At 43.6% G+C, this 144,179-nt stretch overlaps 1 protein-coding gene across 1 annotated transcript; it reads right to left on the bottom strand.

Annotated features, from left to right (window-relative positions):
• Positions 1-29,020: 29,020 nt before the first annotated feature.
• LOC144783041 (sprouty-related, EVH1 domain-containing protein 2-like) lies at positions 29,021-82,449 on the bottom strand. Its single transcript, XM_078662221.1, has 5 exons — positions 82,279-82,449; positions 73,438-73,606; positions 63,313-63,380; positions 60,991-61,152; positions 29,021-29,701 (listed from the first exon to the last, which is right to left on the bottom strand). Exons 1-5 carry the CDS (start codon positions 82,447-82,449, stop codon positions 29,021-29,023), a joined length of 1,251 nt encoding a protein of 416 aa, XP_078518347.1.
• Positions 82,450-144,179: the final 61,730 nt, after the last annotated feature.

The raw sequence follows: 144,179 nt of genomic DNA on the forward strand, positions 1-144,179 counted from the left end.
GTACGTGTGAAATAGTCAATGAGTCAACAGTAAGTGAAATAACGAGTGGATGAGTGAATCTTTGAGGAACTAAATTAGTCAAAAATGTATTTTTACAACCAAATTCCTAAAGTCAGCAATGGCCGGAGATATTGGCGTATCCCTTGTGTGACATCGCCCCAAGTGATCTCAAATGATGCAGGGATATTTCTCATGTAATCTACAGTTAAAGCTTGGCAATAACATGTTCTCTGAAACTTGAAGATAAATGAGAACCTGGTCAAAGAGAGTGGAGAAAAAGCAACGTCATGGCCTTATTTAGAACAAGTCCGTATATCTGTTATTTAGATATATGTTGGTGCATAAGGACGGCTTAACGTCCAGGGCAAGCAATTACCAGCTCAGCACCATATCTTCTGCCGTGTCCAGCACCACTAGTTTCTCATACCATGAACTGGTGTTGATTGTACTTTTCTGAATTGAAGAATGCTACAGTTTCCTAAACAATCTTTCAGTGTTAAAAGAGGCCTGTGTTCAATAGGGAATAATTTGGTTTTTTTTAGGTTATTTTCGCATATCTTACCCACGTGTATGTTCTTGAGTCCATCCTTATTTTTAGAGCAATTGCACCGGGAACATTATAAAAAAAAAAAAGGCTGGTGCTACCGAATCAGTGGTGCAACGAAACTTGATACCCCCCCTTGCAAGTTACATGGAGGTGGTCCCCCATGCTCCAGACCCATTCTAGCCTGCCGCACCTGCACAGTGCCGAAGGGGTCCCCCTGGAGCTCGGGGGCTCCACTGCACCTTGGGGCTGCGGGGGCTATCGTTACGCTACTGCACTGAATGAACATAGAGTCACTGTGGATTAAATAGAAAAGCTAAGTAGACACAGTGATATCACTGTGTCCCAGCTAGTGAAAGTGTGACATAATAATGACTCACTGCCAGTACTTAATTTGAGCCAGTGGTTGATGGTGGAGGCCACTGTCATTCATTTTTGGAAACTGGCACATCATTTTTGGCATCAGACTTTATACGAGAGAAAGAGAAACACTATAAAACCTTCACAAAAGGATAAACCAGGACCCTGCATGAGATTGATTAAGGGGCAGGGTGCGTCTGGTAGTGTATTAAATGTGCATGAGGTGGATTCAGGCTACTTGTCGCACCAACATTTAATTGCACCAGCGGTAGGCATATGAGCACAGCTTTGGGCACTGGCACTCTTTCTTTTACAAATTAACCACTGCTCACTACATATTTTCACACCTGAGATAGTTGTTGGCCTTATTTAAAGATGTCCCCTGAGTAGTGAAACTGTCAGTCTATGAAGACAACACTGTGGGCATCATGGAGAGTGATGTATCATAGAATAGTTATATCATTGTAGCCTGAAGGTAGTAGCAGCCACATTAAGGCTTCACTGAAGGGCTCAATAGGCATCACCAGCAATCCTATGAAAACACAATGGTTTGACTAGTGAAGCTATTACATAAGTATAATACACCATCGGCCTTGGTACTGCTGCTCTGACACTGTTGACATCACTATGGCCTATTTAGTGCAGCTGTAGTAGGATGAACACTTTACTACAACCTTGCACCATGATGGTGTCACTAACTGGGATTAGGAGGCTTACAATGGATTAGTTCAAGAAATTTCGACAGTACAAAAAAATATATATATTGTTCTGAAACTTGGAAAAAACATAAATTTCGGCTAAAGAAAAGGATGGGTTTAAATCTCTATTGAATTGTAGTTACAAGGTGGTTGATGATTTTTTATATCTAGGTTAATGCTTGTTACTGCACATATTGGAATTATGAGTTTTGCTGTTTTTATTGGACCCAGTACAGGGTGCAATAAAAAACATATCCCCGGGTAAATTTCGGCAAGTCGAACCTGCTAATTTTTATAGGGAAAAAAATGCAAGGTAAATTCCAGGACATGTGGATTTTGTTGCGGTAAGCACCAAAAATACACATGTTGTTTCACATTCAAGAGGAACAACTCCTAATAGGTGCTATTGATCACACCCAGTAAAAAAACATGGTATTGCTATTTATCAGGTACAATAAAAATTGCACCTATTAGGCTTGGTCAGGTCATAATGAGGGCCTTAGAGGGGTAAAGCATAACGTATAGTCTCTGAATCATGCCTGTTGCTCTTAACAAAGGACAGTCAGGAGATAATATTTTAACTACTTTACATAGTTTTGGTTTATACTTACAGTTTCAAATAAACGTAATCAAATTCAGGGTTGTGCTTGCTGGGTTTTTTGTCATTAGGTTTAGAAGGGTACATTCAAAGGTTCTGGTGTGTTCTAAATCAGACACAAATTTCTCATATTAGGATTTGTGCTAATTAAGATTCACATTTATACTTAGTCATGTTCAGAGCTGAGCAAACACATGTTCATGCTTAGAAATGTCAGTTTAAGCTTAGGTTCAGGTGTGTACTCGTTCATGTTCAAGTTTGAGCTCAGTCACATACATAAGTCATATTGTCATTTTCAGATTTTTGCTTAGTCATATTCAAATTTGTTCTTAGTCACATAAAGATTTATGCTTAGTAAAGTTCACATTTCAGCATATCGTGTTCAAGTAGATTTTTGACTGCTGCTATGCCACCCATAATCATTAAGCATTTGCATTTACCAAGTGACAATAAACATTGTGTAAAGTGAGACATTCATTAGGATGATTGTTTTCTTTTCTTTTTTTAATCGCTTTTCTCGCAACGCTGGATGGACTGGTTTCAGTCTCAACGTGCTCCAATCGCTGAAACACGGATGGGGCTCTTGGCTACAAAATAGTCACTTTCTCTTTAAGGTTTCATGTACAACATATATGTTTAAACAGAACCCCTTCTCTCAGTACCTCCTCCTTTACACAGAAAAATCACAATATTAAATATACAAATCTGATAAAATACTTAACAGGAAAAAAATTAGATTGCAACCACAAAAAAATATTTAATAATAACCTTTTTCAGTTTTTCTTTGTTTTAATATAAAATAGCAAGAAAACATTCTCGAACTGTGATAATACACATCCTTTCACGACTCCAGGATTACCCAATCCTTAGTGCAAAGGCCAAAAGACCCTTGTATTGAATAAAATAAAAAAATCTGTTTATTTCCCCATCACTGATTAAGGTAAAAGATTGCACTTTAAAGTTGAAAAAATGTCATAAATTTTTAAAGGGACCAAAAATTCCAGGTCATCAAAGAAAATTAGAGCCATTCCAAAAATGTTAGCTGCCACCACAGTTTGTTTTTGGGTGTTGTTATGCTTGCTTTGTCTTGCTTACTTTCAAGCCTGAAGCTTAAAAGTGCATTGTGGGAGCGAAGCGGTCACTTCTCAGTTTTAGAGATCTATTTTTACATTCATTAAAAAAATTTATGAATTGCAGACCAGAGAACAGTTACGTGTTGAAATGATCTGCTATTAGATTTCATTTCCAAATCGCTTATCACTTTCCTAATTATTTTTTCATATTGGATCTTTCTTGGAATTTTGGAAAATGGAATGTACTGCTGTGGATCAAATGCTTGTTTGGAAAGGCGATTTGCACGTGAGAAATATTTTGAAAAGTAATAGTCTCTGCTACGTTTGCCTTTAACAACTAATCACACCATGTATTTTTATAAGTTTAGGAACTGAAAATATCCACCTTTAACTTTTAACGTGGAAATAAATCAGACTAGAAATTGTTAGTATACCAGCCCTGATTCTTAGTTGTCACTTGCTGTTTGCCCAATTTGGTTATTATCAAAAAGCTTTGGAGGAGCTGTCACAGAACTTCCATTCCATTAGTAAATGTTCTCATTAAACTGCATTCTTCGATTTATCTAGTTAGGATGTGATTTTTGAGTATTGAGAGTACAGTCTGCACTTCTTTAATATGATGCCAATAATCACTTCTTAAATAGTTAAAATGAAGTTTACCTCTTTGGTTAGCCAGTGTGTGACTATGCAACATTAGGGTGCTCTTAGGGTTCACTTTTGCTAGGGTATTGTGTAGGCCATAATACAACCTCAAAGACATTTTAGGTGAGCAACAGGAGCAGGGGACCCATTATTGGGAAGATGAGTTTTGCTACTCGTTGAACTTGCATTTTTTTTATTGACTTTTAGTTTATAACACTCAATTGAGTTTGCATTCAATCACTGATTGATCACTGAAAGCATGTGAGCATTCTGTATCAAAGTGGTTTATTGGACTTGGCGAGCTAGAAAGCTACCCTTCAAATCAGCCCCTTCAACAGTCCTTGTATTCTAGTTCTTGCTGATCCTGCATGCTGTGTGGTCAGTTGCCCGATACCTAGCCGTCGTTTTGCCATTCCCTATCAGAAGATACAATGGACCTTCATGACTCACAGGTGATCATTTATTCACCGTTGAAAACAGTGTATTTTCCTGGCACTGTAGTATGTCATGTGGTACTCCCAGCAAGTGTGTCCTCGAGTTGGCTCTCTTATTACACTTTGAAGAAGATAGCGTCCAATGAGAGCGACACTTTTGAATGGCGGCAGAAAAATGGGTCTGTTGGACGAGGGATTCTATTTCCAGGAGCATCAATGTTTTATGCAAACATTATGCTCACTGGAAAATGGTTCAGCACATGACTCGTTTTTGTGACCCTGATTACTCTCCTTCATTTACTTATAAGATGCACGGATCCTGCCTCCCACAGTTACCGATTAAATGAAGGACATGGCTATCAATATGAAGAGGTAAAAGAATGTTGATAGTATCTTCAGTGTGTAAGGTAAAGGGAGAAGTCAGTGATGTTTACATTTCATTGTCTGTAATAAAGTGTATACATCTGTTTTTCACCGCCATCTTAAACCCTAGTTACCCCTGTTGTCCCTAAACGTTGCGTCCCAGATAACCCTGCTTCCAGCTCTCAGTCCTAATCAGAACCACCCCACACTATTGCAGAATTTGCACACAACTAATTATATCAATGCACTTCACTCTGCACCATTGTTTGCAACTGATTGACTGTTAGTACACTTGGGAGCCACACATTACTGTGCCAGTGTCCCTCTACTTGAAGCACATCATTTGCTAGTATTAGAGAAATCCCAGCAGCTCTGTGACAGCACCCTAGTTAGCACCAAAAGGTACTCACGCTGTCTTATTATTCCAGAATCTGTACATTATCCCTGACTGGCAGTATAGCAGATATTTCGGTTTGGGATTCTCACTGCTCTGCAAATAAAGTCAAGCCTGGCTTTCATTACAACATGCCTTTCCTTTACTTGGTCCCACAAGGCTGTGCTAATGCCCTTCATCCATTACCTTTCAGACTACCTACTGTTTCATGACAGTGGTGGATTGCAGCTTCTTCTGCCCTGCCAAGACTCAACGCAATACAAGAAATGCTACAGGATATCTTCGAGAAGATGAACTGAAAAGGAGACTACAGAGTTTACATAATATATTCATCTAGGAATGAATCTGAGTAGGTGGCAAATGCAAAGAAAAGCATTGTGTTTTCTTAATCTCGACTTTGTATTAATTTCAGAAAGATTTACCGTTCACGTCCGGATGACGGGGATGACCCTCAGTCAGGGGGATTTTGCAGTTTTAATGGGAACTGGGTTATTTTTAAAGTTTATGTAGACATTTTACCCTGAGGACGACACTGAAAGGTTTCTGCAGAGTAAAATGAATTGGATATCACAGAACTAACAGCAGCATAGGCCCCAAATGTCCATAACATTAAATAAATAAATAATACTGGCATACAGTGGTTATGATTTTTATCTTGCACCAGTAACTAGTCTTAGAGGCACGGCTTCTAAGTTCAGTTTTACAGCTGACCAAGTAGGGTATATGAAGAGGCACTCATGTCCACAGGAACAAAGTGCGAACTGTTGAAGTAAGGACTTGAACTCAAAGTTTCTCAATGCAAAGCTTAGGCTTTCTTTCAAGGCCCACAAGCTAATGCTAACATTTACATCCACAAATATAATACAGTATGGAGAGGAGGATTTCAACGCTAGTGGCAGCTTTGTTATTGTTTATTGCCACCATAGACCTTGCACACAGAAGTAATATGGCAATAAAGCAGAGGTGGCAAAGCTGGAAAAGACATTTTTGAAAAGCAGACAGAAAAGATGAGACACGCAGCAGGGAAGCAAAGCAGGTGATACAGAAACGTTGAAAATAATTATTCTTGGACGAGACAGAGAAGTGCATTTACATCATTTGTGTAACTTCCAACTCTAAAATTCAAAATATAAATTTGGATATTGGAAATTTAAGATCGAAAAATTAATCCTCTCTAGACCTGCTCTCCCACTTACGCTCTTCTAAGGCTAGGTCTCTGCTGGATTTTCAAATGAACCAAGGAATGCATGATCAATTCTGATTAGTATGTTCATTACATGTTAATTTTTCCCATATGGATATCCTGAAGAGCCATCCATATATCAAATGTATTATCTTATTGGTGCAAATGTAGACCAATTAGCTCACTCCTTTCAGAATCTTGCCTTTGTCTATCTCCTACAATGTGAAAATAGAGCTAAGTCAGAAGTAAAGGTTCAGGCCTTCAATGGTTTTTGTACCTCTTGCTTGTACCTGCTTGCCTCACTGTCTTTTAAGACACTTCACTTCAAAATAATGAAACAACTTGTTTACTGCAGACCAACAAACTTCCAGCTTCAAAACAGGGGCCTAAGTCCTGTGACAAAACCTAAACATTAGAAGTCTTTTCAGGATGGAGGCCTACAAAATTACATTTGATAGTCCCGACACACCTTTCAGTTTTAGGAGACTACCATGTGATCCTTTGGGCCAGACTATTTAAAAGTGATTGTATCTGTACAAATTAAAGTCTGGGAATTTTATCTGCAGTATTCGAAATTAAAAAAGAACATATTTTTGAAGCATCATTGTTTTTACTTGCTGCCAATAATATCTATTTAGTTTGTCTTGTGTTAGTCTTTTTTGACCTCATGCAATTTGCAAAAATGACCTTAATTAAAACTCAATATTTTTTGATATTGACTAAATCTCTTTATATCTATTCGTGACATAGGCTTCTTAAGGACTAAAACAGAGGGATAAGCCTGCATCGTTTGTTGTATATTTTTCTGTTAGTTTTTAATAGTGGTGATTTGTAACAATCTAGTTGAAGTAGCAAATGCAAGGGTCGTTCTTGCTGATTATCGTGGCATTACTAAACAGGGCAAATGTTATAATACATTGTCTACCTCTTAACCATCTTAGATTCCATGAGGCTTCGAGCATGAGTTAATGTTTCTTAGAAAACCACAAATATCAGGGGAGTCATTGGTACCCCTTTCTAATGCAATGTATTCAAACTACTGGTAGGTTCCTCCTGTTGCTGATGAGAATGTAGGAAGTCACTTTTATATATAGTCCTATGGTAGTTTTGATTTTTTATATTGCGCAACGTCTCTACTACTTTGTTACGCACATGAAATTCTGGTCAACCCTGTCGATAGCTGTTTCTGCATCCAATCTAACAGGAAGAGATAGTCGACATGTAATGGCCTTGTTGAGGGGTGGGAAGGGGTGTGGGGTAAGGGGTTACAGACACTTTGAAACATAATTTCTTTTGGTGGGAAGGAGTGTGGGGTAGGGAGTTACAGACACTTTGAAACATAATTACTTTTGAAAGAGATTGAGAAGCATGCTTCAGACATAAAATTATTTTGTAGTAAGTATGTCGCTGGTGAACAGAATGCATCGTTTGAGTATTTACTTTAGAATTAAAAACCCAAAGGTCAAATGACTCTATAGCTTCCCTCATGCTAATATGAAACTTGAGCATGAATTGATACCTGGAAAGCTTTGAAAAACACAGTTTCACTGTAAAGCAATATTGGACATTTCTAGTCATTACATTTCTTTTACTTGGTCACGGCTGATCTCTTTGAAATACTAAGAATTTTATAAACACTTATGAATGTCAAGCAAGCTTTGAAATAGCAAGCACAGTGGCATTCTGAATAATATTCCATAAATGCTGTCTCCCCTACTTCCCATTATGAGAAAATGATAATAAAATATAAGCCCACAGAATGGTACTGGTATGCAGGTAATACAAAATTAAAAAAGCAGGATGTTCGAGGAATTAAGAATGAAGAACAGGCAACACCTACATTTGAACATATGATGCATTTGTAAGTTGTAGAGCACCTTTAAAAAGCTCTTGCACATTTTTTCTTTGATTAATATTCACGTGTTTAATCTTTTATTTTTATTAAATATGGTCTTTGTCTTCTAAATATACCAAAAACTATCCTATCAATCCAAGCTCAGTTTAATCATCACTTTGTGATGTAAGGTTTTAATTGTGCCAATTTCACTCCATTAGAAATAAAAAATAAATGCCATCAGTTGAGAGCACACTTTGTATTATTTTAGGGGAATTAAGCCATTGTCAACAGTGTGTCCCTCTTTTGGGTATTGATACTGTGTTAAGATGAAGTTAGACATCATTCCTAAACCAATCCTATAAATGATCTCTCCAGAAAGAGTTCTCTCTAACTACAAATAATACTTTAAGCTTCTGAAAAAAGAAATCCCAAACCAGAACTTATTGGTTCACCTGTAATGGCCATGTTTATTTCTGAAATTTGAAGGTAGGACAGCAGAGCAAACTACTATGTCATGTCTTGTAGGCAGTATATTTTGCTTTCCAGGAGGAGAGGTTAACTGTGTACTTTTATAAATTTCAATCGAAAACCATATTCCTGAAACATACTGCAGGAAGGTGAGCAGAAATGTTAATCCATTTTGACAAATATGTAAGAAGTCCCCTTGAATTGGGGATTCCCATTTTTTTCTAGATTCACAGAAGCCGTTCATTGAACAAGAAGGCACGAGATGCTTTTCTGACCATTGGGGTAGATGTGTCCAGAGGAAAGTAAACCTGTTCATCTGAAAGCTTTTACCACCTTCTTGCCCTCAACCGTTTGCTGCCACAGAACCAAAGCACGCACAGAGCAAGGCGTGGGCGTCTGTGCTGACTTCACAAATCCCAGCTGCCGCCTCATTGCTTTCTAGCATAGTTGCTGCTGGGTGTCCATATTTGTTTTGTGGTCTGTCCAAAACAGAAGAATTAAAAAAAAAAGTCATTTGTAGAAAATAATTTAAATAAAATGTACAGACCTCAGGGCTTTAGTATGTGCACAAAAGAAGATAGGAGAAAGCTAATAAGCTGGTGGCTGTGTTCGGGTCCCAAGAGGATGTTGATTTTATAGGTGCTGGGCGTGGCCGAAGTACTATTATTGGTGTTTATAAACGTTTTTGTTTTTGTGTTTTTTGCGTCCCCAGAATTGGAGTTATTTCCGAACGTAAGGATCTACGGGTGTTTTTTACACTTGCCCTGAAACAGAAAAGAAAGAAAGGTGGGTGTAAGCAGACATGGCAAATCAAGGGCACGAAGAGGGCGTGATGGGTGAGATGCTTGGAGGATGAAGTGGAAGGTATGGTGCAGATGACGCAAAGATGAGAGGGCTTTATTTTACAATCATGTTCAAGAGGGTTCTGTGATGGCGTTCAGCAGAGGCACAGATTGGTCAATTAAATATTCTGCATACACATGTTAAAATAAAACTACTATATGTCTGGCAAACTAAGAACATCTTTCCAATAAAGGAGACCTCTGAACTGACACCCTTTGTAGACTGAAAGCAGTGCAATGGAAGAGTAGGAGTCTATGAAAAAAGAAATAATAATGCAGAATTGTGAAGAATTTTGGCTTGGATTAAGGGATGAAAACGTGAACTGAGTACGCAGAGAGGGATGTTTAGAAAGGGTTGAATTTTGTATGTAAATTTACTTTACTTTTATCCCTCAGCATCCCCTCTCTCAGATATCTTATCTACATTTCCCTTACTTTGTCCAGTGTATTATCCTTAAACGCATCTTTGCATGGCTGCCATGGGCCCTTGTGCAAGGAAAAGGACTTATTTCAAGGCTGTTGTTGTAGTAAAATACAGTAGTTAACAGGGTTCACTGGGCCCTCGGGCTCTAGACCCCGGTGCCACTGCACCTGCTACGCCCATGCTGTTTCCAATGAGGCGGAGTGAAACCATGGGCTGTTGTGGTATTCAGCCCCTAATGACTGGACGGAAGGGAAGAGTTAAAGCTGTGGTCTTGCTACATTGGTATGCTAAGTCTGTCAAAAGCCCCTGTTTTTCCCCGAATCATTTAATGTTAAAGCCTACATCTTGAACAAAGATGATGAGAAAAAGGAGGAGGACCAGAGGAGAGGAAAGGGAGAATTTGCCTTTCCCTACAGTTGCAGTGTTGAATTGAAATCAACATGACACAATGTGCTTTATATACTTTGTGTTAGTGTGGATACTTGTATGCGAAGGGTTGAGTTACATTATGGGGAGACAATAGTGATAATGGCACGTCAGTGTGTACTCTATGTACTTGGGAATCTTGTCAGGGTCTGTAATATGATGGCTAATTCTACTTATTGAATCCTCAGCCTGTAAGTTGCCTGCACCACTCCTAGCATCTCAAGAAGCAGTCCTGGTATCCTGAGGTCTTACAACGACCCTGCCCACCCATGCTCGAGCCACTGACACAGGCTGCCAGATTGAGCATAGCTACGTATATTTGAACAGCACTTGTGGCAGCTTACATTCAGTCGATAGTACCACTATTGTATATTTTCAGCAGAACCCTAAAATATAGTTCCGAAGACGAAAAATAGTGTCCGAGCACTCAACGAATCAAGGTTGAGTTTGTGGTGTCAACATTTTGTTCTTTATTTCCACATCTGCTTTTCAACTTTGCCCTCGCCGACACATGTTTCGTGTAAGCTGACAGTGTTGCAGCAGACTTCTTCAGGGCTACAGTTGTCAATGTAACATAATTTTAGGGAGGAGTACCTCAGTACACTAGATCCCATCACCTGGGTCTAAGACCCACACACACTGTGTGCTCAAAAGTTTAGTGTGAGTAATCACAGTCCCCTGTACTACTGTGTATTAAATCATTTGTCGACCGTCTCAAGCCAACCCCCATACAAAATTCATAATGATTAGCTCTGGTTCAGTTCATAAAATAAACGTTGAAACCTAGAAGGTAAGCAACACTTATTGTATTTGTGATATTCCTAGCATGTGCTGGCAACACCTTAGTTTAATGACATAATGCTGATGTTCATATTGGAATTAACTGGCACAGGAACAGTGTTAGCCTTTGTGAACATAACTGGCCAGAAATTAGCAAAGTACATTAATTGGTGTTATTTCTCCTGGCATAGTGCTTTGATTGCCATTTCTTCAGGCGGTGCATCAAATAGGAGTGGATTCTCCTGTGGACAAATATGTTTACTTGCTGTGCCTGAGTGTTTTTTTTTAATCAGGTCCAGTTTTTACACATGCCAGAGGCATGGTTTTGCTGCTATGGAGAAATGGAATTCCTGAGTACCGCAGCAGACTCTGATGTATTGGATATTTCGTTTGTTCCTCTGTAGAAGTCCTCAGAAATGTATGGATCTTTAGGCAATAAACCCAAGAGCTAATTTTGCAAATTCCTCCCAGCCCTTCCAAAATGTTATTGAGGGTAGTAATTTACCCACAGTTAAAGTTCTTTTTGAGACATCTGGTTCACAGTATTCACTTAGTTTGGCCAATGCTTGGTTGGTGTACATTAAAAAATATATATATTTTTGAAGGGGCTAAGTTTGGAGAGGCGGACAGCTATGAAGGCCTTACGTGCGCAAGTTTTTTTCTAATTGAATTTTTTACTGTAAGGAGTGCAATTAGCTTTTGAGTAGATGGCCCGACCCACACTGTTTATTAACAAGGGTTATAATTGATCAAGCAGGTCTCTACAGACTTTGTAAAAATGTTACAATTTTAGCTTGTTATGGCCCTAGGTTTATGCTGTTAAAATCAAACATCTACCAGTCCATCAATGAAGGGAACTGTACAAGAAGATATGGTATCTCATTCAGATGATAAACAACTTCATGTATGACGTTCAAGAATTTTACTTAAGATGTATTATTTTTATGTTTTTAACACCTTCACTGCCTGCCATTGACTGTTAAGTGGGCGTTTGCCGTAGCGGAAAATATCTTTCTGTTAAGGGTAAATGCGTCTTTCAGAGCTACTAGAAAAGTATACTTCTGAGTGGGCAGAGGACAATAACATCTTGAGTCCCCTGCAGGCTGGCTACAGGAAAAACACGTCGACCATGGACCAGATCTTCCGCCTCGTCCTCCTTTATTGGAAGACCGTGACCATCGAGGGGGGAAGACTGTACATGGTCTTCGTGGACCTGAGGTCAGCCTTTGACCTAGTCCCGCGCAGAAAGCTCTGGGAGGTGCTGGAAAAGCTGGGAGTTCCTCCCCAGCTACTTAACATCATTGTCAGGCTGCATGGAAACAACTATGCGCAGGTCAGGTGTGGGAAAGATGGTAAACTGTCATCAAGGTTCCCCGTTTCTCGAGGGGTGAGGCAGGGTTGTGTCTTGGCACCAACCCTGTTCTGTTTGTATATCAACCATGTCATCTCCCACCTGGAAAATGTCAATAACAACGACGCGCCCTGCCTGGCAGGAAGGAGGGTACCGGCAATCATGTTTGCCGACGATACCCTCCTTCTTTCCAAGTCCCCCATGGGGGTACAGAGGATCCTGGATGGTTTTGGACTCTTTTGTGCCCAGCATGGGTTGGAGATAAACACAGAAAAAACAAAATATATGATCTTCAATCCACCCACTAAAACAAGACCTAATCCTACCCTGGGGACGGCTAGTCTCGAGAGGGTTTCCACCTTCATATATCTGGGGGTAACACTACAGGAACACTTATCTTGGGACCACCAGATAGCACGTGCAAGGGTAAAACTGTCTCAACTGTCTGGTGCAATATTGAAGGTGGCAAACTCCTCGTCCTTTAGGCCTGTGAGCCCGGCCCTCGAAACCTATAGGTCCCAGGCCAAGGCAGCGGCCATTTACGGTTGTGAACTCTGGGGGCATAAAGCGGCGAGGGATTTGTCCACAGTTGAAAACAGCTTTTTGAGGCGATTATTGAACCTTCCGCGTGCAACGCCACTTTTGCCCCTGAGAATGGACTTGGGGCTACCCCCTATTGCAGAGGAGCTTGTGTCCAGACCAGTGAAGTTTTGGCACAGGCTTTGGTCCACGAACGAACTGGGCCACTATAGGGAGGACCTCACTCATGTTATGAGTCTTAATAGTGGCGGAAAAATTCCCTGGCTCGTCTCTGTCAAAAATGAATTGACCCTGATGAACCTCCGTCTCCTCTGGGAGGACCCAGCGCGAGGATGCCAAGCAATCTCGCGCAAAGCACTGTCAAAAATATTCAAGGACAGGTCACTTGCTTCCCTGGCAACTGCTCAACACAGCGGCACCCTTACTCTGCGATTTTTAGAATCCAAAAATTCATACACGTTTGAACATTTTATGGATTTTATCTTTCCCATTCTGGCTAGAAAACTTTTTGTCCAATGGAGGCTGGGCACACTGCCTACAAAAACCTTTATATCCAAGTGGTCCAGCACGACTGACAAATCCTGCCCATGTTGTAAAATCCACTTGGAAGATGATCTTCATATTTTATTTGTGTGCAGCGCCTACCAAAGGCCTAGGAAACGCTGGATAGCACCACTTTGTAAAAACCTGGGGTTTAGAGAGTATGCACAGGCATACAGGATCCTGAAAACTAGTACCCTGGGACACATCGTGTTTGCTGTCTCAAAATTTCTTATGGCTGTATGGTTGATCAGAAAAAAGATAGGATCTGCCGCACCTTCTGAACTTTAGTCTTAATTATTCTATGCTGGAATGAAATATTTTATATTATGTAATTTTTTTTTTAAATATGATGTGTATTTAAATGTATGTGTGTTTTTATTGTCTCTTTTATGGTCTATATGACCGAAATAAAGAATTTTTGGAATTGGTATACTTCTGAGGAGATTTGAGATTTAGAGTGTTGTTGGTGTTCTAGATATGTCCTGTATGAAGAAGCAACTCTCCACAAAAGACAGGGAATTACCCACTTTACTGGGATGTCACATGTATTTAATGTGTGAGGCACAGTGGTTACATGTTCTAACACTAAACATGCACTGCTATTTTTGAAGTTCATAATTCAACTAGGTGAAAGCAGAATTGGTCCGCCTCCTACAAATATACAGACACATTTCACCTTTGAAGACACCCAGTCATTTTGGCCTTGATATCTGGACTTTAAATAGAGCCATTAAAATGCCATTGTGATCAAGAGGATAGTCTTTTACATAAGTCTCCACATGTACTCGTAAGCCATGGCTGAACTATTTTAATACATTCTTGGCCTGTTCCAAGCCATATGCCCAACTCAGTTGTTCACTACTACCTCACATAACACTGTGTCCCTTGTCACTGCTCCATTCCTCTTTTAAATGGACACGAACATAAACAAAGTAGGGGAGGTAGCTATACTTTAAACATGAACCTGTAATTTGAAAATGTAGTTATTTGCCATTGGCATATTTTCAGATATCCTTAACCACTTTTGATGTTTTAGAATATTTCAATTGTAATGCCAAATGACTTAAAAACAAATGTTCCTCTTTTTCCACAGAGAATTATTTCTAGGATGCATCCACCGAAAAGCTACTGCTCTTAGGGTCCATCAAAATGTGGATAGGATCTTAAATTCAACATGCTGCAATGTTTATAAATTATTTTCCCCATGTTAATATCTAAAACAATTTGTAGAAACTACTACAACACCCCGATCTTTTTAGATCTAGTTTTCTCAAAAGGACTGATCATGGCACTACAATTTATGCACTTATAGTCTGGTCAGAACAAAAGTTGACGCCCTAGTTCTTAACAAAAGAGTGCCTTGTTACCTCATAACATGTGTGAATTCTATCACTCCAGGATTTCATCCAAAGGGACTTCACACGACCAAACACTAATGCTTACAAACATTGGCCAAAACACCTCAATTTCTGCCTTTCTATATTGAAATATCTCTCTAACACTTTAGAAACAGTTACATGGAAAGCACCAGAATCTGAAAGCAAAGGATGGGATGCCTCCTAGACTCCTCCCGAACATAAACGGCAAAAAAAACAGAAACATGACCTCTGTCTTTACATAAAAAAGTTGAAAAGAAAATATCCCTCACTATACACCACAAAATATTTAAATTTGAACTACTGTATTTGCAAGACGGTTCGTTGTCCAAAATAATTTCAAATTAATCCTCCTAGAGATTAACCAGATGTAGCCAAAATATCATTGTAACTAACTGTCCAAAGCCCAAAGCCCAGAGCTGCTGGTCACAAGGGTGCCACATTTAAAGATCAGGAGGGCCACATGCGGCCCCAGGGTCATACTTTAAGTATCCCTGTTTCAACCTGTATATAAATAACCCAATGGTAGTTCTGCAGGAGTTACGTTTGATATCCCTAGGGCGAGCGACAGCCAGATACTGTTGTATGCTGATGACTGCTAGTAGCAAGAATAGATAATCCATTTCAAGCCTTATTAACAAAAAGGTCTCAGTGTACTTTAAAAGTAGTAAATTATCGTAAATCAATTGATGTTAAAGAGTTAGTTATAGGGCCCTCAGTTTGCTTCATGAAATAAAGCTTTTTTATCGAGAAGCTAAACAACTTTCCATTCTTAGGGGCGACTGTGTCAGCATCTGCAAATTTGACTTCAACACATTGATTTATTAGCAATAACTCAGAGATCTTTGAATACAACTGGGGGTTCACAGAGAAATAGCGAACAAGAAAGCTTACCCGTAGGAGCAGATGATTCAGGCAAAATTGGGAACACTCATGCACTATTTGGCAGAAAGATTGAGATTAACTACAAGTGTAAGGATGGGGTATTGAATTTAAGAAATCAGCCCTAGCCCAACTGCATGCTATGCCTTTCCCTGTTTTAGAAGCAGGCCTAGCCATCACACCACTATGAATGAATTTCAAAAAGAAGATTATCTTGCCTACCATAGCAGAAGTTTTTGGTGTTCAACTCCTGTGATAATGGGCTCCTAATGGTATGCTATATAAAATGATTTCATTAATGTCTCTGGTTATTAAGATGTTGACTTTTTGGGAGACTACCTCAAGAGTTTTAAACAATAATTTGTATGTCAATTTATGTTGAAGACATGATGAACTGATACCTTCATGTTATCTCATGTTTTGGGTGTATTCAGTTTTATCATAAATTTGCTTTATGTACGTTTTTTGTACCTTACAATAAGAAACCTGAACATGTCTAATGGTCCCTTTATATGGCTCCAACATGAGGGGGATCCGTAACAACCTCCTTTTACTAAATTAGATGAAATCTAGATTGAATTTAATCTTCTTGGAGAATCATTTCTATTGTTGCATGTCTGTACCCAGATTTTCTTATGGATACCATGTTGCTTTATTGTATTTCAGATGACAGACATATTGTATTTAATGTGACAGACATAGAGCACAAACCTTTTTTTCCTGCTTTTCCAACCTGCTCTGAACACTTTCTGTATTTTTCTATTGATGTATCCATTAGTGAGTGAGGGGATTCAACAGTTAATGACTACAATTTGAGAATGTATTGCTTCTCCAGATACATTATTTTATATTTGATTTTTTTAGTGCTACTGTGGATATTTTAACCTGAATTTGATGAGAGGGGGCTGGATTTTTTGGGTAAATGCTGTAATTCACACATCTAATTTGCAGCTAGTTCTTTATTTTCTTTGAAAGGTTTGAGTACATACGCATGTACCATTACAGAAATCTTTGGTCTCCAGCTCTGTTCTATGAGGGATCCTAGGAGGTAGAAGTCCATCTTAAATGCAAGTCTCAGAAAATCCTAATTTTGAAGTTGCCATTACAACAGTGGGAGGCACTAATCCATTGAATGTATTGAAAAGTGTGTTTACTCCACACCATATATTCTTTAATAACTAATCACAGATTATCCGTAATCTGTGGTAAATTGTTAAAGAATTTATGGTGTAGAGGTGAACACATTTTTCAATACACTATTTTGATCACTGCGCTTTCCACCTCAACTGGATCCACTCCCCATTGTAGTAGACACTAATCCTTTGAAGGCACAATTTATTGGGGTTTTAAATCTTTCTAAATATACAAGCTGAAATTAATATGTAGCAACTTATTTTTATCAAGATCTGCAAATATGAACTTTTGTATGTTGGAGGAGAATGGGGACTACGATTATACTTGGCAAATTGATTTTGTGGTTTAAAGATAGAGTAGTTTTCCCTTCAAACTGAGAGTTTAATGTCCTATATCTCATATTTCAATGTACAATGAAATACAATATACATATATGTAAAGACTGTAAACTGACAAGCATGAATGTGGTAATTTGTGAATACAGGAATATGGCTCAAGCAAGAAACTGTGGTTCTCTTGAAATACCAACCATAAGGAAGATTGCAATGTACCGTATTTTCCGGCGTATAAGACGACTGGGCGTATAAGACGACCCCCCTACCTTTCTTGTTAAAATATAGGGTTTGGGCTATACTCGCCGTATAAGACTACCCCTCTTCAATGGGTCAATGGGTATTGAAATTAATGACCCATCCAACGTCAAATATGTTCAAAAGGCCTACCCAACCTCTATTGTTTTGTGATTCACCCACCCAATATGCGAACAAAAGGCCGTGTAGGTCCCTTGGTTCTTTAAAGTCAATCAATAATCCCAGCTGCTCTATTCAGGGAGAGAATTTATCCAATCTGTAAAGAAAACAGAGGACAGCTGGTCAACCCGAAGATTAAACGGGTAAAATAAAATCATTTAAGCAAGGGAAACAGCCGGTTCCCAATCAGTTACTAAGCTTACGGGACTTGCTCACCTTAAATCTAATTAGAAATGTCTTTAGTTTGCAGCAGACGCGATCCGTTACTCTTCGCAGTCCGTGTGCCTTCAGCTTCTCAATCTGTCGAGCCGCGTAATCTCGGGGCCTGTATAGACTGGTTTGCCAGCCTCGAGGACGCAGCACCGTCAGCGTGTCCAATCGTAGTTAAGCAACCAGATGCAAACATGCCTCGGAATGCGCGCCCAGCTAGCGTCGTGGTGCGTCGCTGGTTGCATAGCAACCATTTATCCCACCATATCAATGAAGGTAGACTTCTGTGTAAGTAAACCGTCTGCCAATGACTGCCGTGTCTAATGTGGCGTCGGCTCATAGCTTAAGGCTGAATTACAATAAACGCTTGCACCTTGATGAAAGTCAATTGTAAATACCAGTTGTTACACGTTCGACAGCCGCATCTAGTTCAGGGGACAGGAACACAGTGATCAGGTGTCCTGTGTTCCAAAAGTACTATTGGGCTGGTTTGGCATCAACTCAATTGTACACTGTACTAATGCTGTGCACTGTAACGTTGCACATTACTCGAAGGACACAATTTACAGATCAACACACGCTCATTTCACTTGACACTGGGACACTGGCAATTACGACACCCGGCGTATAAGATGACCCCTGACTTTCGAGAAGATTTTCAAGGGTTAAAAAGTCGTCTTATACGCCGGAAAATACGGTAATTAAATGTTCATGGATTTTTATCACATATACCAACATGGAATAGAGGTCCAAGAAAGTTGCTAGGTTACATTTACAACCGTCTCTACATTATAGAGCATTAGGCTCTCAATTTGAAGGGGAAAGATCTCTCGATATAACCCAAGGGAGGAGTAGTAGGCTCCACCCTTCCGTAAAGTGTTTTTTCTCACCATTATATTATTTGTGTCTATGAGCAATTCGAGTGGAACAGAGTTTGTCAGACCTTCTTTCAATTGACATGTTTGATTTGTAACTTGTTGCAAATAAAAAATCAATTTTCTTCATCTGCACTATTGTGAATGAGGAAAAAGTTATTAATTTTATGTGTCAAGTAGGATTTTGCCAAGTGTACATTGCAGATCTTGGAGATGAATTGTTAACGGGTGGCATGAGAAAATAAATTTATTTTATTTTAATGAGCCACATGTCTGTCTACTTCTCCACCTATTGTAGCATGTGGTGAGCCTGCTTAATCTCCAACTTTACTCTAGTTATCCCTTTATGTTGCCATTCTTTCTGATGTATACTTCTTGCTGGCAATGACTGACAAATAACATATTTTTATAACTGGATTTCTCATTTCTTTTTCTGAGAACCAGCAGATGCTCCTCAGCAAGGGTGGTCAGCTGAGTCTTTTTCAGGTCTCCTTTAGGCTTCCAAATCTGGATAATAGCTCCATACTGGGAGCACCCTGAAGGGATTTTTGCCCCAGTTGAGAGCTGAATTCTCTAAGTGCCCAGACTTGGAAACAAGCCTGATCCCAAATCAACTCTGGGTCTCCACCAATCTACCTTCGTCACCCTTTAAACTCAAACTGTTTGCAGCATACTCTTATAAACTGTCACTATTCTGTCAGGAAAATGCAGTGGCAGCCCTGGCAAATCACTGATCCTGCTTCGTGCCTCCCTGGTGGCTCCTGCTCACATGTGGAAACTTCTGCATGCTATCACGGATCTCTTTGGGTTTTCTTCTCAGGTCCGTAACTCTACTTCTGGACAGAAAGATATATTTTAAAAGGGAGATATGTCACTGTGGCCAGCTGCCAGGTGCTACAGATGCACATGTTGTCAAATTCCATATTAACAAAGGGACACAGTAAAATGTGCTCCTGTCCACCGCCCAACCGTCTTGAGAAAATCTGCTTGTTTAACTGGCTGGTACAATAGAATGCCCAATACTGTCAGGGGACAGACATGTCTAATGACAGCACTAAAAACACAATCACCTACATGAACAGGGAAGTACCTAATTACACTTATTACCCAAATCTAGAGATAGAAGTATAATTCAGTGCATTTTATTTTTATTTTTTATTTGGGATTTGTAATGCGCATGGCTGCCTCAGCAACGAGGCGTCCCATTGAAATGCCTCGTCCAGGTCTGAGCTGGTACATGCCTATGCCTCTTCCCTGGGTTACGCATGCTCAGGGGCTCGAGTGTGCAGACATTAAAAACAGGTACCCTCCACTGTTCTCTACTCATACTCATTTAGAGACAGTTCATATAAGTCCAACGGCTTGGTTCATGTGTGGGCATGTTCTGTCCTTCCTCCACAGCAGTAGTTCCTGGTTGTGAATCAACCTGCAGGCTCTGCTAAACTAATCTCTGGAGAAAGTGTTAATCCCTGTGGATAAAACCACCTTGAGCTTTTCTTTGTGCCCTGAGGTGCTACTTTACATTGCAATAATGTATAAAAGAAACAGGAGGATGATTTGCCTCTTTATGATCAAGGTGTCACCAATAATATGGCTCTGGCTGCAGGAGACATGGAACACATGCCATCTTCTGTCATTTTCCTCTTCTCCTCCCAAAAGAAGGCCTTTACCTAATGGACAGAAAGGGATACTCATCTGCCCGCTACAAAGTGAGAAATTCCAATGTGCACATGCTCATGCCAAATCAGGCTGACCAAATCACACCAGACCATTGCGGACACTGTCACCTGTCCTGAACGTTTCACATACAAATAATTAATTACTGGTGTGTTAGTCTTCTTATTTCAATGGAAGCAAAATAAGATCAAAATAAACAGAATGCAGTAGGGCTGGAACCAGTGTCCTTAATTACCTGGAGAGAGGTGGCTACCCTACATTACATTTTCACCAGCCTCTGCATGAACATACATCTAAACCTGCTTCTAATTGTTCTGCTGAACTAAACGAGGACATCGTGTGAGCAGAAAGTCACAAACAGCTTGGATCCAACTGAAACTCTTCTGCAAGATAATAGCCTGCTTTTCTACCACCATTTTGTGATCTATTGTACACACCTTTGTCGCATCAGTCATCAGTGGGGCAGCACACTCCTAATTTGCATATCCTTCTGAACCTGCCTTCCTGCTGCTTATTGCTTGCTCATGATCAAAGGAAATCAAACACATTTATTTCACCCAAAAAAGGAGCTGTGCTGGTTCTACTTGAGAGGCTACACATCCATGTAATAATACAATGCATTATGTGCAAAGTAATTTATTTTAAAACAAGACTTTATTGCTGATGAATTGTCCATCTCCCTTTTCTCTGAAACCCTTGTAGCTACACACTTATAAATCTAGATATTCAGATGCTAACAAAAGCAATGAAATAGTACACGGGCATTCTCTGTCTTTGCTCTCAGGCTCAAGAACATTCTCCCTCAAAAAATAAAACCATTGTTGCCTCAGGAAAAATTAAAGAAGGAAGCTAAGACCCCCTGGCCACTGTAAGAACCATGTAACCAGCCTTACTGACATAACAAACACTACTACTTTTGAGTCCTGTGTTTATGCACAAATATACAAGCCTAATGAGAGCATTCCTCCCGCAGAGAGGGATTTCTGAGCACGTATAATGAGTGGGAAATACTTGGAGCAGTTGAGCTAAAGTTTGATTCCAATGGGGAGGCCAGATCCCATTGGTGTATGGGTGGACTTGAATTGTTAGGTGCATAGTTATGGTCAGTATTATCGTGGCTCACGTCACAGGTACAGCAACAGATTCTAACCAAGGAGTCTCTTTAACAATTGTCTCTGAGCCTGATGAATGTCTTTTAAATTAGCAAAATTACTATTACATCTTGCTGTAAAATAAAGAAACAGCTATGGTTTCCTCTCAAAATGTTTAAAGATCATGAACATGTTCTTTCATTGTATTTATTAGCTGCCCAGATGCATTGTGGAATGAATACATTATGTAAAGTATGTAAATTAGATTGTAACTCTCCATTATCCTGGCTAATTTCCAAAACTTGGTCCACTTGGTACAGGGCTGTTACTGTAAATATTACAGTAGCAAACTCCCTGTTATCTCATTATGTTTCCCTTTATCCTTCCCTTTATTTGGATTAGAACTAGGAGGAGTATTAGGATTAAAAGTGGGATTTGGCTGAAAACTGAGTTTTCAATTAGAATTAGGATTTGAGAATAGGATTAGAGTATAGGGAATGAAAACTGAGTTAAAGGAGAATTCAAATCTTAAAATTTAAATCTCAAGGTAGGGACCTGGTGGTGCTGGTCTACAAAAGTCTCCTTGAAGAATTTGATAGGATGTGAATGGAATGCTACAGTATATTTCCAGTAGCCCACAAACTACTTTTGTGGTGTTCTGCTCAACATGGGTGTGCACAGTGGAACCATCCACCCCGATAAACAAAGAAATGGAACTAGCTGTGCACAGTTTTGCGCTTTCTATGATCCACCAAAGGGCAATTGCTAGGGTGAGACACGCTAAAATATATGTTTTTGTAATTTTAGTATTTTTGACAATCTGATTCACTATTTTGACCATTTTGGTAGTGCATGTCTAATGGTGTGAGAACATCATTTAAAAGTCCCATGCAGAGTATGCCTTGGACAGGAGACCAGACGTGTACCACATATGTTTCTATGCTCCTCCCCCATTTTAGAAGAAGTAAGATAAACCGCGCTATGTACAAAATATTTTACTTTATTTATTTACTCCTCCAACGTTTTGCTAGAAAAATATTTTCTATTGGATTCAGCTTATGTTAACCGTAATGAAGTACTATTCTATTCCGAGACATGGGTGCCTACCATGCAGCTTATATCATGTATCACAGTAAAATCCTATAAATATTTAGCTTATTCGAAAAGGGTCTGCGGGAAAGTCCTGCTCCAACATACTTTTCTAACTATGTAGCTTATTTTAACTGATTTTGCATGAAAAAGTTGAAAAAGTATTGTTTCAAATTTTTTGCGTACTATTTAGCTTATAATTACACATATTTAGCACTTTAAGGTGTGCAAAAAGAAATTTAGCTAAGTATGCAATTTGTTTTAAAAGTTATTCGAATCAACACGACAGAAATGCAGTTTTTAATGTAGCCAGATAATTGTGGTAATCGACTTTACACATTTTTAAATAAAATTCTTGACTCCATTATCTAGCAAGGTTGGAACATTCAGGGGTCAATTTGAGTTAAAAATGCATAACTACTAAGCTCTTTGAGCGCATGAGAGGAAGAGGACTTCAAAAGCATTGTCTTCAGCAGTGCTTCATTTATTGCCCCAGATTGAAGGTGGTGGACACCAACACTTATTTCTGGAGTTTACGACTTGGTTTTCATCATCAGACTGATCCGAGGCAAGAGACAGAAAGGCAGAAAAGGGGGAAAGAACAAGGAAGAGAAAGATAGGAAAAACGCAACAATGGGAGAAAGCATGAAAGAAAAATAACCTACAACGCTGAGATAAGAAGACATGATGCATACAGTGTTGAAAGATAGATAAGAGGTGAAGTCAAAATTAGTCAGTCTTGGTAGTCTGCAACCACAACATTTGGCAACACCTGGAGTGGACTCCTAAGAAAATCTATGAGCTCCTGCAACTCTACTGCCATTCTTACCATTATGGGATCTGTGTTATTTAGATATCCAGTAGCAATGGGCACATCAAAGACTCCTTCAGGCTTTGAAATGATACACCTACAGACTAACTGTAAAGGACAATTGCATATTTGAGTAAAGCACTTTATATCAATAATGACCTACGTTAAACGTGTCTCGATTAAGAGTATAATTTTCTTATTGGCATGGGTGTTGTTATAGTACCAACATAAACTGAAGTGGTTTTCAAGGCCTTCAAACGGTAGGAGAACATAGAGGCCTATCTGAAACTCTAGGGGGCATATTAGCAAGAAGCTCCTTAAAATTATCGCCGTTTTAGCGGCAGGAAACTGCCGCTAAAACGGCGATAATGGCGATAATGGGCTTGCTAATATGCGTTTTAGAATTCCAATAGAAGCCCAGGTTAGATGTGCAGGACATCTAACCTGGGCTTCTATTGGAATTCTATAACTCATATTAGCAAGCCCATTATCGCAGTTTTAGCGGCAGTTTCTTGCTGCTAAAACAGCGATAATTTTAACGAGCTTCTTGCTAATATGCCCCCAGGTTCTCAGAAGTGAAGTGGGATGATTCTCAATATGCCAATGCCTCTGATAGACTAACTGGCTTTGGCATAGAGAGCCACAGACAAGCCTGGCATTTGTTTGACTGCGCGGCATCCATTCCAACCTTTATTTCGTATTGTTCTTCTAGGAACTCACATGAGTTCCTTTCTTCAGAGCTCATCTGAAAACCGTACAAACCAAATAGACTTGCTAATCTGAGAGACTACTCCAAAGCTTTGTTGTGGCCATGGCGGGAGCTTGTCAACCTTGCTATTCATATTTGTGTAAGATGATAGTGGTGTCTTGCAAGAAGATCAGAGGTTACTTACAAGGCAGTTTTAATTATGTTTATGGTATGACTATTTTTGCTGTGAAATAAAATATGCCCAAGGCCTTCAAATTGCTGTTTTCATATTGGTGCGAGTGATACCTTGAGACATTAACATAACTCTAAGCTGGCATGATCTGCAAGGCTAACTGTGCAGCAACACAGTTTTGTCACAAATAACAGCCTTCATGCAATCGCCTTCTCTCATGACCAAAACTGTATCCTTTCAACAGGCACTCTTCTCTAATGGATTTCCAGGCTATGGACAAGCGTATATCTCAAATGACAAAAGAAACACTTCAGTAGTTAAACTAGCCTTCATCTCTTATGAAAATTCCAACTTTTGAACTAGGCCCATCTTTGACCAGAGGTCTTCCTTTTTAAAATTATAGACAAGCCTCATGCTCTAATGACCAACATGCCTGGTCACAGGCATGCCCCCTCTGTAACAACCAAGCCCACATCATAGCCAAAACCTATCTTTGATCTGTTAGATCACAAAAGGTTCCGATTTTGGAAAATAAATCCTATTTTATGGCTGAATTTCCAACTTTTTACAATGTCCCCATCTCCCATTTCAAAATGTCACCTCTTAAATAAGTCATTTTTTACAGTTAGAGCCCAATGCACTGGACACACTTCTAGCACTGATGCCCAAAATGGTACCTTTTAGAGAAGCTTCTGCTAAAGCTCAGACCTTTGGAAAATAAGAAACCAATACTCCAGCAAATGGTAAAGCTACTATCTTTGAGGGCAAAATACCCTGTCAGTGGACTAGCCCATCTCTAACAACCACTAGATCTCAAATGACTAAAATTATGCCCTTTGGATTAGCTTCCATGGCTGATGGTCATTACTCTAACATCTGAGCTATGTTCTGCCTGTATTCCCTTTGCTAAAAAAACACTCCTTTCCAATTGCAAAATAGCTGACATTTTGAAAAGTTCTCTCTCTGATTGTCAAGGCGTTTTCCTTTGGTTAAGCCATCTCTGATACTGAAAGTTCCATCTTTGCACCACTACATTACTGATTCACAGAATTTGACTGTCTAAATATGTTCCTTTTTCTAATGGTCAGTGCTCTAGACTTTGGAGAAAAAAATAACGCATAGTGAACAATAGCTGAGCCTTTAGTAAGGTCCCTCTCTATGATAACCAACGATGTCCCAAGACCCCGCTGGTGTGGTCACCAATACCCGCTGGGCAGTCTTACTTCTCTAATGGTCATACCTTAGATCTTTGGAAAAACTTTCACCACTCTTGACCCGATGGCCAGCCTTTTTGCAGGCCCTATCTCTGAAGATGAATGCTGTAGTCTGTGAACAGTCACTCATCTCTGGTGGCACATATTCAACCCTTTCCATATTTTCCCATTTATGAAGGCCACGATTTAAGTCTTTTGGCAAGTCACCTACCTATGATGTCAAAAACGTTATACCTTTTGGACAAACCATCTCTGATAATTAACACCCTACCCTCTAAGCAAACACTCACTGCTGATACCTATATTGCTTAGTTTGGACAGGCTCTGATCCCTTAGCTCCAATGTTCAAGCCTTTGTACTAATCATTGAAAAAGCTCCCCTCTCTAATAATCAGAGTTACAGCACTGAGCATGGGCCCAATTCTGATGGTGTTCATAGCTCCAATCTTTGAATAATCCTTCATCTTTTAATACCAGATCCAAGTTGTGAAGCAAACCTCCAACTTGTGAAGCAAACCTCCAACTTGTATCAGAAAAACACAATATTATACACAATATCCTATCCCTGATGGCCAGCCTCTAGCCTTTAGGCAACTCCTCATTTCATGTAGCTAAAAGTGCAGTTTCTGTGAGAGCTCTTTTCTCTAACTGGTAAATTCCCACCTGCTAAGCAGATGCTCATCCTAACGGCAGAACCCCCCCTCATATATGTGAAAAATCCCCCCCCAGATGGTCACAAGTCCTGCCTCTAGATGCATGTCTCATTGTTAAAGGTCCATTTATACACACTCTCTAACCTCTGACAACCAAAGAATAAAGGGAATAGACTTCTTTCTGGGATCATGATCTCTGCTGGACTGCTGGTTAAAAGTGAGACTCCATTTAGAGCTAGATGGAAACAAAGATATATGTGTTTCGTCTGCATAAATATGATCCAGAGAGTATCAGCTTAATAGGTGGCATGGCTATTGTAAAACTGGTAGTCTTTGTTGGAATCAGAAAGTTGAGAAAAGGAACCTACCCACCCTCATGACATTATGAAAGAAAGAATAAACCTTGTCCAGTTTTGAGAGAAACTCCCCAAACTTCTACAAATCCTAAGGTGTCCAGCATCACAACTTAGATTATTGCGCACGTTATTAAGCTGGGATCTAATCATAACCAGTGACTGTAAATCGCCCAGGACACAATCAAGAAGTGTGGTGCCTTGTAGCTTGTTGCTATATTTATGCCATATATCTGTTTGTTTACCCTCAGTAGGTTTGAAGTCTCATGCCCTGTGATCTTTGTCTGCACAGACATACCTTTAAGAACTAACCTTTCCCAAAACAGAGGTTTCATAGTTGTTTGCTGTGACTTGTATGGTTTGAAGTAACTCTATAGCTGTCAAATGCTAGAGAGTTGTTAGATGACCAGCCTTCTCCCTTTCTAAAATACACCTCCGCTTAATGGCACGAGCCTCTAAACTGAAAAGAAGATGAAGCCTCTGTCCCTCAACATTTTGAGAAATGTGTTAGTGAATTTGGGTTATTGTTGTGAAGCACTCTATTTAAGCATTGGAACATCTGGAAAATTTAGCAACGGTGGTTCTACAGATGGCAGCTGGCATTAGCATTGGGAATTGCACTATAAATACTTACACTTATATGTACTTCAAATTCTATGCACCGGAGGCTTCAGAGATGTTTATTTAGGACGGGTATAGAGCCACTGGCTGATGCTATGCTACCTAGAAGAATGTTTTAGACCACTCTCAGTATTCCCTGAGATGCCCACAGAGCAGATGTGTTTACAGGGCTGGCTGGTTCTTGGCCATGACATGCCTTTAGTTAGAGAAGCCATTGATGTTTTAGAGACCCACCATGTCCAGGGCTGATGCTCCCGGTAAACACTTCTGGCAAATGCTCCTGTGGGCTGCAGTGGCCCAGATATGTGTAACTAGGATTTAGTGAGAGCCTAAGCTCGATGTGAACTTGATGGACTTGCAGTGCACTGTACATATTATAGGATAGACAATATCCCCATGTGCTCAGTAACCACAGGTCTTTTTGTCAAGATCAGACTGCAAAAGCCAGAAGAAGCATATGAGGTTCTGGGTAGTTACCTTATCTGGGCTGGACCTACTGCCATCTACAGGTGCTTCAAGGGAGGCACCACTGTTGTGGGTTCTAGTGGTCCACATGTAAGCACTCTGCCACTTTACAAGAAGAATGTGAAGAAACTTCTCAAAATACACCAGTTGCTCTTCAAAGTTGGACATTCCCTAATTCCTGTTTGTGTGGTTTAAGTCAGCAGTAATTTTTTTAAAGCATGAGGTTGTTTTAGGACTATGCGTCCTCTTTCAAAAGACAAACAAAAATATACATTGTTTGTAAAGTGATGCGTCCAAAGACCATAATGTGAATGTGCATTAGACAGAGGGCAGCGCATTGAGGGAGCAATGGTAGGGAAAGGCATATTCCAAGAAAGATCTATGAAAAATTTGTTTCTCTGACGACTTCTTTTCATCAATTGGGACAAAATAATTTATATGGTTATATATATTATATTATATTATATTCCACATTTAAAAAAAGATGTTCCCACACCCGAACACTGAAGCTTCCTGTTTAGACCAGGCACAGGTGTACCAACAAATTCGCCTATGCCTGGACAGACTTTAGGAAGCCGTCAGTGGTTGTAGCTTTGGAGTGGCTCATTATACACTCAAAAAATTCCCTTGGCAAAACACACACTGGCCTGACAGTCACTTTTATCACCAGCCTCAGGTGGGGATTGGTGATTTTTAAGACTCATCCTCGTCTTATTTCTATTTACAATGTGCGATCTCCCTAGCTTTTTCATATCTTCTCTCTTTAGCTGTTTTAATGGCTGTTTTACTTTCTGTAAAGCACAGAGTTTTCTTTTTACCACACCATAAAAATACTGTATATATCAGAAACACTTAAACAAAGGAAGTCCCGTGTTCTTTGTGATTCCTGCAGTGGGATCAGTGTGGACTCCCTAGATTCCTTTTAGTTAGGGTCCTCACTGGAGGAACAACATGTTAGCTCCTTCTCTCCCTAAAAAGTCAGAGGGTTCTTATATAAGGCGGTGGTGAACAGAAAATATGTTAAATCGGTGAGCAAAACTCTGTGCTTTGCATAAACATAAGAACGTTATTTAGCAGAACATCCCATTAAAACAGCAGGAAATCAGAGAAAATATGTAGGTGGGCCACACCTGAAATAAAATAAAAAGACTAGACTGGCCCTTTAAGGATCCAGCGCACATGTTTTGCACCTGCTATAAAATGCAAAGCCCCACCCCATCCCTGGATTCAACTGGACTTGTACAGGAAAGTCACACTGTCATTTGGAGGTAAAAATAAATAAATAAATGAATATGTGAGAGGGGGAGTTCCTTTTGATGTCAATACCATACCCCCCCCATCCAGGCTCCTACCTCCCCAACCTCCATTATTCCTCACAAAGGTGCCTCTTTGTTGATTTGTGTCACGCCCCCACCCTTCCCTCCCCCTCCCCACCTCCCCTCACCGCACCGCCTTGTGCCGGCCGCCGCAGCATCCGCAATGCTCACCGCACCAGTGGCATGCCCTCAAGGGCAGGTAGCAGCACATACAGGGCACCACCAGGGACAGTGCAATGAGGGCCATCCACCGGACACAGAAGTGCGGGTGTCCCAGGTCACAGGAGCAAGGGTCCGAAAACTCCCCCTCCGAGTCTGACATGCAGTGATAGAGCATACTCTCGGCACACCACATACAGGTGAACTGGTAGACACAGTCGCTGATGGGGTCCGGAGCGTCCTGGCATTGGCCTCGACCATTCTCCTCGTTGCTAAAAACGTCCCTGCAATACACACAGCGGGATGGCACTGCATCTTCTTCCACCTGCTGTTGCTCCTTGAGGCATTTCAACTTGGGGGAGGGGGCCCCATGGATCTTGCATGAAGGTGAGCCTCCCTTGGGATCTCGAAGTGGGCCCTCTGGACCGGCTGCCGCTGCTGGGAAGCGGTACTCATTCTCCTTTGCCTTGCCCCCCTTCTCAAAGTGAACACACATGTCTATCTTGTCAGGGTCTGGCTCGCGCTTCTGCACCACGGCCCGACGGTAGTCCTCATAACCCTTCGACACCCAGAGGTCCTTGCACGGGTTGATACTCTCCAGTTCCTCCTCATCATGGAAGGTCAAGTGCTGCAGAGGTTGTTGGCCCTGCAGAAATCAGAACAGAGTTATTACGTGAACTCCTCACTCTCAAATTCATCAACCTCTTTAAGGCAGAGGCTAGGCTTAATGCAATCCCCTGTTCGTATGGGTTTGTAACACTCAGGCTGGGCAACTTTTCAAGAGCCTTTTTTAACTCAACTGTTTGTGTTAACTAATGTTAAGTAAAGGAGGTGGATAGTCATATAGATCTATGTCACATAGAGACAATTTTCCCATTCCTGGGCTGTAATTTAACAACTCAAGTAATTAATAAAGATATAATCATTTTTCATGCCATTGGAACCAATTTGACTTAAGTACCAGATTGGAATGTGTTGGTTGCTTTACCCAAAGCAACCTCTTCTTCAGTTTCTGTTGCACTTTTTGCTTTCATATCTTGAAACCACTGGCTTTATCTTCACCTGTCTTCACCTTTATTTCTCTCTCATTTTAACATATTCAAATTATATCTTTCCAAAGGTGTCTCCTGAATCTCTTCAAATGCGCAATCATTATACCGCTCCTTAGAAAAACAACAGCTGACACTTCCTGTTCCTCTCACATTTCCCACATATCCTCTCATAATCTAGTTGACACTCTAGCCTGGTTTTTGGCCTCTCCTCTCCAACTGGAACGCTCAATCACATGTTTCTAACTTAATTACTTCTTCTTAACACCACCAACCATCAGTCAATCATACTTCTCCTGGATCTGTTGTCACTTTACATTCTACTAAATGCTTTTGTGCCCACAAACAATCTGACACCATTCTCAAAAGTTTCTCCCAACTCTTCAGCCATTGTATCTGTCTTCCGTTGCTCAGCCCTGTTCACATTCATGCCTCCTTAGGTGGGTGGCTCCCAGGTTTCTGTCTAAAGCCATTTTCTTTTCTCCATCCTCATGTGGGGTATAATTTCTCCAATTTCTGTTACCACATGTATGCCAATGAAAACTCAATGTTTCCTTCTTCTCATCTTTCACACCCCAGCTTCCCGCTCAAATCTCTAACTACTATCAGACATTGTATTGGCACTGTGGTCCCTAATGCACAACTTGTCAAGAAAATACATTATCTATTGCCCATCAGAAACAAACCTACCTCTCCATCATCCTGGTTGCCCTCACAGTTTTGCCTAGGAGTAGTTTCCCCTACCAGCCTATATTCTGCTCAGACAACATGCCTAGTGTGGAAGTATTAATCAACAAGCAGCCAAGCGCAAGGTGGTCATTAGTCCCCACTTCACCAATCACAATTCATCTAGTTAACCACAATGGAAAGACTCCATCTTGTTGCCTCTTTCTTTGCTTCTAAACCAGCTGTCAAGATAAGTTGTCCCACATTTTGTTTTCTTCCATTCTACTAAAGTTTAAAGCTGCATTCCTTGGTAATGCACTATTCATTTTATGTAGCAGGATTGTGTTGATGGTGCTGTGCGGTGGCTAACTACTCTCTTGGTGCTCCCTCCTTGTTCATTGAGAGACACAGGCAAGCCGAACTGCATGTAGTTGCATATGGTTCACCTTTGTTGGTTTCGTCTTTTTATCAACATTTGCTCACCGCAAATAGCATGGCTGTGTGGAATGAGTGTGAGGAGAGGGAGGTCCATGCTTGTTGAGGTTAAGATAACAAGTGCAGACTTACGTTTATCTCCATGCCTGCGGACCCGCTGAAATGCCAACAGCTGTGGAGTTTTGAATCCTCTGACCTTGCATAGGCAATAATCTGAGCATCATTGAGGTCCCAAAAGACAACAGTGATTTTATGGCATATTGTTCTTTGGCAGGCATTAGGACACCAGTAGACAAGTTGTAGAAAACTGAATACTGTTTGGGCATTTTACAAGTGCTCCTCAGTTACACCACTGCTGGAAGATTCTTAAGGGGTTGCAACTATCATATTACTCAGGAGCTAAAACCAACTGCCTCCACTACAAATATCTATAACTCTTTGTCATTTTGCAAAGGTCCTGGGTCTGCAGCCAAAAACAATAGTCAGGGGCTTCTCCCCCCGACCCCATCTATCCATTTTTAGTAGGTGATCATCTTGTCTCACTGGCAAATCTGATAGCAATGACTGAGTCTGAGCCATTTATCTCAAAGAATATGTTCAATACTGCAAAGAGGACTCATCAGAGTATTATTTGGAAGAAGGGCTTGTGGAGGCCCTCAATAACTCAGTTCAATATTCAGTTAAAAGGGCTCTGCCACAAATCTGATAATTGGCTTATCGCAGGCTTATTTGCATTATTAACGATACAGTGCTGTAGAACCCATTCAAGACCAATCCAACTCTGCAAATCCAGCACAGGCAGATGATTCAGATGGCCACTCAGACCCTTCTCAAGGGACTCTCCTTCCAGAATCAGGGAAATGCAAAAGAGTTTGGGACATAGACCAGGTGGCATACAATGCCAGACGCCAATCAAGCCTATTGTATGACTCAAATGACATATTTCATCTGGGGTCTGCAGATTGGGTACCTTTGACAGCTGTGGTAAAATGCGTGCAAGCACACTTTATAAAAAGCTTCAAGAAGGAGGCCCACGATCACCTCCAATGGAATGTCCCAGACCAGTTCTTTCAAGGAAGGTTGTGGACACACCGGCACCCAAATATGATAACCTTCTTATGGAAAATTTCACCTAAAAAAGGTATCAACTGGTCTTGGCAGGCATGGCAAGATACATTACTTAACCTCTCAGGACCCTCACCAAGATTCTAAAATTAGCCTTTCAGGCTAAAAAGACAAGATTGATGATTGATCCAGATGTTTGGCATGATAGATTCAAAAGGACAAATGGCAGTTAGGGAAATGCAAATTGTGCCATCTCTGCTGAGAGGTGCTGCTCCATCAAATTGTGAATACTTTCACAGAGGTGAAAAAGGCACAATTGTCTAGCCAGAGGGTCATTCAACCTGGCCTTTTTGGCAGTGCTGGATGAAGTAGGGGACGTTGGTCAGGTCACATGTTCATTCAAGGCTCCCAGAGAGACTTTTAGTCCTGAAAATGAGGTCGCTGGTACAACAAGCCCCAGGGAATGAGCCTTCTTCCCTTCCCGGTCCAGAGGCAACCATCCTAGATACGGTGGAGGTAACTATCGAAAAAGCTTTGTACTCAACAGAGAAACTTGATTTACAGGGAAAAAAACTTCCAGTATCTCAGGTCGTTTTGAGGGGCAGAGTCCAACTGCTTTCTGTGGAACTGGGAGATAAGGCAAGACGGTTGGGTCATGGAAATGGTTCAGGGTTTCAAACTAGAGTTTTATGGTACCCGAGTCAATAGTTTGCTCCCATTCAGTTGAGTTTTTCCTTTCAAGAACTTTTGCTCTATTTATCCATCCTTATTTTCACACCACACAGAAGGTTCCTTCAGTTGAAATGCAGAGATCAGTGGTACGAATTCTCAGGTCTTTCCTTTGGCCTCTCATCTGCTACCTGGTGTTTAACCACAGTAATGAAGCCTGTGGTGGAAAAGTTGAAAGCCAAAGGGATTCGACTAATTGCCTGTATGGACGATCTAATTATCATGGTGCAAAATCCGAATCAGGTGATGCTTCACCTGTCTTGGGCAATCTATCTCTTGTAAGAGTTGGGTTCATAATAAAAAAAAAGTACTCATGATGACTCCAGCACCATAGACAGAGGTTCTGGGGTTCCAGTGGATTCTCTCAAAGCCAAGCTAGAGTTAACCACACAAAAAATGAAAGACATCAAAAAGGAACTCAGAGCAGCTTTAACCAAGCGGAGCCCGGCTTTGAGGCTAGTAGCATGGATTGTTGGCCTCTTGACTTCTTTATTGGCTTCTTCAATTCAGGAGGTTTTTTGGGGCCTTCTACACTACAGAGCCTTATGGTTCTTGAAGATTTGGCCTCTTCACAAAGGGTAGTTGTGTGTGTCGATCAGATAACCCTGTTGACAGAGGCCAGAGGGGAGTTATCTTGGTGACTGGAAGATATGGAAGCCTGGAAGAGCAGAGACACATTTAGTTACCAACCAGAAGTCATCAGAGAGTCTGATCTCAGCCAGTGGGCTTGAGCAGCAACATGTGGCTTGGTTTCAATCGGACGCTGCTGGTTGATAGTAGAGCTGAGGATTAACATCAGTTGCCTGGAAATCCTTGTGAACTTATTTGCATAAAAACCCTACCTCCCTGGAAGGCAAATAGTTGCACACGTCTTCGGATGAACAACATCTCAGCAGTTCATTACATCAGCATGTTAGACAGTACATAGTCGAGACTGTTAGTGGAAATAGCAAAAGACTTCTGGCATTCCTGCCTGCAGCCTCAGATTTCAGTTTTGGCAGAATACATTCCAAGAAAAAGGAATGTATTAGAGAAATGGAATTCCAGGCATATGACAGATGCCAGCAATTGGAAGTTAGACATAATTGGGATCCTTTTGTGCTCAACCTCTTTTCATCTCAGTTGAACAACCAACTGGAAGAGTTCTCCAGTTGGTGACCAGTCGCAGAGGTAAAGGCACTGGAAGTGTTTTTTCAAAATTGGAATGGAAACTTTAACCTGCCTCTCCACCATTTATGATGATCCCTCAAGTGCCTGCCCAAGCGAGGAGACTAAAAGTAGACTTGGTTCTGCAGACTCCAATTTGTAAGGCACAAACGTGGTTCCCACTGCTTCTGGAGATGGCTTGGGATCAGCCAATCAGGCTTCCTTCATTCAGCAGGATCCAGTTAGACTAATGCACCCATTGAAACTGACAGACCAGCTGAGGCTCATTGCTTAGAAGTGTTTTTTGGAAACATTGGCAAATGCCAGGAATTTTACAACAAGCTGCCCTGTATATCAAACAGCAATATCTATTGACAACATTTTTCTTCCTATAAGAGACGGCTGGGTTGGTGCAACAAACAGAGTGTGGAAACCTTGGAGACAGATTTCCACTTAGTAATAAGCTTCCTATCTCAATTGTCCACAGACAGATTGGCTTACAGGTCAGTAGGAAAGTAAATAATTGTAGATCTGCTATATCAGCAGGTTAGGCCCCAATGAAAGGAAGGCCTTTTGGCAAGCACCCATTAGTGTGGCCATTGATGTGAAGGATTAGGTTTTAACATACTCTCAATCCAAGATGTTCCATTTTGTGGGGTGTGAATGTAGTGTTGATGTTTCTGGAGACATAGCCAGACAATTTAGATCATTTAGATCTGCCTAGCAAATAATTGTCAGCTGAACTAACTATGTTGTCGATTGTCAGATGTGAGAGCATTGGATTTAATAGCAAAAAATTGTCTCCAGGTGGAGTTCTTTCCCATTTATCCAGCTAAACAAAGACTATACTATACTTTAAATAGCATTATGTGTTGGGGACGTAGTCTTTAATAAAATGATCTACATAAATGACCAAGAGGTTCTAGAACTGAGCCACACCCAGATACAATGGGCCATCCTGGACAGGTTTTACACTACTCTCTTCCGCAGGCCCACTGGGAATAACACCTTACTTGCTTACAACAGCCATCACCCTGGTACACTGTTAGACTCCTTACCCTTCTCTCAGTTCCTCCATATTAAACGGAACTGTCTTTTCAAAAAGGATTATTTTTAGGAAGCTCAAACTCTCTCTCTCTCGAAGAAACTGATCAATAGAGGTTACCCCCGTAAACTTTGCAAAAATTCACTCAAGCGAGCTTGGTACTGTCCCAGAGAGATGCTCCTGACTCCCAAATCAAAAAACAATGATGATTGGATGGTATGTGTAACAACATTTTCTCCAATTTCGAATTTGCTTAAAAAGCGTATCTTAAAACATTGGCCGATACTTAATGCCGGAAAATTACTCTAGAACGTCCCTTATTTGCTTTCAAGAAAAACAAAACTATAAAGGATCACCTAGTCAGGGCAGCATTACCCCCCAAAAAACCTCAGAAACACATACTGAGATATGGGGCCTCCCACAACACCGGGCCATTATCGCTGTGGGGGGTGGTGCCACTTGACCATCGAAAGTAAGAAATTTGTTTATGAAAGCATTGATGTAACCTTAAAGCACTTTTCCAACTGTAGCACCAATAATGTTGTATATGCAATTACATTCCCATGCAAACAAATCTATATTGGGCAGACCACGCAGAAAGTCAGGATTAGAATAGGTCAACACCGGAGCAGACTGAGATGCCAAACACTGAATGCACCCTTGGTAGAGCACTTCACAAGTCAAGGGCATATGGAGGATGATTTAAAATGGCAAGTAATCAACATGAACCTACCACCACCTCCAAGCACTAACATCAATGGAATCCTCAATAAGGAGGAGCTTAAATGGATCTTACGCACTAACAGTGTCCATACTGGACTGACCCGTATGGAGGACTGGACTAACCTGGTTTGAACTACAACTGATTCTCTCAGTTTCCTCAGAAATTTTTGTATGCTTTTAATTGTTTTCTCTGTACTTACTGTTAAACCTAAGCCTTTTTACCCAATAACTTGTTAAGTACCTCTAACGTCTGGGTGGTGACACTCACAATGTGCCAACTGCCTCCATCTACATTCTGGTCGGAAATTTGCTAATTCAATCTCCAATATATTACGTGCATGCTTCACACATAACTTTGCACTCACCACCAGTTTGTATTTAATTGTTCACTTGAACGTTGGTATTGTTATGATTACTATTGGCTGTATAATATTGCCACAATCTATCAAACATATGATATGTCTGCTAGTTGCTTAATTCTTTACTCAGACTCAATTATGGCAGGATGCGCACCATTTATAATCTATGACCTGACTAACTTCCTCCTGTCATCCCCTTTTCCCTCTTACCCAACATTTACCCACCAAATCTCCCTATCTGCACGACACCCATCATGGTGCTTTCCGGTTTCCATGACCAAACCACTTGCCGCTCTAGTGTTCACTCGGTGTGCGCATGCGTACCTGCAATAGCCGCTTCCGGATTTAACTTATGCACCGCATATGCACACGGCATTCCTGCACCCCCGGATCATCTTTAACCTCTGGTGCTCTGAGGTAAGTTCACTTGTAGGCTCACTTGCCCACTCGCCAGCAGCGGATCAACGTACCAGTGTCTCACCGTTGTCTTTATTTCAGGATTTCCCCTTACCTTGGCTCGATTCTGAGCGCCACATAAAGAATGCTACGGGCGAGACATTGTTCTCCCCCGCCCCCGACCCTGTCCTACTTTGGGTAAGGGTTCTTTTGGAGACCACGGTCTCCCTCATAGTTCCTTGCGTTCCCTTTGATGCGGGTCTGCACTATTTTTACATTTTTTTCAGTAATTCATCTGCCCCACCCTGTACTGAGTTCCCGTGCCGCTACCGGCTGGACACCATTCCCTTACACACCCCCTACCCCGCAGTCCTCTACCTGGACCGACAGTAAGTTCGCCATCTCCTCAGCACACTGCTCCATAACCAGACTTAGAGTGGCTTTCACATCCCTCGTACCATCTCCACCCCAATGTGCGCCATAATTGCATCCCACTTCCCTCGTCAAACATGACAGCACTACCCCACCCTCACGCCCACCTGCACATAAGTACAGCTTTAGTTCATTGTGGTTCACAAGGGGACAGCCAGAATTGGTTTCTAATACACCAGGAACGACCTCCATTACCTCTACATCCCCCACAATATGGTCACTTATTCTGAGACCATGGAAGACCCATCCTTCCACCTCTAACCTCTTTTTACCTTTTCATTCTAAAACTCCCCCCACCCCTTTTTTTCCTCCACCCTCCTCCCTCTTTCCCTCCCCTCTCCCCTGCCTTATTAAGGCAACCTCTCAGGCATTCTGATTCTCCTGTCGTGATGATGATCCCATAACCACCGTTAGGGATCGAAACGTCGTCGACAACCACATCTTGACTCCAAACTCTTACTCATGATTAATGTGGAGCTTAAGGATTTTTTTCTCATTGTGACTACTGTAAAATGATGTATCTCTAAAAAGTCACTCTGCAGTTATATGCCTGAGGTCAGGTAATCTGTTGATATCCAGAACCCTGTCACTTCCTGCTCACTGCATGATACTATATGGTGTTTTGTGTTTATTGACTGTGTAAATAAGTACAGTCTCTTCCATTTGGATAGTAACATACACTACTCTAATTGTAGTTTTGTGGTTATGATTGCATATTTTCCTTGATAGGGACCGCTGTCTCTAATAACATACTGCTACCCTTGGTCCCTTCTGACTTACAGGGTTCCCTTGTCCTTTGTTCACATACATGTGGCAAAATCTAGGCATTCTGCTCAACAGTGTTTTATACCGAGCCATGGTTAATGAGAAGTGAATGATTAAAGGTGCACACCAGACAGACAAGGACATGCACCTGACAGAGCATATGCCAGTAGTAAGGGAGTTTTGTCCCAACATCAATGCAACATATTTCACATAACAACTACAGCGGGTCACCAATGGAAACAAGCAAAGTGTTTGATGTTGCACAAAAACTGTAATACTCATGTGGCAGCCGTGAAACACAAAGCAGAGGCTTTTCCAATGAGTAGTTAGTGTGCTACTGGTAGCTCTCCTGCTACCTGTAAGTACCTCTCCTGTGTGCATCCCAGGCTCCTATATTAGAACCTTTTGCTTTGTTGAATACATATATGTGCCAAAATTGTGTATTCAAGATGAATATGTGTGCATTTTCAGAACTCATAAGCTGAAGTTCAGAGAAAAAATTGCAGAATTTTCAAAATATATTTAAAGCTGATTTTTGAGTGATACATCATGTGGAGAAACCTATTAATAATATTATTACTTTCATGCCCTGGCACTGCAGTTGTGGCTAAAATCTATTACCAATGTGGAAGTATTCAACATTGACAAAGCCATTCCTTACATTACTGCTGGCAACACTGCCTGATGCACCGAGGTGATCGCTGCTGGTAATCTTGCATACATTGTACACTGGTCTATTGTGGTCACCATTACAACACTAATAATATTAGTAGTTTGAGATGATTTTCATTTAACATAAGTAGCTCTTATTACACAAAAGGTTGGAGACCCCTGTTCTAGAACAACACATCAACATCCATCCTCTCCTACCCACATATAAATTAAACATCCACAGCTTTTCCCTTCTACTCTTCCTGAATTGTATACAATGGTAGGCTACAGTGAGACAGTAATGCTCTGTGCAATTTAACGCAGCAATTAATGTTAGTTGCACCAGTCTGTGCAAACACCCTGGGGTGTGCTAAATTGCTTTCTAGGTGCAGTTTAGATGTAAATAACATATTTGGTATATTCCACTAGGCTGGTAGAAATGTTTAGGAAAAGTGGAAGCATTTTGCATAGTTTTGTTGAGTTTTCATTTCTTTTAGTGATGAGAGGACACTCCACAATGTGTTTAACCACAAACCACATTTTTCTAACCATAATTACAAACCAACTGTAGAAACAGTCAAATCAACCTGTAATACTAAACAATATAATATTTTCTCTTTCTTGAAAGATATTTAAGAATCTAGGCTCTGAAGTACTCTTCAAATTAGCAAACTAGAATATGCAATGTGCACACCAACTGGTTTCCACATGGGAAAGCAATGTGTGATGCGACCTATGTACTAATAGGTTGCATAGCAAATATGTTATCTGCACAGAATATCACAAATCAGCCTGGCTAATTAATAAAAAGTAATAAGGTTCAAATTTATGACCACCTGCAAGTGGCTGTAAATGCAGGTAAGGGGACCTGCAAGGGGCAGCAGCCCAAAAACTGAAACTTTTAAAAAAGCGGCCTGTGTCCATTAAAGAGACTGATGCTGTTGTAAAAAAAAAAAAAAAAGCTCCATGCTTGGGAAGACATCAGGGAGATGAGGCTCTGCTCCTGTCGAGGCTGTCGTCACAGTTCCTAAAATGGAAGCTGTTGATGTGTTGGTATCTGATCAATGGTTTGTTTCTGCAATTGCAGTCACAAATCAGTGACATACTCCAGTCTAAATCATAAACAGGAGTAGGACTCCTCTTTCCTCTCCCCTCCTTTCCTGACTCATGAAAGGGCATTTGTAAACAGGAAAAAAGTCTTTTGCGATCCCAAATCCTGTGATTTTGTGAATCCTAGGCTTTGCAGCCACAATATTCATTTGAGCATCAGATCCGTACTCTCTCTAACCACACAGAGGGATCAAAAAAGTGTTATTGTCAAATTGCAGATTATTTTACAGGAAAGATCACCTCACTTACATGCACTTGAAAGTAACGGAGGAAATTAATCCAATTTCTGAACTAGCTATACATGACAAATACACCATATCCCATCTAATGTCTTCGTTTAGTCTACTCAATGAGGAAGACTTTGCTCACATAATTAAATCATGCACAGCATCAGAATCCCTAGAACACGTATTACTTGCCATTCTTCATAAAGAGCTTCTGTTAATCGACAATACCCTTTACATCAATTGATCAATGCATCATTAGGCATAACAAAATCATTAAAGACTCCAAGTCTGCTCTTGCTACTCCTATCATAAAGCAAGCCACACTAGAACCAGCAGTCGTAGCTAATTACAGGCTGATACCCCAACTTCCATATGTCTCTCAACTTCTGGAGACAACCGTCGATAGTCAACTACAGGAGTATGTCTTGGTGAATGCTCTTCTTCATCTATTACAAGTCGGTTTTCGATCAGGATGCAGAAGAGAAACAGTGCTCAAAGCAACTGTAGATGATCTGCATTTAATGCAAAATTCTGGGATACCAGTAGTTCTTATATTATTCAGTGTCTCAGCGTTTTACGACACCCCAGACAACTGGATTTCGGTATCCAAAAGCATAGTCTTGGACGAATGTATGATGTTACAACGCATACATTTACAACGCATGCCTTTACAACGCAGTTTTTACATCGTAACATCCTTTACAAAGCACTCCATTACATCGCATAACACTACATTGCACTTTTAGAAACTACCTTACCAACGCATTGCATTACATCGCATTATATCTTTACAACGGGTAAAATTTTTTATTCTAACTCCAGGGGATGCAACAGTAGGGTAAGTGTTGGATAGCGTAGGGGTAAAAATGACTATTCTAACTCCAGGGAGTGCAACAGTAGTGTAAGTGTTGGATAGTGTAGGGGTAAAAATTATTATTCTAACTCCGGGGGGTGCAACAGTAGGGTAAGTTTTGGATAGTGTAGGGGTACTATGCGTTGTAATGGTATGCATTGTAATGGTATGCGTTGTAATGCCTGAGTTGTAGTGACATGTGATGTAGTGTCATGCGATGTAGTTTCATGCATTGTAATGCCTGCGTAGTAGTGACATGCGTTGTAAGTGATGTTGCGATGTAATGACTGCGTTGTAAGTGTAGTGCGATGTAATGGTTGCGTTGTAAAGGATATTTCCCTCCTGGACTGGCTCAATGGTTTGCTTTCATCTCCTTCATAAAAAATCACTGGACCTTCTTTTATCTCTACATCACAACAGATTTATTATGGAATAAGTTGCTCAGACCCATGTAGGCGATGACTCTCAGATTGTACTGAAGCAATCTAAGGAATTAAGCGGCAGTGCGGGTAAACTGTTCAACTATCTATAACAAGTTGAAAGATCGATAAAACCCAACCAATTGAAGCTTATTGGAGACAAAACACTAATTTTTGTTCTTTGTGTACCAAACAATATTTTGCCATCATCTGTTCTGGCCACCACAACAGCTTATTATGGTCTTGCCTCAGGCCAGTCCCTTGTGGAACAACCTAAAAGTCAAACTAGAGAATCCTGAATCTTGCAGCCCAGGTCGGTGCAGTGGTGAGAGCTGAATATATTTGTGTACAGAAGAAGATTATTCACCTCATCTTTTCCATGCAAAATAATAATCACGTATACCATAATTTCTGCACTTTTTGATTACAGCAATGTACTTAATCCTCCAAGCTAATTATGTTTTGAGACTCTAGTTAATTTAGATCACTGCAGCAGGAATCATATTGGGGTTTTTCAAGGGCGAACATGTAACTCCTGTGTTGGAATCATTACATTGACTTCCCATTAAAAAGATAATTTTCTTTAAATCTATGTGCCTTGTCAATCAGACGTTGTGCAGTAACCAAAACAACTCCTATTCCAAATTGATTTCAATTGTACCAGTCTGTGTATACCCATATATCACTCAACCAATGTGGCCTAAAAGTGGCTAAGATTAAAAGAGGTAAAATGAGAGGTAGGGCTTTCTCAGGGTCAGCAGCGGTACTGTGGAATGGCATGCCAATAGCCTTCAAGAAAGACAATAATCTTTTTAGCTTTAGGAAGGCCTTAAAAACTTGGCTTTTCCCACTTCAATAATTTGGTCTTCCTTTCTTAATGTTGCCTGTTGTTAACACCAGTTAACCTTTGGGTGGTATCATGATTTATAAAATACCCAGTTCAAATATATATACTGTTACACATGGAGTTGTGACACTCTCTAGGCCCTCACTCTCCACTGGAAGCTAAACCTCTCTAATCCGACCAGAACTACTGAACCATTTGGCTATAACAACACCTGACAATAAAAATCGCCCACGCGTTTAAATGGACTGCCCATGTTGGTGAGCTGAGTGTGTACAAGCAACCAGTTAGTGGCAAGCAATGTTTTATAACACTTAAAAATAAAACTGTATTAAAGGAAGAAAAAATAACATCTTATGGAAAGCTGATGAGAATTTGGTGGGTTCTGGAAATAATTATTGACCAGTTACCTCCATACTGAAAGTACCTTTCTCTAGGATAATAAATAACATTAATGGAGTGTGCAATATTGTGTAAAATAATATTATGTGAAATCTGACAGCCAACATTTCTGTAAAATACACGGCTACATTCAGGAGGTATCCCAGCAGTGCTTGTCGTGATTTACTCCCTGCGTTTTTATGCCCTATTCTGGGGCCTACAGGTGAGACTATTCTGTGTTGGAGTTAACTCCCCAGCCTTTGGGCTATATCTGTTCACTAACCTCCAGCCTTTTTGACAATAATCTGACCTTTAATTGTGGATTCAGTTTGGGATAGGGGGCTGCCAGAATGATGTTACTTATAGAGACTATGTATCCCAGAAACTCTGACCTTATGGCAAACCCCAGTACTGACTTTCAGCTTCCTGAAAATTTTTCAAGACCAGGCTTGCAGTTCCTATGCTTTTAATGCCAGAGATTACATTTCCTGGAATCCTCTGCTCACTGCTTTCTCTCCACCCTTACATAGCAGAATAGGTGGAGGAATCAGCACACATGAGCCTGGCATATGGAAGCTTGATCACACTTAGGGCATATGAACTACTTTAAGCCCTCTGCTTCAGTCAAACGCTGATCATTGATATTGTTTTTTAGGTCGAGCCTGGGCAGCGCATGCGCTGCTCTGCGAGGCATGCTGTATTCATGTAGCAACTTGAACCTCTTCCCACTCTCCGTCTATATTTTTTATTGGCCTGTGTTACTGTCCATTGTAAAGTGGGGCTGATCATTGGTCGATATGCTTAGTAGTCCCTCCTTAGTACCGCATTGTCTAATTTTATAACCTCCCATGGCAACCCCCCCTGTTAAGTGTGTTGTTACTTGGTAGGCTTTAATTACAGCCTGTGAGTACTATTTTCTCAAATAGCTTTGTCCTGCCTGCTGTGCTCTCTCCTAACACTTTTCTTTCAATTTTTATAGAACGAACACATTTGCAATGCAATAGGTCTCGCATTTGTGAAAGTTTAAGCTATTGGCATTGTAAATGACAACGCCTTTTATTTATCTGTTTTAAAAACAACACATAAATAAAAGGCATTGTCATTTACAATGCCAATAGCTCAAACTCTCGTAAATGTGAGACCTATTGCATTGCAAATGCTTGTTTTGTTTGGCTGACCCTCTGTTTCAAGAAATTCCTGAGCTATAGAAAGTCCTTGTTTCCTGAACCTACACTGGGTATCCTTAATTCTTCAATTAGTACTATAATTATGGTTAATTCTTGTTTCCTGAACATGTAGTAATTATCAGTCTATCCTTAATTCTTATCTTCCACTTATTTCAGTAGTCACTCTTTTCACATTCCTTGTTTTCCTTCCTTTGCTTCCTTAGTTCAGATTGTGTCTTAGTTCCCATTTCAAGTGTATGTGTCTTCCGTCTTTCCTTTTAAGCACTATTCTATTGTAGGTGCGTATTAAACTCCCTACTCTTGTTTTTAATGCTTTGCATGTGTCATTGCCAGAATTCATGGGCATCTAGCTCGCCAGCTAGGCAATCAAATCAAAACAGGATTTATAAAGCATGGCTAATCACACGGAAGGGTATCCAGGTACTGAGGGTCTTGCTGTTTCAGGTGGGTTCTGTTGAAGTGGAGGTCCAGAGGTGCACCCAGAAGTTGTTCCAGGATTTAGCCAAGAGATACGGAAAGGAGCTCCTTCCACTATTGCATGAGCAGATGCAGGGGGTGCGTGAGGGAGAGGTAGGCAGGTGTAGGTGTCTGGAGGGCTGGTGAAAGTTCAGGCTGTGGTTGATGTAGGCTGGTCCTTGGTTGTGCAGACCTTTGAGGTGTGAATCAGCATCTTGAATTAGCATTTCTTCTGTCTGGGGAGCCAGTGGAGTTTTTTGAGGTGAGGGGTGATATGGGTCCATTTTGGGAAGTCGAGGAAGGATGAGTCTGGTCACAGAGTTCTGTATGGTTTGCAGTCTCTTCAGGAGGTGAGCAGTGATTCTCCTGTAGAGTGCGTTGCTGTAGTTCAGGTGGCTAGTGACAAGGGCCTGAGTGACAGTGCGTCTGGTGTTGATGGGGTTTCATTTGAAGATTTTCCAGAGCATGCAAAGAGTGAGGAAGCAGGCAGAGGAGACTGCCTTAATGTGGGTTTTCATGGTGGGTTTGCTGTACAGGATAATGCCGAGGTCCCGAGCATGGTCTGTTGATGTGGGCGATAGTCCTAGTTCCAAGGGCGACCCGGAGTCATGCCACGGGTAGGTATGGTTGCCGAAAACTATCACTTCTGTTTTGTCAGTGTTGAGTTTCAGGCACTTGTTTTTTTTATCCAGTAGGCGACGCTCATCATACACCTGTGGAAGTTGGCTCTTGTGGTGGTGGGCTCTTCTGAGAGCGAGAGGATTAGCTGGTTGTCGTCTGCATAATAGGATTTGGGGCCATATGTATCAACATACCATTTTGCGATTCCTAAATAGCGATTTTTAAGGAATCGCTATTTAGAAATCGCAAAATGGTATGTATGTAGAAATCAGCTTCTTTTTAGCGATTTCTTAGAATTCCTTAATTGCGATTAGCAAATTGCTAATCACAATTAAGGAATAATTTCCCATTCATTTCTATGGGCCAGGAGCCCCATAGGAATGAAGGGGAAATGTGCGATTAGCAATTAGCTAATCGCAAATTGTGCATATTTTCAAGGGTGCAGGGGTGTCCAAAGGACACCCTGCTGCAGCCCTGAAAATGACATGTGTGCGCATATGGCGCACATACATGCCCTAAGGGCATGTATGAGCGTCACATGGCACCTTTTGTTTTTAAAAAAATTATTTTTTAAAGGAAATCGCAACTTACCACCAACTCTAAGTTGGTGGTAAATTGCGATTCTTTAGGGACAATTAGCAATATTTGTTTTCATCATACATTGCATTTAAGGAATCGCAAATTTTGCGATTCCTTAAATGCAATCGCAAAATAAGGAATAGCAAATTGTGCGATTACTTATTTTGCACCACATTTGTTTAATACATACCATATTGAGTATTCGCATTCGCAAAGGCCGAAATTCGCAGAATTTCGGCCTTTGCGAATGCGAATTTCAATGATACATATGGCCCATAGTGTTTAATCCATGGGCTCTGACAATGTTGGCCAAGGGGGTCATGTAGTTGTTGAACAGAGTGGGGCTGAGGGACAAGCTTTGAGGAATGCCGCAGGTGATGTTCTTGGGTTCTGAGGTGACTGATGGTAGGCTGACTCTCTGGGTTCTTCCGGTGAGGATGGATGTGATCCACATGATGGTGTCTCCTTGGATTCAAATGAGATGTAGTCTTTTGATCAGGGTCTGGTGGGATACGGTGTTGAATGATGCTGAGGGTGAGGAGAATTAGGGCAGCTGTTTCTCCTTGGTAGAGGAGGGCTCTGATGTCGTCGGTGGCAGCGATCAAGTCGGTTCGGTTATGTGGTTGATGTGGAATCCGGTTTAGGAAGTGCCTAAAATATGGTTGTTCCCCAGGTGTTCGATGAGTTAGCAGTTGATGGCTCTTTCAAGGACTTCGGCGGGGAAGGGGAGCAGAGAGATGGGACGGAGTTTTTGAGTTTGCTGGGGCCGGCGGACATTTTCTTGAGAATGGGTTTGACTTCTGCTTGTTTCCATTCTTCGGTGAAGATTGCTGTGGTGCTGGAGGCACTGAAGAGGTTGGTGAGCTCACTGCTGATCTTCTTGCCTCCTGCTGATCTTCTTGCGCCCAATGTTGAAAATGTGGTGAGGAAAGGGGTCCGCGGGGGCTACTGAGTGCACAGAGATCATGACTGCTGGGGTGTCCTGTGTGGTAAACTTGCCCCAGGGGGTGAGTCGTTGGTTGAGGCTTGCTTCTGTTGAAGTGATGTGGCTGAAGAGGTCAGGGAGTGGGCTTGGGTTCAAAGTTCTTGAAGATGATGGAGATCTTGTCTTGGAAGAAGTCTGGCAGGGTGTCACACATTTCCTAAGAAGGCGTGATTATGTTTTCTGTGGCACAAGGGTTGGAGAACTCTCTGATGATGGTTGGAGCTGACTTTGATGCGGTCCACCAAGGCATTCTTTTAAGTTTCCTTCCAGAGGTGGTGTTTTAAGTTAACTGTGAGTATTGTCTATATATATATCCATTTATAACATCCTTGAAGTTATCGTACTCACTGACTTTGCCCTTGTATGTTTGTCCAACTTGTGGATTTTCTGCAGACAGTATATTTAACAGCAGTTGTGAGTGAGGAACTTATTGAGTTTCATCTTTACTGTGTCAAGCACTTGAGCATTTTAACTCACATCCCTTTTACTATTGCTATTGTTATCTGCATGTTAAGTATGAATTTTAGTTATTCTTAAAGCTGTATTGACTTGAGTGCATGTTCTTCAAGAGCGTTGGCTTTCTTTTGGACCTTGGGCAGGGCCTTCTAATTGGATCCTCCTTCTTTTCTGATTCCCAGAGTTTTATAGAGTAGCTCTGTTAGCAATAGTCTTTTCCTTTGGTCTTCCTTGTCACATTACCCCTGACACTCCCTTGACAGTGTGGCCTAAGCTTGATATGGACAGAGTCAACAGTAAATGCTTTGGGTCACTTTGGACTGCAAACCGTTTAAACCCACCTTGTTTCGTCTGTATGTCCCCCAAGTTCTGTCCTTGGTACTCTATTTTTGCGGTACCCCATGCCCCTCTAGGTTATAAAAACCTATGCATTGGTCTCTAACCATGTCTAGTTCTGTTCAATCAATAATCAAAAGAAGAGTGTCTATGGAGAAGGCTAAGCCGTTCTAGGGAGCACAAAAACCAACCACACTGGGATGTTGAAGAAAGCCCTCACTCACCACCTAGTGATGACATGCTTCATCATCGGGCCCCACCAAAGAGACCGAGTGTCTCTTTGGTGTGCTGCAACGCCAGGATTACTGCGGAGCGGGATGGTGAGTTTAGGGCGTGTTGAGTGCAATGTAAACTAGTGAATGGTGGGGGTATTAAAATAGTCAGTAGTGTATCTGAAGTAATAATTTTATTAAATGATCACTAAAGACAAAAGATATTAAAATATGTGAGGAAACAGTCCACTTTAATTGAGTGGTGGGTTCCTAAAGGGTAGTCGACATGTTTCTTGCCATCGAAACGGTGTTAATTTACCCGGCAATTCATCAGGACTGTGTGTGGTAAACCCTGGCGGTATGGGTACACTAAGGCCCACCCTTACCTAGGGACGTGAGTGTGAAAATTAAATAAAGGTGAAAAAGTGCAAAAAAATTAGGAATGATTGAACTATTCCTAATTACTCCTGGTTTAGGAGGCTTCTACTTATCGTTTCTGCACTTTATAGGTGTTGGGAATGAACACCATGGGTCTCAGGAGGGGGGTGGAAGCGTATTCGGCACACCGCCCTTGACGCTCAGCGCCCGCAGTCTACCTACGTCGCCCTCGAACCGGACCCCGACGATGTTCAATAACATGCACAATTTGGCCCTGTGATGAAGAGATTCCCCTTAATACTGGGCACGGGAATATCAATTTGAATAATAAATTAATGTTAATCTAGCAAATGCTGACAAATTATTAATTTATGGAATAAGAAGCTATGAATGTGACAAACTGCATTAGCCAAATTGTGGCGCTCCAATTTGGCTGTGCACCCATTGTATGCTATATTGCAATTGGGGTTATTCTTTGACTGGAATGAATTGCTGGTGTAGCACAACCCCCAAGTATGTATTACCATGCAATAACAGTGATTAATATGGTGTGTATACTTACAAATTGCTTTTAAGTTTAGAATAAAGTGTGCTATGTCATCCCATAGCTAGGGCCCTCTGCGTTTAATGTAATCATGCACACACCAAGGGCAATTGGTCAGTCAGTAAATTGAGGGATACAGTTGCCGCATGCCAGTCAATTCATGGGTACTGGTCTGTGAGAAAATATTTTATTATAAACATATTTGGCTTAACACAGTAAACTCTGTGAAAGATCTAAAGATCTTTTGTTTTAACTTGAAAGTGCATGGACAACGCTTTGCTCTGCACCACACTTTACTTATAAATCTCACTGAACAAAAGAATGATACAGTATCCTTCTGTGAACCTGCCTTCCACAGGTCAACACCATAGCAGAATAGCAGGTTCACTCTGAGTGCTAAAAAAAATCAGGTCTTTCTAAACAAGTAGGCCAGATTTCCTAAAGAAGGTGATCTGGCTATACACGTAGATACATCAGACATACATTTGGGACTGGAATATTAAATCAGGAAAGGACTGGGTGAGCCCATTACCAGACAATGAGCAAATAGGTTAACAATGTGACGATGATTATTCTCTTGGAAGATTAAACAGGTTATGCTGAGAATGATGAAATAGATGTTAGTCCGGTAAATCCTTTTGGGATTGTTACTCAGAGCAAAATTCATTAGTGATTGATTGATTTTATATGGGCTACAAAGCAAAACTATTGTGAAACTTTAAATGCTACCAACTGCAGTTGTGAGACTGTTGATGGGGCAGAAGTGTGATGCGTCCCACTACAAAATTGACTCTCAGGATCTTAGAGAGTAATTGTAAAGATGATGCTTATTGTCCACAGGTGTGTCAATGGTCATTGTTGCAAATAATATGAGAAAAAGGTACCAAAATAAAAGGCTTTAGTGTAACCTGATAACGTCCACTAAGGTATTCATCTAAGTTTCTGGAATTAAGTAAGCATTTAGATAAGAGGGAAAATGCTATATCACACGAGCTTGTTGTAAGTTACTAATGTATGGAACAATCTCCCCACTTTCATAATAGGGAAACCCATTCACCATAGTGTGACAAGGCCCACTAACTCCAATACCTTTGGTCTAGTTTGCAGTATCCTCTCCATGGGCCTACTCCATGCTGCTGTTGTCAGGCTATCTCTCCCTTTCTCTCTGTGCTTTATGTTAGCAATATTTTGCTCTGATACTTATGAATATATCTTTTTGAAACCAATGAATTCTACTTTACCATCAATTAATGTATGTTTTACAGGTGCTAGGTGATTAAGTAAATGGATATTGTTTATTGAGCCATACTCGGGGGGTAGCTTCGGGGGTGTTTGGGGTGTTCCAACTGCCCAATCAATGTAATTTCTGATAATTAGTTGGGTACAGGTGCTTTCAGTCAGGAATGGTGAGGTGTCTGTCAGATTTCACCAGGAATTTTTACATAGACACAGACCAAAACTCACACACACTCTCTCTCCCACCTTGTTTTGATAGGCCTCAAACATGTTGGTTATTTTACAAAATATTGTTTTCTCTTGCCTAGCACCCCTTCCAATCTGCATTCCTCACCCATTCCACTGCCCCTTAGACCTCTTTCATGCACCCTGCTTGTCGTACAATGTATTTCAACAATATATGTCAGCTTAATTATTGGAAAATCTGACACTTAAATCCTCCCCACCCCCAATCTTACTTACCAAGCTACACTCTTGGCCACATGGCTGGAGCCTATGGTAAAAAGAGAGTAATTTTTTTGGGTTGGTTGACACAGGTCCCCAACTTCACAAAGGGCCAAGTTTGTTGTTCTATGGGCCGAATTCAGTGAGATGATGCGTGGATCTGCTTAATTAACAGACATGTATTTAACATCAAGTTAGGTCTGGGTAGTCCAAGTGTCATTATTCTGAAACATTCATCTCCTGCATTTCAGAGCTGGTGCTAACCTGTATTCAAGTGGGCTCACACCCCAGTCTGAGTGTGTAGAAATATTTGTGTGCATATGAATCGGTCTAATCTACTTAATAATAATAATAATAAAACCATTTCTAAAGCGCATGGTTACACTAAACAACAGTGTGTCCCTGCGCTATGCTTGCTGTCCACCCCCTAAGTAGTTGTTACCACCAAGCCTAGAGACATGTCAAAGTCTGACAGCAGATTAAGTGAGTCGGAAAAGATGGGTTTTAAGTTTAAGACGAAATCTTGCTTCAGATGGCTTGCTTAGGCACTTATTACATTACTTAAGTAATGTAATAAGTGCCTAAGCCTGGTTATTAGTGTCTGGGAATCTTATATACAATTTCTACTTCCAGACAGGCCCAAAAAAACCTCTTTATAGGCTGTGGAAAGTAATCAAATCAACGCATAAGTCACTTACTCACATGGGAAAAGCATATATTCACTCTCATTTGTACAGGCTGTTGTGGCTCACCTTCACACTTGAGGTATCACTTATGTTCTTTTTCACCAGCACAGAGAGCAGGACACCCACCCAGAGGTTACCCAAAAGGGTCTGGCTACTATTGCAGGCAGTGGTCAAACAGTAATGAAAGACAAAGAATCTTGTGAGCTGATGTTGGTTCAACCCTCTACAGGGTCAGCCTAAATCTAAGCTCGCTTAGAACTTCTGACTGAGACACAAACTGCATGCAGACCTAGGGCCAATGTCAGGAATAGGGGCTACCCCTGCACGCTGCAGCAGGGTTGCACCCATTGTCGTAAGCCGCTCACTGAGATTAGTGGTAAGCAATGCCCACTTTGCTACATAAAAGTCAATAGCTGGGGCAGATTCCTCTGATTTCCTTCCATCTTCTGCACTATCCTACCTCCTGAAGGTGGTACCAGGATTGCCCCTGGAAACCTGAATAATGATTTCCTGGACTCTGTCTAAAGGCGGTCCATGCAATCCTTGGGTCCCTCAAGGTTTTCAGGTGACACCACACAGCTGTTCCTGAAGGGAGATCTTCTTTTAACGCTTCCCCCATACCGGGGTGACAGTGCCAAGGTTGCCTGATTGGCAGCTCACCTTCGAGCCCCTTATTGAGTTCTGCAGATTACACTGAACTCATCTCTCAAATCTATCACAGCATTCATACTTGCAAGAAAACCACTCCCCTGGAGGAGCACATCCAGTGATTTCCCTGCAGGCACCAGCACGTTGGAGGGGGATATACAAAAAATGTATAGCTCTCTGAGGAAGAGAAATTTTTCAAATCTGTCGAAAATTTAGGAGTCAAAGTGCCTCCAACTCTATGGTGTACAACTTGGTTTAGGACATATAATTAATAGTTTTTTTAAAATAAAATCAAAGGAGCTGTCTTAAAAGAACTGTTGACTTTAAAGAAGATCTATCTGGTGCAAGCATTCCACCTACGTGCAGTCCTAAGTGTTTATCACAGGGCTCTTAGGGGAATTGCCCTCTGGGTCTGTCGGATTCACCGATTCCTTAAGAGACTATCAGGCATATGCATCAAAGTAAATACCGGGAGCAAAGGGGCAGATTCTCAGAATCTGCCCCTTTGCTCCCGGTATTTTTGCATTTGGGATGCATCCCAAATGCAAAAATCGCAATTTAAGGAATCTGTAAATTGAGATTCCTTAAATTGTGATTGCATTTAAGGAATCCCAAATTGAGATTCCTTAAATGCAATGCATGAAAGTCAAAAAAATAGCGAATTCGCTAATAGGGGGACCAAATTACCATGAAGTTGAACTTCATGGTAATTTGCTAAAACATTGAAAAAAGCACTTTTGTGCATTTTTCAAAGTTTCATGTTGCGCACACACATGCCCTTAGGGCATGTGTGTGTGCAACATATGTGCAGAGATCAATTTCAGGGGTGTAACAGGGTGTCATTTTGACACCCTTACAGCCTTGAAATTGCATGAGCAATTTGCGAGTACCTACTGGTACTCGCAAATTATCATGCAATCTCCAATACATTCCTATGGGCCTGTAGGCCCATAGGAATGAATGGGACAGCATTCCTTAATTGCGACTAGCAATTTGCGAGTAGCAATTAAGGAATGTTTAGGAATCGCTATTTTAATAGCGATTCCTATATGCATAGGCTTTTGCTATTCCTAAATAGTGATTCCTTAAAAATCGCTATTTAGGAATAGCAAAAGGCTACGTTGATGCATCTGCCAGTTGGAGCTTAGGGGCACATGCATCAATATTGCTTTTTGCGAATCCTTAATTGCGAAAAATAAGGAATCGCAATTAAGGAATTGCAAACTGCAATGCATCAAGAAATCGCTAAAAAAATAGCGATTTCTTAAAATTCCTTAATTGCGATTCTCTAATTGAGAATCGCAATTAAGGAATACCTCCCCATTCATTCCTATGGGCCTAGAGGCCCATAGGAATTAATGGGAAGACATTCTCAATTTGCAATTCTCCATTAGAGAATCGCAAATTGAGAATGCAATTTCAAGGGTGCAGGGGTGTCCAAAGGACATCCTGTTGCACCCCTGAAATCTGCCTATAAGTACATCTTGCACACACACATGCCCCAAGAGCATGTGTGTGTGTAAAATGGAACTTTGAAAAATGCACTTTAGTGCATTTTTCAAAGTTTTCGCAAATTACTATGAAGGTCAACTTCATGGTAATTTGCTCCCCTTATTAGCGAAATCGCTAATTTTTTAAGTTTGATTCATTGCATTTAAGGAATCTCAATTTGAGATTCCTTAAATGCATTCGCAATTTTAGAAATCGCAATTTTGCGATTTCTTAAATTGCGAAAAGTGCAAAAATGATGATGCATCCCAAAAGTTGAAATTGCATTCGCAAACGGCTGAATTTTGCGATTCGCACCATTTGCGAATGCAATTTACAATGATGCATGTGCCCCAAAGATTCCTAGTAAGAAATCGTAAATTGCATTAAATACCGATTTGCAATGGCCTATTAGGAATCTACTAACATGGATTTAGTAGAAGTGAATGAAATTCTTTTGAATGCGTTGGTATTTTCTGAACCAACCTATGCATTAATAGGTTGGTTAAAAAAATACCGATCCGTAGTGGGTCGCAATTCGACCTACCCTATAAATAGGAATGGGGTAGGTCCCAAATTGATACCCACTACATCACTTTTGCTTTGCGGGACTGGACCCTTGCAGCCGCTGTGAGCTGCTGCTATCCTGTGTGCTGTTCCCTGTATAGCGCTACTCCTCGCCGGACCCGCTTCGCGGGTCCCGCATCGTTGTGTGTGCAGAAACCCGGGAGTTTGGAGAGAAGCAGGCTGGGACTTGTAAGCCTGTTGAGGGGTGTGTTGTAATTCCTCAGGGCTGCGAGCGAGTGGAACGGGGACTCCATCTCCCAGGAGTCCCTGTTGGCCACACCCGTGACACCTGGGCCGCTCTCCCTGACGGACACGCCCACACCAACCATTTCCCTACATTTTCAAACCCCTTCGTCGCTGCGTGGGAGCGTCCCGGGAGAAGCCCGGGAAAAGGGCGGGCCCTCTGGGGCCCTCAGAGACCGAGTGAGGCCGGGCAGGGCCCACTCTCTTTCATTGTTTTACAGGTATCTTTCTCCTGGTGCACCCCCCTGCAATGGCGCAAAGTCCAGATAAATCATTTTTAGAAAAGATTGGGGCTACTATTATTGGAACACTTGATAATTATTTTATACGGGCTACCATTGACCAAGACAGGGATAAGTTACTGGCAGAGCGCCGAGCAGAACGTCGCCGTTCTGTTGAAAGCATGAAGAACATGCCTTCCATAGATCCTCCACTCCTTGCTCTTCCTCTCATTGCAGGCCTATCCGGTAGTAATGAAGACCCCCTATCATTGGAGAGTTTCCCTTTTTTGTTACGTGAATGTACCCCAACACCCCTACCTCCCACAGTTCAGCCTATAACTGATATTTCTCTCTCTAGTTCGATTTTAATAGATTCAGACCCGACACCTCAGACTTTGGGCCAAGTTAAATCTGCTCTAAATAAATCGAAAAAATTAGTGCCCGATAAGGTACATGGCCCACCACCTGCCAAAAGAAGACGGAAGGGGGGCGCCCTACAAAAGCCTAAGATCAGTCACACTGACTTTGGCAAACCTACAAAGGTTATATCTAGATCTCCCTCGGCCCCAATGGCCGCTTTAGTCAACTTGCCAAATTTGACACCCCCTCCATCATTGGTACCAGTTTCACAGGTAGTGAATAATACGGTCCAACCCGTTACTCCTCTTGATCCTGTTCCCAGGGACACACCTCTTGCCGCCTCTCTGGACAACATTGAACATTTAATAAGGTCATTCATCCTACCTATTATAGAGAGGCTGAAGAGGGTAGAGAATAGGCTTGAGGACATTGAATCTGCACTTAGTAAGCACGTAGTACCATTAAAGGCACCGGTGAGCGGGGCTGCCCCACCCCCAGCCTCAGTCATATCAGGCACTTCTACTCTCCCCAAAGCATTGGTTCAATCCATTGATTTAACATACCCAAAGCAACAGAGGGCTCCACAGGTCAAGCAGGGCAATAACTTAACCCCCAACCCAGCTAGTGTAACCAAGAGGCGACCTGGAAAAGCATCCGCAGGAAAAACACTGGAGAATACACGGGGTCCTACCAGAAATACTAGGTCACCTCTTCGCAAGTTACCCCAAGTAGAATTACCCCCTGAAGCTCTCCCCTATGTGGTTGTATTGACTGGGGTCCCCAGATTACCAGATAACAAGAGGGAGGGGTTTTACCAGTTGAAAAATAAAATTATGCACTGGCTCAGCCAATTCAGACCATTCACACAAAATATTAATGGCGAAATTGTACATGTTAGGCGCCTTCCCTGGTTGGGCAGTAGGGCCAAGGACATTGAGGGAGACCTGGTTGTTGTAAATTTTAGAGATCCACGAGCGGTCAACTATATATTAAATTGGCCCCTAGTTAGCGGCACCAACTCCATCGTCCTCGCCCCTTGACTTATTTCTATCCTAGATCCCTAGTGTTTCATCCCACCCATTCTGGCAGCTACCCATCCAATCAGACTAATCCTTTAATACCCTATAATAATGGATATCCGCTACAAGACCCCCACCCTCCTCCCGTTGCTGACCCCTTTGGGTGGAACTTGGTACCCCTCAGGCCTAAAAGAAATATGAATAGCAGAATGGATCACTTGAGACCCTTTACACCATTGGAGTCAGTAAACAGGTTTGATGTGTTCTCAGGTATGGATGACTGTGACTGAAGTTTACAGTGCCAACAGGGTATGGGTGTCCAACTAAATGCCACTGGCGAGGGAGTGATGGGTGCGGAATTACATTTTACCAAACCCCCTGCCGAGTTGGCAGACACTTTAGCGACTATTGTATTTGATTCCCCTGCTACTTCCCCCGGAGAGCACACATCCCGTTTGTCCATTCTTTCATGGAACCTGGCGGGGCTCCAGGGTAAGCTAGACTCCCCTGAGTGGGGGTCCTTCATTGAGGAACAGGACATATGCCTGTTCCAGGAGACATGGGTACGGAAGGACACATGGCGGTCAGGGTATGCAACCTTCACAATTCCAGCTAAATGGGAGGGGAAAGGACGGCCCTCGGGGGGTCTTTGTATATGGGTGGCCTCTCACCTGGGATGCAAGGCTAGGGCCCTTCAAACTAATTCACTGGATGTTCAGTGCGTGCTGCTGGAATGGATGAACCATACCCAACTTGCACTGATAAACGTATACTCCAGACCGACGGGTATAACAAAGCCCTCACCCACTTGGGATGAGCTTTCTCTATTTCTCCCCAGAATACCTCTGGGTGCTAGGATCGTGTTGGGGGGAGATTTTAACTGCCAGTATGAGCCCCTAAACCTGACTAAGGAGGGAGCACTTATGGAGGAGGATGACCAGTGGGGAATTCCGCAACTGGTTGGCCCCCCCACCTAAGCCATGGTCTCCTCTAGCAACACAAATTACGGCACTTACTCTCGGCAATTCGCTGAGGGCTTGTAATGGCCGACTTAAGAGTGACATCCCTTCAAAACCTACCTTTAATAAATCAGGGCAGGAGTCTCATTTGGACTATATCTTGGTCCAGACATCAGATTGGAACAAGGTCCTTGACTTTGTGGTAGTCCAAAGAACTGACAGTGACCACAATGCGCTGATTCTCTCGCTGGCCGATCCCAGTGGTTACTTGGGCGACCCGCCGGTAGAGGCATCTCTAAACTCTAAATTAATTTTAACAAATGATAGGCGCAGAGTGAAGTGGGCTAAGCTTTTAGATAATCCTGCCCATATTTCCGAGCTGTATGCTCGGATTCTCCCCCTATTTGAACGTGTCGGGGATCTTATCAGTCAATCTACACTACAAAAAATTTTCCCCAAGCTGGGCACCCTCCATACGGAACTGGTGGACACCCTTGCAGATTTTCTAAACCCAATCGTGCGGAAAGGGTCCCACAGGGGGCAAAGACCCGCTTGGTTCAATCCAGCTTGCAGGAAGGCAAAAGCCAACCTTCTCGCCGTATTGAAGTACCCAAGGGATATAGAATTAACTAAGATTAGGAGGGCGGAACTAAAGCAAGCAATTCACTACGCAAAGGTGGAATGGGACTATTCCAATTGGGATAATATGTCGGCCTCTCTTCAGATTAGAGATGCACGCAAATTTTGGCAGATAGTGAGGACAGGGTCTGCCGAGCTGACTCAGGCTGTGGAGGCCAATATAGCGGCTTCAGTTTGGGAGGACCACTTCCGCAGCCTTTATGAAGAGGTTAGCCTTGGCCCACCCAAGTGCCAAGACGACCTGATGTCTGAATACCTTCCACCCTCCGGTGGGTTAACCGCGCAATCCGGAAATAGGGAGGGGGCAGAGACACTGCAATTCTCTCTGGGGGAGGTTACTAATATAATATCTAAATTGCCCTCGGGCAAGGCCCCCGGGTTAGATAAAATCCCGGGAGACCTATTTAAGCACCAACCCAGGGTTTGGGCCCCGTATCTGTTGGAAGTTTTTAACGCAATCCTTGGGGGAATGGCGGTCCCTAAAACTTGTCTGGGAGCAGAGATTGTACCGATCTTCAAGAAGGGCTCTCCTCTACTCCCAGCCAACTACAGGCCAATCAGCCTCATTGATGGCTCACAAAAAGTTTTCGCGAGGCTGATACTTGACCGCCTGCAGGAATGGATCAAGGACCATTCAGTTTTAAGTACGTTTCAGGCAGGGTTTAGGAGCAAGGTGTCAACGACGGACCAAATTTTTCGTTTGGTCCTTTTGTATTGGAAGACGGTGCGGTTGGAGGGGGGCACGCTGTATACCGTCTTCGTTGATCCTCGTGCAGCCTTTGATTTGGTTCCACGGAGAAAACTATGGCTAGTACTCGCTAACCTTGGTATCCCCTCTGCTCTTTTAGACATCATTGTCCGTTTGCATACACTTAACTACGCACATGTTAGGTGTGGGAGGTTGGGTACCCTCTCACAAAGATTTCCCGTTGGCAGAGGGGTAAGGCAGGGATGTGTTCTTGCACCGACCCTGTTCTGCCTCTTTGTCAACGGGGTAGTCGATCACCTAAACAATGTCCCCAACACAGATGCACCAAAACTCGGCGGCAGGAGGGTGCCCGCAATTATGTTTGCGGATGATACCCTCCTGCTGTCGAAATCCCCTATGGGGATTCAGCGCATTCTCGAGGGCTTTGAGGCATTCTGTCATGAGCATGGTCTCGAAATAAATGCCCTGAAGACCAAGTACATGATTTTTAATCCCCCCCAAAAAACTCGCCCTAATCCCAGCATAGGCCTGAACAGGTTAGAAAGAGTCTTTACGTTTGAATATCTGGGTGTGACCTTGAATGATAAACTTGAATGGGGCGATCATCAAGTTAAGTCCCAGCTCAGATTGGCCCAAATAGCAGGGGGAATAATTAGGCTAGTCAATTCTAATAAATCATCTCTTAGACCGTTAGCCCCCCGTTGGAGATTTATAGACTCCAGGCCAGAGGTGCGATTCTTTATGGCAGTGAACTTTGGGGACATGCTTGCAAAAAAGAGTTGGTCACAGTTGAAAATAGGTTTCTTAGACAACTCCTAAAGTTGCCGGCTAGCACCCCCCATCTGCCTCTTAGGTTGGACCTGGGTCTAAAACCTTTGGACGAAGTTGTGGGTGTCAAGCCTCTAACCTTTTGGAGAAGACTATGGTCTACCCCCGAGTTAGCCAACTATAGGCAGGAATTGCAGGATATTCTTGCTCTTCCTACTATAGAAAACATCCCGTGGTTCAAATATCTAAAAACTGAGTTTGCCCGGATAGGTCTTCCTACCCTGTGGAGTGACCCTGAAGGGGCCTGTCTGGGGTTGTCCCGTAAACAGCTGGTGGCAACCTTTCATGCATGCAATCTTGCATCCCACACACAGGGCACACGCCCAGATTCCTTGGTTAACATCTTTCTTGGGGTGAAAGATTCCTATAAGTTTGAGTCAGTCTTTGATGATATTTTTCCGAATTTGGCCAGGAAATTATATTTCCAATGGCGGTATGGTACTCTCCCGCTTAGAGCATTCACAAGCAAATGGAAGCCCCATTCACTGGAAAATTGTCCTGGCTGCAATTGTGGGCTTGAAGACGAATTGCATTTAGTCTTCTTTTGTCCTGCCCACAGTGCGGCTAGAAGGTTTTGGATAATTCCATTATGTAAAAATGTAGGGTTTGTTAATTGCTCTGAGGCCTTTAGAATTCTCAAGACTGACCTTTCAAAAGCAACTGTTTTTACAATGGCTAAATTTCTTGAAGCAGCATGGCATAAGAGACGGGTTTTAATTTCTAGGATGCCCCATCTCTGATTAGATCATGTACTACTGAGTGTGCAATCCTTTTTTGTATTGGTCATTTTTAACTGGAATTTAAATTTTATAAAATTATCCTCGCTTTTTATGTAATGGATTGTTCAAATAACCAACTAGTACTGATCTATTTGATTCTGTTTATATCATAGCTCGCTATGTGCTTGGGCATTTTTCGTATTATCTGTATGCTATCTTGTTATCGATGTAACATTGATGTCCTTGTGGTGATTTTATGTTTATCTTTTATGGCAAATGCCGAAATAAAGATTAATGAAAGAAAGATACCCACTATTATTGATTAGAGTCATAGGCATGGTGACCTACTGAAGTCAGCAGACAAAAATGTCTGTAATTGCTTTTAAATAAAGCAATCTTTTTTTTAATGCATTCAGTTTTTTCCAAAAACGAAAGCAATATGTGTTTAGAAATAAAATGAATCATTTTGTAAACATTTTTTAGGAGCAGGTAGTGCTCCACGGGACATTCACAAAGGGACTTCTTCCACTTTGTAATAGTTACCACCAATTTGGATTTGGTGGTAAAATATTAATGTTATGCAACTGGATTTCGGTTGCAGAACAATAATGCATAAGTTATAGAATAGGTATTTGGAAGGGACACCCTTTAGACGCCCCTTCCAAATACATTTTAAAAAGCCATTTTGCTGTCACATTTTAAACGTTGGGACTGTAAAATCGCTTTGTACATCAGGCCCTTATTTAGGCACCATCTCTTATATTGTTCAGGGCATATGTTTAGATTTTCTAAAACTTTAAAGTTTGCATCTGTACAACTGAATATTGCCTATTTAAAAATGATAGATTGGAATACTGTCACGCAGATGAAACTTGAAATTAAGGCTGAAGATGCAAAAACAAGCAATTTATCCTTTGTTGCATACTGCACAAATTTAAAATCCTACACAATAATAGTTTAACCTACTGGTCTGCAAGGAAAACAGTGTTATGATTCTCTTTGCAAGATTACCCATGACAACATTTTAACTTCATTTTAAGAAGTAGGAATGTTACACTGAAATGTACCACCGGTTGGGGGAAGCAACTCCACGAAGGTATTTGTCCTCCCTGCTACTGTGGTGTACAAAGTATGAATCCTGTTTTGTTTCTTTGTACCATGTTACAAAATGCACAATTTTGGTTTCTTAAGAAAAATGTCTCCACTAGAAATAACGGACTGCATAAGCAACTTTGGACTTATTCATGGCTCTGCTTACTTTTACAGGGTGTTATAGTGTTTTTTTACATCTATTTATATTCTAATATTAATAATTTTTTATGTTTTGTGCTATTGTTGTTGTCAATGGTGGTATTTGTAATAAGTCTCTCATGGTTGTGTGCCCTAAGTTCTTTTCAACTTTGTTATTTTTTTGTTAGCATGATGTCATCTTACAAAGAAGGGCAGAACCCTTTGTGAAACGAATCCTGTGTGCGCTGACCAGACCGGCTTTAGGGCAGTGCGGCCGGTGTGGCCGCACTGGGAGCTGACCTTTGGAGGGGGGTGCTGACCTCAGGTGGGGGGTGCTGTGTTTAGTAATTGCTTACGACTGGAGAGATGAGTGGCACTTTTGCCCAGTGGTAGTGAGAGAATCTGAAGAGGCGGTCATGGTGTATGGGGGGGGCACCAAAAATGATTGTTGCACCAGGCGCCACCAGCGCTAATGTTGGCCATGTACGCTGATCCTATGTCAAATTAACAGAATTGGAGATAGATGGATCTTTAAAATATCTTACAGAAAAATGGAATCATGAAACTGTATTTCCAGAACTGAGGTATTAGTAGAACCTCAAACAAAGGATAATAATGAGGGAAATGTGGCAGTGGAGCAGGCAATGATTAATGCTGTGATCATTAGCAAGGGCTCCCATTTGGCATTTTTTCCTTTGTCTGCCTCTCCTTCAGTCTACTCTAACCTATTAAAATCTAACTATGTTCTGTGTTTTCTCAGCATTTCAGACAGTTATTATGGATTGCAGTACCACTTTTCCTCAGTTCCAATTCCTTCTTAGAGTCAGCATAAATGCTGCAAACAGATCTGGTCTGAGGTGCTACCTGGCTGAGGTGTTGGAGCATCTTACCTGCGCAGGAGGGGTGGCCGCCTGGACTGCACTAAACCCAAAATCTTCTGAGACCGGTGACCGCACGTAGCAGCTGGACGAAGACTCACTGGTTACTATGGTGATGTGTTTTGGTAACATCTCCTTCCGGCTGTTTGAGGATGACTCACTGTCTGTATGCATCTGAGGACATTTCAGAGAGAGAGAGAGAGAGATACATAAAACATTGCATCATGATATCAAAGAAATTAGAAGAGGAAAGAGAGCGGGAGGGAGGCTGGAGGAGCATGTAGGCGATGCTGGATAAGTCGGCCCAGAATAAACTACAATTCTATAGAAAAAAATTACAATTAAAACAATGTGGCGCCTAAAAATTAGAGTTTATCGTATCCATGTAGCAACTCGCACCTACCTCCTACAAGGACATTGATTGATCACATAGCCATGGGGACTGCTGTTGGGCGGAGAGGGGACCTTTTAGTACGGAGTAGAGATCCAACTGGGAACAGCCCTTGTCTAATAATGATCAGCTATTGGCTAGACAAAATTACTTCTTGGGAGGATGTAACAACTTTTCTGCAAAAAAATTAAGTGATTTTGTTTTACAAAAATCTAGGTAGAATTCCGCTCTTGTTGGGTAGAATTAAAGTCTAGTCTTTAGAAATTGTTGGACGGCTGGGAGGAAGTGTGGTCAAGAAAGGATGTATTTCTGCTCTCTAGTTGGAAAGAAGTGAGGTTTTTTGACATATTTTGCTCTATTTGTAAACAGTAGTTTTACTAATTTGTGACAACTGTTTTTTAGATAGGAGAAAGTGTGGTATATTTGAGGAGCAGTGTAGTATGTAGGAATTGTGGTTTAGTTTAGAGGTGTTGTCATCTATTTTGGAATAATTGTGGCCTAACTAAAAAGGACTGTCATTTAGTTGTGAAGAACTGAGAATGCAGAAATATGCATTTGCTAGAAGAATATAAGTAATCGCAGTCCTCCTGGAAAGATATACCTTTAACTGAAATATCTGTAGTCCAAACAGGTGGATATACTTTAATTGACAAGAGTGTTTCCCTAGTGCAAAAGAATTGTGACCTCATTTGCATAGTTGCTGTTCAGTTAGAAGATCTGTTTGACTCTGTATGAAATGGCAGCTGTTTGTGGAGAACTGCCATGTAGCTGGGAAGAATTTGTCTCTTGTTGGCGATAGGTGTGTTAGAGATGGAGTAAATTGCGTTTGAGTCGTGAGGAATTTTTGTGAAATTGTTACCTTGTTAGAAAAATCCTTGCAATGCATTTTAAAGGGAAAGGTTCAAACAGACGCCCTCCAGAAATAGTGCTCCTTACTGCAGGAATACCAATTCAGTGTTGGGCATTATCAAGGTTAAATGTGTGGAGGTACAGTCATCACCCAATGAAATTTTTAGACCCCAAGTCAAAGTAAGTATTTTCAATCCATGGGTCTGACGAGTGTTCTCGAGATTTAGGTCCAAAGTTGTTTCTGGAACTACCGCAACCATACCCCATCCTGTCTGGCTTTACACCATGTGGTATTTTAGAAGCCATTTGAGACATTATGAAATGAATCTGAAGCAGGTAGGCAGCCTTCAGTAGTGTACGTATCATCAAATGTCTCATTTGAATCGGCATACGTAAAGGCATGTTTGTGAGACATGACCAATGTACGTAAAAAATTGGAAAATTATTTCAGGGGCAACGTGGACAAAGGCTGGGGCAACCTATGCAGTTCTAGTAGCACTTTAGTAAAGCAGCTACACCTGTGCCCACACTTTAAGGATTTTATAGATAAGACTTATATAATGTTCATGTTAGACATAGAATATAGTCACGTCTTGCTGACTTTAACTTATGCCAAGAATCGCTCCAGGAGAAAGTGTGCTCAGAAAAGGAGGTCTGACTTACGGTTCAGACAAGCATTTAAATTCATTGTCAAGAGTTACAGCATTTGCCCTTCACCCCCAGTTCCTCTGATATGTGGTTTAGGGATTTAAGTAAGAAAAGGGACTAGAAACTAAAGAAAGCAAACTTGGTACTTAGAGTCTTGTTTTCATTCTGTTCCTTCTGCTTCTTTCCTGGCCCTTAAGACCAGGGGTTGAAAAGACAGAGCCAGCGGTGGGAAAAGGTCAAGAGCATGATAGCAATTGAGCAATTTTGAGATGTAGCAATTGCTATCCATTAACATCCAAGACTTGAACCAATTTTGATCTTATCCTTCATTTGTAGCTATTTATTTCCCTTTATTGTTGTGTTGCAGTCAAGTTCTGGTCAGAGTACCGAATAGCCTGGGGAGAATGTTCCAAGAATGTACTTTGCGCCCAACTCTATGTACTTACAGCGATGATGTCGTCCAGCCCGTCCGCATCATCCTGAGAAGAGGAGGATGAGGAGGTTGAAAGGGAACCTGTGCAAGAGAGAGAAAGACGAGAAACATATCATTTCATCAGATGTAACAACCTCTCAAGGCGTTCAGCCTCACTGCCTCAACATTGTTCCGCTGAATTACTACCAGCAGCTATCTGGCACAGCTTCAGCAGACGCATACATGGCATTCGCCAAGCCGATCACTACATTCACCAGTACAGCTCCCACATGAACAATACCAACATTCACCTGAATAACTCAAGCAAGCAGTTGCCAGAATTCATACGTCGGAGTTCCACAATACTAACTACCTGCATTTATCCATCAAATTTTCAATCATTATTTCATGATGGCATAAGTGGCTTGTGCTTAGACGTCACATTAATTTCAGTGGAGATTCCTATGTGAATTGAGTCTTTTTTAGCATGCCATTTAAAGAAGACATCATCTTGAAAATGGAGTTCTCAAGAGTGCTTAGTTTAAAAGAAACAAAACATAATTTTAAGAATTGCTTCCATTTTTGTATTTAGGTCTGACTAGAAGCAGCATTATCTATCATTTGGAGCTCATGTAATCAAGAAAAAAACATATTCACTCCAGCCATCCCAGGTCGGTCATTGGTTGGTCAGCAGTAGTTCAACTTTTCACTTGGGAAAGAATGTATTACGACTTATCAGCCTTTCTCTTGGGAACTCTTTTATATTTCTTTTCATAAGCATACACATTTGACCACAGGACTCTCGAAAGTCATCTTTCTGGGGAGGTTGCTCCTTCCCATCAGTTCCGCGCATATTCAATCCAATTCTTACTCCACTTACGCATCCGGATAGAGGAACTATTGCCTGTCCTTTCGCCTGATGCCCTTGGTTGTGAGAGGAATACTAAAAATTAAACAAACAACAAAAGAGTGCGGCCAAAGGAAAAGGAGAAAAGCGGCAAAGGGAGTCACGCTTGTTAGTTAAAAGAACCCTCACTCACCAACCTAGTTGGTGACATGCTTCATCATTGGGTTCCCACCAGAGAGGCCGACTGCCTCCCCGGTGTGCTATGACGCCTGGTTACAGCGGAGTGGGTTTTTGTGTGATACAAGTGTGAGTAAGTGGAAAGTGATTTTAAAAGTACTCAGTTCAACCGTAAACAAACTTTATTCGTGGTTAAAAGTAGTGTGATGGATGTTGCAAAAACTGGCTAAATTGACCAGATACATCCATAGTGTAAACGAGAAAATGGTGTGGTCAACATGTTTCTGCCTTCATTCGCTGTTTGCGAGGCTTTCATCAGGACCAAAAGCACCACGGCGGTATGCACACACTAAGGCGCATCCTAACCTGTGGTGTAAAAGAAACCAGTGTAACTTACGGTTTTTCGTAGTGCCTTCAGCATTAGTGAAAGCCACGAGTATTTAAAATATCCGGTAATTTTACCCCATGGGTCCTGGTGGGGGGCTCAAACTTGTAGTCACACTTACACCAAAGTTCAGAGCCCTTGTGGAACCTGCATGCTCTCTTCCTCAGGACCCCGCTGAACTTTCGCGTAAGTGTGACTACAAGTTCGTGCCCCCCCACCAGTACCCATGGGGTAAAATGACCAAATATTTTAAATCGATTTACTAACGAAAAAGCGAAAACATTTATATTTTCTTTGGAAAAGTGTTCTGGGATTCCGGACGTGGGTTGGAAAATTCAGTGCTTATAATTATCAATGGAGATTCCCCTGAAAAAGAATGTAATGTGTTGTGATTCCTTATGAACTTGAGATGTAAAATAGTCGCACATGTGTAGCAATACAAGAACCCTATAGATGGCACGCATAATGATGCAGCACACAGCCAACAGCATGAGGCGAGAGAATTACTACTCGGGGTGGAGCTAAATTCCACCATAGGTAAAATTTAAAGGAGTGTACCAACAGATCTCACAGATTGCTGTGCTGTTAAGCCTAACCTAAAAGGGGAATTATTTTCCAGCGTGTATGCATCTTGAAGGATTGAATGGTGTGAAAAATACCTTGATGTTGCAAACATAAAAAGGCAGATTAATGAATTATACATTTGTTTAAACTCATAAAAAATTGATTCAAAGAACAAAGACCACTCCAAAAAAAAGGAGAAACAGGAAGACTTTCATAAATGTGAGGCATAGGAACAGCAAACTATTAACAATGATGCCATTAGGCAAAATGGCATGGAGTATACAGACAAAAGTTCCTGTTTAGTGCTGTCAGCTGTGCCTTTGTGTCCCATTTTGTGTTTTTCAAAATTCTCTTCTGCTTTTTTCATTGGTGACTATGCACCCTTGAAAACAATTGGTGTTCTCTCCAAGTGCTTTCATTGTTCCCCTGCTAGAGTGCTGGTTGTCCGTCTACTTGCAGCCACTCCTCCACCCACTCACCTTCACCTTGAACCTTCGCACAATCACTCTTTACCCATTCCCTTCCAGCATTCCCATTCAGATTCAGACAATGATACACATTCACCCATTGTTACCCTCATTCAGCCACCCCAGCCTAACTCATCCACACAACCACACGTATACACACCACACACACAGACACAGGCACGCACACACACACACACACACACCAAGTCTATCCACAATAAAGAGCTTGACCTTTGACTCTGCCAACACATGACACTTGTTTCAGAAGGCAGTCAACAGCTGATAAACCAACAGGCAGATATGGAGTGGTTTTTGGAGGGGGGGCACCAACTACTTCATGAAATAGACTGTTCAGCCTGCGAAAGGGGCAGCTAGAACTACACCCACATTAAACTTTGTTATGCAGAAGGGGTAACAGCTTCTTGACAAAATGCTAAAAGGCAATTACTATTCCAAGAACTTGAGGCCTTTGTCAACAGAAACTACTGTAGAAACTGTAGACCCCGTCCTGCAAAAGCTTCACTGTTGCTCCAGGATCTATAGACCACAGCCTATAGACTAGACACCTAGGAACTATAGACCGCCAGCTCAGCCTTTAAAAGAGGCCCCTAAGATTTCATGAACTACAGACTGGTGCTTTAATTGGGCACCTACTGCTGTTTAAATTTTAGATCTCAACCTGCATAGACGTCAGATACTACTCCAAAACGTGTAGAGAGTATTCTGCAGAAGAAGATACACTATATTCTAAAAAGCATATTCCACAACATGCAGGAATAAATACACACTGCACAAGGACTGTGTGACTTGAGCCAGCACGAGGAAGATAGTGTTGCATTTAAAAGCATGGACACCAGCCTTGAAGGAAGAGATACTAGTATATTTCATGCAGGAATAAGGAGACAAACACTGTTCTGCGAATTACATACATTTGCAAGCTACAGGATGACACACTGTGCTCCAAACTAAGCCTATAGGCCTGAGCCTGCAGAGGGAGAGATGTACTACTAAGCCTATAGCCTTCAGCCTGCAGGGGGAGAGATGCGCTGCTACGCCTATAGCCCTCAGTCTGCAGAAGGAGAGATGTACTGCTTCTCCGATAGCCCTCTGCCTGCAGAAGGAGATATGTACTGCTAAGCCTATAGCCCTTCACCTGTAGAAGGGGAGATGCACTGCTACGCCTATAGCCCTGAGCCTACAGGAGGAGAGATGTACTGCTAAGCCTATAGCCCTGCGTCTGCAGAAGGAGAGATACGCTGATACATCTATAGCCCTCAGCCTGCAGGAGAGATGCGCTGCTACACCTATAGGCCTCCGTCCGCAGAAGTAGAGATGCACTGCTAAGCTTATAGTCATCTGCCTGTAGATGCAGAGATGCACTGCTAAGCCTATAGCCCTCCGTCTGCAGAAGGAGAGATTCGCTGATACGTCTATAGCCCTGAGCCTGTAGAAGGAGAGATGCACTGCTACGCCTATAGCCCTGAGCCTACAGAAGGAGAAATGCGCTGATACGTCTATAGCCCTCGGCCTGCAGAAGATGAGATGCCCTGCTACGCCTATAGTCCTGAGCCTACAGAAGGAGAGATGCGCTGCTAAGCCAATAGCCCTCCGTCTGCAGAAGGAGAGATACGCTGATACGTCTATAGCCCTGAGCCTGTAGAAGGAGAGATGCGCTGATACACCTATAGCCCTGAGCCTACAGAAGGAGAGATGCGCTGATAGGTCCATAGCCCTGAGCCTACAGAAGGAGAGATGCGCTGATAGGTCCATAGCCCTGAGCCTGTAGAAGGAGAGATGCACTGCTACGTCTATAGCCCTGAGCCTTCAGAAGGAGAGATGTACTGCTAAGCCAATAGCCCTCCGTCTACAGAAGGAGAGATGCGCTGATACGTCCATAGCCCTGAGCCTGTAGAAGGAGATGTAGCATCCAGCTACAATAAACACAACACTTAATTATGATATTCACAGGAGCTTTATTCTATGTATCTCACTCCTACCTTGTCCCTACTCTAACTGACCCCTTCCTGTGTTCACTCCTCCTCTTCCTCTCGCCCCCCTAGCTCCTCCCACTCCCAGCTACTAGTGTGCTAACTTTATAACATCTCCCCCCTTTGTAACAAAACAAACAGAGCATACTGACTTCTTAGTCCATCTCCTCAATCAGTCTCTTGGGTGGACGTATGTCACGCTGAGGTCTTGGCGACCTGGCCCTCAGACCATCAGTATTCAATGTCTCAGGGATCGGAGCAAAGTTCTCACAACCACTTGACTGTGGTTCTTCAACTAGGGGATTATGTGTGTCACTCACCATGGTTCTTGAGGTATCAGTTGGCAATTTCTTGAAGTGCGAGATGTTTCTCGTAACTCGCCGCTGCTCGGACTCCGCAGTTACCATAGTCCCTTGCCTTCTGGTGACCACCAGTGGTTCATCCTTGAATGTACAGTCAGTCTTTTTCTGCATATCTTGCTTGACGATGACACTGTCCCCTTCATTTAATGATAATGACCGCGCTCTCCTCCGGTTGTCGGCATAGGCCTTCATTTTTCTTTTGTTGCGGTCATCAGTGGCTCTCATTTCCCGCGAGTCCTTCTCAGATGATGATACTTCCAGGGCTCCATCCCACGTGGGAATGCGATTCCTCATGGGACGTCCCAGCATGAGAGTCGCCGGGCATTTGCCAGTCGTAGCATGAGGAGTTGTACGATAAGCTCGAAGAACTTCATTGAGTGCTGTTTGTAAGTCTTTCCCTTCCACGGTAGCATGCTGGAAGGTCTTTTTGAGGGTGGCCATGAACCTCTCAATTGTCCCATTCGCCTGTGGCCAGAGAGGCGTGATCCTGCGGTGATGAAAGTCAAGGTGTTTCGCAAAAGCAGCAAAGTCATTTCCGTTGAATGGAGGTCCGTTGTCCGATTTAACGATCTTGGGAACTCCCCACGCTGCAAAGACTTCATCGAGGACCTTGAGGGTACTGGCAGTGTTCGTAGATGATACAAAACAGGCAAAGGGATACCTGGAATACTCATCAATGATGGCCAGCACATATTTGCCCGATGACAGGGGTCCATAAAAGTCTATGGCGATTTCTTGCCACACACCACTGGGCAGGCTGGTCATATGTAAAGGAGCTGGAGGGTCACCCTTGCTGGTGAGTTGGCAGAGATGGCAATCTTTTAAGGTGACTTCCACTAGTTGATCAAGGAACGGAAACCACACTCGTTCCCTTAGTGCTCGTTTGGTCGACACTATTCCTCGATGTCCTTCATGTGCAAGAGCAACCACTCCCTGTCTCAGTTGTGTAGGGATTACAATCCTCTGATCACGCAACAATATGCCATCAGTCGTGACAGAAAGTTCACCACTCACATGCCGGAAGGCTTGTAGTTCACGTTGAGTCAAAGAATCAGCTTCATCGTCTTGAGGATCATGCCTCCATCTATTGTTGCGGATTTTGTGAAGGACTCTCTGCAAGATGACATCCTGTGCCGTCATCTCCCGAATAGTCTCCAGAGGGATAGCTGGGGGAAGAGCTTGATCCGTTACAAAATGAATGTACTCTTCCGCAATGGAAGTTCGGGAAGCTGATGATGGGAGAGGATGCCGGGACATGTAGTCCGCAGGATTTTCAGATTTCCCAGGTTTGTGAAGTATAGTGAAGGTATATTCTTGTAATCGTAGGCCCCACCTTTCGATCCTCGGTGGCATCTTGGATCTTGGATTTCCGTAGATGGTGATGAGGGCTTGATGATCTGTGATCAGGGTGAAATGCTTTCCGTAAATAAAGACATGAAAGTGTTCACAGGCCCATACCACGGCCAAGCTTTCCTTTTCAGGTTGGGAGTAGGCTCGTTCCGGCTCAGTCAGACTACGACTCGCGTAGGCAATGATGCGGCGTTGATCTGTGTCATTTTCATATTGTGCCAGGATCGCTCCCAGACCTACTGGACTTGCGTCTACAGTTATTTCGGTTTTTCGCTTTGGGTTGAAATATGACAAGTGATTCGCTGATTCCACCGCTTTCTTTATTTCTTTGAATGCCTGCTCACATTGGGGAGTCCATTCAAACGGCTGACCCTGCTTGGTTAGCATGCGGAGGGGGTGGCTGATTGTAGCGTAGTCTTTAATGTAGCGAGCACAATAGCTGGCCATTCCCAGGAACGACCTGAGGTCGCCAACATCCCGGGGACTCTTGGTGTTGTTCAATGTCATGATTTTGTCGGGATCAGGTTTCATGCCAGCACCAGAAAAGATGTGACCGAAAAACTTCAGCGTGTTCTGGTGAAACTCGCATTTCTCCTTGTTCAAAGTCAAATTGGCTGCCAATAGGGCATGGCAGACACGATTGAGCGCAATGTCGTGCTCTCTGACATCAGAACCATAGACAAGGATGTCATCGCTATAGTTGAGCGTGTTTGGAATATTTTGAATGACCTGTCGGATCATTTCCTGAAATATCTCGGCCGCCGAGGACACACCGAAACTCAGTCTTTTATATCTGAACAACCCCAGGTGAGTTGCAAAAGTAGTGATATATCTGGACCCTGCTTCCAATTCCAATTGATGGTAACCTTTATTTAAATCCAATTTGGAAAACACAGTGGCTCCGTTGAGTGCGGCGATCATGTCGCTCAAGTGTGGCCCCGGGTGCCGCTCTCGTTCTATCGCAGTGTTGGGCAAGCGCATGTCCACACAGAGTCTGACTTTGTTGGCCGTGCCCTTTTTGGGAACAATGACGACCGGTGAAACCCATGGGGTCGGGCCATCAGTGCGTTCAATGATGTCCGCAGTCAACAAATCTTGGAGCTCTTCCTCAACAGCGGCCTGTAGGTGAAATGGTACTCGCCTAGGGTGTTGGGCGACAGGCCTGACTTGTTCATTGATGTGCAATCGCACTTGACAGTTTTTCAATTTGCCCAGGCCTTGAAACAACTTGGGAAACAGGCGAGTCACGTCTCGGATGTCGCTCACTCTGAAGAGAATTTCCACCAGGTGGAGTCGTTCAGCAGTTGGTAGGCTCAAAAGACAGTCTGCTTCAGGGCCCTTGATAACATGGATGACTGCTGAAATGGTTGTGTTGTCGTGTGTAAGTGTCGTCGAGAATTTCCCTAGGCAGGGAAGAGGCTTCTTAGCCATCCACGTGAAGACTCTTACAGGTGCGAATATCAGGGGAGGTCGTGGATTCATCCTTTCATATTCAGTCACTGGAATGTAATTCAAGGAGGCACCAGAGTCTAATACAAACTTTGATTCGTGATTTCCAACTTTGATGTCCAGCCGAGGGTATCTCTTAAGCTGGTCCGGGTCTGCTGCCAAATTCAGATATTCAATGGTGTAAACAGAGTCACGGGACGAAGGTCTGGATTCTCTGGAAGGTGACCTCCTTTCCCACCGAGACCGACGTGACTCTCTGCTCGAATGTGACGATACAGGGGACCGCTCCGTCTGATCTTGGACAGCTCGCGCATGGTGTCTTCGAGTGTCGGACCGCGACACTCTTGTAGCTCTGCTTCGTGTGTCATATCGTGTGGTACCTGAGGGGCCACTTCGCTTCTCTTTGTTGTAGTCCCCGCACATCGCTTCAAAGTGGTTAGTGCGACCACACTTTCGACATCTCTGGCCCATGGCCGGGCAGCTGTCCACATGAGGGTAATCATACCCGCATCGGTAGCACTTTCTCACTCTTTCTTGTCGTCTCTCCTTCCTCCATGGTTCTCGACGTTGATAGCCTGATTGCTCTTGACGGGAGGATGTGTGTGATCTCCCTTGTTTATCTCTGGAGCTTCTTCGACTGTCACTTCTGGCGTGCACGCGTCGCGCCTGTTCGTGACTCCCTTTATGTTCCGTTTCCATGACGGCGGCGTACTTCTCCGCCTGATCATACGCTCGTGTCATCTCCTCTATTTCATCCAATCCATGCGGTTTCCTCAGTAGTCGTCTCCTTAGTTGATCCGAATGACATCCGTCTATTATCTGGGATTTGATGGCAGCGTCAGTAGAGAAAGAATCGAATTCACAGTACTTGGCTAGTCTCCGCAGACGCACCATGAAGGCACTCATGGGCTCATCCTTCCCTTGCCTGGCAGAGTGAAATGTGTGTCGTTCATAGTCCACATTTCTCTTGTGAAGAAACTTCTTGTTCAGGACCTCACACGCTTTAACATAAGTATCGACGTCAGCAGTGGGCAGGTCTTTGAGTATCTTGACTATTTCTCGCCCCGCCAGGTTGCGCAGAGCAATCAGTTTCTTTTTCTCATCAGTGATGTCTGAACCTTCAACATAATCTTCAAACTCTTCCAGCCACTCTTGCCATTTGGGGCCCATGCTTCCTTCCGTTGTTACCTTGATAGGAGCGGGTGCTCGCAACAGCGATCCACTGGGTGGAGGTTGAGCATCTTCTTCGGACATTCTGCAACGATCTCACTTGTCTTTGCCAATGCTTATTTGATATGCCACCGCTTGTTTCTTTCAGTTGCCAATGTTTGTTTTATTTTGCCAATGCTTGTTTTCTTGTAGTCGCCAATGCTTGTTTATTTCGCCAATGCTTGTTTTCTTGTAGTCGCCAATGCTTGTTTGCTTTACCAATGCTTGTTTCTTTCAGTCGCCAATGCTTGTTTATCTTGCCAATGCTTGTTTCTCGTAGACGCCAATGCTTGTTTACTGTGCCAATGCTTATTTGCTCCAGCGCCTGACTTCAAAATGGCCGCCGTTGCCTTGTATAGGGTTGTCCTTACTATCTTCACTCCAGCGCCTGACTTCAAGATGGCCGCCGTCCTTGCAGGCACACACGAGGCTGGCTCTCCAGGCTCATTCACTCGGGGGCACTCAGCACTCACCGGCGGTCGGCTTTTGGGGCAGTCCACGCCAGGATTTACTTCTCCACCAACACCATGGACATCAGGTGAGATCGGGGTGGGCTCCCGACTTGCCTCCGCAGTTCCCGCGTTCTTCCGCCGATGGCCTCCTAAACCTCACGCATCGGGCGTGAGGTTTTCCGACGTCCAATCTCGCTTGGACACAGATCTTAGCGCTCGCAGCAGCGCTTACTGGCGGCACGTCGTGGGCGTCGTCCACACCTCTGGGGCACTCCACAGGGTCGGAGTGGGCTCCCGATTCCTGCTTTCTTTTAGGCTTGCACTCTGGACACACGCTTCCAGTGTGCAGTGCGTTTGCAGCGCGACAGCTGCTAGGGACAAGGCGTTCGAGGCTCTGCACAGTGGGGTTTGCTCAATCCCACCCCTCGTCGCCAGTTGTAGCATCCAGCTACAATAAACACAACACTTAATTATGATATTCACAGGAGCTTTATTCTATGTATCTCACTCCTACCTTGTCCCTACTCTAACTGACCCCTTCCTGTGTTCACTCCTCCTCTTCCTCTCGCCCCCCTAGCTCCTCCCACTCCCAGCTACTAGTGTGCTAACTTTATAACAGGAGAGATGCACTGCTACGCCTATAGCCCTCAGCATGCAGGAGATGAGATGCACTGCTACGCCTATAGCCCTGAGCCTACAGAAGGAGAGATGTACTGCTAAGCCAATAGCCCTCCTTCTACAGAAGGAGAGATGCGCTGATACGTCTATAGCCCTCAGCCTGCAGGAGATGAGATGCACTGCTTCACAGTCTGCAGGACTGAGCATGCACTGACTGCTCCCAGAAGCATTGATCTCTTGAGGCCATGGGCCTGCAGGTGGTACCGGGGCACCTGTAGGTACTGTCCCCACCTTCAGCGAGCTCCTCCACGGCAGACTGCACACTCCTCTCGAACGTCACTGCGTCAGCAGGGCTTTGGAACGTCAGGCCAAATTTGCTGTCGTCCACCTTCCAGTGGTGAAAGATGGGGTTCACCTTGTTGTAGACCAGGTCCTTCTTTAGTACGCACTCCAGGATGGTCTGTAACCAAGAGAAGGTAGTGTAAGCTTCACAAAAAATGGAAATAAAATAGAATCCAGCAAATGCTGATCATCCACTCAGGAAGGAATTTGAATACAATATGTGGAGGGAGAAACTGAGGTCCACCAACAGAGGGATAAACTGTCCTTCTACTTCAGGAAACATATGGGATATTTATCCGCTAAGATAGAAATGTTGATAAACTGCTTTTGGAAGAAAGGGGAGTCGGCTCTACTCTAGATTTGCCAGATTTCCGCTACATAAGCATAAATATAATTATTGCACCTTGTCTTGGGGCGGGGGTTGGAAGAATATAATCCATTTAATATATTCAATGAGGCTGTGTCCCAGCTTCTCATGTAAAGTATTTAAGTGCATCCCTACTTATGTGACAAGTCTACACACTAAGGGGCAGATCTACAAGAAACTAACACAGCGCGATGCAGCACGTCATTTTGCTGCGCTGCGCTGCGTTAGTTTCGAAGCACAGCGATGCGACATATTTACAACAATATGTTGCATCTCTGTGCTTTCCCTGAGCTGGCACACAATCTGCTGACATGCGCTGGCGCAGGCACCCTTGCACCATGGTGCAAGCATGCCTGCGTCGTGGGGAGATTGTTTTTGTGCAAGAAGGGGTCCCTTCCTGCACAAAAACAATCAATTGAGATGATTTCCTCTTCCAACGTGTGCTGTAGAATGCAGCACATATTGAAAGAGGAAAAGAATGAGGAGAAATGAAAAATGACTCCTCGTTGCACCTCGCTACGCCGACGCCTAGGGTGGCGTAGCATTCTGATGCATTTCCAGATTTACGATTTCTCTTAAAGCTGGAAATGCATCAGTGGACATGGGTGTTGCGTGGGAACACCCACAGCAACACCCATGTCCCACCCCTAACACGCAAAGTGTTGTATGAACAGGGGCGATATTTACAAGCACAGGTTAAGTCACGCAGGGTGACTTTACCGGTGCTTGTAAATATCAGTTAGCAGGCTGCTCCACCGGAGCGTCACGCAACGTGATGCACCGGCGGCACATGGGGCTTGTAAATCTGCCCCTCAATCTCTCGAATCCCCCAAACTCAATTTCTAACCAGAAAATATACACTTTCTAGAGAAAACTTCACTTGAAGCCTTCATCTAGCCACACCCATTTCACCACCTTTTGAGGTCACTGGAATTTTTCTTCATAATCTCCCTTGAATTTTCGCGAGGCGTTTCAAATCAGTGGTGTCGAATAAAGGCCCAGAAAGGGCCAAACCATGCCAGATATTCAGAATAACTACTGAACTGTAAATATAATCCAATTAGATTACCAGTATGTATATGTTCCGTTAATCTGGCATGGATCCAACCCTCTAGTCTAGAACATATGTTGGACATTCGTGATTGCACAGATACAAAAATTTGAAAAACTGAGGCTATATAAGGACTGATGGGCCAGCCTATTCTGCCCATTTCCCTGCTTTTATGAGCTACCTCATTTCAGTTCATCATTGTCTCACCTTTTGGACTTCTGTATGTCATCAGTATTTGAAGTGACCCCGGAACTCATAATAGGCAATTACATTAGTTTAGCTCCCTTTATGTGAAGAACTTGCTGACCTGTCCAGCGCAAACCGTCTCTTATTTCCCTCCACTCCAGAACCTCCACCTGTGGAAACATGCTTGCCTCACATACTATACTCCAGGTTTTTAATGTACTTAACATATATACCTTTCCACTCTTCTTCTCATAACTATACAAATAAGGACACTATATTGTCGAATTTCATTCATATAATGTCTCCTTATTCATCTGCCAATGTGCTTAATGGTCAATTTGGCCTTAACTTAGCATTGCACTTGTGCCAGTGATGAGCATGGGAGGGGTGAAAAAACAGTGGTTATCAGCGGTTACACATTTTCGCGCCATTAAAAACAACAGAAACAGTGTTTTTCCTGTGTTTATGGAATGTTGCTTTTATTATTGCTTGCTTTCTGCACTGATAGTCAATGGTATATAGACAGTGTACGTATATATGAGGTCCAAATATATTTTTGTAAATCAGACTTATTGTAGTACACCATACAATACTTCTTCAGTGAGTCTTTGGTCATGTGCACTCACTTTTTCATTCCCATGTAAACTTTTTTCTGTGAAAAGGTCCTCTCAACATTGTCACTTGCGATAGGCAACACCAAAACAGCCAGCACACAATTTGCTAACTCTGGCCACTGACACATCTTTACATGCCAATAGTGATGCACTTGAAGACTGCAATTCTCTGGTCAGGTTTGGGAACATTTGTGTTGAACTGGGAGCTTATGCCCTCAGAGTTATTGAAGAGGTAAAAAATGAAGCAATACTTTTGAAACTACGGAGAAAACTCTCCACAGTGAGATTTCATTGACTTCAAATGCCATGGTTGTTGAAGGGACACTTCTATGCATCATTGCAAGCCATTTCTCATACATTGTAAAATGAAAGTTCCTGAATTGCATGTCAACATTGCTTTGCTTACCAAGTGGCAACCACTCTAACTTGGAACATGTAGCAGTGCCAAAGCCACTAATGATGTCGCCCAGCCTACTCTCAAGAAGGTGATTCACATCTATACTAATTATGCTGAACACATGGCAGGCAAGGGTGTTTTGAGACTCTAGTTGTTTTATTATGTCCACTACAGCAGTTATGTTTTCCTGTTAAAACCTAAGAATGCAGTAGAGTGTACTTTTTTTCACATCACTATCAATATGCGACCATAGATCTTCACATTTCTTGCCTTTGGCATCATCAATTCTGTAAACGGTTGCCACATGGATAATGTAGCATTCACCGCCCCTTGGACTGAGAAACATCACCTAAGTGACAAAGTTGGGATGACTCTTTCTTTGATGCCACACAAAGTGAGAAATATTTGCATTTTAATTCCAGCGCATGACAAAACAGTGCACCAGAACGGACAAAAATCAATAGCATTCTTCATTAACTCTGAAGATTATAAAGATGCTTTCAGCATATCTAACAAGTGGCAGGGATCTCTTAAAGGGAAGCACTTCAGCTCAGGTATCGATTTTGACATCATCACACAACTTTTTCATATACGTAACTGAATCACTGCAAATACAAACAATAGCACTCCAATCTTTGTTCAACTTGGAAATAACCTTTTTTCAGCAGCATTCCAAGTGCCATTGCGTTCCATGGTTTCCAAAAGTCTGGTGTCAGGTTTTCACCACTATCCCAGATGCTTGGTGATAGTACTCTTTTCACATCTACTTGTCAGTATACCCTGCATTGAATGTTTAAAGCCTGAGGTGTTGGGAATTTACCTACTATCAATACTGACTCACTAGAAACTGGGGGCTGATGTATAAAGGGTTTTTACACATTCTCTGAAGGTAAATGTGATGGCACATATTGGGAAAGATTATTTCAAAACCAGCCATTTCACCCATAAGTGAAAGAATCAAACGCAGCCAAAAAGTCAAATATGACTTTTATGTTTCCTGAGTCTCTACAGTTTATAAAATCATTCAATAAGACATAAAACTTGCTTCTAAACCTTGCATCTTTAGACCAAATACTACACAACTGAATAAAGCAAAAAGAAGAAGAAACAGTTTTTTAGTGACATCCCTAAATAACAAAACTTAAGCAAAATAATGTTAGCCCAGTCTTTGTTGCTGCTAGTAGGTGTTTTTCAGTGCTTATATGTTTACACTGGTGAGGGCTATTTACCTTTCAGTAGGCTTTTATCAGGTATTATAAGTTTAAACCTAAAACCGGACAGCCTAATTATATGGTATGGCTGTGCAGCCTTACCATGTAAAATAGCGTTGGGTCTAGTCAGGTTTGTTTGTAAAACTTTACGGTCAACCCTGGGTAGCTATGGGCTTGAGCAGCAAGGCTTAAACAAAGGAATTCGTGTAAAGCACTTAACAGTACAAAAAAGAGATTTGATGAGATTCAGATTTCCTTTTAAAACTTAAAACTTAGTATAACTGCAACCAAGCACAAGTAACTGTAAAGTTTGTAAACTTTTAAACAGTTTGCAAGAGTTGTATTTGACTACCCTGGCCCGATATTGGAGACCAAATCCGACAGCATGGAGAATGATCCTTGAAGTCACTTCTTTTGCGTGGGGCTTGGAAGCAACTTTTTCCAAAGCCAGGAGCCACAGGCACAGTCCTGTCTTCAGTAGCCCAAGGTGCAGCAGGTGCAGTCCAGCAGACGGTGCATCCTCTCATTACCAAGTCCAGGGGTCAACAAGCCAGTTCTTCTTCATGGTCTGAAGTTGAGGGTGCCAGGGGTGCCATATGTATGCCCAGAAAGGGTCCTGGGGTGATGATTCGGTCACTACCCAAAGGGCTACCACGGCCCCTCTCTCTTGATAATGGCTTTCCAGCTATGTGTGACATCTAGCAATTCCAAGGTGTACTATTCTGCCCACTCTCAAGATGTCTTCTCCCTTCCTTGGATGTTAGGAGCTTGGTAGCCAACACTAGATGTGTGGCTACTTGTGGATTACGGGAAAACCAGTGTGGGCACTAGCTCACCCCTCTGTCCCTGCTGCCAGCCTGTCTACCTGAACAAATGGCAGTCCTTTAGGAGAGTGATCACCGTTTTCCCACCAAAGGAGCTTTGTCTTTGAAACTCACCTTATGGGCTAACACCCTGAGTAGTTTCCTGCAAAGGGGAGCTGACACTTCTCCCTCTAGCGAGCTGCTATTGTTCCTAAGCTGGGGAGAAATGTACACTCCACCACAGGAGGGCAGAAAGCTATCTGGTGGCCAGAAACCGTGTAAGGCCACTGGATAAACTGTATCACAGAGTGGCAACTTTGTAAACATTGTATTTCTTTAATAGTGTTAATAAATTCAACTTGGCCATCAAGTCAGGTTTAATGTTTCAATTAATTTGATACCTTACAGTACCCATCTAAGTAGTCCCATTCAGACGTTAGCCAGGTTGAGGGGTCAACTGGTAACCCTGTGCTAGCCAATGGGGCTACTAACTCTGCCATAGCAATACAACAATATAGAAGTGTTGCTGTTAAGACATATATAAAAACAAAACATGTCCTACTTAATAATATACAGCTCCCTGCTTTAGGGGAGACTTACATATATTGTTGAGGGAAGTGGGGGCTTTGTAATTTGTTTGAATGGCAAAGTAAAACTAGCAGTGTTACCACTGCCCTTCGTGTCTGCAGTGCCAGGCTGGGAGCTATTTTGTACTTTATCACACACAGGGTGGCACAATCAGTGCTGCAGCCCTGAGTGGACACTCCGTCTTACATGCCCTGGGTACCATATACTAGAAACGTATAAGAACGTCAGCCTATGCCAATTATGGGGTAGCCAATTTGGCATACCGGGGGGCTAGAACACTGGCCCTGAAGTCTGGTTATGAGGCCTAGGTGCACTCTCAGAGTCGGTAAACCAGCAGAACGAGTCCAACATGGGGGGTGAACATGCAAACTGGCATTTCCTTACAGTACCCTACACAAGCATTGTGTGGAACTTACACTTTATGTTTTGTTTTCAAAGGTGTAACCTTGTGTGAGAGACTTACTCGAGGCAACAGCTGAGCTCCCACTTTCCACAGTTCCTCTAATAGCTCTGTTTACTGCAGTCCAACTGTTTTGGTGAATTGCATTTTCACCATGGAGTCCTACCCATGGGTTTATCAAACTTGCGTTAAGCCTCGTTACCCATTCCTATTGTCCCTGTCATTCCGTGATTAATTTATTTTGTCCAGGCTCCATCATAGGCCAGTATTGACCCAATTATGATCTTATATCATCCCGGTCGGATCTGCTTAACCTATGATTTGTATTTGTGTTCTTAATGAACATTGTAAGCTATTCCACCTTTAGCTGGTCCACTCCCTTTTCTATTGTTTTGTGTCCTGTCTTTTTATCATACAGTAAAAGTATGAAGATATCAAGGGGGTGTTTTGTAAAAATAGGATAAATACATTATAAGAATAAAAGAACACTTGTATGTCCCTCCATCTCTCATTGTTGGAAATCTGGGATAAACTGTGCAACATCTTGGTAGCTATTAACATTTTTTTTCCTGCTATATATTAGTATTTTATTTTATAATTATTAACGTTTGTCAGCAGTTCATGTAAACCATACAAAATTACAATACTAGCCTGTTTAAAATATATGGACCGTATATAGACTGCATGTTCTAACCGTAATCAGCAGGATTACTACATGCCTATATGGCAAATATTAAGGATTTAACTACTCTATGGAAGTCCCCTCATGATCAAAGATGAGAGAGTATATCAAAACTCATATGCCAAATCCCATATAAATGTTCACTGGTGTACCATCCAGAACTCAACAAAATATTCCAGATAAGTCCCCACTAACGATTGGAACGGCTCTACTATACCCTCCCTTTTTTCTGATGACCTTCCCGTGCATCATAAAAAGCAACTGGATCTCTCCACTTCCTTCTCTCACCGTTTGGATGCTATTCAGTTAGGGGGTACCCCAAAGATCCTCTTTTGGTTATAGACCTCTAGAAACCACCGCCTCAAATTTATAAGGCTCCGCGGGGCTTCCCAGCCCAAAATTCATAACTTTGTATCTGGTTGCATCTAATCTTGGTCACCACTGCCCAAGATGCTCCTGCAGTTTCCTTTCTTAGTGCTCCACCCCCTTTAGAACATGAATAGAGCAGTACACTGGCTGAGTCCTGTGAATGCCTATGCATGTGATGCTGCAGTGGCATGGTAATGATGTGGGTTGATGTGTGTTTATTTGCAAAAGCCTTCTACCTCCTGGTGGGGCGTGCAATTATCAATTACCTACTTTAAAGGAATATACTGAAGGCAATGCTTTTCAATGGACTTACGTGTGATGCTACATTCAGTACATGGGCTTTTTGTGCCACCCACCCACTATTATCAGCTTCAATGTACTCTGGTAAAGTATTTCCTAAAAGAACTTTAGTCCTGTTTCCAACTACAAAAATGGACTGGGCGTCGTGCTCGGAGAAGTAATTCATGTACTGGTCTTCTGAGGTTGACCCCTTTATTTGCATTATTTTCCTCACCAGCTCTTTTGTATTATAGTTTTGAGGACCTTTTGCGGTTAAGCAATGTTTCACAATTTCAAACCGTTTCCGTTCTGTGAGCCTTATTTTGTGTGTCTTCTTCCATCTACCATGTGAAGTAACACGGTTGTCTGTTATTGGTTATGAGGATACATTCTGCTGTGTGTTTCCCAATCAATCAATCAATCAATCAATCAATCAATCAGGTTTCTTGTAAAGCAGGACTGATCACCCGTTAGGGTCTCAAGGCGCTGCACGTGTATGACTGCAGGTGTTGCCTCTCATTGCCATGGTGGCACATCTGGGCCATGAAGTGTGTGTCCTGGGTTCTTCTGTTAACATGTGCTTGTGCCCTTGCAGAGAACCACGCTGAGCGTGTCTTGTGGCGATTCATGGTGTTAATTAAACTATCAGTGTTGAAACTGTGTGCGCAAGGGACAGCCATGGGAGTCAGGGTCGGATTGGTAAGGCGGACACTCAGGAAATAGCTGAGGGGCCGGTATCGAAGTTCCAGCTGTGTGCTGCTTTTTTGGCACCCTGGGGGCCGATTTGAGCTGCGTCTGGTGTGTTCAGATGTCGCCAGTGGCCCAGTGGCGCCCTGAGTGGCCTTTCTGGAGGTAGATGGACATCCATTACCTCACTTTTATCAACGGGCAGAGGTGTCACCCACTTTCCCTCGCTGGGCCGACCAATTAATGTGTGCATACTGAGCGGGGGCAGGGGCCCTGAGCAGAAGTGGCCTCACTTGTTTTCAGGTGTATATAAAATTTCGCTGAAGCAGTGTTTTGCGGAAAGGCAATGTGCAAATGTGGGCCACTTTTTTTTGCGTGCCCTGGCCGATTTTTAATCCCAATCCAACCCTGAGTCACAGTAATGCTGTGGTATGCCTAGGTTGGGGTGGAGCAAGTGAACTGTGGTCACATGAATTCCCGCATTTTTGTGTGATCAGACTTTGTGACTGACTGCTGGGTGACTTCAGAAAAGTAAATAAGTGTGAATTAAGCTATAATGGAGAAGGAGGGGAAATACCTGATGCCATGCTCGCCTATGCAATTCCCTAGTTTTGGTCACACTTAGTCAAATTGTATACTGGGCAAGCGCTAGCCTCTGCACACAGCCGGGAGGGGGATTTATTTTGAAATATGTAGGCCTTTGTCGGTCAATTTTAATGTATTTGGGCCTGAAACATTGAAGAATGTTTAATATATGTTAAATGCTGCTGTCTGCAATGGACATTGTATGGGCATTGAAGTCAGGTTATCAGGTGCACTGCCAGAGTGCATGGTGGCATAGGGAGTCACATGCAGAATGTATTAGATGTTATCATGTTGCCTCTACAAGTAGCAGGTGTGGTACTTGCACACCATGTAGTAGTGTTTAACTACAGTTTGTACTCTAAAGCAAACATTAATGAAAACAATGAAGCTAAACATTTCATGAAAACAAAAAACACAATTTGAGTACCATAGTTGCTATATTGCCCATATTTAGATTTAAGTATTTGTCCCAATAAAAATGTTCCTGCTGTGTTCTGAAGATCCACCTTTTCTTCTATAAATTTTCTTGTACTTTTTTGTTCTTAAACCCAAAAGCCCGTTCAGCGCTTACTGTCTGATCCCGTAGCCGCTCCCCTCGAATTAGGTACCGCCGCAGCTGCTGCCCGTCTTCAGCCCGCTTGGCCTTGCAGATCATGACATGGCTCAGGCCGCCCCCACCCATGGGCACCCAGCCCCCGCTCGAATCGTCCCGGGTCATCACCACTGCTCGAACCCGGACCATGTAACTGAAATGAAATAAAAGCCTGTTTAATCATTTTGTAGGTCACCACCATCCAACCAATGAACAGACAACAACAAAATATATTTCAATTACATGTGCTTTAAATTTGTATTTTGAGTTTTTCTAAATAACTTGTGCTGCTTACCAAGTCATCTTAAAAGGTTTAATTGTGTGTTTTTGGCAAACCGCTGTGTAGACATTTGGGAAAACAGCACCAATTCTAACCATAACTCTATTCAATTCAAATGGGCAGCCTAAACGAGGAAGCAGAAACTTACATTCAGCAGAACAGCAACAAAAAATGATTGTACCCTTGAAATGCTGTAGGCCTGTTCTTGGCCACTCGGTAGTCTATTTTGAACTGAAGAAACAGTTTTTGGTCATTATTTTAAGAAGGTACATGTGTTATGTTCTTTTTTAGGTTTCGCCCTGGCATTGCAACTGCGTAGCAGTTGCTCCGCCCAGAGCGAAATCTCATGATCCTACATATGGGGCTTTGGTCCCGCCTCTGTCACCCATTGGCTAGCTCCATAAATGGAGGCTAGCCATTGGGAGACAGAGGCTGTCAATCACGCTTTCCCCTGAAAACGCGATTCGGGGGCGTTTCTCGGTCTTTTTTTAAGTCCCGCCCCTTTGTCCTGGGCCGCGCTGTCATTGGCTGCCGGCCCGGGACACCCCCGTGACGTCATTCCCCGGGCCGCGCTGTGATTGGCTGGCCGGCCCGGGACCTGACTTGTTTATTTCTTCCTCCCCTCGCCCCTCCTCATCTGTTTCCGTTTGCCATGACTGTTTCTCAGTTGTAACATGTTTTCTTCCCGGCGAAGTTAACACGAGAAACCTCTGAATGCTGTGATTGGAACTATAAAAATGACGTACCGCTGCCAAGAAAAGCAGTGACCAGTAAACAAGTAATGCTGCTGCGTCATGCCTCAACCTTAGCAGTGATTTCATACTTTGGCACAGTGACAGAGACCATGCCGCGTTTTGCTTCCGGATACTTTATCACCGTGACCTGTGCTCGGTGATTCACCCATTATGTCCGTCAGTCCCCGCACCTTTTATCTCTCCATCCGCCCGGGGAGGCTGGCAGGTGTCCCGGGGCATCCAGCAGACGCCCAGCCCTGGAGGGCTCAGAATTATTTCTTTACAAATTAGGGCTGTAAGTCGCCCGAGGTGTCCTGGCGGCGGAGCGCGTGACTGAGCCGATTGGGCGCCGGGCTTGGGGTGAGATTGCAGGAATGCGCCGATGAGCTGTCCCCTCGGCATGAAGGGTTTTGTAGGGTTGCACATTCTGTGTCAGGCTCCCGGCGGGGCTGCAGGGCTGGGCCGCGTCTCCAGTTACTAAACACTTACAGTAAAAATGCCGTCACCCGAGCCCGTGCCAGCTTTCTAGCCCTTTTCCCGCCACGAAGCTGCTGCATCATTTAAACCCTCTCATTTTGGCTCTGGCGATCGATTTTACAGCGCTCCTTTTTAAAAAAAAAAAATTTTTTATTTAACTCTTTGGCTGCTGGCGTCGGTCCGTGACCGGAAGGCAAAGGTTCACTTGCCAAAAATGACTCCTAGGACGGGAGCAGCTCGGTTACATGAAGGCGCGCGGCCATCATTGGCGATGCAGTTATACAACACTGTTCACACTGCTCTGTGGCAGGCTGGTGTTTATAGGGCACTGGCTGTGTATAGCAAAGGGCTGTCACTCTTGCGTAACTTCCCTCATGTAAAGTTACATAGGAGACTTGGCGCTAGTTGTGCAACAGCCAGCATTGCTACGAGAAAGGCTTCATGCGCATGCCCTTTCGTGTTTTTTATAAGTCACACCAGCATGTAACATTTGGAGGGTGATATATGTGTGCTGTAGACAGGCCCCTTCTTTAACTCGGTGAAGGCACACACCTACTAAATGTTACCTGTTGATTTTTCTCCACTTTTTGAGACTCAAAGAGGGTGAGATCGAGCGGGTTTTGAGTGCGAGCCCATTGAAAGAAGCCAAATTGTGTGACCCTTGACAAATATTTTATTTTTCCTTTTTTTCGCCATCGCTTATGTAAAACGTCAATTTAGGATGTGTGCGCTGGATAACAACTAATTGTGTTTAATTCAGTCGATTATAATATATGGGATTCTGCAAACCCTGTATAAAAACCCCATTGTTAATTTCTTTATAATAGGTGACTTGGTGACACACCAACTCGCTGATTTTAAAGAAATGACATCAGAACTCAACAGGGAGCGTGACAGGAAACTCTGTGCAGGGGGAAGCACCGCCATCTTGGAAAGGAGAGGAGTCGTGGAGGAACCGAGACAGGAATCTGAGGGTAGACCTGATAGCACGGTTGCGGAGCGGCAGGGACACCCGAGGCAACAACAGCGGTAGCTCAGACACCGCCAAGGAAGCAGAAATACACCGCAACAGCTACCCCACTCCTCCCTGGTGAGAGCGCAGCGCCGCCCAGTGCTGGCAAAGGCCGGGTGTACCGCAGGCCCTTTATAGGCTGTCACTTTCGCCCCGACCCCTGAGGCTGACCCCTGCACTGCGGGCACTCCTAAAAACAGTCTCCTAAGACCAGTCGCGCCCATCCAGGCCCAGCCCTGTCTCTGCCCCCGGCTTTGAGGCCCGGCTCCTGTACCCGGAAGAGCCGGTGCCTCCTCTGCTGTCAAAACCAGTGAGCCGGGTGGAAGCAGGCCTCTCTGCACCAAGCCTGCTGCTAACACCAGCATCTCCAGTGCTACACTTAACATCACACGTTCTTTTCGTGAATGTACAATGTATCTCTCCTTTCATCCTTTGCAGTGCACAGTTTATTGTAGTCTAGCTCAGTGCCCGCCAGTCCTGCGTTGTAGGTGGAAGAGCGATAACCAGTCTCTGTTTTTATAAACATGCTCGAGCCTCTGTTTACTGTGTGGAGCACTGAGCCTGTGACAGACAGCCTCGCTTAGTTGAAGTTGCCTGTGTAACGCCTGAACGTTGCGAAGGCAGCCTTTGTTTTGCTGTAGATGCCTGTGCTGCGGTGCTTCGCTGTGGATAAAACATTGTGCTGTTTAATACACGGAGAGTGCTTTGCTGGAAAGTGCTGACTGTCTCACAGCCTGGTTTTGATGTTACAGCGGACACTGTCTGATGGGCAGCTTGGGTTTCACTATAGAACCAATGATTGTCTGTAGAGTAGCCTGGGACTGACTATTGAAGTCTGTGTATCTAATGGTCTTCCTGGGTATTGCTGTAGGATGCTGTTAACCTGTGTTATGTTCGTAGAATGCTGAGTGATGACAATTTTGAATGGACTATTCCCACGGGGAGCGGGGTCAAGACTGATTTGCATATGGCTAGGTTTAAACTTTAACGGCATGAGGAGCAAATAAACGACGGATTTAGACCCAGATCTCTGTACTGGGTGAATGTTTGACCGTGTTCAGCATTCTGTCCATCAATTGTTCTTTTTGCAATTATAACTGTAGAGGTGTCTGTATGTATGTGCAATGATTTGCTTTGTCACAGAATGTGTGTTCAACCAATCATTGAATGCTGAAAAGCCTTTGATATTCCATTCTAATATGACATTGTGCATGTGAAAGTTGACTTACCATTTGGCCCCTATTATACCTCTCCTTACGAAATCTTGCTCCAGGCATGTTCTTTGGCTATTGTAAAGCTTTGATGTTTATATGAATTATACACTATTCTGTTATGAACTCTATTATCGATCTCTCTATTTGTATATGCATTTAATGCCTGACAAAAAGCTCTACTATCCCGATTGTTCAGGTTCACACTGAGCAAAACTATACATTAATTGTCAAGCAGCTAGGATGGCTGAATGTCTGATGGGCATCCTAGGCTTAACCATATAAGGTCCCTGTTCGTTCTGCTTTCTGGGTGGAACTGAAGAGACATTCATAATGAGAGAACAAGTTATAGACAGAGGAAAGGTGAGGTTCAGAAGGGGAATTTGTTATAAGTGAAGGGGGTGGCCCTCTGCACATAACCCCCCTATGGTGCAGAGTTGTAACATGTTGAATTAGAAAGGGTTCAAGTTCAGAGGAGGAAAGCCACATTACGTCCCATGGGCATAGCCGGAGCAAGGAATGTCTAAAGTAGGCGTAAAAGTGTACTATTCGTGCAAGAATTTCAGGATATCCTTAGGATGAATTTATCAACATTTAATTATAATAGAGTTCATTTTCATTGCGCTTATCCTGAAAATGTGGCATAGATTGGAATAATGCTGGACACCTGTGGTCAAGGTGAACATGGATGTTAGAGGTATGGAATTCTTACCATCTGATATCTACGATGTACTGTTTGGGGTCAAGGACAGTACCTTCTGATGTATTTTGTTCACTGGACAATTAGGCCTCCATTTGCCTGAAGCATAAACCCTTTTGCTCCCGGTTTACAGTACCACAGTATGTATCTGTGAAAAGGTATTGACTACTCCGTGTGTGTGTGTGGCTCTGTGTGTGTGTGGCTCTCTGTGTTTGTATGGCTCTGTGTGTGTGTGGCTCTGTGTGTGTGTGGCTCTGTGTGTGTCTGTAGCTCTGTGTGTGTGTGTGGCTCTGTGTGTGTGTGTGGCTCTGTGTGTGTGTGTGGCTCTGTGTGTGTGTGTGGCTCTGTGTGTGTGTGCCTCTGTGTGTGTGTCTCTGTGTGTGTGTCTCTGTGTGTGTGTCTCTGTGTGTGTGTCTCTGTGTGTGTGTGGCTGTCTGGCTCTGTGTGTGTGGCTCTGTGTGTGTGTGGTTCTCTGTGTGTGTGGTTCTCTGTGTGTGGCTGTGTGTGTGTGTGTGTGTGTGGGGGGGGGGGCTCTCTGTGTGTGTGAGAGCAAATGCAATAGGTCTCGCATTTGCAAGAGATTAAGCTATTGGCATTGTAAATGACAATGCAATTTATTTATCTGTTTTCAAAACCAACACACAAATACACATTTTGACATTTACAATGCCAATAGCTCTAACTTTTGCAAAGGCGAGACCGTTGCATTGTAAATGTAATTTAATCCAAATGTAATTTTTTTTTGTTAGGTCTCGCATTTGCGAAAGATTAAGCTATTGACATTGTAAATGACAATGCCATTTATTTATCTGTTTTCAAAACCAACACGTACATAAACAATTTGTCATTTGCAATGCCAATAGCTCTAACTTTGTCAAAGGCGAAACCGTTGCATTGTAAATGCTTGTTTTAAAGATACCACTATATAACAGATATCTTTTTTTTAAGAGAAAGCTAGTTTTACCTTATACATTTACAGATCAGGAAGTTTAAAGTGACAATTTAATTACATGTGTCTTTATTTATTTATATAGTTTGAGTTTTTGTACAGCGCCGGCTACTTTATTGCCAATTCTGAACACTTTTTGCAAAGGCGCTGTCTAGGAAATTGTAAAAGTATAACAAATTGAATGTTGGATAACATTTAAAGCTCATCGTCAGATGGGTTGCAGAGCTGAAATGTATATTGACCGTAAAAGGCAACTGAGAGCAAAAGGTGGGTTTTCAGAAGAGTGCGAAAAGCTTGGGAAATAATTACCAGAGGAGAAAAACATGGAAAAAATTGTATAGAGGGTGGTGAGCATGGGAACAGAAATAAAGTGTGAGAAGTAGAGTGGATGGGAAGGATGAGATATAAAGAGTGTCTGGGAGGGAAAGTTGAAAGCGGTAAGCCTTTGAATACATTTAATTATGATGTTGAGAAATGGTTTTGGAGTTATGAATAAAAGGGGAGCCAGCACAAGGTAGGATCAAGTGAGGGGTGATGTAGGCATAAAAGAACAGTTTAAAGAAAACGTTAGTGATCCATTAATTCATTACATTGGAGGACATGTCCTTGTGAAAGAGAAGAAAAGCTATCAACAAGAGAGAACATTTAGAGTAAAAAACTGAAGTTTTGTGGTATGGACATTGAGAACGACCAAACAAAGCAAGCTCATCTTTTCTAATTTAATGGAAGAAAGCTGCTGTTTTATTCCTAAATATCAAATGCTGACGTGCTGTTTGTACTCAAACATACAACCACTTTACTACAATATTTATATTTAAAACAGTTAATAAAAATGTATTTCATATTTTTCTTTACAGAATGATCATTTATTGTGAACAATACATAGAATTTTGTGTAAATATTTTCATTAGACTCACACTCTTACAAGCACACAAACCTAAGCATGCATTCCTTATAAAGACCCTTTCGGTTTATATTGATATACACCACATGATTCCATCATTTTCACTATCATATACATAGTAACCACAGCGGCCTTTCTTTAAAACGTTGATGCTGCGTTTCGGTATATTCAATCTAATTTTAACCTTCTTCAGGATGAATTACATACAAAAACATTTACGTACACAATGCTACCAAGAGCATTTAGCAGTGTAGTCAACTCTTTCCAATGTTCCACAAGTAACAAAAAGTCGCTTTTTTCCTGAATAATATTCAATTGGTCCTATTCTTGTATCATTTTGTCAAATATTGCACCCAGATTTTGGGCAGAGGATGATGATAGTTATATGGATAAGATTGAGAAGAAAATAGAAATGGAAAAATTAATTAATAGATTAAGAGGTGGTAAATAGAGATTTTCGATTAGAGAAAGATCGAATGAGAAAATATATATTAATTCACTGAAAACCAAGTAGTAGAGCTGGAGTTGTGCAGTGAGTGAGGAGAGGAACAGAAAGGAATCTATGTAGCACAGATTGTCTGCCTTGAACATCACAGGACTGACCAAAACATATTATGATAGAGGCCGTAGAAGAGAATTGTTTGGAGAAGAACAGAACTCCCAGGGGGCAACATACTAAACAGGAAAGGGAACAATATACCAACCAATAGACAAATCGGGACCTCTCAAAGAGTAGAAAGAAAATCAATAAGGAACAGAACTAGAGATACCTTGCATTTGAAGGCTTTGAAGTGTATAGTAGTCACAGTCTTAAGGTCTGCACGTAAATGAAAACAGTAAATAAGGAGGAACATTTGGAGTAGCAGGAGCGTGTCGGATGGGTTTTTATGAAAAGATGACCAGTGTTTTTTAATAAAGTCCCTGCCTCAATTGCTGCTTTTCTTGCTGTTCCAACATCTCCCTTTTTTAGATCGAGCCTTGGTAGCCATGTGCTGTTCTGGGAGGCATGCTTTATTGAGGTATGGAATAGCATCTCTGCCCTTTTCCCGCCCTTCTTTTCAATTGGCTCCTGTTATTGTTGCTTTTGTTTTGATAAATAGGCTAGCAGTCCCTCCTTGGTACCACCTCATCTGCATTTGTAACCTCCAAAAAGGACTGGGCTTTTTACTTATGTTGTTACACAGTCTGCTTTATCAAGTCTGTGAACACTATTTTCTTTAATGATCTTCCACTATTCCACCCATGACGTGATTTCCTACAAGGCAGCACGCCACCCACTTTTTTATATTTTTAATGGTAATGGCTGTGAGTCTGCTTCAACTATAGTGCTTGCGCTTATTTATTTATTTATTTTGTAGCGCAGTCCTCTTTAACTACAGCGACCATGCTTGTTTATTTATTTCATTTGCAGCCCGGTCCGCATTAACTATAGGTGAGGCGCTTTTTTATTTATTTAGGGTCAGATGTAGGTGGCCAAATAGCGAGCGCTAACGCTGAAATTCGCAGAATTCGCTATTTGAAACCTATGAGCAAAATGAGGAATCGCAAAATTGTGATTCCTTATTTTGCTCTTGCATTTCAGGAATCAGAAATTGCGATTCCTTAAATGCAATGTAAGTAGCACAAAAGAAAGTGCACTTTAGCCTTAAGGAATCGCTAATTACCACCAACTTCAAGTTGGTGGTAATTAGCGATTTCCTTTAACCCCTTCGACGCTCATGACGAGCTGGGCTCGTCATGAGGTAGCCTCCTCACACGCTCATGACGAGCCCAGCTCGTCATGAATAATGGGCTTTACAAATTCTCAGCGTGCGAGCGGAATTCCGCCCGCACGCATGCGGTTAAAAAAGCACTTTTCTGCTTTTTTTTAAGTGCCATGTGGCACACATTCATGCCCTTAGGGCATGTATGTGCGCCACATGTGCACACATGCACATTTCAGGGGCGTAACAGGGTGTTCATTTGGAACCCTTGAAATTGTTTCTGCAATTTGCGAGTGCCTCTTGGTGACTCGCAAATTGCGGGAGCAATTCCTATTCATTCCTATGAGTCTCTTGGCCCATAGGAATTAATGGGAAGGTATTCCTTAATTGCGAATCGCAATTTGCGATTCACAATTAAGGAATATTAAGGAATCGCAAAAAATATTGCGATTCCTACCTACCTGGCATTTTGCGATTCCTTAATAGAGATTCCCTAAAAATCTCTATTAAGGAATCGCAAACATGCATTTACCTACATCTGCCCTTAATTTTCTAGCACTGTCCGCTTTAACTTTAGGTGCTGCACTGCAGAACGTTTGCTTCTTTTAAAACAAAAATGTGGGTGAAAGTGCCCCATACCGCGCTTTTACTTTAATGTTGGCCGTGGCCCTTTCTTTAGACTCAGCTCACTGTAACCTGAATACGGCAAGCAGCGTCTAAAGAAAGGGGCGCGGTCAACATTAAAGTGGTCTCACATTTGCCAGAGTTTGAGCTATTGCCATTATAAATAACAATGCCTTTTATATCTATGTTGGTTTTGAAAACACATAAATAAAAGACATTGTCATTTACAATGCCAACAGCTTAAACTCTGGCAAATGCGATACCTATTGCATTGAAAAGGCTTGTTCATTGTCTGCGATGGAGGCAGTAATGCAGGCATGGATGTGGCATTGCAGGTGACTTGCTTTCATGATGGAACTCACAGTTGCACACTGGTCACAGCCACTCACCAGTGAAGTAAGGTCAAGGAATGCTGTGCTAGTGGCAGTGCACGGTTAACTTGCATGGGGCATCCCCCCAAACTGTTAGACAGAAATGTGGCAAAACTGTGAAACAGATGTGTGGCAGAAGAAAATGAGAGAGGCATTCAAACCCTTGGTGTGTTGTTACTTAACCATAAGAGAACATGCCAGCTGAGCATAGAGAGACCTGAGCATTGCCAAAGAGAGAGATGTAAGTAAATCAGGAGAAAAACGTTACCACACTTTGCGAGGATGGTCAATGAACCAAAAGAGAGCCATGGGACCAACACAAGAGTTGAACATGTCAATAAAAATGTGGCCAAACAGTACCAGAAACATGCAAACAATCTATTTGCGACATAGCGACAAACTTTAAGAGAGGCTTGAGATGAGGTCTTAATAGAGATACTTGAGCAATGCATAAGAGACTTTTACTCAAACTATAAGACAGGCGTGTGAACAAACTGTAAAAGAGATGTGACCGAATCATACAAGAGACATGCAAGTGAACCTCTAGAGCACAGCTTTCCAAACTGTGTGGCGCGACACATTACTGTCGCGCCCCAACCGTAGGTGTGTCGCGCGATGAGATGACTTCTGCCGGGAATCGGCAGAGTCGAGCTGCAGGGGCTCTTAGAAGGGGTGAAACAACAACAAAGCCCTATTATAGGGCTTTGTTGTTGTTTCATCCCTTCTAAGAGCCCCTGCAGCTCGACTCTGCCGAGCACTTCACAGGTCTTTAAAGACCTTGTGCATGTTAATAGGGCCTATTAACATGCACATGGTCTTTAAAGACCTGTAAAGTGCTCGGTGCGGCTGTGAGCGGTCCCGGGCTGCCACACACGACGGGGGGGGGGATGAGTGGGGGCTGAAGCCCTCTGATGCCAATGGGGCTGAAACCCTTTGATGACTACATCAACCTCTTCTCAGTGAGTCCCCTAAATGAAGCTGTTCTGGAGTTCCTGATTTCGCCCCTTCCCATGGGCTTTGTCAGCAGTTTGTCACATGAACCCGGGCCCAGTGCAGAGCGCGGCACATACTTTCTCCGATATTAAATCTGTGGTGGGAGGCTCGCCAGGGGGGGCTTTGCGAGAGCAGGAAATGACATGCAGTTTTAATTTCTGCAAGCATTGCGGAGCCGAACACGAAAACAACCCCCCAGACTGCATCTGCAAGGCAGGCCGCACCCCAAGGCGAGCAGCCGTCCCTGGGGGCTGAAAGGCTTGGACTTCCGGTAAAATGCGGCGCTTTCATGGACCTGAGCCAGTTTTAAAATTTTAGTGTGAACTTGTCGCTGTTGCTAAATAAAGTCGGTGATTAAAGCGCATCTTTGCAGTCTCCGGTTCTGTGATTGGTCAGTTCTGGAGTCCCCCACGGATCCTGTGTCTGTGTTTTGAATACATTATGTGTCACTTTTAGCTTCCTTGCGGTGTGACAGTCCTCTCCCAGGCCCTTCCAATGCTTGTTTGTCAAGAGTTGAAGTGCCTCACAGCTGTGGGGGAGAGGGGGTGGGGTGTGTGTGGGGTGTACGTGTGGGGAGTGGGAGGGGTGTAGGGGTGTGTGTGGGGGGGTGTGTGGGGGGTTGTGTGGGGTGTGTGTGTGTGGGGTGGTGTGTCTCTGAGGTGGTATGTGTGGGGTTGTGTGTGGGGTGTGTGGGGGGGGTTGTGTGGGGTGTTTGTGGGGGGGTTGTGTGGGGTGTGTGTGTGGGGTGGTGTGTCTGTGGGGTGGTATGTGTGGGGTTGTGTGTGGGGTGTGTGTGAGGGGTTGTGTGGGGGTGTGTGTTGGGGGTGGGTGTGGGGTGTGTGTGTGTTGGTGTGTGTGTGGGGTGTGTGTGGGGTTGTGTGTGTGGGGGGGGTTGTGTGTGGTGGTGTGTCTATGGGGTGGTGTGTGTGGGGTTGTGTGTGGGGTGTGTGTGGGGTGGGGTATGTGTGTGTGTGGGGTGTGCGTGTGGGGAGGGGGATGGGGGTGTGGGGTGTGTGTGGGTGGGGTGTGGGGGGGTGTAGGGGTGTGTGTGGGGGTGTGTGTGGGGGGTGTGTGTGGGGGGTTGTATGGGGTGTGTGTGGGGGTGGTGTGTCTGTGGGTTGGTATGTGTGGGGTTGTGTGTGGGGTGTGTGTGGGGGGTTGTGTGGGGTGTGTGGGGGGTTGTGTGGGGTGTGTGTGTGTGGGGTGGTGTGTCTGTGGGTGGTATGTGTGGCGTTGTGTGTGGGGTGTGTGTGGGGGGGTTGTATGGGGGTGTGTGTGTGGGGTGTGGGGGGGGGGTGGGGGTGTGTGTGTGTGGGGTGTGGGGGGTTGTGGGTGTGGGGGGGTTGTGTGGGGTGGTGTGTCTGTGGGGTGGTGTGTGTGGGGTTGTGTGTGGGGTGTGTGTGGGGTGGGGTATGTGTGTGTGGGGTGTGGGGCCTGAACCCACCATAGGTGGTTCGGGCTCGCTCGCTGCGCTTCCTCGCGTTACCGTGTCCCTGAAATTTGTTTCACAAAAAGGTGTGTCACCAACATGAAAAGTTTGGAAAGCTGTGCTCTAGAGCAATGTGTCTAAGCCCCGAGAGAGACAGGAGAACAAAGCTTAAGAGACATGTACACAAGCCTTAAAAGAGGCACTAGCCAAACCGAAAGAGGGACATGTAACCAACTATGAAAGACGTCTTACTAACTATAGGAGGCACATATCCAACCTATAAGAGATATGATCAATCCATAGGGAACGTAAATAAACAATAATATCGACATGTGACCAAAGGGTAAGGAACACAAGTCACCAAACCATAGGATAAACACCAGACCAGGTATAATATATTTGCATCCAAATCAAAAGTGCATTCCCTTCCCCTCCTCTTTCCATGCTGTGTCTCTCACCCTCCCCTCCTCTTTCCCGCCTTCATTATCTGTGTAATTCCCCTTCTCTTACCCCCCTCCCCTGAATCTCTCCCCTTGCCTGCTTTTCCCCTTACGTATTTGTGCTTATGGTTTATCTCGACTTTACCAGTAAATATTTTGCCATGATCTAATAACTGTATAACCTTTGTAACGATGTAACCTGTAACTATGATCTGATACTCATGTAAAGCGCTCTGATACCTCTGGGTCTAGCCAACGCTATATAAAACCATTACAATAAAAAATAAAAAAATAATTATACACACCCGAAGCATGACACATGTAAATACACCAGTAAAGAAACGTATAAGCAAATCATGAGAGCGATGTGCGAACAATATGTAAGATAGACACGTGACAAGATGATAAGAGAAATTAGCAACCAAACTATAATAGAAACATGAGACCAAACCACAAGAAATGTATGTATGCGACCGAACCAAGACATACACAAATAGACCAGCAAAGAAACTTGTGGCCAAACAATAAGAGAAAAACGAAGCAAATTGTAGGAGAAACATGTACCCAAAGCAACGGGGAATTGGAAGCACCCTTTAAGAGAGGCGTGTGAACAAAGCACACCAGAGACATGCGAGCAAACCACAGGAGCAACGTGACCAAGCCATACACTAAATAAAATCAAACCGTGGGGGAGAAATATGGTTAAGTAAAAAAAGGATACTCATAACAACAGTGAAAGAGACAGGTAAGCAGGCTGTACAAGAGACATTTGACGACATCAGGAGAGAAGTGTGGCTGAAACCATAAAACAGACGTTGCTCAACTCACTCGGGCGGCATGCTAACAAACCAAAGGAGGGACAAATCAATGGTGCACCAGGTGCAGTGGCACCGAGGCTCGGGCGCTTGAGGGGCGTGCTAATCATTGCTGTATTTTGATAAACAACCAGCAGACGTTCTGACCATCGCCACCACTGAAAGAGACACCGTGGCTACCTCATAAGTGAGACAGGCGACCCTGCCATGGCAGACGAGTGTGCCCAGGCCGCATCCGTCACCTGGGTTAAAAACAAAGGCTCTGGCTGGTCTGATTTATATGTACGTTTACATCAAGCATGCCAAAAGAGCATTTTACACCTGCAGAATCGTATCGGCCTCAGACGGCTCAGCAGAGCTCTCTCGCTGTTGCTAGGGAATTGTTAAATGCAGTGTTATCTACTGCAGCTGTGTTCAGTCTCAATCGTTGTGTCAGGACACTGCGGATCTGCGTAGTGGGAAATATTCAGATATTCTGGCGCGATGCAGTCTCTTTTCTCCTCACAACGACTTTGGTGCCCGGGGTGGGAGGTGGAGGGGCGGGTGTAGACCCTCCACCTGACTGTTTTCAGAAGGAACACCAATGCCCATCCGCAATCATGTAGAATCTTCAACATTTATTTCCGAGCTTCAGTAACTGTTCTGAACAGCAGACTGGTTGTAAGTTATAATTCCTGGACTGGAAGGCCTAAAACAATTATAATGAAAAGAAAATACCACAATTCAAAGACCGACACATATAAACGAGTTGTTTTCGTGACATCACCCCTAAAAAGCATGTGACAAGAATCCATGAACCAACGCTAAATCTCAGCCCGAAGGCCGCCATCAAGCCTCCATATTAGCCAAATGTTAAATTGAAGATAGGGCTTTAAGTGGGAAAAAAACGGGGGGGTGCTCTAAAAGGGGCGGGGCCTATTTAAAAGGCGTGTGGCCTATTTAAGTAGGGACGTGGTCTAAATAAAGATAACTTGTGTAGCAGTACCCCCTGCTCTGACAAGCCGTCAGCTCTAGGACTCTTCAGAGTGTCATCAGATTTGGAATTCCCCACTCGGGCTTGCTCTCTCCCCTCCTTATTACAGCAAGCCTATGTATGGATAACGCCATACACCCTCCCCAGTACCCCAAGAACGGTGTCGTCATCCCGGGAAATGCCCAGGCAGACACCTCCCGTATAGGGTGGCTTCACGTGAGGCTGGGTGTACTAGGAGCACTGCTCCCAGAAGGCAACAGGGCTTCACAGGGGTGAGTATTAACGGAGCCACTACCCCATCAAAACATGCCACAGAGCCCTCCTACAACTCGGCTCACCTGGCATGACGTCATGCCTTGACCTTAACTACTCAGTAGTGAGCAAAATGAGCATGCGCACATCGATGTGCATGCCCTCACTGCAGTCCATGAAAAATAAAGATAACGGACTACCTCTGCGAGGTCCAAAAATAGAGCCCGATAGAGACCCGTTTCGAGGACCCCTGAAAATAACTGCCAGTGCTCAGACTCAGACAGACCCAGCCCACGTAAAGCCCTGAGTAGTGCCATCTACTATCATGTTACTCCGAACTCCTTATGTAATTTACTTCACTCTATTTTAAAGCACTCGAACTCCTCTGGGTAAAGTATGTGCTTTACAAAAACACAAAAAAATTAAAAATTGTAGATTTTAGCCTGCCTGTAATTGCATATTTCATCACCTGTGTTGTGTTTTAAATTTGTGGTTTTTCCCTGCCCATGATTGCCTCCATTTAGTGTGTTGAATTGTGGGATTTGCAGTCCAACCTCTATAGTTTGTCTCTCTCATTCCTTGGTGACAATTCTGTTTTCCCTCCAAACTTATTCTTTGCTCTGTGCTAAGCGATAGGCAGCGATAAAAAAAAGTCGCTAAGCGCATTTAGCGATAAATATCGCTAGTTGTTGGTAAAATACCCCCAAATTTCTCCTTTGCTCTGTGCTAAGACCTGTATGGTAAAACAGTGCACTTCCAGCCACCATTTTGTGTTCACAAGCCAGTGAAACCAGCCCCCCTGCCCTCCCCCCCAGCAACAGGGATTTTTCTACATCAGAGGGTGCTTCTGTGAGCTGTTTAAACTGTGTTTTACTAGGGCCTGTGCACTTCGTTTTTTGGCCAGCAGGGGGAGTAAAGTTTTATTCAAACAGTATTGTTAGATTTCAAGTTAGTGAGGCCTTTACCTGCTGAAGTCCAAAGTGTGGATTGAGCCTGTCTGTCTCCTACGAGATTCTGAACAGGAGAAGCAGCTGCCCAGCCCGACCCCCAGGCCAGCAGACCTTTGGCTATTCAGCTACCAGGCAAGTCTGAGCCCTCCTCTCACACCTGCCCAGGCCCCTTAAGGCCTTCCTGGGTGCACCCCAAATCATTCTCCTCCATCTTGTGAGTTGCAGCCTACCTGTGCCCCAGATTGCAGTGACCAGAGTCCAGGAAGTGGTAAGGAGACAGACTAGTGCTGTCTCTTCCCAAGATAAAGTTGTTTAAAAACGATTTTAACTTTCTGTGTTTACTGTCTATGCCTGTAGTTGTTACAGTTAACAATTTTAGTTTTTAGCCTGCCTGTAATTGCATATTTTATCACCTGTGTTGTGTTTTAAATTTGTGTTTTTTCCATGCCCATGATTGCCTCCATTTAGTGTGTTGAATTGTGAGTTTTGCAGTCCAACCTGTGTAGTTTGTCCCTCTCATTCCTTGGTGACAATTCTGTTTTCCCTCCAAGGGGCATATTATCAAGGGGGGCGATAGGCACTTTTCGCCGGTTTAGCGGCCGTTTTCAGCCGCTAAGCGGCGAAAATTCTATTGCCCTATTATCAAGCTGTCGCTAACAGCAGTTAGCGACAGCTTGAAGGCGATAGCGAGCGGTTTGGGGCCCGCTTTGCATGTCAGCTATATTTATTGCTAATGACATGCAAAGTGGGCGTACCCAAGCCGTTAGCGACTAAAAGCAGTCGATAACGTCGCTATCGCCTATTCACAAGGCTGGCGTAGCGATGGAAATATTCCCGCTATCGCCAAAAACTAACGCCTGCTCTGACCAGTTCTTAGCCATGCTATCCAATGGGAGGTGGATAACATGGCTAAGAGCATTTCGTCGCTAATGCGAGAATATCGCTGTATTCTCAGCGACATTCTCGCATTACGCCGCTATCGCTGGATATTTTAGCGCAATGGAGAAAAACGTTGCTAATAGCATGTTTTCTCCGCTAAAATATCCAGCGTTAGGCAGCGATAAAAAAAAGTCGCTAAGCGCATTTAGCGATAAATATCGCTAGTTGTTGGTAATATGCCCCCAAATTTCTCCTTTGCTCTGTGCTAAGACCTGTATGTTAAAACAGTGCACTCCCAGCCACCATTTTGTGTTCACAAGCCAGTGAAACCAGCCCCCTGCCCTCCCCCCAGCAACAGGGATTTTTCTACATCAGAGGGTGCTTCTTTGAGCTGTTTAAACTGTGTTTTACAAGGGTTTGCGCACTTCGTTTTTTGGCCAGCAGGGGGAGTAAAGTTTTATTCAAACAGTATTGTTAGATTTCAAGTTAGTAAGGCCCTTACCTGCTGAAGTCCAAAGTGTCTGTCTCCTAGGAGATTCTGTTTTGAAAAGAAATTATAGCAAACATTTCATAAAAAAACGCCACAAACCTCTCATGCACACCCTCGTGTGTATAGCTACGACATTAACACAGTCTTATATTTTCAAGATCACAAAGAGATATATATTTTTTTTAAGAATCTTTTATTTTTATTTTATAACAATAGTTGTCTGATTATTTTTGGTGTCCTATATAGGCTCTTTAGATAGATAATTATACTTATAAAAATTAATAATTCATTTGATAAAGGTATACACAATTACACAAGAAACTTTGAAAAATATATAAACACATATCACAAAAACCAACAAAGACAAATCGGTCAGTAGTCTTATTGTAGTGGGCAAAAGCGGTGAATATTGACACTACGCGCGTTTCGGCATTCTGCCTTCATCAGGTGACCGTCATTCACGTATAGACTGTACAGGACAGCAAAAACTTATCTTGGATAATACGATATCGCTATGTAGATAGTAGTGTGGTTCATATAACGATCCTCATAGATTATTACGTCGTTTTAAAAGAATTTCGTTGTATTGAAAAATGTAACGTTATCGGACACAATTTGTGGTCGGGGTGCTTGTTCCAATGTATTTTTCACTTTTTTTCTCTCTATTTTATTTCCCAAAGACCCAAGCTCAAAGGTCCCCGAGTTGGAACGTTATCTAATCATAGATGTGCTGAAAGTCTTGAATCGTCATAATTGGGAGACCGGCAGATATAGTTTATTCTCTCTTCTCTTGCTCATAAAAGATGATAACAGGATAATTTCGCCGTGGATTGGACGGAAGAGGACATATTTCATAAAATAATGGTGAGTTCCCCGTACTTCGTGTTGCCAGGTGGTATCTTTTTGGCCAGATCTCCCCTCGACGTGCCGGTGGTTCAAGACCTATAGCAAATATATTTTCGCGTAGGGGTCCCCTGTTTTTCAAACTCCTAGGAGATTCTGAACAGGAGAAGCAGCTTCCAACTCCCTGGCCAGCAAACCTGGTCTGAGGTCGCTGGTACTTTATATGGTCTGCTAGTGGTTGGTACATGTCTACACTGATTGGTGGTTGTATCTGGTGTTTCTATTGGATTAGGGTTAATGTCCGCATTGGTTGGGTATTTGAGGGTTCTGATTGGTTTCTGGGTCTGTGATTCAATCACTGTAGGGTTGGGACTAGGGCTAGGGTTAGTATTTCTATTGGAAGTAGGGACTTGGGCTTTCTATGTTATTGGTTGTTGGGAGTAGGGTGGGACTAGGGCTAGGGTTACACCTTTAATTGGGAGTAGCAATTAAGGCTTCTGGTGTGATTGGTTACTGGATTAGGTGTGGGACTTAGAGTAGGGTTAGGCTTTATATTGGAAGTAGGGACTAGGGCTACCTGTGCCATTGGTTGCATGGACTTGTTTTGGGACTACTGGTAGGGCTAGGGCCTTTATTGGATGTAGAGATCAGGTTTTTTTAACTGAGTGGGTGCTTGGACTAGAGCTAAGATTAGCTGTAAGGTCCTGGTCTTCTATTGGTTCTAGATTTTAGGGCTAGTGTTTTGATTGGATAGTGTTAGGGCTAGGGTTCCCATTGGCTGAAGGGGTCACGTGATTACTAGGGCTATAAAAAAGGCAAGGCTTAGGGCATCTCAGCCCGGGCGTCGAGGCTAAGGGCAGAGAGGACAAGGGCCGTTTCCTGTTTGAGCCTGTTTGAGACTGGTAGGGACTAGGGCCAGAAATGCTGCCCTTTTTCTCATTTAGCAATACCCAGCCCAGACCATCCACACCCACAAACAGAGCAACACACTCATACCAAATGTACACCACGCACAACACTATGCACAGATTTATGTACCAGCCTGCACTACAAACCAAACCACATCTACACACCCTACTATCCCAGCTACCACACATTTCCACCATCACCTACAAACAGTACACAACTCTATCCTATACCACTAACCAATACACTCATCACTAACACAACACCAATCAACACCATACATAACTACATCCCATTCAGACACACTCTCCCTGCTGTAATTACACCTCACAGACCACCTTTTATCACTAACAAACGTATAATCATCCTTCCATCAGTTATCCAACAAACACCCTCCTCTCCCTTCTACCATAATAACACTAACGCAAAACACACACACTGCACACCACCACACTTTGTAACTCTTGCAACTAACCAGTCTAAGATAAACACTCTCACCTCTACTTCATTCCCTCCTACACACAACATACACTCTACTCATAAACACATCACCACCCCTTCTACGTCACATCCTCCTCTCACAAACAATACTACACAACCAAATCCATTGCATGAAACATATACATCAGCTCCCTTTTTCACTACTCCTCTAAAGCAAAACATATCACACGCACCAGCACAACAAGATCTTCAAAGCGCAACACCTCATAATACTTACCATCACAAAATACAAACATATACCAACATTTCAAACCACACAAAGGAACAAACTCCAATGCCAATCTTTCACTCTTCCACCACACCTAACACAGATACAGCAATACAGCACCTCTCTTCTAACCGCCTTTCATCCATTGGGCAATTTAGAACATTACTACATGACCCACATGTTGCACCACCTCCCTTGACTCATACACCTTCCGCCTTAAACACACACAAATAATATAAGCAACATGCCACATGTCACATCTTTGCTTCCCCATGTCTTCACAACAATGTTACACCACAAAAGCAACACAGCACTCCAACTCACTCTCAAACACAATCTCCAACACATACACATGCAGACCCATCAAAATGCCTTCTTAGCATGCTGGATGAGGAACACGATACAGAACAGCTACACGATTGCTATCCTAATACAGCTAATACCAGCACTAAAACACACCTGCTACACACCCATACAATACTGATCACTCTTCTACCAAACAAAGTCCCACTATCACCAAAGGCCACTCACTAAACTGTCTACTAATAAATGCTTGACCCCTCTCTAAAAACAAGCATCACATCTACGACCTTCTCACCGATGCAAAACTAGACATACTATTCATAACCGAATCATGGTTTGGAGAAGATATGGCTCCGGTCCTGCATGAAGCCATTCCTCTAGGCTATTAAATAATTACTCAAAATCGTATAGCCAAAAAAGGAGGTGGTCTAGCTGTTGTATTCAGGCAAACAATACATATCACTAAAATTGACATCTCCATAAAGAATTGTGAGGCTCTTCTAACAAGATGCAACCCTACACCATCTTCCTTTTGTAACTTCCTGCTCCTTTACAGACCTCCACCTAGCAAGGCAACATTCCCAGACGCACTTCTAGACACAGTTTCAAACCTGATAACAATACACTCCAACCTATGCGTTCTGGCTGACCTTAACATTTGGTTTGATAAACCCAATATGACCCATCCAAAAACTATAATCACCGGCCTAGACGCATTGAACCTGCATCAGATTGTCCACAATCCGACACACACCGCTGGACATATCCTAGATGCCATTTTTGCTTATACTGAACTAGTTACCTTTCAAACTATAACTCCAGTCACATAGTCAGACCACCCTTGCTTGCCTTCCAACATAAAACAACACTAAGCGACTCACCTAAAACTACCTTACATCCATCCACCTATCGGCCGTAGAAAAACTCAATTTGGAACACTTGGGAACACAACTAACATCCAGTACAAATCTGGAAAGCATAAATTCGGTTAACAATCCATATGAGTGGCTACAGGAAGCTTTTGACATCCTGATACCACTCAAAACCACACAACAGAACAAAAGAAAAAAAGCGCCTTGGAGAAACGTAGAAGTAAAAGACATAAAACAACGAATTAGAAAGCTGCAACGTACCTGGCTCAAATCAAACGCCAAACAAAACAAACTTCACCTATAGAAAATTAACAGATTATACAAGTCTGCTACCAAAAAACTAAGAAAAGGTACTATTCAGAACGAATTCAAAACGCTAACTGTGCAAATAAAGAATTCTATAAAATACTCAATGAATTTCGCAAACCAAATTGCTTAGAAGGAACTCATCCTGTTACTCAAGATTTCACAGACAAACTGGCGCATCATTACACGGACAAAGCAGACACATTGGAATTGTACTTAAAACAGAAACAAAGCACCAGCACTAACCCTTGTACAAAACAATAATCCAAGAATGCTCAAATCAAGCCTCTCCGTTCCTTCCAACACATTTCACGCAATGAATTTATGGACCTGGTCAAAGCAAGCAGGTCTGCCGGCAGCCCTTCTGACCCCGGTCCGCCACAAACTTTCAAGACAATTCTTTTAACAACCTCTGCTGTCACTCCAGTAAGAAGAATCATCAACGATTCCTGAACTACTGGAATATTTCCAGAAGAACTCAAACAGTCATACATACGCCATTTACTGAAGAAAACAAACTTGGACCTGCTGAACCCTGACAACTACAGACCTATTACAAATGGACCATTCCTGGGCAAACTGATAGAAAGAGCAGCGTTCGCCCAGATGTCACAATTCATTGAAGAGAATTACATACTTTCAGACTTCCAAACAGGATTCCGTCTGGGAAGAGGCACTAAATCTGCCCTTCTTGCCATTTGGGATGACCTAAGGAATACAGTTGACAGCAACAGGGTTGCTGCGCTACTCCTTTTGGACCTCTCAGCTGCCTTTGACATGGTTGACCATGACACACTGAAACAAAGACTCTATGAAGCCGGCATAGAGGGAACTGCTTTAGACTGGATACCGTCCTACCTTAAAAACAGAACTAATGTCTTCCATACTCCACCTTTCTCGTCCAAACCATATTCCACAAAAACAGGGGTCCCTCAAGGTTCTATCATCTCGCCCATGCTTTTCAACATCTACATGAAGTCAATACCAGTACTGATCAATACATTTCACCTCACATGCTATAACTATTCAGATGACACGCAAATACTCCTTCAGCTGGAATGCCCCAAAGGCATTGGAAAATCACCAATTGTCAGCAGTCTCAGAGCCGTGGATCAGTGGATGCCCTGGAGCCATCTCAAATTGAATGCTTCAAAAACTGAAATACTCACGTGTGGCGATTGGAAACATTACAACCCGCTTGCCGCATGGCCTGATGAACTGGGATCACTGCCTAAAGTATCGAAGGAAGTAAGAAACGTCGGAATGACCATGGACTCCAAGCTGTCGATGAATGCCCAAGTGGATAAACAAGCAAGATCAAGCTTTTCTACTATAAAAACGCTGCAACTAATTTTCCCTCGTTTGGGATTTCCACACAAGGTCCATGCTACCGTCTCCCTTGTTCTGTCCAAACTCGATTACGCCAATAGCCTCTACCAGGGATCACCTTTAACGACAGTGAAAAGACTACAATGGATTCAGAACTTGGCTGCCAGACTACTCTTGCATATCAAACCGCGAGACCACATCTTCCCTGCCTTGAAAGCCCTGCATTGGATACCGGTTGCCAGAAGATCCATGTTCAAGCTGCTTTGTATCACCCACAAAGCAATACATGGAATGGGATCGCTCTTCATCAGGAATAAAATCACCAACCACATTCAACAAAGGAACCTCTGCTCTAAAGGAGCATCTCGCCTCAAAATCCCACCATACAAGAAAAAAAACATGGGTGGCACATCCTTCTCTGTTCAAGCAGCCAAACTATGGAACTCTTTACCCCCCAACATAAGGTCCACCGACAACCACTTTTTCTTTAGAAAACTACTCAAGATTTGGCTCTTCCCCACATAAGCACCATACGCAAACAGAAATTTACAGCATATCTCTCTGTATACAAGCTTTTTTTTTCACTATAGATATGTACCTTTGTGTATTACTTTGTATAAACATGTAAAATAATTATGTTGTTGAGAGAAAAAATCGTAATAATAAATAAATAAAAATCATCTTTGGTCTATATGTACATACTTCCATTGTGCATCTATGTACCTTCCATGTACTTGGTCTGTTACTTTTTTCCTGAAAAAGCATATCCAATGCACTACCCTATTTCTCATTCTGTGCGTCTATCAATATCTTTAATTTATATATACTTACCTCTTTTTTATGTATCTATATACTTTCAATATAATTATGGATCTATATATTTATCACTTTCTTCTAATTTAGCATTTCCAATGCACTACCCTATTTCTCAGCCTATACTTCGCTCAATATATCTTCTAGCCCAACCTTCTGACTCATCTCAAACTTCTTCTACTACTCCTTCCAATGCACTACCCTATCTCTCATCCTATACATCTATCAATATATCCTCTACATCCACTCTCTCATTTATCCCAAACCCCATACCACTAGTATGATTGCCAAAATAACCCTTTCTAGACTCTCTCCTACTCTACCCCTCCTTGCATCATCTGACACCTCTTTTACTATACCGATCCCTTAAAACAAACCTTTCTAAACTCTTTCCTCGGAGTCCTCCCCTCCAAAACTCCTTTTTACTCATCCAAAAGCCTCCTCCTATTGCTAAGACCTAAAAAAAAATAAAAAAATAAAAAATATTTCACTCTTTTATCCCTCCACTATCCTTTTCAATCGAAATTAACAGACTAACATGTTCACTTCTCAAATTCCATATTAAGCTATACACATATACTACCCAAATAACTGAATAACACATCCACTACTTAAATTACTTCAAATTTTCAACAGTAATCCTTTATGGGTTCCGGAGTGGCGTGCTACTCGCCAGGAAAGCGATTCAACACCCAGCAGGGGTAACAAGTGCTATATGAATGCAAATCTTTCTTCCCCTTTTATTCCTCTGCTATCCTTCTCACTCCAAGTAACTGACTAATATCCCCCACTGAAATTACTTCATATTTCACCATATTAATTCACCACTAATCCTTTGTAGGCTTCCTGAATAGCGTGCGTCAACAAGCGCTATATAAATACAAACCTTTGTCCTCCTCTATCCTTCTGCTATCAATCCAAATCCAAATAACTGACTAACCTATCCACCACTTAAAATGTACTTGCATGTTTCACTATACTAATTCAACACTAGTCCTCTATGGGTCCCGGAGTAGTGTGCTACTCGCCGAAAAAACCCTTTGACGCCTCGTCAGGGGTAGTAAGCGCTATATAAATGCAATTACAATACAATACAATAAATAAGAGGCGTCAACCTAGCAGTCGCAAATAAGATTGAATTATTCGTGAGGTCGGGGGTGGTTCGGAGCGCGGCCATTCATAGCCCTGCAGAGTGCATGCGTATCGGTTAAATATTAACATATGTTACTACTTTCCTCTGATTCCCCACAAGCATTGCAAATTGCCATGCACATGTTGTTTGCCGTAAAACAAAAAAAGCTGATAGCAATGCTACTGCCATCTCTTCATTGGTTGATAGCAGGTGAGTGGCTCTGGGCTGGGTTATGGCTGGACTGATTAATGTCAGGCAGAGGTTCAAGTAAGGGCAGTGTGGGCAGTAATTCTAGCACAGGAAATTGTCTCCTGTGTGAAACATCACATGTTAAATGTATTCCAAGCGATGCTGTAAAAATGAACTTGCTTATGAAAGTAAAAAACGCATCAGCAGCCAGGCGCGCAATGCCGATTGGGCGTAAATGGCTTTACAATTCCCCCCACCTCGGTTGTGTGTGTCAGCACGGGATGAGACAGCTTCCCGGGCACACACACAGCCACACCCGAGTACTTCACAGATCTTTAAAAGACCATTTACTTGCTAACGAGGCTTTGTTGTTTTTCACCCCTTCTTAGAGACCCTGCATCTCCACTCTGTAGTCCTTTTGAAGCAAGTTGGTCCACAGGGCTGTAGTTCCAGATTGTGCAGCAGGCACAGTCCTTCGAGTGCAGGGCCTGGTTGGTGCAAATCAAACTTCTCGGCATGGACCCTTCTTCTTCTTGTTTCAAGCAGCAGATGTGAGAGGCTCTGCCTCTCTCAGATACTTATTCAGGTTTCTCCGGGAGCAAGCAGGAGGGCACTCCTTTTTAATGAGGTGCAGGGCAATACCCCAGAGTATGACCATATCCTCCAAAGTGTGGCACCATAGTCTCCCTGGGAGTACCATTTCTCTGAAATTCAAAATGGCAGGTTTTTCAGCAGAGAGGCGAGAGCTGGCTAAATCAACCTCCAGGATGGTTCATCTCCATACTCACCCTACCCCTGGCAATGGCACGTTCCTTCCTTAAGCCTGCCACCTGGTTGGTTTCAAGGAGTAGGGGGTGTAAATTAAACTGGCTTCTCCTTCCTCTCCTCCTTCTATTGAAGATTTTTATTTACTATCCCTCCCCCTCCTCTGGCATTCCTATTTAGCAGAACCCTTCTTCTCCCACAATGACCCTCTAACCCCAGGGGCTACTTATCACCTCATCAGAGCAACCTGGCTAATCCACTTAACTCTGACCAATCAGGTCATGTCACTGGAAAGCTGAATATGGTCTTACAGACAAGAACATCTTATAACTTCTTGTCTGTACATATTAGAATAAATTCAACAATATAATATTGTTGAATTTATCAATACCATTCTAGTAAGTTCTTAAATTATATTTTCATGATTCTCCTGGCGGGAATTATTAGTTAAAAACTTCTTGCCATATTAAACTATGTGACAGGGGAAAATGAACTGGGCAATTTCTCCAACATCAGGGCTTATAAAACATATTTTATAAGGACCCTGCCTATATCTACAGCCCCCCCCCCACTCTTAGAACACCTAGGGGAGACTTTAGAAGTTCTGAATATGTAAAGAAATTGCAAATACTCACTCCACAGGGCTCCTAGCACATAAGTCGATTTTGGGAAGCACATTACAATAATGTGGGAAACAGAAACATGCAATGTCACTAACCCCAGGGCATATAAAACCTATTTTGTAAGGGTCCTTCTTGTAAGTATATAACCCCCCCACCAACTCTGAGACTCCTAGAGGAGACCCTGAGGGTACCTAATATGCCTAAATATTGTAGTTTATTCATTCTTAAGTGCCCCAAACACCAACATTCAGTTTGGGCACAATTTGCATTTTAAAAACAGTCTGCGACACAGGGCTGCTTTTAAACTGACCTCGGGCCTCAGCAATGCACATACGCAAGTGCAGAAAGGCTGTTGACCTCTAAACTGCCATGACCTATTATATACAAGGAACTTAAAGGTAGTTTTGACCCCCCTGCTCTATTATGTTCTAGGGTCTTATAGGGGAGGTCATGCCAGTCATAGGGTTACCCTAACCCATATACCCTAGTGTATGTAGGTGGTTTCACTGTATTCTAAGTGTCTTTTCAGCATTTCACTAGCCCTGGGTCTGGTTAGGCAGAGCCTAGGGTCAGTTAGAGTCAGTTACCATCAGTAACAGTCAGCCAAAAATGGGAGTGCCCAGGACACAGGATGGCTTTGCAACAGCTACCAGGAGGGACTCAGTTTGGGCTTCGTTGAACAGCAGCAGCAAAAAATTACAAGTAAGTGTGCCTTAGTCTCCACTGTAGGCAATTGTAAGTCTAAGACCTCCGAGTACCAACAGCACAAAGGAGGCACATTCCTCAATAGTGACCTAATGGGCAAATTCAATTCAAGCCCTTCAGCAGCATTGAAGTAAGACCCAAAAATAGTCTCAGAACACCTGTAATACATCCCTTTACACTGTAAGAGTAAGGTTTGAGAGAATTGTTTTAAATACTGAAAAAGATGGACGCATATATCCAGGGAAGGGAACCGAAAAAAGGAACTGACATCACCCCGTCGCGGTGGAGCATAAATGAATCTCTGTGTCCTCACATCAGGAGGCTAGGCAGGGTATTGATAGAGGCCGACGGCAGCACCTGCAGGCACATGGGATATTGCTCAGTTTTGCAGAACCAGTCTAGCATCTGGGAGATTCAAGATGTCAGGAATCTGCAGTTGGAAGTATCCATCAAAATGTAACATTACTTTATGTCTAACCCACTTGAAGGCCATAGTCTAATGCTAGCTCATAAACTAACCTGTGACCTAACCTTATGGCTACCGCTAAACCAAAACCCTTACCCCAAGCCTACATCTAATGCTAACCCTGAGACTAACACTAACAATAAAGCAAACCCCGACTCAAAATTTCATGCTGACCCTAAATCCTAAGCCTAAACCTTAGTCTTATGCAAACCCTCAGCCTACCTTAATACTAACCAAATTCTATACTGGCCCTGAGACGAGCCTTGCTATAATTCTAGAACTAAACCTAAATCTAACTAAAACCATAATCCATGTATCTAAGGCTAATGTTATCCTTCTTTTAAATGTCACAACTTTTTGATAAAAAAAGACTTGGGTCTTGACTCTGAATATTGGGGAATATTCCGATCCTTGCACGTAAAAGGTTCTTCACGCATCAAAATCCTGTGTTTTGGAATAAAAAGCACACCTCTGCAGATTTTCACTGGCAAATTTTAGCAGGTTAAGCATTCCGAAAAGTGGCAGAGGAAACTGCATGGAAAAATGACAATACATGTAAAAATAGGGGCAAGAAACTCCTCTTCGGCTTCTAATTCCTGATTTTCCATCGGCAAACTCGTATAACAGAGGCATTTTCCCACACCAGATGAATACTCCTACCCAGGCAGTTTGTATTTTTTCTAGGTACTGCAAATAAGCCCTGAGTGCCTCAATGTAATTTCAACAAATACATTAAACCCCCCTCTGAGTCATTCACTGGTGTCCCTGGGCGCATGCCCCCAGTCAGCTGCTGTGCGGTGGGGCACGCTCTAGATGGCCCATTTGTGCGGCCCGCGCCCCCAGCTGCTGGCGCCTATCGCTGCAATGGAGAGTGTCTGGGGAGGCAGAGGCTGGAGCAGCATGTCCCTAACCGTCTTGCGTTTTCAGTGGCTGGGACCCCAACCTGTCGCGGAGAGACGACAAAGGAGACGCAAGGATAAAAGCCCAAGGACACCCCTGTACCTTGAATGAATGAATGAATGAAAAGCAATTTATAAACGCGCTACTAAGCCCGAAGGCATCAAGGCGCCTAACCCAGAAGGAAATCATAAAAAGGCAAATCCAGAGCTAAGGGTAGGCTTTGGCAAATAGCCAGGTCTTAAGGGCCCTCCTAAAAGCTTGCATTGAGGGAAGGGACTTAATTTCAGCCGGCAGAGTATTCCACAACTTTGGAGCAAGGCTCGAAAAAGCTCTGCCACCCCACTTGGCTCTAGGAACGCGGGGGACTGCTAACAGAGATTTATTGGCAGAGCGCAAAGTTCTGGAAGGGGTATAAGGGACCAACAGGTCTCCTATGCCTCCAGACCTGTTTGTAGCCAGAGCCCCATAGATCAAACACAGGGACTTAAAGGAGATCCTGGCCTCGATCGGAAGCCAATGTAATGTCTTTCTCGCAGCAGTGGCTGGTAAGTCAAACTTGGCTGCGGCGTTCTGCACCATCTGAAGCCGCAGTAACAGACCCTTGTTGATACCTAGATATAAGGCATTGCAATAGTCAAGTCTGGAACCTATTAATGCTACTACAACTTGCTTTCTGGCCTGAGGGGACAGATAGTGCTTAATCTTCCGCAAGATATTTATCATCCCCCAACAAGTGGAGATAGTCCTGTTTACTTGCTGACCCATCCCCAGGGTTGGGTCAATCATGACTCCTAAATTCCTGGCAAGGGCAGTGGGTACAGGGCAAGCTCCCAGAGATGTAGGCCACCATTCCGCAGACCAAATGTCCTCCTTTCCACCAAACACCAGAATTTCTGTCTTCTCGCCATTAAGCTTCAATGAATTGCAAATCATCCATTGAGCGACTGCCTCCATACAAGATCTAAAATTGGAGGCAGCAGAGATGACAGGTTGGACGAGAGACAGCAAAATCTGAGTGTCATCGGCATAGGAGACTACCTCCATCCCACATGATCTGATAAGCCTGGCAAGTGGGGTCACATAGATGTTAAAAAGGGTCGGACTTAATGCCGACCCCTGAGGGACCCCACAATGCACAGGAAGGGATGGAGATAGAAACTCCCCCAGCTTAACTCTCTGTTCCCTCTGGCCCAGGAAAGAGGCCAGCAAACTAAGCGCGGGCCCCTCAACCCCTATCTCCCTCAGTCGAGATGTTAACACCGAGGGAGACAGAGTATCAAACACAGCCGTGAGATCTAACAGGATAAGGAGGGTAGTCTGGCCCTTATCAACTCTGGTGCGGATGTTATCAAGCACTATGGTAAGGGCCGACTCCGTACTATGCCCTCTCCTAAATCCATGCTGCGAATGATCCAAAAGACCAGAGGTTTCCAGAAAGGGTGCAAGATGCTGGTTAAGATGGGTTTCCAGCATCTTTGCAGGGGCTGGGAGCAGCGAGATGGGGCGGAAGTTTTTAAGAATCCCCGGATCTAATGTGGGCTTTTTTAATAGTGGCTTAACCACTGCTCTTTTCCATTGTAAGGGGAAAATCCCATCCTTCATTGCCCTATTCATGATCTCTATTAACGGAGGCAGAAGAGTCTCCTTGCATTGTTTGAGGAGTTTCAGTGGGCAGGGGTCTAGGGGAGACCCAGACCTAGTCTTGTTCAAAAGGGCTTCGAGATCCTGGAGGGAGAGGGGTGGAAAATTGGACAAACACCCTAAGGACACCTCCTCGGGTGGTGTTAGCGGGGGGATAGATAAGCACGGAGAGATAAATAATGAGATCCTCTGTAGCTCTAATGCCGAATATATGTCCACAATTTTAGACTGAAAGAATTGTGCAACATCATTGCAGAGCTGCTGTGAGCTGACAACGGGATCTGGCACCTTCAAAGAGGTGAGCGAGTCTACGATCTTAAATAGCTCTTTCGGCGAGGTGAGCGAGGTAGTACGGATCGTAAAATACTCTTGCTTAGTCCTTATCACCTCCGCCTTATAATTTCTCAAGAGGGTTTTATGATTTTCCCTATCCCGCATATCCCAACTAGTCCTCCAGAGACGTTCCTGTCTCCTTACTCCCTGCCTAAGGAGTCTTAAAGGTTCCGAGAACCAGGGGGCCGAGGGACTTTTCCTGGCAGAGTAACGCAATGACACTGGGGCAAGTTCGTCAATAGCTTTTTTAATGGCACTATCCATCCTAAGTACTGCCAAACCTACATCCTCCCCCGAGGAGATCGCCAGACTGGGCAATCTGGGAGCGAGCGCATCATTAGTTATATTCTTAAAGTTACGCCTCAGTTCCATTTTACTTGACTCGTTCCCCTTGCCCTTGCTATTGACAGTGGCTATCATCAATTCTATAGGTACAGCGTAATGGTCCGACCAAGAAAGAGGGATAGGAGTCTCAATGGTCAACCGTGTGTCATTCGAGAAGACCCCATCCAACGTATGACCCGCCTGATGAGTGGGACCCTTAACTAGCTGTTGCAACCCACAGGCAGAGAAGGTATCCAATAGGGAAAGGGTTTCATTGGACTCCAGATTTTCCAAATGGAAGTTCAAGTCCCCCAGAACAGTTAAATGCTCACAGCCGAAGTGAGGCTCTAGAATGTTGAGCATATGATGGCCAAAATCCACTCTAGTCCCCGGGGGTCGATAGATGAGAAGGCCCATAAACGGAAACATGTATGATCCGTTGATCGAAAACTGAAGGGCCTGAAAAGCGTCCTGAGGTACTGATAGTGAAGTGATACGGCAGGAATAGCAGTCTCTATAAAGGATACCCAACCCTCCACCTATACGTCCCACTCTGTCCTCCCTCACCAGCATATATCCTTCAGGTACTGCTTCCACCAGTCTGGTCCGGAGGAATCCTTAGCCCACGTTTCCGTAATAAAAACCCAAGAGGGTTTCGTAGCCAAAACAAAATCCTTAAATGCGAGATTGTTCTTAATCAGTGACCTCGCATTTATAAGAAACCCCTTTTCTCTCCTCAAGCTATTTCCCGATTTAACACTCGGACCTGCCGGTATAACGTCCGCGGGCGAAACCGGCACCGTAGGGGCAGTCAAAAAACAGCTACACCCGGGGAAAGTATGGAGCGTCTCCGGGGCGTTCCTATGGTGACATGGCAACCTAGAAGGCTTGAGAGTAAACATATCCTGCCATGAGTACCCGAACCCAACGTACTCACCTTCAGTATGTCCAATCTCCCAGCTGTCCAGCCCGTCCTTAGCGCGGACGGGCGCAGACGGGCTGGACTCTGGCGTGACTCCGGCGTTACTGCGGCACCCACGCCACGCGCACACGCTGCGCACCTGCATACTGAGCCTATATAGGGCTCTAGCCAGTCAGCCTGACTGCTAGAGCGCTACCCGGAATGGCGTCCTGTCAGCGTCCCCTACAAACCCCCAAGATGGCGCCGGTTCTCCCAGGAAGCGCGAGGCGCGCTGAAAAAGAACCGCTAAAGCCGCGGTGAGGGGCACGATTATAGTGCAAGTGAGTGGCAATATTTTAAAAACAGGGGAAATGTATTAAATTATTTTTAAACTAAAAGACAAAAACGGGGTTATTTAAAATTAGACACATCGCCTAAATGCCAGAACGCAGCGCGCAGCAAAGGAAAGCCTTACCTTATGGCTTGACCGCACCACAGTGTCCTTAGTCCAAGTGTGTAGCTGTGACATCCCCTCCAAAAAGAGCCCTCCCCCATTATAAGTTAGTTTGGCCCCTATGTACATCCCTACAGACCCTCCCGATTGTTAAAGCAAAAAAGAGTTTGTTTTTAGATGTTTACCACCTAAAGTTGACTTGTTTTAATGTTAGCAAATGGGAAAAATAATTTCTACTGGTTTTTCTCCCACTTTCTTCCACTTTCCTCTTTCAAAAGGTTGGGTGTATGAGAGTGCTCCTTGTGCTGTTAAAATATGGCCAGCTAGGTGAAAGCAGCAAGGCCCTGTGTGCTGACAAAATATGGCCAGCTTGGACAAAACAGCAAGAGCTGGAATACTCGTTTTGTTTTTGTTTGTTTGTAGCACTGCCTGTTATCCCTATGGCCTTCCAGTCATTACTTATCGAGTGGACTCCGCCTAGTGACAGGAAAAAATAAGAAAATAAAAGTAAATAGACTGTAAACCATGGGTACTCACAAACTTTCTGTCAGGGGCCAAAATGACAGTGTGATTTGTGGCCGAGGGCCGCACCGGTAGGGGTGGGGTGAGTGTGTGTGGGGGGGGGCGTTATGTCAGTGGGGGCAGGGCTAAAGCAAAAAAAAAATCAAACTAGTTTCAAAACAGACAATGCGACAATGCTGTATTTCAAAAGCAGATGTAACTACAAAGAGCACATTTTGATAATGCATTTTTATTAGCAGAAAATAGCAATCTTAACACGCATTGCATAGCTTCATAGATACTTTGACCACAATTCCATCACAGTCTCTCTCTCTCTCTGTCAGTCAGTCAGTCAGTCTCTCTCAGTCAGTCTGTCAGTCTGTCTCTCTCTCAGTCGGTCAGTCAGCCTCTCTCTCTCTGTCAGTCTCTCTCTCTCAGTCAGTCAGACTCTCTTAGTCAGGCTCTCTCTCTCATTCAGTCTCTCTCTTTGTCAGTCAGTCTCTCTCCCAGTCAGTCTCTCTCTCTCTCCCTGTCAGTCATTGTCTCTCTCTCTCTCTCTCTCTCCCTCTCTCTCTCTCTCTCTGTCAGTCTCTCTCTTAGTCAGTCAGTCTCTCTCTCATTCAGTCAGTCTCTCTCTCAGTCAGTCTCTCTCTCTCAGTCAGTCTCTTGCTCTCTCTGTCAGTCAGTCTCTCTCTCTCTATCTCTCTCAGGCAGTCTCTCTCTTAGTCCGTCTCTTGACCTCAGTCAGTTAGTCTCTCTCTACCTCAGTCAGCCAGTCTATCTCTACGTCAGTCAGTCTCTCTCTCTCTAAGTCAGTCAGTCAGTCTCTCTGTCAGTCAGTCTCTTGCTGTCAGACAGTTTCTCTCTTAGTCAGTCTCTCTGTCAGTCAGTCTGTCTCTCTCTCTCTCTCTCTAAGTCAGTACCTCTCTCTCAGTCAGTCAGTCTATCTTAGTTAGTCAGCCTTTCGCTTTCTTTTTCTGACATTTAGTCAGTCTTTTCAGTCTCTCTCTCTGTCAGTCAGTCAGTCTCTCTCTCAGTCAGTCAGTCTCTCTCTCTCAGTCATTCTCTCTCGCTCTCTGAGAGTCAGTCAGTCTCTCTGTCTCTCTTTCTCTATCTCAATCGGTCTCTCTCTCTGGCAGTCAATCTCTCCCTCTCAGTCAGTCAGTATCTCAGTCAGTCAGTCTCTCCACTCTCTCTCTCTCTCTCTCCACTCTCTCTCTCTCCACACTCTCTCTCTCTCTCTCCACTCTCTCATCTCTCTCCACTCTCTCTCTCTCTCTCTTGGGGGCCATGGGTACAGTACCTGAAAGGTCCGCGGGCCGCCAAGGAAGGCCTGCCTGACCGCTGGTGGCACGGGGGCCGTACTATGAGTACCACGACTGTAAACTCTCCATACCAGGCTTCATAAAGCATACCCTACCTATAATCCTCCTTGAGTTTTTTTCCTTTCTCATGAGAGACAAAGAGGTAAGCATATAAAACCCATGCCGGGGTTGGGCCTCCAATGTTACACCACTGAACCAGTGGCATAGCATTGGGCAGGGCCACAGGAGCACAAAATTCTTAGGGCGCAACATTTTTTCAAGAAAACAAATCGTACTACTGATTTTCTTTCTTTTAAAATTTTGCTCCAGGACTTTCTGCTGGCCCACGGTTTAGGGGCACAATACTTGTCTTGCCCCGGGTGCTAGCAACCCACGCTATGCTGCTGCCTGTGCATCAGACCACAAAGAGGAGCTGAAAGTGACCACCACTGGTATTCTCCCAGATAAGAGCACATAACGTTGACCTACTTTAGTACCTTCGGAATTACAGGAACATGCTGTACAGCGGCTACTGATGATCCTAATTCTCTCAAATTTCCATTACATGCTTTATGCAGCCAGCAGTACAATAATGTCCTCATATCTCTATCCCTAATGATTGCTCAGGACACATTCCTAAAGGAGATTTTGAGAGGATTGATCATGGGAAGAATTAGGGCAGTGCACCAACAAGAGCAATGTAACAGAGAGAGAAAGAAAGAGAAAGAGAAAGAAAGATATAGAGAGAGAGAGATGAAAAATAGAATGTGTTTTGTCCCTCATTCCTCTTCACTCCACTACACATGTAATCAAACATCAGACACCAGTGTGATAGCACCACACTGCTCATCATGCACAACACCAAAATACTTTCCACATAGGGCAGATTACAATCCACCATTTCCTCCAATCAAGCACATCCTAATTTGCTGTCCGCTAGCGTGCTTTAGTGCATCATCAGGGGTATGAAGCGCTATATGAAGGCTACTACAAAACAGTACAAAAAAAGGAAGGGGAACCCCTAGTTCCATATTCAGCGTGTTCCAATTCAGTATGCTTGTCATGGGGCGATCATCTTTCCAGTCATAGGAAAACCATCAGTCCAGCCCTAAGGATAACCTCTTTGGAGACTTGTGATTTCCATTTACGAATCATTGTAATCTGGTATTTTATTCCAATTATTTCAGATAAAGGGAACTTAACCAAGACTACCAATTCCAAAATTCATGTGTTCAATAAATTGTATCACAGGGCTGGAAAATTGGGGGCATATGTACAAGCCCTTATCGCCACAGGAACATCACTTATAGTGACGTTCCGGATGCCATAAACCCTTTGCCTTATTTACACTTAGCGTGGCTTAACGCCGCCTTGTAAATAAGGCCCTCTTTCACGCTAAACTTAGTGTGAAAGGGCGTGCAATGGGTGTTGTAGTGGGCTTGCCATTGATTTTGACGCTAACCCCTATTTACAAGGGTGGCGTAAATAGGAGGCAGAGCCAAAATTCAAATTAAGACAAGGGAAAACCTTGTCTTTACATGGTGAAATAAGGAGAAATGCTTTGTGCAGCCCACATAGAAACAGCATATTGCCATGAAGGATTGTGTATGTGCAGGAAGGTGTCCCTTCCTGCACATAAACAATAATTTAAAAAAATTATGATTTGCACCTTCTATGTGTGCTGCACAAGCAGTGCACATAGAAGTTACAAATTGCCATTCTGGATTGTTTATTTAACATAGAAGTTACAAATCGCCATTCTGGATTATTTACGTGCAGGAAGGGACACCTTCCTGCACATAAACAATCATTCCCTCAATGCAGGCACCCTTGCACTATGATGCACAGGTGCTGCGCTGGCGCTAGGCAGTTGAATTTAGCACCAACGCAGGGATAAATGGAGGGGTGCACTGTATTACTGTAACAGGGCACATCCCTGAGTTTCTGAAGTGACGGAGCGCTGCGTTTGCAATTTTGGAGCCAGCCCGCGCTCTGCACATTTCTTATACATGTGCCTCATGGTGTCCTGACGCAAAGCTAAATGGCCTCGTGATTAGAAGAGGAATCAGAATGGAGGCGATTAGGCCTCCTTTCAATGAGCAGTGCTTACATCTCACTGCAACCTAATTTTAGTCCCAAGTCGTTCTCAAGCCCAGCCTAAGCAACCCTCACTTTAATAACATCTCACTCCTTGGGCCCAAGACACGTCTGGTTGGAAAGCCATAGCTTCTCAGACACGTGATCCTTGGAAGCTCAGACTTGATTATTCATGAGGTCTTTTGCACGTCATCTGTGATGCCATCTAGTTCTGAGGGCGCTTTTGTGACATCACACAGGTTTCCAAGAGGATGTCAGCATCCTTGGGTACAGCCACACTCTGAATCGTGCCTAGAAGCAGAGAGAGGCGAGCCACCTGGTGGAAGAAAATGTGTCTGGGAAGCGAGAGGAAGGTAAGAGAGAGGACAGATTGACTCTGTCAGTGAATGTATACAAGGCTAGTGCAGTCTTCCCCCGCGTTGATTGAATGTATTATTATAAACACGCCTTTCATATTTTTTAATGTGTATAATTTGCGAATACATCTACCAATCAGCCTACTGATTTAAGAATAAATATCGTGTTGAATGTTAGGAGCGTTCCTGCAAATTCAATTAATTTGTTCTTACATTACTGTCAGGGCAAAATATTGTGTACTTTTTACTTATTTGTTTATTTCTAATATATTTTGGCACAAATCCGGGAACTGCGTCTTCAACACCACAGAATAAATAAGAGATGATAGTCGTGGAAAGGTTTTTAACTAATAAGGTTTCAATGTCTTTTTTAAAAGAAAACAGTGCTTGGGATAGTTTTGGCTCGCCCTGCCCACCCAGGAGCATAGCAGGAAAAGGCTCTGTCCCCAGGTTGGAACATCTCGGCAAATGGCGGCGGCGGTATTAGTTAGGGCCATCCCATCTCTATGCCATTTATACGCTCTTCCTCCAGCACCATACGGATATTCAGGTTTATAAAAATGTTGAGAAGGTGTGTGGTATTACTAGCACACCTCACTGTGGCGCTACAACAAGGCCCAACACGTGGGTAAGTGGGACACACAATAAGGACACGCACACTAGTAATGGGGTTAGCCGGAAAGACCACGAGCGGTCTTCCGCATGTTTATTTATACCCCCGGCGCGAGCCCGCCCCGGGGTGTGCGTGCGTGCGTGGAGGCAATGGATACAATGTAGGAGAGAGCCCGAGTGGCTCTCTACATCCCTCCTTCAATTTAGTTCTGTTCATGCGGCAGACGCCAGACCTCGTTTCACGGAGATGCCCAGGCAAAGTCTCTCAGATGTAGGTTAGGTCTCGGGTTGGGCCTCAGACTGTATCTTTGGTTTCGGGCACATGGTGGCTCGACAACCCCGGCCGGGGTTGCCCCAGTACTTTCACCCGCGCCGGTTGCCCTTGGCCGAACTTGCTCTGCGATGAGATTCTGTGGTGTCGTTCTGGATGGACTCGCACCACATCGCTGGCTCACTGGTGACCTTGGCGGACTCCTGCCGAGATCCAGGTCTTCATACTCCACTGCTTCCGTTTCCTCTTCGGTTCTATGTCCTCCGGTTATCTCGGCTACTTTCTTGAAGCATGACACATTTCGCGTCACTACTTGTCCATTTCGCTTCACCGTTACCATTGTCCCTTGGATCTTGTCCACTCTCCACACTTCCGACTCATATGGTGTTCGGAATTTCCATCCCGGATGGCGGTCTTTGACAACTACCAAGTCTCCCTCTTTCAAATTGGGTTCTTTGGCATGACGATGTTCACTCGCCTTCGTGTTGGTGTTCTGTCTCCGGGCTTGAATGGTCTCAGCATCTCTCTCTACCGGCACCCACGTGCTATCGGTCGGGATACTGTCCCGGGGTGCCTGCTTGAACAGCACATGGGCAGGAGCACACTTTGTCGTTGAGTGAGGCGTTTGTCGATATGCTCCTAGGAATTGGTCGAGGGCTATTTCCGGATCCTCCCCGTTGTCCACCGCAATCCGGAGTGCTCTGTTCAGTGTTCGCATTAGTCTTTCAACTTCCCCATTTGCCTGGGGCCACAGCGGGGTGATTTTTCTGTGCTTGATCCGAAGGTTCTCCAGGTATGACTGAAATTCTCTCCCTTGAAAAGGGGGTCCGTTGTCGGACTTGATTTCCTCCGGGAGCCCCATCGTCGCGAATACGCGGCTCAGCACTCTTTTGACTTGCGGGAATGCGGTTGATGATATGACTTCAACTATTGGAAATTTTGAAAACGAGTCGACCAGGACTAGCATGTGTCTTCCGTCCGGGAAACTGCCAAAATCTATGCTGAGGTGTGTCCAGGGTGTCTGAGATGCTTCCTCCGTGATCACAGGGGCTGGGGCCGGATCTCCGCCTGTGATTGTGCAGGCATGGCAGGACCGTATCATGGCGTCTACTTGGCTATCCATGGCGGGAAACCACACTTTGCTCCTTAGGCGTGCTTTTGTCTTGGCCATGCCTTGATGTCCTACGTGCGCTAGACTTAAGGCTCTCTGTTGGAGATTTTCCGGTATGACGATGAGGTGCCCTCGAAGGATGATTCCTTCATCCCCCACACTCAGTTCGTTGCGTATCTGCCACAATTGTTGTCGTGCATGGCTCACCTCCGGCCGGAGGCTCGAGGCACCATCGAGGAAATGGGCCCACCGGTTTCCTTCTAGAGCCTGGCGAACTTTCACCAATGTCTCGTCCATGGCGGTTGCTTCTCCGATTTCTTTGAGTGACATATTCTCCGGGCATGCAGCTTGCGAGATCATATGGACAAACTCCTCGGCTTCCACGCCTTCTTCTTTGGGCGGATACTGGTTGATAACGTCCGGGTGCCGGGACAGGTAGTCGGCCGGGTTGTGGGCCCCCGGGCGGAACACAATCTTGAAATGGTACCCCTGTAGCTGAAGTGCCCAGCGTTCGATGCGTGGGGGTGCCAGCCGGGATGACCCTGCAAAGAGGGGCAGCAGTGGCTTGTGATCTGTGACCACCGTGAATTCCTGCCCGCACAGGTAGAGGTGAAAGTGCAGGCACGCCCACTTGATGGCCAGGGCTTCTCTTTCGATTTGTGCATACCTAGTCTCGGTGTCAGACAGTGCTTTCCTAGCATATGCGACTGGTTTCCACTCTTCGGGTCTGTACTCCTGCAAGAGCACCGCTCCCAGACCCACGGGGCTGGCATCGACGATTAGTTCAGTCCGGCGTAGTGGTTGGAAGTAAGCCATGGTGGTGTCATCGAGGAGGCTGGCCTTGATCGCTTGAAAAGCTTTGTTTGCGGTTCCTGTCCAGTCCCACTTGTGGTCGGCTCTGGTGAGGGCTCTGAGGGGTTCTGCGATCGCGGATAAGTTGGGTATGAACCGACCACAGTAAGTGGCCATGCCCAAGAAGCTGCGCACTTCGGTGGGGTTTCTGGGAGTGCTGGCTGCCTTGATCGCCTCTGCCTTCTTGGGGTCTACTTTCAGGCCTTCCCTCGTGAAAATGTATCCAAAAAAGTCTATTGACTCCTGGTAGAAGGAGCACTTTGCTCTGTGTAGGGTCAGTCCGCTGTCTGCAAGTCTTTGGAGGGCTGCCCTCAGATTGGTGTGGTGTTCTTCTAGGGTTGCGGAGTACACTAAGATATCATCGCTGAGGTTGATCACCCCCCTCAGTCCCGATAGTACTTCTCGTATGGCATTCTGGAAGACCTCCGCTGCGGAGGAGACTCCAAAGCTGAGCCGGGTGTAGCGTCGCAACCCTACGTGGGTCGAAAAGGTGGTGATGTACCAGCTGGCTGGTTCCAACTCGAGCTGATGGTAACTCGAGTTGAGGTCTAACTTTGAAAACCATTTTGCCCCGTTTAGGTCTGCTACTATATCATCCATGGTGGCAGTGATATGTCGTTCGCGTTTGACAGCAGTATTGGGCAGCCTCATGTCCACACATAGTCGGATTGCCCCTGGTTGCTTCGGCTTTGGTGCGACTACCAGCGGGGAAACCCAGAGTGTCGGGCCCGACACTTTCTCGATTACTCCCAGATCTTCGAGCTTCCGGAGCTCCTCTTCGACTTGTGGCCTTAAGTTGAAGGGCACCCTCCTGTGCCGGAGTGCTACGGGTCTGACTGACGTGTCTATATGTAGCTTGAATTTCCGCCCCTTCAGTTTTCCTAGGCCCTGGAATAGCTCTGGGAAGTCCTTCAGCATGAAATCCGCATGCGCCTGATGCACCTGATTGGCAAAGAATACCAGGCCAAGGTCCTCTGCCGTGTGGCAGCTCAGAAGCGTACCTTTCTTTCCCTCGGTGATGTGGAACTTGGTCTCAGTGGAATACTCGCCGTTGACTACCGTCGTTTGAATTACCCCTCTGAGTGATAGTGGTTCTGTGCCCCCGTAGGTGTAGATCCTCGCTGCGGAGGGTGTCAGTATGGGCTTTGGAGACATCTTCTCGTATTGGTCTGAATCCATGATGTTCACGGACGCCCCCGTGTCTATCAGGGCTTTGACTTCGGTGCCGTTTACTGCTATGGAGCACATGGGCGGCGGCCTCCTTCTTGTGGACGCTCTGCTTACGTAAGAGATAACGTATACCTCGTCGTCTTCATCGTCCTCATACCTTGGCCGTCTTTCCTGGGCCTGATTGTCCGGAGGAGGCGGTTCGTGGTCGAGGGACAGCTGTCGGATGGGCTGCGTTACTGCCCTGGCACGCGGACCGGCTGACCTGAACTTCCCTCCCCGACAGACGGCAGCAAAATGGTTCATGCGCCCGCACTTGAGGCACGTTTTTCCTTTCACACCACATGTGGCAGTGGCCGGGTGATCTTCCCCGCAATATCCGCATTGGTTCCCTCTCGGCGGGGTGTTCCGTGGTCGCGCTGGCAGGAATCTCCTTTGTACCGCGTCGACTCTCTCTTCTTTGATCGGCGTTGTCCTCACGGTAGGCGGGGCAATCACCGGCGTGCGTAACGCTGCTTCCATCTCCTCCGCCCTTGCGTCAGACAACTCATGCGACCTGGCTAGAATTAGTATCTCATCGAGCGATATGCCTGGTTGTCAGAGGATGAGCTTTCTCAGCAGCTTTGACTTGCACCCCACTATGATCTGGTCCCTTATTTCTTCCCGTGGGTTGGTGAACGGGCACGTGCTTGCAAGCCGGCGGAGCGGGGCATAGTACATATCGACCGACTCGGAGTCAGTCTGCCAGGCTCGTTTGAACTTGAACTTTTCAAAGTCATTATTGAGTTGGGGGTCGAAGTGCGCGTTTAAAGCTGCGACCGCAGCATCGTAGTCGTGCTCAGGTCCCGTGTTGGGGAGTGATTCAAATAGTTCGTAAATTTCAGGTCCCCCATATAAGATAAGGAGTGACCTTTTCACTGTTCCATCCGTTTCCCTTGTGCCTTTAAAGTAGAGGTTGAGCCTCCCGACCCACGCTTTCCATCTGAGCGCCGCCGTTGCCGGGTCCGCCGTCTCGCTGAATGGTGGAATGGGCGCTGCGCCAGAGTGAAGGTGGGCGGGCGCCGCTAGCATGGGGGCCCCTGCTTGGGCTTGGGCCTGTGGCTGTGGTGCAGGTATCACAGGTGGTGGCAGGACTGCTGGAGGTGGGTTTTGACCTGCCCCGTCTTGGGCTGCTCCTGTCGCCACTACGGACATTGTGTGGCCTTCTGTTTCCTGTTCTGGAACTTTCCGGTGTCGTCTTGCTATGGGTAGCGAGGGCGACTGTTCCGTGGCCCCCAATGTGGTGGTTTCGCTCCGCTTTTATGTTTGTTTTCTTTCGTCTTTTTTTTTTTCTTTTGTTTTGTTTTGCCATTTGGCTTTGCCACTGCTTGTTGAGGTATGAGCTACTGGGCGTGGTACGTGGCCCTTGTCCCTTTATGGTTGTGATAGTTGCAGGCAGGGAGCTTAGGAAGCCCGGTGAGTCCAGGAGGCAAATTGTCTGTGCATGTGCTTGTTTGACCGGGAGCAGGCAGTGTCGACCGGTGCGCGTTGCAGCTCTGCGCGATATCGCTGTGCCCTGGGCCGTTGTGGTGAGAGACAAGGCTGGGGATCGACGCTGGCCCCTGCAAGCTGTGCACACGCTCGCTGCAGAGGAGGCTGGGGCTGTGATAGGCCTCGCCGGGCCACGTGGTGCTGCTGCGTTTGGAGTCCCTGCCTCGCGGCGGCTGGAGGACCAGTCCCTGGGTGTACGCCTCCGCGCAGGCCGAGGGAGGGACACGCAGGGGTGTCGCGCAGGCGGGGCAGAGGGAAGACTCACCCACAGGATCTCCGGACAGCACGCCGACTCCCCGTGAGCCCCGCCGGCTGAAGGCGCTCCCTCGCAGGAGACGCGTGGGCGGGCCTCGGGAGCCGGGGTCGGCACAGCAACGCGGGTGGGCACCGCAGTTGGAAGCAGGCGACACGGTGCCACCGGGACACTGCCGGGCACGCGTGGCGGTAGACCGGCCTCGTCGCCAATGTGGCGCTGCAACAAGGCCCAACACGTGGGTAAGTGGGACACACAATAAGGACACGCACACTAGTAATGGGGTTAGCCGGAAAGACCACGAGCGGTCTTCCGCATGTTTATATATACCCCCGGCGCGAGCCCGCCCCAGGGTGTGCGTGCGTGCGTGGAGGCAATGGATACAATGTAGGAGAGAGCCCGAGTGGCTCTCTACACTCACCACTTCTGGAAATGGAAAAAAATACAACTGAGTCCCATAAATTGTTTGTCAGGGGTTGACATAAGAAATGGGGCGGAGACACTAGGAGAGGGGTCGGACAGTCAGCCAGTGCATTTACTTTTAAAAACTCTGTCCCCAATGACACCGACAACAAGGAGACGTGAAAATAAATTACTTAATTGGCCACATACTGCTTTTCAAAAGCACTTGCTGCCGAGATCTATTTGTGCAACAAGCAAGTAGAGCTGTGATGGTTAACACATTGGCTGTAGAGATTTGTGTGCAATCTAGACACAGATTTGACTTACCATGAAATAGCAGAGAACTTTTGTTGCCTGCTGTGAAGCACAGCGTGTTCCATGCAGGTCAGAGATTTGCATTTTATATAGGTAGCTCAGTGGGTGACTGCTTTTGTTGCAGAGATCAGTGTATTACCTGGGGTCATAACTTACCCTCCTTTGTAGTATAGATTGGTTAGTTATGAACAGAATCAAGGACTTTTCTGTTTTTTTAACAACATTTCTTTATTCTAAAGTTCCGAAAAAGTTTTCTTTTGATTAGTAATAAACACTTGTTAGTGTTATATACATGGGGCTTCATTTATGGCATTTTGCCATCGGACAGCACTGCCCTACACCATAGTGAAAGGACAGGAATGCACCATATTTAAGCAATACGGTACATCCCTGTCCTTGCTGCCTGTGCCGTTTCGGCAGTCTAGCGTCAACGCAGGCACTCTTGCACCATAGTGCAAGGGTGCCTCCATTGCAGGCAGGATTGTTTTTGTGCAGGAAGGGGTCTCTTTCAGCACAAAAAACAATCCTAAGAGGTTTGTTCATCTTTCTATGTGTGCTCAGAATGCAGCACACATGGGAAGAGGAAAAAACAAGAAGTGACATTATTTCTTCTCGTTACACTTATGCTCGAGAGCAGGGCCGGACTGGGTACCAAAACCGGCCCTGGTAAAGTCCTTGGCCGGCCCCCTGAGGGTTTAGGAGTGTGGCTGAGCTGTTTTGGCAGATTTTGTTACAGGGGCCATTATTACAGCTATGCTGCAAAAACGGCCCTGTAACAAAAACAGCCCTACAGGGGCCCAAAAGCGGGCCATGGTGAAAGCCCTCCGCAAAAAACCCAACCTAGACCAGGATAATCCCAGTAACTATCGACAAAATTCCCTGTTACCTTGGGTGAGCAAGATCCTTGAGAAACACGCCAACGTAGTATTGGCAGAGTGCTTAGAGACCAATCACTTGCTCGACCCCTCCCAGACGGGATTCCGTCCCATGCATGGGACCGAAACCGCCCTCGCCGCAGTGACAAAGGAGGCCAGGAAGATCCTGGATCAAGGAGGCTCTGCAACAATCATCCTCCTTGACATAAGTGCTGCCTTCGACACTGTAAGCCACAACATTCTACTTCATCGATTCACCAGTTTAGGAGCCTCATGAAAAGCAATTGCTTGGTTTGAATCCTTCCTTTCAGACCGTTCCTTCCAGGTTTTTGAGGGCGAACCCACCTTCCTCAGCAAGCCTCTTGGCTGCAGTGTGCCGCAGGGCTCTTCTTTGAGCCCTACGCTGTTTAATATATATATATGAGCACCCTGGCTGAGATTGTCCACCCCTTTGGGATAAAAATCATCACCTATGCCGACGACACTCAGCTAGTGGTGGCTCTCAATCAGCTCCACACCGCGCATAACAGCTTGAGGGACTGCTTAGAAGAAGTGACCAAATGGATGACATCTTCATGTCGCAAGTTGAACAGAGACAAAACTGAGCTGATGCTCTTAGGTAATCCCCCCCAAGCTCACCATTGTGGCCTACCTGCCTTGGCCCTGTTCCCATACCAAAGGACACAATCAAGAGCCTGGGCATCTGGCTGGATAAGTCCCTTAATTTTAATTGTCAAGCAGCTAAACTTTCAGCTACTTGCTTCGGTCTACTTAGGCTGCTACGAAAAATTCTCCCCTTACTGCCTCTCCAAGCGATACAGATCATGATTTAGGGTCTCATCTTGTCTTGTCTGGATTTTGGGAATGTCCTTTACCTAGGGGCACCCCAAATCACCTTGCGCAAGCTCCAGACTATCCAAAATTATGCAGCCTGAACACTCCTCCAGATCACCCACAGACTACCAGTTAAAACCGGACTAAGGAGCCTCCACTGGCTCCCAGTCAGAGATAGAATCAAATTTAAGGCCCTTAGCATCACCCACCGAGCCTTTTGGAAAACAGTCATCAATCACTCATTGGTCTCCCCCTACCACCCGAACAGACAGATTAGGTCAGCATCCTCTCACCTCGCCACTGTGCCCAGGATTAGGAGAGCCAGATGTGGGGGCCGTTCGTTCGCCTATAACTCGGCCAAACTTTGGAACTCCTTTCCCCTATATCTGCAATCAAAGTCCAATTTACTCTCCTTCCGTAAACAGTTGAAAACCCTGCTTTTTAATAAACACTGAATAATTTCCAACTGTTCACCTAGACGCGTTGTCTGTAGAGCTAGGACGCCTGAGGGTAGCTATTGCACTTAACAAACAAACTCTCTGCTAGGCTGCGAGGATATCCAGCACGATAGCTGTATCTAACTTGCTGTCTCGTTGAGTAAGGGTTGTGTTTAGAACTTGTGTCTCATTTAGATAGGGTTGTGTTTACATTGACTGTCTTTAAAAATTTTAGTGTAGGTAGCTGCACGTGGGATGCTGTGGTAGCAGTTTGAAATGCTTTATGAGTTTGAGTGAGTACAGGAACATATTGCTCACTATTGATAATAAGCGGTGACACGGTAAGTTATTTAAAACCATTGAGTGGATGAACAACTGTACCAACAATTTACTTTTTGCATCGCATGTTGATGAGCTTCTTTCCCTGAATACTCAAATTTGCCCTAGCATGAGACTGAGAACCCTTCAGGTGCCCCACATTTTTTCAGTACTGGTGTCAAAATACCACCCAGGAAACCACCATTTTTTGTAGAGCATGCTCAATGTTTGCCAAGTACATGGGTTGTAGGAGATGTGGCCCTACTAGGAAACCCAGTCCGTTCAGTTAGGGACTTGTGATGCTTGTGATAGCATATGGTTACTGTTCCTCTTTGGTCATTTTTGCGAATCCAGGTGTGGATTAAAATTATGCATTATTTAAGACACATCACTGTTTCTTGAAGGTCTTGATGTCATCAATGCAGAAATGCAAGGGGAAGGCCAGAACATGGTGGTAAGAGGCCACAGGCAAATGTGAAACCCACAGGGGCAGCAAGAACTTCAGGGATGGCCTTGTGAATGAAAGTTTTGAATGCCATAGGAAGACCCAGTATTACCAGAATACTGGGGCTAACATTGTCCAGGATGGGAACTGCCTTATCTATGGCATATTGGGTTCTATGTGCTGCAGCTTTGCAGGAAGCTTGACTGAAAGTCACTTCAGTCTTCGTTGGTGTAGACGTGGGTCTGTAACTGAACGGAATCTGCCTTTTCAATGAAAGGCGGTCTGATGATTTGTTGATAGATGTGATCCAGTTTTTTTTGGGTGGGAGGGGTTGAAGGAATAGTGGGTTAGGAGAATCTGACCAAGATAAAAGTTGAATGTTCTCTGTCTGAGTCAAGTGTTGGTAATTTTGAGGATAGAGCATATTGTATCTCCTGTGAGAGATTCATGGATGAAACCAGGGAGGATGTCTTCATATGCAGTAGCATTTAATGTGCTCAGAGTGAGGACCAAACCTGTTAGCATGAAGGGCCTGAATGAGGTCTATCTGAGTATGCTACACTATGCTGGATGTGATATGTTGCTGGATTTCGTGGACTTTCTCAATGAAACACTTGCTTGTGGTGGATAAGCATGGGGAATACCTGGTTCTGTGAGATGGTTCATACAATAATTTAACAAATGTAAATAGGGGTCTGTTCTTTTTGTTGACTTTTACTCTCTGATCTGCAGAATATAAATGTGAACATTTAATAAGCATGTTTTAAACATTCAAGGACCATTTTTAGTTCTTGCTTATAGGCTTTAGCTACTTGCCAACCTCATCTGATCAAAAACCCTAAATAAAATACATTGATGTGAAGTTCCGTAGAGGGGCTTTTTTACAGCCATCTTCATCCACTGGTCTGTTCAGCTGTCACTCACATGTATTTCCACCCAAAGCAGCATATACCATGGGGGCCCTGGAGCAGTGTATTCCAGGTATTGATTGTCTTGTCCTGTGAGTGATGGCATTGTTTTTGATGTCATATACACATCTTCCTAAAAAGAACCGTACTTCAGTGCCAGAGCTGCTGGAATTACACTTTACTTTGCCAATTAATTTTCGTTTCCATTCTTTATCTTTCGTTTAGTCATTCTTTTGTGTTTAAACTATGTCTTCAGGTTACAGTAATTCATAACCAATAGCACATTTTGTTTGCACCAATAAGAATCATACTTAACTTTTGATGTGCTTTACATACTAAAAAGGGTTTCTATACTTGATCTAGGAAGCAGCCATACTCTTCTATTAGAATGATAGCAATAGATTTTTTTTAACTAAAAATGTTATTGCACTCATATTTATACCACATTTAGGTGGCATAGTGTTTTCTTTTTTTTCCTTTTTATTTTTGTGGAACATTAATCATTGCACCAGCTTACCAAGACCAGGCCTACTGCTTATGCTAATTCTTGTTTTCAAAATGTTAGCCCAGTTCTGGAGCCCGCTGTGCTGAAAACCGACCCAATGTCAATTGTTTAACAAGCAGCAAGTGTTGTCAGGCCTGGAGTGAGTCGTGATATTGGTGTGCGTGTGCATCACTGAAGCACCCTAGTACTACCAGTGGACAATATTTGATATTTCTGCTCTAAGGGATTGGTGCTGTTGACCCTAAGTACTTCTTGGTGCCTGAACCAGAATCCCACACAGTGAGGCAACACCTTGACATCTGGTTTCAGATGATCTTTTTAGCACTTCTGTGGAGGAGCCACAATTAGATAATTATCTGTTGATTGAGTCTTGCATTTTGATTCAGGACTGGGCCCTATGGCTGCACATTTAGCTCTTCAAGTCTTCAAGTCTTCAAATAGGCAGGAGAGAAGGGAAAGGGTGGGTATATCATTCTCCAATGTGAGTATCACTATGTAATGTAGGTTGTGACATCCATGCTCTGGGGTCCCAGAATGGGCTTCTCTTTAAGTGGTTGTTTACTAAATTCCGTCTGTTGTGGTGGGTGGGGTCATGACCATCTGGCACTCCCGAACAGAGGATACGTCTGATATCATTGCCCTACAGGAAAAGTATTACCCAATAGGTTTCGAGGCATGGCTTCAGCACAGACACTAAACTCATGGCCTTCAGCTCTATGGTCCATAATAAACATAGTGGTGGTTATTCTTTCAGATAGTGCTTCAATTTAAGTCCCTTAATTGCAAAAAAAGATAAGGGAGGACAGTGCATTATGGTTTGCTGATGACTCAGGAGATGGATGGTTATGGTTGTCGTGCTGTACATACTCAACACCCAATGCCAGAAAAGATCCCTTTTTCTAATCATTTGTAGACACTTTGCAAGATTTGTGGTAAGAAACTTGATTAGAATAGGATAATTTCACTAAGTATGGGACCCCTCTGGGCAGGTCGAATAGAACTTCACTTTGAAGCTTTTTTCCAAGGGACTTGAGCATGAGTTTAAAGAGTTGGGCATTCAAGATGTCTTAACGCAGGTGCTTAGGGATCTGCAGCATTATACCTTTTTCTCCCTTGTCCACCACACTTATTCTAGAGTTGATTGTGTCTTACTTTGTAACACTCATGTAACATCAGTGGATCAGGTCAAGATACACTCTGCTATCTTCTTAGACCATGAACCCGTGTCTTTCGAACTCAAAGTTGGCCGTGAAACCCCTTAGGGGTGAGAAATTGCAGTTACACCCAGCATCATAAAGAAAACCAGACCTCAGAGCAGAAGTGCTCAGCGGATGTTCCTCTGTTATATGGGAGGAGTGAGATCCCACTGCATGGGAAAGTAAAATAAAATGATAATAAAGCTATTAATAAAACTGCTTCATTATCATTTTATTTCACAATGTAGACCCGGGCCTGAGTCTTGAGGGTGGGGTCATTCTCTGTCAGCAGCTGGAGGAGTGGTGGGTACAGGGCACTACAATTGCGCATGGCAGTTTGGCTGGCTGTCTTAGCACTGCCAAACCGCCATGCACACTTAGCTATCTCCATGCTGTTGCATGGAGAGCAGTATTGGCTGGTGTTGTGGATGAGTGGCGTGGTGGGTGGGGAGATGAGGGGGTCAAAGATGGGGGCATAGGGGTCATGGGTAGGCAAAATATATATATTTTTTTTTAAAAGAACCTTAACTGCAGCCGGCCGCATTTCGCTTTTCTGCTCATCTTCTTGCAGACACAAGCACCCAGACTGGCCTGCGGCCAATCCTGAAGCTGCTCTCATGCACAAGAGCAGCTTCAGGATTGACCTGAATGCCCTCAATTTGCACTCACAGACAGACTGGGAGCCTTTGCCTGCTCTCTCCAACCCAGCAATGCAGCTGGGTTGGAGTGAGCTTCAATAAGCATGACGGTTTGGCCGGCCTGGGACGACCAGCCAACCGTCATGCGCACTGAGGACAGTGCACTACCTCTCCTCCTGTCATCCTCCTGTCTCCTCCCCCAAACTGATCAGGGCAGAAAAAATAAAAGAGTAATAAAACTAGTTTATTACCGTTTTATCTGTCCTTTCTTGCCAATTTTTGGGGAGCGGTGGGGGGGGGGGGCGACGCTCCTCTGCCTTAATGGAGGAGCCTCTGCTGATGGAGAACAGCAGGCACAGGCTCCCAGTCCTTGCTGGGGCGTGAAACCAGACTGCTCTGCCCAATCCCAGCGCTTCTCCCATGGTGGGTAATACCAGCATGAGAGCAGCATCTGAATTGGCCCAGGGGAGTCTGGGAGCATGTGCATCGGGAGCTGAGCACCGAGGAGGAGAGGCACTGCCCCAACACTTTTCCCTGCTAGCATTCGCCACTGGAAGTGTTGTCCCATATTGAAGAATACTACACTTTGACTGAAGGAGGGGAAGTGGAAGGAATGGGGGTCTAGAAAGCCTTAATGGCAGTTAGGAAGAAAAATGTATTTGGATTATGGTGTATCTTAAGAAATTCTGGGTCATGGGAGGGATGTATCTGAAGTGTAGTTGCAAAAAGCAGAACAGAAATAACAGGTAAACTTAATGGTATAGCTATTTACAAGGAGGATGTGATTCTAATACACCTCAAATGAAAATTTTACAGTCGAGGTGAAAAGGTAGAGCCTCTTTTAGAGCTCGAATTAAGAAAGGAAGTTGGTGTAGTTGTTTCCATGAGATCTTTTTTGTCATGGTGGTTTCCCCGACTACATAGAAAGCCAAATGTGAGGCTTTTCGAGGCTTTTACATGTCTCTTTACTCAGAGACTACTCCCAGACAAGACACACCCCTACGTCACTTGACAACGGAGCAATGTGAAATCCTTTAGTCCCAAATACCAGCTGAAGGAGTGACAAATGCAATGAAAAAGGTCAAAGTAGATATGGCTCTGATAGTGCCCTGGGTACCATTTAGAAAACTTTCTCTGGGAAGTTTGCCTCTAAACTTTACTAGTCAACACATTTGCCAAAAAACCAACAATGGTGAAAGCTAACATAACTCTCATCTCCAAACTGGGAAAATACCACTGAGTATGCGCTTCCAATCGACACCTTAGACAAAAATAATATTAAGGGTTCCCCAGGATCCATTTCTCCAAACTTCATTTATTAAGGAGATATATGGTAGGCTGTGTCTTTCAATATCAAAGTATCCTTAAGGAAAACTTCCTATTGTCATTAAGTCTAGATGCAGACAAGCACAAAATTCAGGTAGAAGTTTACATGTCCTAAGAACATATGCATTCCATAAATAACATAAACACACAAAAGGTGATGAGAGGATGCTTGCCATAAGTCTAACCACTGGCAATAGTTCAGCCTAGAATTTCAACCCATCGTTCTTTTGCCCACCATGCGTTCTCAGATAAGGCCCAGCCATATGCCAATGAGTCTCGACCCTTCTCCATTAGGAACAGTCAAACCTGATCTGCCAACCCAGGTCCTATCTGCACCGGAACCCAAGCAACCCAAGACCGGTTATATCCTAATTGGGGCTCTTCAGTCAGGTGTTGCTTGGTTTCAGTGGTACAGTGAGCATGGGACCTACGTCTGGGCGTACCATTGGCCATTTAGGGCATTACATCAAAAACACAAAGGGCCCGATTCACAGAACTAACTTAAGACAAAATCCTAAACTTACTACCATTTTGGTATTCACAGAAGGCACTTACTCATTTTGGTATTCACAGAAGGCACTTACTCATCAATGAGTAAGTGCCTTCTGTGAATACCAAAATGGTAGTGAGTTTAGGATTTTGTCTTAAGTTAGTTCTGTGAATCGGGCCCAAAAAGTGATGGGAGGATATTTGCAATAAGTCTAACCACTGGCAATTGTTTGGGGTAACATTCCAACCCATCATTATCTTGCTCGTGTTGTCACCTCAGATTAGAGTGAGCCAAATCAGCTCTCGGTCCCGTGCACACTGTGCCAATGGAACCAAGTTTTACCTGACTGATAAACCCTAAAAGGGCAAACCCTGTCTTTGGTTGCTTGTGTCCTGGTTCAGAGAGGACCTGCCTGGCCTTGCAGTTTGGACTGGACTATGTCTAAACTAAGCTTGCATGGTGTGCAAAATAATGATGGACTGAGATTCATACTGAGTAGTTACCAGTGGCTGAAATTAATTCAAGCATTCCATTCATCACTTTTTTGTATATGTCAGAATACCATAAATGACAAGTATTGGCAATGGGTCTCACCTTTGTAACCTATTGACTTTGTCAATGTTTTTTGCAGGTACTGTGTAGCATTGATAAAAAGTAAAATGCTTTGGCAAAAAAACAGGCACAATGACACCACCAAAGCTGGTGGCAACGTCATTCAAGGCGGGAAACGGCCACTACAACGCGGCCGTTTCCACAAATACCTTAACCACGCATGCATTACAACGCATGCGTGGTTACTACGAAAGCCTTTACCACGCATACCTTTACTACGAGGTACGTAGTAAAGGCATGTGTGGTAAAGGGTTAAAAAAAAAAGAGGGGCTTGGGGGGGTCCCCCCCCAATAAAAAAACTCACCAGAAGAAACGTCGAGATGTGCAGGAAAACGGCGTCGTTTAAGAGGAAACGGAAAGGAACTTCCGCTTCCTCTTAACGACGTCCGACGTCACCACGGAAGAAATCGAGGAAAAGGTTATGCGTAAAAAAAACATTCCGTTGTAACGCATGCGTGGTAAAGGCATGCGTTGCAACGGAATGCGTTGTAAGAACATACAACCATTCAAGGCTATCTACGGGAGAGGTGTGGCGCCGCGGCCAGGGCGACTGACGCTGAAATCTGGGGATCAGGGTTCGATCCCCGGGTCCGGCGGCAGGTTAGCCCAGCACCATGCGACTCTGGGCAATAGCTTGCTTAATCTTCCCGACGGCCCCCCGCGCCTAGAGACCCTAACGGGTGATTGTGCGCTATACAAATGTGGATTATTATAGGTGAAGGCTAAAAGCTGTCTGGTAGATGAGACCTAAAAATGGGCACATTGACACATACATTGAAATAACTTTAAAAAGTAACATATTATATTCAAATAGCAATTTTTGTCAAATCTACTATTCAGGTAGGCACTAAAAGGTAGGTACATTTTCAAAGTTCCACTTACAGACACAGAGACTATTTAAATAATAAATAATAGGTGCAGGTTATGCTTGATTATACTTAACCACATACAGACACATATACAATTCAAATAAACAATAAGGGACATGTACTACCCAATAACTACAAACAGGCACATTTCAATTATCTACCACCAGGAGCTTATTCTAAACAAATAACCACTAACAGGCACGTCCAAGCACAGGGATGGATTGGCCTACAGGGAAATCAGGAAGTGCTCAATGGACTGGCCTGACATGTCAGTGTGTGGGGCATTATTGTGGCTGTTTATGGGCCTGTTTTATGGTCTGCTGGACCAGTTTTTATGTTTTGCCTGCACAGCACTTGCACTGTGCTTGAGAAATCTATTGTTTTTAATATAAACTTAAAAGGGACTTCCATCCCGCATTCTCTCTTTCCTGCCTTCTCATTGGTTCCTGTGTGTGCCACTTACCTTTCTTCCATTTCTTTTGGCTGTAGCATATTTTCCTGCATTTACCAATGCGTGTTCCTTCTTCCTTCTCTTATCAGTATATCACCGCGAAATACTGTTAACATCTGCTTTGGTGGAACTATATTTTCATAAAGTTTTGCCTTTTATTCTTGCAGCATATATATATATATATAACAATTTATCACCCGGAGAGATTAAGTGATTTGCTTAGAATCACAGGATGTTGCGTGGTGCTGCTGAGACTTCAACAAGGATCTCCAGCTCTCGACTCAACAGCTCTGACCGTTGCGCCACATACTCTCCACTCCTGTGTTATCTGTCAGGGAGCTCTTTCCTTCTCCCGGACGATGATTGTTGAAAACAGCTCTTTATTCATTACATAGGCAAAACCAATGCATTACCAATGCTTGTTACTATTGATTTCTCTGCTATCAAAACAGAATAACCTGTAGCAACCTTAAATCCATGCAGTCTTCCAGTCCTTTCAAAACACTTATACAATGTGTTTTTACAAGTTCAAAAATGCCCCAAATTTCAAACATGGGCCACTTTTTTAGTTATTCAATTCACTAATGCGGGCTGCTTTTATTTTAATGTCCGGACCCATTTTCTGTTCCAGCCCAATCGTATCCATGCACAACTCCCTAACAGGTGATGCAGCTAACTTAAATCCATGCATCCTTCCATACCTTGCAAATCACATATACAGCATGTCTTTACAAGTTCAAAAATGCCCCAATTTTCAAACATGGGTCACTTTTTTAGCTATCCAATTCACTAATGGGGGCAACTTTTATTTTGATGCCCGGACCTATTTTCTGTCCCTGTCCTATCCTATCAACGCACAAAAGTTCCCTAACAGTGATGCAGGATCACACCACCCAATAAACACATCTAATTGCACAGACAAAGAAAGTATAGAGAGCAGATGATTCGCCAATCAAAAATCAGAATTTAGTTCCCGCCACAAGGCTGCCCGGCGCAAACAGATGTGCAACTATTCCCCACTCTACTTTGTTCCACTCCAGGCATAAGCAAAGCAACACAAAAAATGCTATTTCTTACTCATCACACAAAAAAACGTAACGCTTCTCACATTCTCCTCAGTCAACAACTACATCTTTCCAACCAGACACAACAGTATAAAGCTCAAACATTTTCTCATTGGTCTCAGCACTTCACTGCACCCCTTACAGCATTGACAGATGAAATGAGGAGAGCCCCACTCGGGGCATCACAATGACACCAAAACCCTTCCCGCGTATGCAGAACATAGGCCACACGCCCAGTCAGGAAGTTATAACATGCAAATTATTTTCTTTTACGTAACGTGATGTTACACCACAGTGACATGTAACTTGTATTTGTATACTCTCGTCTGCTATTAATAATGCTTCTTAGAGCTGCATGACCTCTTCTGACACTCCTTAGAACGGAACGGCTGAACGAACTACCGAATAATAAAAAATGCACCAAATAACGTGAAGGTACACCGCTCCCAACGCGCCGAGGACGCCCTATGACGTACCATCTAATCTCTCTCTCTCTTTACTTATTCAACCTTTCGCTTCACTCTTTTTTCTGTTTCTCCCACCCCACATACAGCCTACCAAAATCGTATAACCAAGCAAAAAAGGGGGCCACACCAAGTACCAACTATGTAACATCTTCCCTGTAAGTGTGTTTTTCTTGTATGTGTATAATATAAAAAAAAGAGCTGTACTAGTCAATAACCACTCACGGGTACATGCGTCATTCTAATAAGCAGGTGCTCCATTCAAGTAAAAACAGAACAATTCAAATTCGGATTAACGAAACATTAACAGGCATATGTACTATTGAGACAGACAATTACAGCCATATGCCTTTCCCTCTTCACCCCTCGCCTACATTTTTTCAATCCAAATAACAGACTCACATCTCCACCGCTTAAATTAATTTAATATTTCCCTCAACAAATTCATCACTAATCATTTTTGGGTTCTGGAGTAGCGTGCCTCGTCAGGGGTAGTAAGTGCTATAGAAATGGAATTAAAAATACAATTACAATTTAAATGAGTCAACAGGTATGGGTGCTGTTCAGGTAACCATAACATGCACTGTTTCAGTAATCAGTTATTGGTCCATTAACTATGAAAATAACCACAAATTGGCACCACATATTATTTTAATAATCACTATGGAGCATGCGCACCACTGTAATGAAACATTAAATAATGTTTACTTAATTTTCAAGTTCACTGAGCGTGAATATTTAGAAAACACGTCATGCAACCACTCACATAGGTACTAAATAACCCCAACAGCATACCAATGCATTCATAAAAATGGTTTAATAAAATAAAAACCTAAAAAGAAATGAATTCACTTCATATAACCTAACACCATTGTAGGGACACCCATAAAATTGGTGTGCTGTAAAATCCACTGTCTGCTCACAGCCTGAAAGGAACATAACTAGTAACACTGACATGCCAAACAGCCTCCAAGGTACCCACCAAAGGGGCTGCCCCCTCCCCCCCTTGGTAAGAGAGGGGTTATTGCCACAACCATGCTACATAATAAGTAAGAACATACCTGTGGTAGCTTTTTTGCACCCAACCTCTCTAACCACTCCCAAAAACAATTTCTCACTGCGAAATATAACATAAAGGCACACAGCTTCAAGCGGCTTGATACTGTCGAAACAGCGCTGCTTTCATTTTCAAAACAGATGACAATAATGAGAGTCAACTCTTCCTACTTAACTAAGGTTTCTAATTTGGGATAAATGACACCCTCTCTGGTGTTCTCAAGGTCACCTGGGAGGTTTCTCTGGACTATATCAAGGACAGGGTGATGGCATTGATGTAACCCAGCCATTCAATGGAATCCTCTTCGATTTAAGTATATCATCATTCACTTCTTAACACCTTGACTGCTTGAGAGATTTGCCTGCTGTGCTGAAGGTCAATAGAAACGGGTGTGGTCATGACGAACTCAGCTCGTCATCAGCACACGAGCAGGGTGCCTCCTGCCGAGCTGCATGGAAGGGGTTAATACACAGTGTCACTGGGGTTCTACTAGACCCTGGTCCAAAAAAAACTACCCGTTCATTTTTTATCCAGCCTGGCCTTTGCCTTTCGAATGACAAGTGGGGTGCATTTTGTGGCCTGGGCAGCTGCTGATAGTACCATGTGTCGTAATAAATATCCAATGCTTCAATAAGTGTTTTACACCCTGCAACACTGATTACAGTGAAAGACTCCACCTGCTGCCATTTTCAATCTAGTATACATGTGCTGCCTGATCAGTACAAGATCAAGCAGCACAGAGAGCATCCCCACCTGAGCAAAGTAAATTCTGAGATCTGTGTCTTGGGAGGGCAAACCCCACAACTCCCATCCAGCCGGCGGACACTCTGGGACCTCCTCCTGCTTTTCACAGAAAGACTAGAATCTGTGAATCACTTCCAAAGCAAATCACACAGTCGTACCACAAATTAAGGCTGGGATCCAGGGTGTACATGTGCAGCATCCATGATTAAGAAAATCCTATATCAAAATACAGCCTCGGGACTGTTAATCAGAGAGAGGGTGATAGTGTACACGGACATCTGCAAGGACCTACCAAATGCCAGGAATTTAACTTAATCACAATTAAAATTTACTATACTCAGGGCCACTGGAGTTATGCGGCATGGTTGGGCCAAATTATGCAGCAGGGTTGAGTGAATTATGCGGCAAGAAAAGGCAAATTATGTGGTGTAATGCAACACATTTTTTAAATAAATTCAATTTACTATTTAATACTTTTTACAATTGTTAACACTATCTGGGCACTGGGCGTACTTCCTTGGTACCAGTTTAACACCCAAATATAGCAATAAGCAACAGAAAGGTAACCAGCCAAGTTTTGCCAACGGCCTTCCAATGTACAGCAACATATGTCACTGCGTTTTTAGTAACTTTTTATATGGTTAAACTAGAAACACTTTTTTGTTAGAATCTGCAGATTATGCAGCAGATGAAATCTGTGCTACTGCGGCAAATCAATAATTACGCAAATATCGCTGTGGCCGCACAATTGCATAGTTCCTGTGGCCTTCACTGTACTAACAGTAAATGGGCATGTGATATGTAAATGACACCTACTGTATTTGTTTTCCAAATGAACAATTATTAGCCATGCACACTATTCAAATATCAATTTAATCACATGTGTACTATTCAAATGACCAACATAGGGAACATAAGCTATGAAACTATCCCAATACCAAGCATGTGTACTATTCAGATAACCACAGACGAGATATTACACAAAATGCCACTGAGAGACACAACTAAAAATTAAATAACATAGTGCAAGCAACAGTGTACTGTGCATGAAAGCTCTAACTTTTCAAATAGCAGTAACAGGCAAGCTTACAATAAAAGCTCAGGTGCCTGTATTATTCACATAACTACTAAAAGATATATGTAGTATGTAGTGACATATAAATGATCATTTCAAGACTTGTTATTCAACTGAACAATTAAAGGCGTGTCTAGTACTCATAACAATTTACTAGAACATATATGGGTCAAATGAGCAATACGCACCTGGATACCCTCTGGGGTGAATAGTACACTGTACAATCAATATAACATAACATAACATAACATAAACAATGGAAATACTCCAGTAGCAAGCATGTGCTAATCAGAGAAGCTTGAACTAGGTATTACAGTAAAAGCCACTAAGAGACACATTTCAAGAAGAAATAACAACGCATAGGCGCAATTTGATGTGTGATCTGCACATACTTGCTAACGTTTCAAATAGCAAATAAGAGCTATGTTTACAATAAAAACACAGATGCATGTACTACTCATATAACCATTAAACCAGATATTTAGTATGTACAGAAATGTAAATAATCACTGTAGGACGTCATTCATATGAACAATTGTAGGCCTCATCTGTACTATTCCAATACCAATTTACACACATTTACTATCACTACTTTTCAAACGGCCAATAAAAACACAAAAACAATGTAAATATCTCGGTAACAAACGTGTACTAATTTGATACCACGAACAAGCTAATACAGAAAAAAACCACTCGGAGAGACATCTTTAATTGAAATAACAAAGTACGCGTTTAGGTATACTATGCCTGTAAGTGCTATTTTGTCAAATTGCCAGTAATAGGTAGGTTGAGAAACAGCTGGTGTTTGTATTATTCACATATCCATTAAAAGATGCACGTAACTTCTAAACACCTATTATCACATGTACTGTGCTGATCAAATACAGGCACAAGTGCCATTAAAACATATCCAGTTCCATGCACATGTACCGTTCAAATAGCTACTGATAGGCACTTTTTAAAATCAAATGCCATATACAAACATACACACTTTTCGAATGCCAATGAGTGGTACTACCTACATTACCATGTGGGTGCACTTGTTATTTACATCTGCCTCAATTAATATTCAAAAACTAATTGAGCATTCACTATGGTCATATTCCCACAGCCTGACCAATTCGGTATTAAATTATAACAAAGGCACATTTATTTTTAATTACTAATACATGGGAATGTAATGTATTGTAATGCCCGCATATTGATCCAAGCATAACTTCATAAAGCAACAGATAGAATGAACTTAGCACCTCAAAACACACTTACTGCTCAATACATGAGTTTCAGACATACCATTCTGTGTCCACATGAAGGTGCACATACCGTTTAATAACCATGTGCAGGCACACATAATGTTTGCTAGCCATGTGCAGGGAAATGGGATGCTAAATAAAAACATGCGGGCACATGTACCATGCGACAGGAATACCATTCAATAACCATTTAGAGTGTGACACGCCATCTGATAAGCACATGGAGATAATTTTATCATTAAACCACCACTTTCAAGGCTAATATGAAATCACCACGTGAAGCAGCGCATGTCATTTGGCAATCATCTAGAATAATACATACTATGTGGGCTCTTCCGCTAAAGCGGAGGAGCGTTGCCCCACTGACTTCAATAGGAAAAATAAAATGATAATAGCATATCGTTATTATCATTTTCTTTTTCCTATTGAAGAGAGTGGCTCTTAGGGCGGGGTGGGGTTGGCCAGGGGAGGGAGAGGGGGGGTTTGCACTCCTTAAGGGTGCACGACTGCTTGGCCATCCCTCTCGGGCGGCCAAACAATCCTGCACACTTTGCATCTTTCCCACCAGGTTTGCTTTACAAAGCCTGGTGAGGAGCATGCAATGCCTCCCAGTCCTTGTCGGAGCGCTGTGGTTCATACAAGCAGCAGTTCGTTTTGAAATATGAACAGACAAGCAAACTCATAACTTAGTTAGCAATGCAGAGTACACAAACCAACAAAAACACTGTTCAACCCACCAAGTAAGTCACAGTATTCAAATATCAAATATATTGTCATGCAAAGAAAAGTACTATATATATATATATATATATATATATATATATATATATATATATATATATATATATATATATATATATATAGTAGGTAGGTAGTTATAGTTAGGATTGTTTTCCATAGGGAATCCGCAACATTCTATTGGGAATAACTTTGGGGCAGATTGAGGGATCTGCCTGTAATTTTCCTCAAATTTGCCTCGCGGTGGTCCGCTCCTTCCCTGAAAGTTTGGGGGGGATTCGTCAAGCGGGGGCCGAGATAAAAGGGGGGTCCCAAAACGTGTTTTTCCCATGTTAATTTCCATCGGGCGGTTGGACTCACTTTTAGCCCGAACGGCTGAATGGATTCCCACGAAACTTGGCAAAATTGTAGGGACTGGTAGCCCGATGTGCCTTTGCTATGTCTCAAGATATGTGATCCAGTGGATTTTGAGTAATTTAGGTTAAAAAAAATATATATATCTATAGGCGCGCACCGGGGAGCGCACCGGGGAGCGCACCCTGCACGTAACGCGAGTTCGCGAGTGGAAAGCTGATTGGCTCTCGTGTGTCTGTCAACATTCCACACAGACCGGAGCGGCCGCCATCTTGTGTCTCGGTAGGATCGAGACACAAGAGGTGCCAAAACAAAGGGGGAAAAAACCAAAAGGGGGCAGGGTAGACCCCCCTGACCCCCTAGGTTTGATGTGGGGGTCATAAAATTCGATTTTCGCAAGGGGTGCGCCCGGTACGCGTCCCGGTGCGCGTACTGGGGAGCGTACCCTGCAGAAAAAACAATGACAGACTTCTTTACAAATGTAGCATTTTTTAATACATTGGAGGTAGTTCTTTTTCATTTTTTTAAGAACACAGCTCTTTGATGAGAATTGGAGGTAGCTCTGAAAAGAACTTTTGTTTTTCTTCTTTTTTTTTAACAAAAACAAAAACAAAAACAGGGAACTGGAAACAGCTCAACAGGAGCCAAAAAAAAATTGGCCTGGGGATGGCAGCGGTGGTTCTCGAGAGCTTGAATCATGAGTGTGACACTTTGCTCCCCATAGCAAAGAAGATGGTCACATTTTCGGCATTTTATTTTAGCCTGATTAAAAGCAGGCTGAATATTTGGTATCATCTCCTGCTCACGCCGACGCACAGAAGGTGTTGCTCCACCGGTAGAAGTAGAGCCATCATCCCTGGGAGCCTCTCGTGCCAGAGCCCTGACACTCTCCCGTGCATAGTTCTGGGGATGTTTCCTTTCCACGTGGCGTATCATCGTCCAGTTCCCGAAGCTGTATTTTTTTCTGGGATTTCCTCTCGATAAGATGGTGTGGCATATTTTACACTCCACTTTTGGAGCATTTACCTTCTTCTCCCCCTCTGGAATTTTGAAAAATTTCCAAATGAAATGTTCCTTCACATTTCGTTCAGGAACCTCCTCATCAATGAAATCCTCAGTCTCATAACTGCTGCTGGATGCTCTTGCAGCCATGATAATAGAAGTAAATATGACACAGGTGCCAAAAGCAGGTCTTGCACTCACAAAAGTGAAACAAGAAGTGAAGGAAATGGGTGGGGATTTCAGTCTTTGTAAATAAAAAAAGTTAGGAACCAATGAAAAGAGTTATTTCAAGGTCATATGACTTGTTACGCTTAGACGCATCACGCGGTTACGCAAAATGTCACGATGTTGTTTTCGTTCACGAGAATAGCGCTAACGGGACGCTCACCGGTACGCGCCCCGGGGCACGCCGCAACATTGCGCTTACCCGTGCGTTCACCGGGGCAAAAAAAAAAAAACTATTAAATAATTATACAATATAAAATTCGTTATAAATTTTTTTACTTTTTATACCTATAGAGATTTGCTATTAAAAAACCATTTAAATTCACTGAAAAAACCATAGGTTTTACACCAGTTATAGTTAGGAATTAGCATTTAAAAAACCTATTAAATTCACTGAAAAAACCATAGGTTTCACACCTGTTATAGTTAGCTGGAAGTTTTACTCGCATAAAACCATTGAAATTCCCACGGTATAGTTAGTTGGACTCACTATAACTTGCGCGTGCAATGCACTGCTGATGACATCACATATTACATCACTCATGACATGGTCAGTGACATCACTCATGACATCACTGATGACACCATCCAGTGAATGTATGCATTTCTTCGAGTGAAATGTCCAGCTAACTATAACGCCACAGAAGCCTATGGTTTATTCAGTGAATTTCAAAGGTTTTTTAAATGCTAATTCCTAACTATAACGCCCCTGAAACCTATGGTTTTTTCAGTGAATTTCAAAGGTTTTTTATTTTTTTTATTCATCATCATCAAGTGATGCAACCCAATCTTGCGACAATAAGAGAAAGGAAAATGGAAGAAAATATACAATAAACTTCAACATGGTTGGACAACATACATTGATCACCGACAAGGCTATCCAATTACCCCCGAATACTATATATAAAAAAATGCTAATTTCTAACTGTAACGTGCCTGAAACCTATGGTTTTTTTAAGTGAACTTCTAAGGTTTTTTAAATACTAGTTTCTAACTATGCCTACAGAGGTAGGACATGTGAAGAAAGAAGAAAAAGCGCACAGAAAGAAGCAAAAGAAATGCAGAAGGAAGCAACAGAAGTCCTCAAAGACGAAGAAAAGTGCAGGAAGAAGGAAGACGTGCAGAAAGAACAAACAGAGGAGCGAAATCATCCTGTACTCTCAACTTTTTCAGATGTGTACTGGTGGTAACTGACTCTGATTAACCAGTCTCAGAGCCAGTGCTATGCTAAAAGACACTTAGAATACAGTGAAAACACCTACATACACTAGGAACCCTTGCGTTGGGGTACCCCTGTGATTACCATGGCCTCCTCTGTAAGACCCTAGTACACATTAGGGCAGGGGAATTACAACTACCTCTTAAAATGCACCACAGGGTGCATTTGCTCACTGGAGAAGGGAGGGGGGGCCTGTGTGGTCCCCCTTCTTTTCCTAATTTATTGGCCCTGGGGACCCCATCCCACAGGTCATGACATGATCAGTGACATCACTGATGACATCACTGATGACATCTCAAATGACATCACTGATGACATCACCCAGAGACTGGGCATTTTTTTAAAGTTTAAGAATGTTATATATAGATACACAAAGGAGTGGGTGTATGAGTGCCTGAATTGATGATTTAGTGGGTGTGAGACTGACTGTATAAGTGAGTGATTAAACATGTCTTAGTGAATGCATGGGTGAGTGACTAATCTTTGTGAATGCCTGTATCAGTTTGTCAGTTGGTATGTAAGTGGCTGCATGGGTTGGTGAGTACCTACATGAGTGTCTATATGGGTTAATGATTGATTGTCTGAGTACCTGTATGGGTGCCTGAGTGTCTGTGTTGGTGGGTGGGAGGAGTGTGACTCCCTGCATGGATGTGTGAGTGGGAAATTAACTGGGTGTATGGGCTCATGAATGCATCTGCGAAGGGCCGTATGGATGAGTGAGTGTGTGTATGGCTGTGTTGGTGAGTGAATGGATGTCTCAGTGGTATATGTGTGAGTAACTACATATGTAAAAGGTAGTATATTTGAGTGTTGGAGTATATTAGTGACTATATGTAAAAGTGAGTGATTGTGAGAGTGGCTGTATGGATGAGTGTGTTTGTGTCAGTAATTGTAAAAGAGAGTAAAAATGTGTTAGTATCTGTATGAATAAGTGAGGTGGTGTGTCTATAACTGTATAAGTGAATAAATGGCAGTGTGATTGAGTCTTTGGGTGACTGACTAGGTGTGTGAGAAATTCTATGGGTGAGTGGTGGTGTGTGGGTGTCTGTATGGGTGTATGAGTGTATGAGTGCATATATCAGAGGCAGTATTCATGAGTGATTGTGTGTATGAGTGACAGTATGCGTGAGTGAGTAGATGTGTGTGTAGACCTATGAACCAGTGAGTGGGTATGTACTAATTGGTATTGGTTTGCCTATAGTTTTGAGAATGGTAGTCTGTATTTTAGAGTGGGTGTTTGAAAGGTTATATTAAGGTGTGAGGAGGTGCATCAGTTATTAAGTGGATAATATCATCAGTGATTTCATTTG

The sequence above is a fragment of the Lissotriton helveticus genome, chromosome 9 (genome assembly GCF_964261635.1).
Source record: "Lissotriton helveticus chromosome 9, aLisHel1.1, whole genome shotgun sequence".
Lineage (NCBI taxonomy): Eukaryota > Metazoa > Chordata > Amphibia > Caudata > Salamandridae > Lissotriton > Lissotriton helveticus.

What these genes read in the sequence shown, in the direction of transcription:
- LOC144783041 (XM_078662221.1), bottom strand. Translation starts at nt 82,449, where the DNA reads ATGGTCCGGGTTCGAGCAGTGGTGATGACCCGGGACGATTCGAGCGGG. An exon ending in CGTGGAGGAGCTCGCTGAAG is followed by an intron (nt 63,381 to 73,437) that starts GTGGGGACAGTA and finishes TCTCTTGCACAG; the next exon opens with GTTCCCTTTCAACCTCCTCA. An exon ending in GGCTGGACGACATCATCGCT is followed by an intron (nt 61,153 to 63,312) that starts GTAAGTACATAG and finishes AAATGTCCTCAG; the next exon opens with ATGCATACAGACAGTGAGTC.